At 40.2% G+C, this 144,179-nt stretch overlaps 3 protein-coding genes across 7 annotated transcripts; 1 reads left to right on the top strand and 2 right to left on the bottom strand.

Moving 5' to 3' along the window:
* Positions 1-22,219: 22,219 nt before the first annotated feature.
* Positions 22,220-49,088, bottom strand: FAS (Fas cell surface death receptor). Of its 2 annotated transcripts, XM_082674217.1 has the most exons (9): positions 49,033-49,088; positions 36,554-36,716; positions 30,248-30,385; positions 29,082-29,190; positions 27,298-27,356; positions 27,067-27,153; positions 25,804-25,865; positions 24,722-24,746; positions 22,220-23,988 (listed from the first exon to the last, which is right to left on the bottom strand). In XM_082674217.1, the coding sequence occupies exons 1-9, from the start codon at positions 49,060-49,062 to the stop codon at positions 23,657-23,659; spliced, it is 1,005 nt and encodes a 334-aa protein (XP_082530343.1). In that variant the 5' UTR covers positions 49,063-49,088; the 3' UTR covers positions 22,220-23,656. The 2 variants fall into 2 exon arrangements, with proteins under 2 accessions (XP_082530343.1, XP_082530344.1); XM_082674218.1 differs by lacking the exon at positions 27,067-27,153.
* A 26,422-nt stretch (positions 49,089-75,510) lies between these two features.
* Positions 75,511-92,774, top strand: ACTA2 (actin alpha 2, smooth muscle). Its single transcript, XM_082674136.1, has 9 exons — positions 75,511-75,547; positions 79,703-79,857; positions 81,238-81,366; positions 84,196-84,306; positions 86,323-86,407; positions 86,781-86,942; positions 88,599-88,790; positions 89,957-90,138; positions 92,486-92,774. The coding sequence occupies exons 2-9, from the start codon at positions 79,729-79,731 to the stop codon at positions 92,627-92,629; spliced, it is 1,134 nt and encodes a 377-aa protein (XP_082530262.1). The 5' UTR covers positions 75,511-75,547; positions 79,703-79,728; the 3' UTR covers positions 92,630-92,774.
* A 6,977-nt stretch (positions 92,775-99,751) lies between these two features.
* On the bottom strand, positions 99,752-143,421 carry STAMBPL1 (STAM binding protein like 1). 4 transcript variants are annotated; one of them, XM_082673700.1, is made up of 13 exons: positions 142,602-142,737; positions 141,663-141,723; positions 121,307-121,389; positions 118,285-118,502; positions 115,691-115,766; positions 113,864-113,959; positions 111,376-111,733; positions 110,190-110,314; positions 108,097-108,234; positions 102,861-102,973; positions 101,275-101,374; positions 101,125-101,171; positions 99,752-100,075 (listed from the first exon to the last, which is right to left on the bottom strand). In XM_082673700.1, exons 3-12 carry the CDS (start codon positions 121,334-121,336, stop codon positions 101,133-101,135), a joined length of 1,293 nt encoding a protein of 430 aa, XP_082529826.1. In that variant the 5' UTR covers positions 121,337-121,389; positions 141,663-141,723; positions 142,602-142,737; the 3' UTR covers positions 99,752-100,075; positions 101,125-101,132. The 4 variants fall into 4 exon arrangements, with proteins under 4 accessions (XP_082529826.1, XP_082529824.1, XP_082529823.1 ...); XM_082673698.1 differs by lacking the exons at positions 101,125-101,171; positions 142,602-142,737 and adding an exon at positions 142,868-143,421; XM_082673697.1 differs by lacking the exon at positions 101,125-101,171.
* Between the last annotated feature and the right edge of the window lie 758 nt (positions 143,422-144,179).

Here is a 144,179-nt window from a genome sequence, read left to right as displayed (position 1 = left end):
ACTAATGCTATGATAAAAAGAGTTAACAGGGAGGCCACTTATCAAGAGCTGTGATGGATCAGAGCTTTCACCCTCCTTGCAAGCTAACAAATTAGTCTAACACAGTTTCATGGAAACTGTGAATTTCATGTTTGTGTCACTTCCTCTTGCCCAGCAATTTCCACAGAGGTGACTGGGAGAGACGCATCTGGATGCTTGCTTCATAGCTGAGGTCCCCTTGAGTTTAGGGAACCTGAATCTAGTATGAAAGTACTACTCCCTCCTCCTCAGAGGGAGACATTGTATCTATCTTCCAAGGCTGCTTGCTGTATAAATATCCTTAAAAAGGCAGCCAGAAACAAAAGGACGCTTTGTGTCCCACTCACAAGACATGCAGAATCACAAGAGACCCATGGAGAATTAGCTCTGCCTGGAAATCAAGGAGGGCTTCCTAGAAGAGTTGTCTAATTTTAACAATAAATAGGAGGTCACCAGGCAGAGAAGTAAGAGAAAAGACACTTCAGAGAGTGGAAACTGAGTGAGCAAAGACCTGGAGCAAAGACCTGGAGATGGGATGAGGAAAGTACCAGGACAATTTCCAATGACTAGGGACTAAAGTATTTTTCTCAGCTTCAAAGATTTAATCAAATTTTGATAATTATTTAAATTTATTTTTGCTCTAAGTTGATGTAATCATGATCCCAGGTATGTTTGTGAGACAGATCATTGAGTTGAAGGCACTGAGGGGTGGGGTACAGGTCAGGATACAATCTGCTGGGATAAATATATTTTACCTTCTGGAGCCCACAGAATAAACGCCCCTCCACTCACCCCAGATTATGACAGCAGTGTTACAGCTATCTGAAGACAGCTCCTTCCCCAAAACCTTCAGCATCCTCAGGTCTTTCAGCCACCCCACAGATGTCATGGTTTTTAAACTCTTCCCCAACTTAATCTTTTTCTGGACATATCTCAGAACGCTCTAAGAGTGTATCATCTGGAACTGGACAGAATTTTGAGGTCCTGAGTTCATCTTTTAAACTGCTGAGTATCTAAATGACTAACTCCATTGATTGTTTCTGGTTCTACTAGAATTCATGTTGCCAAAGCAACCAACTGAGCGGTAAAGGTATCATCCTATCAGCCCAATTGGTATCATATGGGGCTTTTGGACACACCTGGCCCTGCCAAGGAAGGTGCTGACCAATCTGGAGAAAAGAAATTTTGGGAGCCTAACAATCTTTCCTGAATTGGGGCCAGAAGACCATCTGCATCAATATAATGGGGAGGGGGGAGAGTCGTGACTGATAAATGCAGATTTCTGGGCACTACCCCTAACAAATTAGTCTCCCAGCAAATGAGACCTGGGAAATCTGCATTTTTAATAAACTCTTTTGGTGCTATTTATGCACTCAAATATTTTTATACACTTGACTATTTTTATGCACTAGAATATTAGAAAATTCCTGCTTAAGAAAGTCCTTAGGAAATGAGTCATTTTGTCCTGAAGGAGTTAATAGACCTCCTTCAGGAGCCAATGCACTTCCCAGCCCAAGGGAGAAATTTCCCACCTATTCCTGCCAGTGTGCCTCCAACATCCCTCAGAGGAAAGGCTAATTTATTCTCCTAGCTCATTATTAGGGGCAGAGTGGGAGCAGAGATTGTTTCCTTTTGTCCTGAGGGTGACTCACACCAGTGAGTGTACCCTGTGTTATGCAGCTCAGACTTGATAATCCTCAGAAGAAGTTCCAAATGGGTAGTCAGGCTCAGTGTAAGGCACACATAGGTCATAGAGTTGAACAATACATGGTGCGCTTGGATGTCTAGAGAAAGATACTAAAAATAAGGTGGCGGGCGCACCAAAAAACATGCATCATAATTAGTGCCGTGAATGAAATAAGTGGAGTACAGTGAGAGAAGGAATAAAAGATGAACTGGGCTTGTTTTCCTTCAAAGGCAAAGAAAAAATATAAAGAAAACACACTACGTCTATGGGAAACCAAAAGTCAGGCAAATGCCAATGGTATGTCCTGAAATATACATTTTCTGTTATATATGGTTACATTTAACACATTATGTCTTTTAGTCCTTACAATAATTCTTCTAGGTTAGATCCAATTACACCCGTTTGATAGATGAAAAAACTGAGAGCAGGAGGGTTATTTAATTTATTCCACAAACGTTTATGGAGCACCCTCCAGGCATGGCATCATATAACCTGTAGGATTAGGGTCCTATAACCAGTTTGTGTCTGGCCTCTGACTTCAAGATGCAGACTTTCTGTGATCTCTAGTCAAATTGCTCATAGCATGTGCCAAAGTATAAACGTGAAAATGTAAGTTACAATATAACTTAAATGTAAGTATAATGTACTATATAAACTAAAATATGAGTTATTCCCCTATAAGAACTGTAATAAAACATTCATGTACTCGCCACTTTCTATCAAAAGTCAATGACAAAGAAAGAATTTTGAAGGCAGACAGGGAAAAAAGGCAGTAACCTGCAAAGGAAACCCCATTAGGCAATCAGCAGACTTCTCAGCAGAAACTTTACAGGCCAGGAGACAGTGGAATGACATATTTAAAATACTGAAAGATAAGAACTGTCTGCCAAGAATACTCTAACCAGCAAGGTTATCATTCAGATATAAAGGAGAAATAGTTTTTTGGATCTGTCTCCTCAGGCAAGGGAGACAAAAGCAAAAATAAACAAATGGAACGACATCAAACTAAAAAGCTTCTGCACAGCAAAGGAAACTATCAACAAAATGAAAAGACAACCTACTGAATGGGAGAAGATATTTGCACATCATATATCCAATAAGGGGTTAATATTCAACTATGTAAAGAATTCAAACAACTTAACAACAAAAAAACAAACAACCCAATTAAAAATGGGCAGAAGATTTGAATAGACATTTTTCTAAAGAAGACATACAGATGGCCAACAGGCACATGAAAAGATGTTCAATGTTACCGTATTAGGGAAATGCAAATCAAATCTATAATTAGAATTATAAAGGCTATTGTCAAAAAGAATAGAAATAACAAATGTTGGAGAGAATGTGGAGAAAAAAGCACACTTATACACTGTTGCTGGGATTGTAAATTGGTACAGCCACTGTGGAAAACAGTATGGAGATTCCTCAAAAAATTAAGAATAGAACTACCATATGATCCAGCCAATTAATATCCACCTCTGGGTATTTATCTGAAGAATACAAAAACACTAGTTCAAAACAACATACACACCCCTATTTTCATTGCAGCATTGTTTACAATAGCCAAGAGATGGAAACAACTTAAGTGCCCATGGATAAATGAATACAGAAGATGTAGTTAGTACACACACACACACACACACACACACACACACACAGAGTAGAATACTACTCAGTGATAAAAAAGATAAAATCTTTCCATTTGCAAAAACATGGATAGACCTTGAAAATATTATGCAAAGTGAAATAAATAAGATGGAGAAAGACAAATACCGTATGATTTCATTCATATGTGAAATATAAAACAAATAAATAAATTAACAAACAAAACCAAACACATAGATACAGAGAAAAGAGTAGTGGTTACCAGGGTGGGCGAGGTGGAAAGGGGAAGGCAAAATGGGTAAAGAAATTCAACTGTTAATATGATGGGTGGAAAATGTATACAGAAGTTGAAATATAATGTTGTACACATGAAACATATAATGTTGTAAACCAATGTTGCCTCAATTAAAAAATAGGGGAAATGGGGTGCTAGGTATATGGAAACGCCCTGTATCATCATCTCAATTTTTCTGTAAACCTCTAACTCTGTTCTAGAAAACAAAGTCCATTAAAAAAATTTCACTGTCTTCCAAACACAAAACTTTCAAAAATGGAAACACTTCCACCAACTATTCTGATGGAAGTCCAGGTCCAACTGGAAAACTTATGTGCTATGATTTGAGAGTGACTCCCAGGAAGCCTGTGCCCCCAAACTATTATGCAACGAGCCAGTCACTTCATTTCTTGAGTTCCTAAGGCCTTTTCTTAATTTGAGATATAAATACCTTGTGTGTTTGGAAGCCTTAGAGGGAGGTAGAGAAGAGGGATAGTGAAAAATGTGGAATTATACCATTTCTTTTTTTGTTCTCTGGGTGGTGCGTTTTACCTCTATCACAATTTGATTTCGTAAAACTGAAGTTAGAGCTTCGCCTTCCCCTTTGTATTAAAACAGTTTTGTATCTGTCAGCCCAAGCTAATCTTTTCCACCTTCCTCCTTCTTGCTGTGTTGGACTTAAGTTATGCTGGGGTTTGCCTCATTTGTTGATGCTGGATGTTGGATTGTAGCAGTGAGCTGTATTCCTAGTGCCAAGAATTTGGGAGTACTGTAACTGGGCAAAACATTTGTTTCTATTTTGAAAAATTTAAATGTAGTATAATGCAATATATATGGTACAGATAAATATAATACAATATTACACAGTGTGATACAATAATAAAACATTCATGTACTCACTACCTAAGTGTAACAAATAACAGTTCTTATAACTGTTTCAAATATTTTAATAAAAGAAAAAAATTAAAAATATATGCCCAGGAAAAAACTATAAAAACTACAAAAATTCCATTCTAAGAATTCTGTATTGTACCTTGAATATAGTAGGAAGTTAAGATGTACAGCCTCAGCAAAAGAAAAAAAGTACAGTACAAAGTTCTGAGAAATAGGAAATTAATAGAAATCTGTACCCTTAAGAGGAGGGGGAAAATATCACAAGTTTCCTCTTATAGTGTCAGGAAGTAACTTACTTCAAAAAGGATACAGAAGGGAAAAAGGAAAAAAAAAGATACAGAAAGACTAAAATACAACCTTGAGTTTATCTTTCCTGGAAAAATACAATCATGTACACACACATACACACACACACACTAATTTGTCTCAGGGTTTTTTCTTTCTGGAACTTCCAAAATCACTGAGAGGTCAGATTTACTTTATTTCTAATTTCTTTGCCTCTTACTGTCTAAACAACCATCACCTTATCATCTGCTATCATATTCCTTGATTTAGACAGTTGAGTGATCTATTACATAACTCCATAATGCTGTTAGTTCTTATCACTAATCATTTTGTTTATAATTTTATAACTTATCTCCCCAAGTGGATTGTAAATTCTTTTTTTTTTAAATTTATTTATTTTATTTATGTTTGGCTGTGTTGGGTCTTCCTTGCTGTGCGCAGGTTTTACCTAGTTGCAGTGAGTGGGGGCTACTCTTCATTGCGGTGAGCGGGCTTCTCATTTCAGTGGCTTCTCTTGTTGCGGAGCACAGGCTCCAGGCGCCTGGGCTTCAGTAGTTGTGGCTCGCGGGCTCAGCAGTTGTGGCTCACAGGCTCTAGAGAACAGGTTTAGTAGTTGTGGCACACGGGCTTAGTTGCTCCAAGGCATGTGGAGCCTCGGATCATGTGGGATCATGTGGGATCTTCCTGGACCAGGGCTCGAACCCATGTCCCCTGCATTCGCAGGCAGATTCTTAACCACTGGGAAGCCACCCGGGAAGTCCTGGACTGTAAATTCTTTAACAAGAGCTTGATGTTATGATTTTGGAGTCCCTGAGCTCAGTGACTTCAGAAGTTGTACACCTTGTAAATCTTCAACAAGCACATGCTGCTTGCTTGAGTGAACTGGTATTTTTAATGTGTATAATTAGTGGTTTGTTTGCATTTTTCAACTTCATTGAAAAGCTCAATGAAGGTTGCATTGTGTAACCTTAGCAAATGCCCTCTATTCCTGAGACCATCACTAAATCCTATTAACATTTTTTTTTTTTTTTTTTTTTTTGCGATACGCGGGCCTCTCACTGTTGTGGCCTCTCCCGTTGCGGAGCACAGACTCTGGACGCGCAGGCTCAGCGGCCATGGATCACGGGCCCAGCCGCTCCACGGCATGCGGGATCTTCCCAGACCGGGGCACGAACCTGTGTCCCCTGCATCGGCAGGCGGACTCTCAACCACTGCACCACCAGGGAAGCCCCATATCCTACTGTTTGGAAGGAAGTCACCCTAAACAGCTCACACGTAGAGATTAGGGAGTATCTGCATCAATTATTTGGAAGTTTTCTGCATGGGAGACTTGTCTCTTCTCCCTTCTTTGTTAATTTAATCAATCATTTGTTTATATCAGTATGGACTTGCGGATATTTCTTTTATACTTTGGGTTATAATCCAATACTGTGTTATTTTGTTGCTCAAATTGTTCCAGCTTCGACCATTGAGAGCTCTTTCTGTTGGTTCCCTGTGGTCATATATTCTTATGTAAGTATGACTATCTTATTTGGTATTTAGAACATTGTATATGTCATTTAAATTTTAAAAAATTTGTTCTAATTAGATATATTTATGAGAGATAATTTTAACAATACAAAGTGCATAGGAAGCTAATCACACAGAATATAGTACTCAGAGTTAAAAGTTTTAGCATATAAATTTATATGTTTATATGAATATTTAGAGATCTTACTGATAACTTAAGCTTACTTAATACATTCTTTGGCCTTCAGAAGAATACAATATGGAAAACTTCTTGATGAAAGAGAATTTTTGTCTCTGAATAGTTTACTAGTTTCTTCCCAATTAAAAAAGGAAATAGAATGATAAAGGACTCAAATCAATGTAACTTTTTGTCATAAAAATAATTTTGCAAGTTCCTTGGCAATTAAAATTATGAGCTTCTTCTTTGTAATTCATACAGATCAGTACCTGAGGTTATATATAGAACTAAGCCATTGTTGGTATAGAGCTACTTAATAGACTCTTACCACTAGGATTATTATGTTATACTCAAAAAATGGTGAGGGATTCAAACTAAATAATGGAACGAAGAATGTGGTGCCAGAAACACATTTCAGTACTGAGAATAAAGTAGAAATAGAAAAGAAACTTCCAAACACTGCTAGTCCTACATTTCAGCTCTTTATCCACTAAATTTTATTAATATGTTTAATTTAGTCATGTGCGATATTACTTTGATTCCAATTGTACTGGTTAACTTATTAAAGTAAAAATTTAGAAACCTAGTTTTCTTTAAGACTTTATACATCTTTTGTCAATCTTGTATATTTACTAATTGAGTACAGATTATGTAAAACAAGAGCTATTATTTCTGGGGGAGGTTTTGATTAACGTTCGATAACCTCATTTCAAACATATTAAATTATCTACAAACTTAGTAAATTAAATTATGTGACATTTTAAATGCATTTATAATTTTTATATTCAATTTTCTTGTTAAATACTTCAAAATTTGCAATAGGTTTTGGTTTCTGGGTTGACAATTGATAACTTGAATACGATTATGTGTCAGTCAAAAGCTTGGGACCAGTATGAAGAACTGGAGGCTACATAATTCTAAGATGAGTCTTCTTGAGCCACAGACAGAAACACTAACACCCTCCCACTCCACCTGCCTACACACACATTCTTTTTGAGTTTTTATGAAGGCAATGGGAGATTCCAAGTTAATACTCATTTTATGAGATTAGTTTTAAAACCCTGACCTCTGGGTTCTTTCAAATTTGTCACATGATATGGTTAGATGATACTCTGTAAACCCTTCCTAGGTTGTTTTATTAATTAATTGGATGAAATAAATCCATAAATCTATTTAATGCTTGAGTATATTAACCACAACTCTAAAGTCATTTTAATGACAAATATTTGTCATCTTCTCCTTTTATTCACTCTTTCAAATCATTTCTTTTTCACCTCTACATTCAGAATTTTTCCTTTCCCATTAAATTGATTTGATTTTTTTCATTGTAATTAGAGTATCTTAAATTGCATGTGCATTATTAACCTCCTCTGCCCTATGAAATTTTTTGTAAAATAGCTACTTTTCACTAGTGTCCATGAATATATGTTGTTGTCTTGAATCACAAAGAGAACTGATAATCTCTCTCATGTGGTTAGAGCTGTGTTTCTCCTGGGGAATTTGTAACATCTGATTTAAATCTGACAGAATTCTGCCTCTAGACCACCTTCAGACTCAAAACTGTAATGTAGATTCCTGCCTACCTGCCCTGCAAATTGCAGGCATGTCAGCCCCATGATTGCATGAGCCAATCCCTTAAAACTCTCTCTCATTATATATATCTTGTTGGTTCTGTTTCTGTGGAGAACTATGTATGACAAATACAATTTTTTGTTTTTATTTTGTGTTTTGTTTTGTTTAGGATATGAAGTGCGATGTAGAAATGACTCTATATGATTGATAAGGCTATAGGTTATAAAGGCGATGGAACTTCTCCTTGCTTCTTTTGGAGTGCTTGCTGTTGAGAGCCAGTGACCATGCTGTGAGGAAGGTAAATCAAAAAACTGCATGTTGGTGTTCTGACCAGAGTCCAGCTGAGATCCCAGGTGGTAGCCAACCTCAACCACCAGACACAGGAGGGAGAGAGGGAGGGAGCGAGTGAGCCATCTTGTGGTTCCAGCCCTCAGCCACTGAACTGCACTAGTTTATACTGCAGGGGACAGAAAGACACTACTCAACTCTCCCTAGCCCCAAGCTCCACCTAAGTTGTAGATTTGTAAGCAAACACAATGATTAGTGCTGTTTTAAGCCATTAATTTTAGGGTGGATTGTAAACAACAATTGATAACTGAAACACCTTGTCTGTGAACATGTGGATCAGCTTAGACTAGGTTTTACTACAGGAACAACTCCCCAAATCCCAGAGACTTAGTAACAGCAAAAGTTTACTTCTCGCTCATTTCACTTGTCCATTGTGGGTCAGCTGCCGTTCTACTCCAAATAATCCTTGCTCTGGACCCAGATGAAAGAACAACCTCAATCTGCAGCATAATGATGTCACAGTAAAGGGCAAAACGGAAGTGAAGGAACCACACTAGGGCTCTGAAAGCTGCTACTCAGAAGAGGCACACGTTTCCACTCACATGTCACTGGGCAAAGAAATCAAGTGGCCCAGACTGACAACATTTCAAATGGGGCAGGAAAGGATGATCCTCCTGCAAGAAGGAGCAGAAGTTGTATGTCCAGCCACACTGGGGCCTGCATGCATCACCCTTTCACAGGGAGGAGTGGGGGACACTCTGGACAATGATGTGATCTGCCAGAGTGAACATCCTTACGTAGGAGAAAGAACAGTAAAGAGTCAATGGTTGGACACTTTTTAAATCTAGTTTCCAAAAAAACATTGCTCAAATATCAACACATTTCTTAAAACGTTGCCCACTATCCCAACCAGCGTGTAAGATTGTTTCCCTGTTCTCATAGCACTTAGTATTTCCCTCCTCAATATTTATAATACTCTTGTAATTACTCCATACTGGTGGGCAGGTGGTCACACAATGAGTTTAACCTGGAGGCTTTCTCTAAAAGACAGTGAGGAATTATTGAGGATTTGTGAGCAGAAGAGCAAAGCAATCTGCCTTATATTTTAGAAAGACTGATCTGGGGACTTCCCTGGTGGTCCAGTGGTAAAGAATCCGCCTTCCAGTGCAGGGGCATTGGGTTCGATCCCTGGATGGGAAACTAAGATCCCACATGCCATGGGACAACGAAGTCTGCGTGCCACCACTGTTGAGCTCGCGCGCCTCAACGAGAGAGCCTGTGTGCTGCAAACTACAGAGCCCATGCGCCCTGGAGCCCTCACACCACAACTAGAGAGAGAAAACCTCACTCCACAACCAGAGAGAAGCGCGAGCACTGCAACGAAGAGACCATGCGCCGTAACAGGAGATCCTGCATGCCTCAACGAAGATCCCATGTGCCGCAACTGAGACCCGACGCAGCCAAAAAAAAAATAAGGAAAATTTTTAAATGAAATAAATAAATATTAAAAACACAGTGTTTAAAAGAAAAGAAAGAAAGATGGATCTGGTGGCAATTTGGAAAATGGATTCAAGTAGGGTGAGACTGGAGGCTGGCTAACCAGCAACTCTGAGGATTTTGTCGAGAAGTGTGGTGAGTAGAGGCTGAATAAATTGATAATGGGACAAAGACCAAGGACATGGTTAAAAAATTATTAATAAGTTCCATTGACTAGCATGGGAGATAGATAGGCTGTGGGAAGTGAGGGAGGAAAAGAAGATGACGATGCTTGAGTTTTAAAGCTTAAATGATTTCTCCTTAAGACAGAACAGCTGGAATGTTTCCTTTCTATTGTTGTCATTTCCGACTTTTCCAGAGAGCCTGATCTGCAAAAGTCTTCCAGGAACTTATGTTCAGGGCACGAGTTTTCTACTAGTTTATCAATGATTGTGTCATAGCTCTTAGATATTTCTTACTCAAAATCTACACGAAAAAAATTCTTAAAAGAAAATTCTTACACCAAAAAAGGAAGAAATGGCAATAAAATTTAGAACTGAACTCTGCTGAAATGTGTATCTGAGAATTCCTGGCAAGGAAGGATGTGAAGCCATCAGAAATGATGCTGTCTACTGCTCCATGACAAGTCATGAAAAGACACAGAGTGTTGCTCAGCAGGCATCTCTGTCTACTTGGATGTTCTCCAATTGAGTGGCAAGGAGAAACTATCCTTTGAGGAAAGAGGAGGGAGAGAGGATTTATCTGCCTAGATTCCTCCCAATGGATGTTTTCCAATGGTCAAAATTTTCCCCACAAGGAGAAAATGCCCCTGTACTTCTGGGTTGTGTCATCTAGTCTTTTCAGTAACCTCTTGGGATGCTAGACTCCAAACCCTGATATGGGGCATTCTGTCTAAACCCAGAAATGATGATCAGAACCAGAAATGCCAAGAGCGCGGGTGGTCAGTCAAGGCTGAGTCAACACACTCAGTGCGAGTTACTGGGTGGCCTTAGGTGGCAGATGACAGGGATAAGCAGAGTTTAGGGGACTGTACTTGATAGGTGGGGTAGTAGTTGGGGCCCTGGGAGATAGGCGGAGTTGAAGGAATCTGAAAGGACTCAGAAGATTTGTGCTCCATACATAACCTATTCTTCTTATCTATGTCATTGCTGCACACTAAGTGCTCTGTTCACATCATCTAATCTTTTTAACCTTATAGACATTTTACAGGTGAGGAAATTAAGATGCAGAGAGGTTACATGTGTTGGCCAAGGCCACACTGCTAGAAATGCAGAACGATTTGGAAGGAATTTACGGGTCACAGTACTAAACTGGCAGGCTTGGAGGAAAGCTTCCTGCACTTGACTGTCAGCGTCGTGAAGTTGAGACCTTGTCTGTTCTGTTGCCACAGATGGTACGTGTTCAGTTAGCATTGCTTAAATGAATTTAATAAACAAGACACTCATTACTAGAAAAAGTATTATATTTGCAATTCTTTCTCCTTAACTTTCCTGTTATGTAATTTTTCAAAATCATAGGATTCTGGGCCCTTTTTGAATGCCGAAAAATATAGTTTAGAAGAAAAAAAAAGACTTTTAATTATATACAACGTGAATTTTCATTGGTAGGAATACTTCTCTCACCTACAGTATATTATTTATGGAAAAGTGCTCACCTAGAGCAGAATGGAATCCCCATCTCATCATTTAGAAACAAATTGTTAAATTTTAACAATATACCAGCAGATTTTCTTTATCTCAAATGTTATACTTTAAGCATGTAACCTTAACTCCTATATAGTAATCAGTCATCAACAGTATAAAAGCCTTTGAAGCACAACACTTAGTAATTTATTAAGATCCCATAGCTTTGAAAGCCCATAATATTACAGATATTTTGGGTTTTCCTTCTTTGACAGCTATAATTAAGTTTGTGTTTGATGATAGTTTGGTGAAAATTGAATATGGAAACATTATTTAATAACACAGCATCTTGAATAGTATATATGTCTGCCAATGACATATATATTCTGGGTCTAATATCAAGAAAGAAGAGGGAGGGGCTTCCCTGGTGGCGCAGTGGTTGCCGATGCAGGGGTTCGTGCCCCGGTCCGGGAAGATCCCACATGCCGCGGAGCGGCTGAGCCCGTGAGCCATGGCCGCTGAGCTGAGCCTGGGTGTCCAGAGCCTGTGCTCCGCAACGGGAGAGGCCACAACAGTGAGAGGCCCGCGTACCACAAAAAAAAAGAAAGAAGAGGGAGATAATGTATAAAATGTGGTTTGCAGTTACATGGCTTTTTTATTTCTCACAAATGTAAAAACTGATCCTAAAATTTATATGGAAATGCAAGAGACCTCAAATAGCCAAAGCAATCTTGAAAAGAAAGAATAAAGCTAGAACTCGTATTTTCTTGTTTCAAAATGTCCTGGCATAAGGATAGATATATGGATTGATGGAGTAGAATTAAGGGTTCATATATAAACGCTTATATTTATCGTCAATTGATTTTTGACAAGGGTGCCAAGGCAGTTCAATGGGGAAAGAACAGTCTCCTCAACAAATGGTTCTGGGACAACTGGGTATCCACATGCCAATAAATCAAGTTGGGCGCCTATCTCACACCATATAACAAAATTATCTTGAAATAGACATAAACCTAAAGGTATAAAACTATGAAATTGTTAGAGGAAAACATAAGTATAAATCTTTGTGACATTGGGTTAAACAATGGGTTCATAGATATAATACCAAAAGCACAAGTGACAAGATAAGATAGATAAAGTGGACTGTATTAAAATTTAAAAGTTTTGGACCGCAAATGATATCATTAAGAAAGTGAAAAGTCAACCCAAAGAACAGGAGAAATATTGCAAATCGTATATCTGATAAGGGACTTGTATCCAGAATGTATAAAGAACACTAACAATTCAGTAATAAAAAAGACAAATAAGCCAAAAAAAAGGGGCAGTGGATATGAATAGCCATATCTCCACAGAAGATGTACAAATGGCCTATAGGCTCATAAATTATAAGTCGACATCATTAGTCATTACTGAGTTGCAAATCAAAACCACAGTGCGATATCATTTCACATCCCCGTGGGATGGCTATAATCAAAAAGGCAGACAGTAACAAGTACTAGGGACAATGTGGAGAAATTGGAGCCCACACTCATTGCAGCTGAAAATGTAAAGTGGCATAGCCACTTTGCAGAAAAGTTTGACAGTTCATCCAAATGTAAACCATAGAGTTACCATACGATCCAGCAATTCTAGGTATATACCCAAGAGAAATAACAACATATGTCCACACAAAAACTAGTACACGAATGTGCATAGCAGCATTATTTATAATAGCCAAGAAGTTTAAGCCACCCAAATATCCATCCACTGATAAATAAACTGTGATACATCTATACAATGTATATTGTATACAGTATTCACCTGTAAAACAGAGTGAAGTACTGGTACATAGTATAACATGGATGAACTTTGAAAATATTATGCTAAGTGGAAAGAAGCCAGTCACAAAAGGTAACATATTGCATGATTCCATTGACATCCAAGGTCCAGAATATAGAGACAGAAAGTAGATTAGTGGTTACCTAGGGCTGGAGGTGGGGAAATGTGGACTCATTGGTAATGGGTATGGGTTTTTTTTGGTGAGGTGATGAAAATGTTCTAAATTTAGATTATAGTGATGGCTGCACAATTCCATGAATATTTTAAAAACTACTGAACTACACACTTTATTTTTTTTAACATCTTTATTGGAGTATAATTGCTTTACAGTGGTGTGTTAGTTTCTGCTTTATAACAAAGTGAATCAGTTTTACATATACATATATCCCCATATCCCCTCCTTCTTGTGTCTCCCTCCCACCCTCCCTGAACTATACACTTTAAATGGGTGAATTGTACAGGGGTGTTGAGGAGGTGGAGGGAACAGTTAACTTCTCTGAGCTTCAGTTTCGTCATTTGTAAAATACTTAGTCCATACGTTTTTTTGTTTTTTTTGTTTTGCGGTATTTGGGCCTCTCACTGCCGTGGCCTCTCCCGTTGCGGAGCACAGCCTCCGGACGTGCAGGCTCAGCGGCCATGGCTCACGGGCCCAGCCGCTCCGCGGCATGTGGGATCTTCCCGGGCTGGGGCACGAACCCGTGTCCCCTGCATCGGCAGGCGGACTCTCAACCACTGCGCCACCAGGGAAGCCCCCAGTCCATACGTTTTTGTTGGAGTGAAGTGAAATGCCTGATGAGCATCTTGCCCTTGAGAAGTGCACGGCAATCGATACTCTTCAAGGAGGTGATCTGTAACCCATTTTCAGCGTGGATTTTAGAGACGATGATGAACAGGATGGGCTGTTTCCTAGACAAATTTACACGCAACCTCAGTTTAATACATAATTTTAGAGGATTCAAGGCTCCTTGAAGCCCATCTGCAGGTCCTCTAGGTCAGTATTTCTCAGGGGGTCTTCACTGGAATTCACTAATGGGGAACCGCGTTAGGAATTCAGATGTCAGCTCTGCTCCTCTGCATTAGAATCTACACGAGAACAGTCCTCTACGTTTTAAACTTACCCCACAAGGTGATTCATGTGCCCTCATTACCATACAGATTAAATGACCACAGTCAATATGTCCTGCCTGACATTTTGGGTTATTTGCAGGAATAAGAGAATGCAGCCCACGTGCACTCAGAATGTGCTTTTATGTGATCGGCTTGTCTTTCCCACAAGACAGCAAGCTCCCGAGTACTGGAAACTCTGCCCAGTAGCCTCCTTCACAGACCCACCCAGCAAAGGTGCTGTGACCTGAGTGAGTTCGTCACAAAGAAGGCTCACTGCCTGGTGTTACAGGAAAATTAGCCCCGTGTGATGGCTTCAATTAGGGTCCAGCAGACACTGTCATTATTTGAGTTTGTAATACCTATTTTGCAATCCAATTCTCGGAAACATAAAACATCTGAGATTTCCTAAGTTTCTCTATGAACATCAAATAGCTCCTTATTTAGTAAAAGTTACAAAGTCAAAGATACAAAATCAGCAGAGATTAAACCAGCCTTTGATTTGATTGTGCTTAAACCTAACTTTCAACAAATGTGTATGTACTTTATCTGCCTTTATCTGAAATGCCTTAAAAAATAACTTTTTTTTCATATATGTGTGTATGTGTGTGTGTGCAAAAGAATAATCCCACATCATTCCAATGCTCACTGCCCGGAGATAATCATGTTTTAATTTTTCATGAATATCTGTTCGTATCTATATAGACATACATTTAGATATGGAAAAATACACAGTCTGACATCATTTCCTTGAGAAGCCCTTCCCTAATCTTCTAGCCCCATCCCAGTCTAGATTAGGTTTCCCTGTTACACCAATTCATAGCACCTGTACTTTTTTCTTGATATCCCTCATTAGAGAAGAAATTATTTAGTTAATTAGTATAGATGTTTTCTGCTATATATTTCCACCATGAGATAAACTCAAGAATATATATATATTCCTGAAATATATATATTTCTTGAGTTAACAAGGGGTAATATTAAAGGTCTGTGTGTATGTGTGTGCTTCTAAAGCCAGTTAGCTGCCATCTCAAACATTTTGTCAGGAGCAATCATGAAAGCATCACATGGAAACAAAGAATGCTACTATTAGCTCTCATTAGGAACCACTGCCTCTGGTAGACTTGAAACAGAATAGGGAATTCACACATACACACACACTCTCACACACACACACACACACACACACAGAGTTTGTGAAAAGCGGTATGAGGCATAGAGGATACCTGGCTGAATTGAGCCTGGTCTGGTCATCTTTACTGAGTGTCACTGAGAGCCTTCTCTAGGTGGGGGCAGGCACCCTCTCATCTAACTCTAAATCTTATGTCAGACCCATGTTGGTTTTCAATGAAAGTTCATTAGGCTTCTGGTGAGGGTACTAAGAGTTCCAGGAAATGACACTGCTCATTATTTTAGAACTTTCTCTAGAGTATAAAAACTCAGTCTCAGTTGTCAGCAGAAAGATGTATAAAGTTGTACAAAGCTTTATCTTCTTAAAGCCTCAGTTTCTTCATCCTTAAAATGGGTGTAATAATACCTACCTCAAAGTCTGGGAATAATATGCATTGATGGAGTTAAAACTGAAAAGGATTCTTGAGGGGCCCATTGATATTTCTCCATAAATAGAAGAGTAAGACTACCTCGAAGCTCTCCACATCTGAGACCCTCCATCCTCACTCCCTGCAGGAAAACATTTCACTGAACTTCCCTACTGAAACATTTGCTCTTATTGACAGTAAGGGCAGAAATTGAGGTAAGGCTATGAAATGATCTATCAAAGCTATTACCATTGTCACCTTATTCCGGATTTTTAAAAAAAAATTTTTTACTGGAGTATAGTTGATTTACAATGTTGTGTTAGTTTCAGGTGTTATTCTAGATCTTTACCCAAAGAAAACTCGCCCTAGAAAATAGAAGTCTGACAATCATTGTATATGTCACCTTCTGAAGCTGAAGAAATCAGAAAAGCCTTTGATTGTTACTATCAGATAAGAACTAGCTGGCATTACACTTCCTTTTCTGACTGTGCAGAATTAAAATATGCAGCTTCACTTGAATGTTTTTGGAAATACTGCTTCACGAAAAAGCTGGACATAAAAGACCACACATTATATGTTTCCATTTATATGGAAATGTCCAGAAAAGTTAAATACTTAGAGACAGAAATCAGATTGGTGGTTTCCAGGGGCTGGAGGGAGAAGACGGGGAGAAGTGACCCCTTAATGGATACAGGGTTTTCTTTGGGAGTGATGAAACTGTTTTGGAACTAGATAGAGGGGGTGCTTGCACAACACTGCAAATATACTAGATGCCATTGAACTGTACACTTTCAAGTGGGTAATCTTATGTGAATTTCATCTCAATTAAAAACAAAAAGGGAGGGGTGAAGAAAGGGACTTTCCAAATGCTGTGTTCTTAAGAAGTCCTGTCTCAGTGAAAAGATGACTAAGGTGTGAGGCATAGGTCAATCCCTAGAACAGCTGGCAGAGTGAAGAAAATGCCCAAGGGCAGAGTGTACTCTGCACAAGGACTTGGCGGGATGGGGTGTGGAAAGTGCTGCGTTGAGATCCCCCCTCATTTACTGATTCAGCGTTCCACCAATTCAACAAATGGTCCTTACAAAGACCAAGTGCAACCAAGTCCACTTATTGTTAATTGTGTGTCTCCTGTTGTTAGAATCTCAGCTCCAGAGTCTCTGGATATTTTATTAACATTTTAGTGAAAGGCTTAAAATGGTGCTGGCTCAAAAACAGTTGCTCAACAAGGATTTTCTAGAAGACTAAAAATTCTGTAGTTCTGTTTAAGCACGTTCCTTTCTGTAGCAGTGTGAAGTCTGAACAAGGTCCAAGTGAAGCAAAATTCTATAGCCCTTTCGGAAAACTTCGCTATCTCCTGTTGCCTAAGGTGAAACTAGAAACACCCACGTCCAGGTGCTGGGGTTGTCATGTCTGAGCTATCCCACCCTAGCCCCGCACCCAAGGGGCCAGACTGCATAGCTCTCCTGCTCTGTTCATCCTTTGAGTGGGACCTTCTCTGCTGGGGCAACAGCCCACTGGAGGAGTATCCTTGGAAGAGTAGGGGGGCCGAGGCTTTGCGTAGAAATTGTGAAAATGCTGCCAGTACTGGTCAAAAAATCCTGGTGGTCTGTGATAGTCATAGTGATAGAGCACTCCACGAGATTCCTGAAACTTCATTGCTAAACTTCCTGCACATCTGCTTCTCTCGGCAGGGTGAAGCCCATGATCCAGCCATTACCAGAAGGCACTGGGTCAGTTATTTGGAAGCAAAGATAAGCCCATGGGAGTCCAAAAGCAAAGCTAAGACAATTCTGTTGAGTCTGTCAAGTCCTGTTACCCAAATATACCCATAAATGGGGTAAAACTTTTAGGGATGCTCTACAGACTGTCCTAGATCTGATTATCACACAATAAATATTTCCAAATACTTGCTGTGAACATGAAAGGATGAACAAAATGCATATTTCTGCTTTGATTAATCTATGAGGAGAGGGGATTTCATAAAATTTTATTCAAAATAGAAAATAATACATGCCATTACAAAGGGAGTTAAGAATAACTTCTGTGCCTTAATCTCTCTTTCTACTCGTATGTATTTGTATAATGCGGTTTCTTAAATTACGGTCCAAGGGCCTTCAGCATGATGATTATCAAGGGTGCTTGGTAATATGCACATTCCCAGGCACGGCCCTGGATCTACGGAACATCTCTGGGAGCAAGACCTGGGAAATATGCAGTTTCAAAATTTCCTCAGGTGATTCTTATGCACATTAATAGGTAACAACTCGTTCCATAGTACATTATAATTTATTACATTTGCCCATGTATTTCCTTCTTGTTCCTCTCCAAGTCACAAGAAGGGTAAGCCAGATGTGTCTTTCATCTTCTAGATGAGGAAACAGAAACTTGGAGATGTTCAATTCAAGGCTGTAAGTTAGTTTGTGGCAGAGCCAGAAATTGAACTTGGATTTGCCTGATTCCAGACTGCGTCTTGACCTACTACTCCAGGCTGTGCTTGGCCTCTACTAGAAAAAAAAAAAAAAAGAATCAAAATATGAGATGACTGGGATATGTTTTTGTAGGGATAAGTCTTTTATACAAGGAGGGCAGTTAGTACTAGGAGAAACACTGCCATCTTGTGGCCAACTGAGAGCAAAGTGTAGCCTTGTTATTTATTTATTTTATTTTATTTGAATTAATTAATTAATTAATCCTCTATGTAACTGAAAACAACTTGAGTGCTAGTTGTAACTTAAAAATGTAAAACAAAACAAAACATTGTTTCTGATCATCTAATGACAAAATTGGGGCCTTGGGGTTAATATAGAATTGTAAGTGCACTTCTTGAGGGCCACCCCCTCTCCATCTGACCAAACGGCAGTGACACACAACACATTTTAAAAGAAAAACTAAAAGGCACAGCCAGGCTAAAGAATAAGAAATCCTTCCTTGCTAGAAGAATGGAAAACAACAGCAAGATAATTAATGACCTGGACAGAAGCCAAAGCCTCGTGAGATCAATGCCTGGAAGGAAAGCAGAGTTTGCTCCTGGGTTTAGCCAAGAATAAATGGGCCCACCTGAGGCAGAGGACAAGAGCCAGGCTCCCTTCTTAAAATCGGGGACTGAGGCAGAGCTTTCTGACTGGTGAAAGACAGCTAAACAGAACTTCTGCCAAACACTGCCTGGGACTATGGCTTATATGATGCTGTGGGGCTTGGGATCTGGGAAGACCTAGGCACAACCTCATGACATGGAACTGAGCCAAGCTGCCCCCAGATACATGACTGAATATGTGACAGCCCCAGTGTCACCAAGGGCTGTGAGTTGCAAAACGCATCTGTAAATCCAGGCTCAGAACTGGGGACTCTGAAAGCCCTGGTAAAAGAAGCCACAAAACTACTAGATAGAGGTGAGTGAAGAGAAATAAGAAAAAACCCAAATCTGTTATTCAAGATGAACCTACAGAGCTCAAAAATACAAGAAGAAAATCACACCAGAAAAGCCACACTATAAAATCAGCATGAAATCACTGCAGTTAAGGTTAAGATAACAAAGCAATTCTAAAAGAGACTTTAAAATAACTGTAAGATCCTGAAAGAGATAGATGGTAGAATAAAATCTATTGAACTCTAATAAATTGCCAGTGAAAAACAAGCAGAAATGGAACAGGTACAAGTGAACGTGTGAAAGAAGCCCTTAGAAATGTTAAGAATGAAAAATGTAGACAACAAACTATATACCTCAGTGGATGTAATACTCCAGCCTGATTAGTAAGAAAGAAAAGAGTTAATTTAAAGAGAATGAAGAGGAATTCCCCCAAATGCAATATATAGAGACAATTATACTAAAAAATTTAAAAAGTAGAAGTAAGAGACCTGAAGAATAAGCCAAGAAGCTTCACCAGATAATACTAAGAGTTTCAAAAGAAACTCTTCTGAAAGAGAAAATAGCTGAGAATTTTCCAGACAGGACAGAAGCTACGGCCCTATCTTTCTGATTAAAAATTTACTCTTATTAAATAAGTTCAGTAAAAACAAATCAAAGCTCGTTGTAGTGAAACAGCAGAACACCAAGGAAAAGGTAGGGGAAACTTTAAAACATATCAGAATTTAAAAATAAACATTACCTTTGAAGGAATGATATTTAGACCAACAGCGGACATTCCATCAGCAGCGATAAATGTAAGAAGACAGTAGATTAACATTTTCAAAGTGATGAGGGAAAACTGCAAGTATTCTGGCATAAAATTCTATACTCAGATACATTACCTTTCAGGAGCGAGGACGGACAAAATTCTAAGTTGCATTGGTTATATACCTTATCCAGACAGCTCTACAGAAACTGATGATTCAATAGCTAAAAACTTTCTGATCAAATCGACGTTGGGAGAACTCCGTATGCAAACCAATGAGGAAGACCAAGATGTCTGAGTAAGCAAGTCTCACCATATGATCTACGACCTCTTTCTACAAATAACCTTTTTTCTACAGCTCACGGGTGACACTCTTACCCAGGATGTCCGCCACAAAGAGGACCAGACCAGGTTCACCACAGTAAGGGTGATCTTGAACCAAGGGCCACCTCAAGCTCTGGATCATGGCTGTGATTATTGGGAACAGTCACACTCAAGTGAAACTATGAGGGAAAAAGCCATACCACCAAGTCCCAAGACCTTCTCAACTTCCCTCGTCCTCCCAAAGGAACCTGAAATTCTCGGATTGGAACTTACCAGAATAGGTACAGGATGTTCTCTAACTCAACTTCACCTTGCAAAGTACAAGGTGAAGATACTGTGGATTCTGTTCTAGACCACCGCAATAAAGCAAATATCGCGATAAAGCGAGTCACACAAATTTTTTGGTCGCCCGCTGCATATAAAAGTTATGTTTATACTATACTGCAGTCTATTTAGTGTGTAATAGCGTTATGTCAAAAAAACGTACATACCTTAATTTAAAAATGCTTTAGTGCTAAAAAATTCTAACCATCATCTGAACCTTCAGCAAGTTGTAATTTTTTTTGCAACAGTACCATCAAAGATCACTGATCACAGATCACCATAACAAATATAATCATAATGAGAAAGTCTGAAAGATTGCGAGAATTACCAAAATGTGCATGAAGTAAGCAGATGGGAAAAAAAATGGCGCTGATAGACTTGCTCGATGCAAGGTTGCCACAAAACCTGTTTGTAAAAAACACAGTACCTGTGAAATGCAATAAAGCGAGGCACAATAAAATGAGGTGTGCCTGTCGGACTTCCGCTTCTGGCCGTGAAGATTAACTAGTATCAGACTGCCCCCCTGCTGTCTAGAACCAGAAAACCAGGTAACAGACAGTGCGGACTATCCCTCAGAGAAGAGAAACTAAGGCGGTGATCTCTATGACCACTCAGCCTTCCTGCCCACAAGCCCTTTCCCGATCCTAGTACAGGAGGAACTCTAAGCAGAGAACAGTCATCTTGTCAAGTTGAGGGGCAGAAGGTTAAGTTTAGGAGGCGGAGGCTGCCAGGCTTTTCGGAACAGAATACTGAAAAGAAGGAAGCTACACAGAAAAAGAGTTCCAGAAATCGGTACAGAGATTCTCTGGAGTCTTTGGATGATACTACGCGCACATGCAGGGATAAGACTCCAAGACCAGCAAAGAACAGCTACGGGTGCTGTAAGCAGAACAATTCCCAAAGCTGACATAGGAGTAGGAGACTGTTGATGCTCCAACCAACCAGAGTGAAGAGATCCCGTTGAAAAGCCACAGAGAGTACTGGACTTTAGTAGTAGGGCTAAACCAGCCATAGAGTCAAGGTTGCCAGATCTGCCCTAACAAAGATATAGACCTGAACTAACAATGCCGTAACCAGTCCAAACTGAGATGTGCTTGTAAGTATAAATAAAATACAAACCAGATTTTGTGGGCTTTACTATGAAAAAAAAATGTAAATTATATCATTAATAGTTTTTATACTGCTTACATTTGAAATGATAATATTTGGGAAATGATGGGTTAAACAAAATATATTATTAAAATTAAGTTTTAAAAAAGAGAGCTAGTCCAGTGGTCACTATGTAGCCAGAAATGGAAAGTATGCAGGAAGGATTATTTCTAAATCCCCATTTAGCTTTCTTACCAGTAAAACCAACCCTTTGAAATATTTACTTTCATAACCACACGTTCAGTGCCTGATATATAATCCTGTTATAGTAAATCCTCACATAATAACTAATTATGTGTTTAGGAGAGGGGTATTTTTGAGAGTAACAGCCTATGGAGGAAATTATTTAACTACTAAAGGGCTTTAAAAAGGAAATACCTCCTAAGAGACCAAAGGAAGGATGAAAGATTTATAAACAGGTTACATTTAGCAATAGATGGAAAAAAGAAAACAAAAACAAAAAGCAAGGCCCCACCAAAAAAAGAGATAACCACAGATACCAAAAACATGATTTTAATTAAATAGTTTTACCTATATTTTCTATTTCCAAACATAAGAGGAAAACACCTTCCATCAATGGAAGCTCTTTAGGTAGTTCTGAGTATCTGTTTCAGCTTATAACTGTCTTCAGCTTACAACTATATAAATATTAATAGTATTTATTAACATTCACATTTAGTATAAACTTTCGAAAGTGTTTAATGTAAAAGTAAGGAAGTGGTAGTGGGGAAAGGGGCTTGTTTGTCTAAGAAGCTACAGGAAATAACAAGAGCAATTCCTGAAACCTGACATGATTTCACTTTTGCTCTGTATAAGCTGCCTTTGCATCAAGAGAGAACACATGGGGAGTTACTGAACATTTTGTGGCGGGTGGAGCAAAATAAGAATCTACCTTATCAGCTTTGGTGGTAGACATGGGTTCGTGCTATGCCACAAAGCTACCTTCCGTAAGACCAGTTAGTCTCTCCAAACTAAGCTAGGTGTTTCCAAGGGCAGTCCCAGCTTTGCATGAATCAGTTAAGTGTTTCTTAGGCAGTCCTTCCAAGTCTGGGGGTGCACAGGCCACCAAGACGCACATCAAGGAGAAAATGGAGAGGTGCCAATGATCTAGTAATTCTTTCCTGATCAAAATGTTTTGACACCTGAGAAAGAAGTGGATTATTTTGATCCAAAGTGACAAACAAATATAAAATAGCCAAGCATTATAACTGAGTCTGCATTTTCTATGTGAATTCAAAATTGAAATATTTCACCATGAAATGCCAATAATCTGTGCAAAGACCTTTGAGGTAGAACTTTATTATATTCTACATTCAGATGTATGTGTAAGTTTTCCCTGAGTACGCTCCTCTCAAAACTAAACAAAATTTACAAATATGGTAAAATCTCTAGAATTATCAGTGGAGCTGGGGAGGTCATTTAGAGCCAGTTGATTGTGACAGGACAACAAAAGATCACATCTACTGATTTATGGAATGAGGTCAGCCTGTGGATAGGCATTTGTATTTACATATGTTAATTACATTCATACTTACAGAATCATATGTTAGATACTTGAACATGATCTGAAATCTTTTGTCCTTTGCATACGTTCTTTTTTGCGCACTTGACATGCCCCTGTATTTACTCTTAACTGTGTCTGTCTTCCCAGCTAGATTTTAAACATCCTTGAAGGCAGAACCATGAGATGCTCAACGCCTGTAAACATATTAGCTCTACAAATCTAATAAATGAAAAAAGAAAACACACCCAGTAAAAAAAAAAAGCCAAGCAATATTTATAGCTTGCAGCTACCCAGAACTTATTCGAACATTAATCTTTCTTTAGTATATTCTTAGAACTGAGTTAGTTGTTTTTCACTTTAAGCCAAGCTTTCATTTTCATTTTGCAAGTCTGCATTTTCATGTTCACTAGTAATGTCCTTCTGGACTATATCTTGAATTTTCTCTGCAAGGGCATGAAGTTTGGCTTTTCTGAGACTTTTAATCAAAGTGCAATAAGCATCTTTCTTCCCATGACTTTGATACCAATTACGGAGCAGTTGGACTTTCTGTTCAGCTGTATCTTGGAGATTGTCGTGCTTGATCTCATCTATTTTAGTTTCCTCCATACCATTCTTCCGAACGAATTCTTTAACTTCAGTTATTTTCATTTGTTCAGCAATACTAATGATATGTTTTCCCAAGTCAATGTCTGAAAAATACAGAATAGTCTCTGAAAATTTGTTTTTCTAAACAAAATTCCCACTTCTGAAAACCATGTTTATTTCTCCTCTTACAGTACTTAAGAATATGGGTAAGTCCTAGAGATCTAAAGAGCCAGTCAGGGAAAAACAAAAACAGAAACAACCTTGAGTTCTAATCCCAATTCCTCCTGTGTCCCCATTAATTTGCTCTATTACCTGGGCAAGATACGTAACATCTCTGTGCCTTCTTTTCTCATCTATAAAGTAAGAGGGCTGGAAAAGATCACCTCTAACGTCCGTATGGATTTGATGATCAATGACCCACACATCTAAAAGGCTGGCCAAGAGTTTATATGACCATCTTATCACTGACTCACAGGTCGAAGAACAGAACAGAATAGAATCATGAATGTTGTTACGGAACTAGGATACACCAATAATAACTGAGTCTACAATTCAGATTAGCCTCCGAGTCAATGTAGGCAGGAGCTCTATACTACACCTAACTGCTTGTGAAGGGAAATTAAGCCTTCAGAATACAGCATCTTATGTTACCTGAGTATTGGTTATACATTTAAACTGCTTAATAAACCCTTTTTGGTGAGCAGGAAGAACTGGAACCTCAAGAAACGGCAAGACCCCACTATATGTTACTGAAATTCACAAAATTATTTAACTCTAAGATTAGCTTGTGACTCCTAAGGAAGCCAACTCGATGAAATAAAATGATAAAAGTTTTACCTGTGAAATTCAGTGGCATCATTTCCTGGGGAGAAAAAAAAATGGAGGGAAGGAGAAAGATAAAATATACTTAGAATACTCTAAATGTAACAGAATACTCTAAACGTAATAAAATACTCTAAATGTATAAATTTAGACTAAGTGACTAAGGAGGATTCTTTCACCATTCAAATTTTTATTCTGAAAGTTTCCAGCCTAACCAGAAACTAAGGAATATTGGCTTTTTTTTTTTTTTTTTTTTTAAGGAGGCAAGGAACCTAAGTAATTTGTGGAATGTGCTGAGATTATTCTTTATATAGACTCATGAAAATAGACATAATAACCATAATCATTCTAAAATTTTCTTTACTGTAACTATTCTAATTTTTGACACGACAACATAGTTTAAGTTGAAATGATTTTGTACCACATTGATTTAAAGAACCCTAAGCCTCACTGGCCCCAAATGAGAAAATCATTATTCATCAAGTGAACTGGTTACTCTCCCCAGTGTATCTTTTGCTATATGTGTGTGGGGTTTTTTTTTTTTTTTTTGGCCGCTCTGTGTGTGGCTTGTGGGATCTCAGTTCCCCGACCAGGGATTGAATCCTGGCCACAGCAGTGAAAGCCACTAGGCTACCAGGGAACTCCCTCTTTTGCTATTTGAAATGCTTTGATTCCATGTTGTAAAAAGATATGGTGACAGATAAGGTAACAAGTGTCTGGAGAGAGCTGAGTTGTACCTTTACAATGGCTTTAAGTGTTATCTCTGTGCCTGGACTTGGATACGGAATCCCTGCTCTGGTAAAGGATGTCTCTCTGCATTTCTCTTCAGGATAATACCAACATGGAACATGGAAGCTTGGCCACATCCTTTTCTCAACTCCCTTTGTGTGAGAATTTATTACTAAGAATTAATTCTTGTTATTTGTATAGAAGCTTCTTATCAACTGGGAACCATATCTTAATTCATTTTTGATGCCCCTCTAACCCATGCACACACAGGCATCATAAATGTTTGTTTTTAAAAAAGTAAAAGTAAAAAGCTGAAGGACTACCTTCTCTATTTTTTTAAGAAGGCTGATGCATGTTTCAACACTTACAGTATTTGAGGCGATAGATTTCTGGTGACCATTCTTTCTATTCCTGCGCCGTCTTTTCACCACTGAAAGATCCAAGAAATTTCTATCAGACTCAGGTCTCAGCCTTGTAGGAAGCATGTGAGAATATACTCTCAGACTAAGAGAAGTGTGAGAAGAAAGGAGAAACTCATTCATTGAAATTTAAAGCAACCGAGCACCATAGAGGCAGATTCATCCTGATTTTGAAAATTCCATCCCACCGAGTCAAGTGGTCTAGAGATATGCCACACCTTAATGGAGCCATCCAGTTACCACACACTGGCCTAGCCTGAAGGTGGCTTTTGACTTATTGTATGGCCATCACCACTCCCTCTCTCTGGCTTGAAGCTGGGCACAGAAGCCATAGGCTATGGAAAGTCGACATCAGTTTGCCATGAAGTGGCATTCAATGCCCCAAAACTCGAGCACACACACTCACAAATAATTCAAATATATATACTCAATAAGTGTATGCCTTGAAGTCAGTATGAGGTGGAAGAAAGAAATCTAGAAGTCTCCAAGCACAATTTAAGTGTTTATATTTTTAGTTAAACAATCTCTAATGGCAAGGCAATCTCTTTATCTTCAGCTGACCTGGAGAAACAGTGATTTGTTTCAACAGAAAAAGAAAAATTGGATGTTTCAGAGTTATTGAAAGTTGGCACCACCATGTGTTGTATGAATGATCTAAAGGGATTTTTCTAGAGTAATTATAAGTACAGCCAATTTTGGTTTACGTGCTGACTTTACTAAGTAACCCTCGCATAAAAGGTATTGCCACAGTATTTTAAGTTAAGGTGGAGAAATAATCAAAAAGCATGGAGTCTGGACAAGAGAAAGGAGGCACAGACAGGGGTGAATTTATCAAGTGTCCCCTGCAATGCCTTCGCTCCTTGAATTCTCTTTGTGCATGGGATGATCTCAATGTAGACTGAAGGACTACTTCCGATTCTTGGCCAACTCAGCTACTGCCTAAATACAAATACCCTTGTTCATGGGGAGGGTGGGAACACCCAATCAGTGCCCCAGAATGGTTGCTCAAAAACAGTAGCTGAGAGATAACATCATCTGTTCTTACCAGCTCTCAGGGGTGCATTTAGAAACAGGAATTTTAACACCATACCAGAGATGCCTACCAGGTAGGAGCTTTCTTTCTCCTGGTAGGTAGGAGACAGGAGGGAATTCTTGTGAACAACTACTTCCCAAGTTACTTCAATCTACAGTTTGAACAAAGTAAGAACTTACCCCAGTATATTCCTGCAGATATTGGAATGAGGATCAGGAGGAGCAATAAACTGAGTAAGTTAGATCTGGATCCTGTAGATTGGAACACTGGACATGGTAAATGAAAGTAAGCAATTTTTAAGATTACAACGAAGTACTCTCAAAGAATCAAAAGTTTTGGATTGGCTTTTCTTCATATTTTACAGTGGGGGTGGAAGAAAGGAGAATATGATCATAAAAAGAAATAATTACCCTCTCTGCATTTGGTGTTGCTGGTCGGTGTGCATTTCTCAATGATTCCATGTTCACACCTAGAAAAAAATACAGAGGGAATTCAGAAAGCCTGGTGGACTGATTCCTTGATCGTTTTCAATGACACACTATAAATCCAGGGCCATTTTATTCATTTCTGCATTTTGGGCAAACATATTCCCTCAAATATTTCTAAATTAGCATCTACACTGGTGCAAATTCATAACATAATCTGGTTGTTTAGATGAAAAATATCCCAAAGAATGACTATGGTTTAAAATGCCTTGAGGTAAAAGAAGGTATTAAAACATCAACATAGAAGAAAAAGGATGAAATAGACACAAAAATAAAGTTTAATTTGGTCATAAACTGTGCTCTTAAAATCATAAATTTCCAAAAGCAATTTCCAAACTGTCCCATAGAACAATAAAATGGACAGACAATAGCTACTGCCCAGGCTGCTGCTTAGGGAGTCTACCTAGGTGGTCCTTAAAGGTTACCCATTTTAGCATCAAGTGGTGATTACAGCACTCAAGAGGTTCCTGTGGGATTTTCTTCAGACAGCCAAACACTGACAAATTGTCTGAACTATAACCTGGCTCTGCCTATTACTTAACTAGGTGAGCTTGGGCAAGTCAGTTAACCACCATGAGCCTGTTTTCTCATCAATAACAAGGAGATAATATTACTTGCCTCAAAGGGTTACTGTGAACAGAAAATTAAATCAAGATTATGAGGTATTTAGAATTATTATTATCATTATCATTATTTTACTACATTAGTTCCCCTCCCAATCCCCACTTACACTGTCACCATGACCGTACTCTCAGGCACTTAGGCTAGAAAGGAGAGTCTAGGTTAACTGCACATAATTTAACATTTTCTAGTAAATAAGAGACATAAGGCATTGTGTCCCTACTTTTCAAGTCTACTAAGTGAACTCCTAAAAATTTCCCAAGGTGAATTACAAGTTTAAGGAGAGGCACATGAATATAATCCTAAATATTTATATTTATACAAAACAATATCTTACAAAGCGAAAGCTGTTTTTACAACACATATTACCCAGTCTGATCTTCACAGAAATTAGGCTGATAAGACAAATGAATATTATCTGCATCTATGAATGAGGAAACTGAAGCTCAGGGAGGTTAAGTGATTTGCTCAAAATCACCCAATTAATCATAAGAAAAGTGAAATCTATAATCAGGTGTTCTATCTTTGGGTCAAAACCAAGCTCTTTTAGCATGAAAGACAGGTCTTTCACGATCTGATCCTGGCTCCTTCTCAGTCTTTCCTACACTCCAGCCAGGTCGTCTGTTCTCCAGAGCTTCCTTTTATCTCTTTGCAGTGGCTGTTCCCCTGCCTGGAATGTCCCTTCCATCCGTGTACACCTGGTAAGGCTCTTTCTTTCCTTCAAGACTCAAGCCATGTGTCATATCTTTACCCATCTCCCCAGGCAGAGTTGAAAGCTTTTCCTATATAATTCAACACCCTGAGTACAAGTCTCTTCTTGCCACGTGGTGTGAACACAATAACCACTGCTTTTCTTGACACTCTCTGCCTCTAGCCTTAGCCCTTCAAAGCCTGGCCCGTGTCTGCTCATATCGTTGGCTTGAGCAGCCAGCACAGTACCAAGCACATAGGAGGTGTTCAATAAATGTTTAGATACAGGATGTTTGGGTGAAGAAATGGTTATCTAGTTGCTTGGAGGCTTCCCTTTAGGAAATCATTCTCTCTCAAGATATACCTAGTGTTTTAACCAGAGAAAGACTAAAACTTACGTGGTACAAGGGTTACAGTGTTCGCACAGAGATACGTTACAAAAAAAGTTTGGTTTACATCTGCACTTGGTATTCTGGGTCCGGGTACAGTTTTTTTCCACTTCTAGGCCTAGAAAAACAATTCGCAGACTATTAATTAGAGCAGCTAGTTATAAATGGACAATGAAAAGGATGGGCAGGAGCTGCATAGATTTTTGAGTTCCAGCACTTGTTAGCAGTCACACCATCACACCTTTAGTAACACAACTAGCATTTAAATGCCAAATACGCAACCCCAGGTTGAAAGAGTTGAAATCGTTTAGCAGAGTTTTAAGTAGACAGACAATCCAGCAACCTAGATAACCCCACCTGTACTTAAATGGCTCCCTTTTTCTCATCTAGAGCCTGGCTACTCCAAGTATGGCTTAGAGACCAGCAACATCAGCATCACCTGGGAGCTTGTTAGAAATGCAGAGTGTCAGGCCCTGACCCAGGCCTACTCAATCAGACCAATGCCAAAACCCTCACTTAGAGATTCTGATTTTATTGCTCTGAGACGGGACCTAGGTGTTGGCATTTTTCGGAGCTTCCTGTTTGATTCTAATGTACAGCTAGGGTTGAGAAACACTGCTTTAGAGCCTAAATAGGGAGAAGAAAAGCTTTACATCCAGAGAGTTCTTGATGTCTAACAAAACTGGGAATACTTCCGTTTTATTTTAATCTGAACCCTCAAGATAGATTGGGATATCCATGAAAATTCAGGTCCCCAATTGGAATTATCAGGACAAACCAGATCCCCAAAGAAGGGGGAGCAAACCACCCACCTCTTGGGTTCCTCTGTCCTTGTATCTGAAGGAGTCTGAGCTCTTTCTGGCTAAGAACAAAAGCCATTATACAAGCATAAATCAAAGCAGGAAAAAAAAAGTCCCCGCAGTTTTGATTGGGGCTCATGGACCCTGTTCACCATGTTTACGTTTAGTCATTCTCCTACATCTGGGAGAATTGCCTAGACTTGACTCATAAATGTCACTCAGTGCCTGGTCCTGCTTCACCCCAGCCAGGCCCATCCTGTCCCTCCTGTATGCTGACATAGTGCCAGAATAGGTCCCAATTTCAGACTGTATTATACATGGTGATACATGCAGTACCATGATTGGTCCCTTTTGATTGTTTATTAAGACACTTACCATGTTCTCCATCACAAACTCTACATCTTCTGCAGTTAAAAGAATGATGGTTCTTGTCTGTGTACTCCACCCCCTCTGCACAGAGTACACATTCTGGTTCACCTCCATCAATTTTGCAATCATCACTTTTCCGTTTGCCTGCCCAAGAAAAAAAATGGAGCAAGTGTTTAAATGCAAGGTAGTCAGGCAACAGCAAGGGAAGTCTGAAGGGATGATAATAAAACAGGAGTGGAGGGGCTAAGCTAATGAAATATAAATATAGTAGGGGAGAAAGTTGTAAAAATCGTGGCAAGAGACAGAATTTCTCCCAAGACAAAAGCTAAAAGAGTCACTAAGGAATATGCCTACAGAAGTAGGATGATTAAAAATAGGAGCATATAAAACAGAGGTTAGAATCATCAAAAAAGCACTAGAAGAGACGCCTTTACCAACTTTGGGGGGAGGAGAAAAGAAGGTTGCTAGGTATATATTCATGGTAGAGATGACTGCCACTGGCCACTGAGGTTACCTAGTTAATTCTTGTTTCTCTGACTTATTTTACTTTCCAAAGTCCACAAATCCTGACAAGGACAGTATTGTTTAAGGAAGAGAACATTTGAAGTTCTAAAGACTTTGGTCAAATATTTAATAGCAACAATATCTTTAACAAAGTGCTTAATCTGGGACTTCCCTGGTGATCCAGTGGTTGAGAATCCACCTTCCAATGCAGGGGATGCAGGTTCGATCCCTGGTCAGGGAACTAAGATCCCACATGCAGTAGGGCAACTAAGCCTGCGTGCCACAACTACTGAGCCTGAGCACTACAACTAGAGAGCCTGCATGCCGCAACTACAGAGCCCTTGTGCTGCAACTACTGAGCCCATGTGCCACAACTAGAGAGAAGTCAGTGCACTGCAACAAAAGATCCCACGTGCCTCAACTAAGACCCAACACAGCCAAATAAAACAAAAGAAAACAAACAAAAATAAGTGCTTAATCTCTCTAAGCCTAACTTCCTCATGCCTATGATGGAGATAATCATACTTCTCTTGCATGGCTAACATTACTGCACAGGACCTGCCTAGTAATTGCTCACAGTTCCCTTTTCACTCCCCTTTCTTTCTATTCCTTTGCCGTTAAGGGACAGAATATGTTATGATGTGCAGGCATGAACGTATTTACAACAAAATTTATTACCAGGTTTGCTATCTTAATACGCAAAAGTTTAAATCATATTCGCATTTACTTTTATTTACTTTAAAAATAAAATGAGTCATTGGATTTCTATTAGTAAGCATTATACAACAATGCCTTCTGGAAAATTCATTTATTTAAGAAGCGTTTATTAAATACCTATTGTGTGCCAGGCACTTTCTGGGAGCTGGAGATACTGCAGGAAATAAGACAAAGCCTGGTCTCCAAAGGCTTCACATTGTCAAGGCAGAAGCAGGCAATGAACAAATAAATACAAGACGGCAAGTGGTGATAAGTGCTGTGGGGAAAGCTAGTTTAGGGCAAGTGAATAGAGAATGAAGATGAAAGAGATAGAAAATATAAAGGGAAATCTAAGAGAAAAGCCTGACTAGTGACTGTAATTATTATGTTATAACTAATTTAAAAGAATAGGCAAAATCTAATCTGCCCCCCTCGCATGTACAGCAAAAATAATTTATGCTCTTTCCCCAGGTACATGACTTTCTTAACAACCTCATAGCATTCTTTTTTTTTGTCTTTTAAAAGAAAATTTATTGTAACATTTCAGACAATTACTTTACATGACTGTTCAGAAAATATTCTCATTTTAGATCCCATGACAACAACAAAAAAAGATTAGTAGAACAACAACAAAAAAGATTAGTATACAGAGAAGGTGAAAGAAGGAACACTGGAGATCTAGATTGAATTTGAAAAGAAAATTCCTCAGTAACAGTAGCTCCTTGCCATTCATGAGCAATATGTTATAAAACTAACACAAATACTCAATTTCACTTATTCCAGTACAGCATGTAGTTTCCATCCAGAAGAATGCAAGTAAAATGTATGTGCACCCGTCAGATCCATAACAATTCTTATAATGGTAATAATAAATGATAATATTAACACTTATTAAGCCAAGGACTCTGCTAAACACTATTAACACATTTCCATTTAATGTTCACAATAATCATAAAAGGTCAGAACTATTATTATGTCCATTTTACAGTTAAAGAACCAGACTCAAAGATGTCAAGTAACTTGCCAAAGGACATGAAGCTTGTTAATAGCTAGGAGGACCAACCATCCCTGTTTGCCCAGGATGTGGGACTTTTAGTGCTAAAATTGGGGACGTCTCAGGCAAACCAAAATATGTTGGTCATCCTCTAAGCGTCAGATGGAGGATTTGAAAGCAGGGACTGATGCCAGAACTTGAGCTATTAAACATTATTCAATATCTGCTTGGTAAAGATTTCAGCTACCATGTTACAAACTAAGACAAAACTTTTGAAGTGTTACCACATCTGGTAAAGTGTAGGAGTTTACATTCCAAGACTGGAAGCTCCCTGAAGTCAGGGGCTCTGTCCTGTTTCTCTGCCTTCATCTCACAGTCCCCATGGCTTGTCTGCTGCACTGGAGAATGTGTGCCCTGGGACATGCTTCTTCACTTGCTTTGCCTTTTCCTTTTTAACACTGTCCCATAACTCTCTCTCTGAAGTCAAAGCTTCCCCATTTGCCTTCCTGGGATCACTCTATGGAGGAATTATTTACTTGGTATGCCCACTCTGGATGCCAAAAACCTAACTGCAAATGGTGATTAGTACACAGTTCAGCACATTACAATGTCTTTACGTTTTCCCTAATTTAGGACTTTGAAAAGGATTAGTCAATGTGGCAGAGATCCCTGATTGTCACCCAATATCCATTTTCCCTTCTCCCATAGGAATAGGATATTTACCAGGGGACATGGCTGCCCTGAGTCAAGACTACATCTCCCAGCCTCCTTTGCATGGCCATGTGACTAAGTCCCAGCCAATGGGATGTTAGCAGAAGTGTCCAGTAATACCTTCCAGGATGTCAGGATGTTTCCCAGAGCTGGTGTGCAGTTTAAGTCTAAAGTTTCATCTGCTGTATGTGCATGAACAGCAAAAATAATGTAAGCTGCCTCTCCTAGGAACATGACTTTCTTAATGATTTCATAGCATTCTTTTTGATAAAACAAAATACTACATAAACAAATTATGAAATTTAAACATATACAATATTTTAGTAAACAAAGGCAATGATAGGTCAATAGAAAAAAAAATACATTGTGGAAACTCAGAACCAAATTTAAATACAGTGCATAAGGGTACTGTATACCCATAAGGGTACTGTATACTGCAGCAGTATGTTTAAGAAAACCAAGCCAAAGTACAACTTTAATTGCTTGTCAGTGGAATTATACTGCTTTCTAAATGAATTGGCCTCTTTAATGAATTACCTTGCAGAATGTGCCTGGCACAAGGCCTAGAGCATGACAGGGATACAATATCACAAGTTCTTTCTTTTTTCCAATGTATACAACCTAAATTTATCAAAATATTTAAAAAGTAGTTGTTTTCTTGAAAATAATATTTTAAAATATATTTGTTTCTGAGTATAATAGTACATATGCTCATTGTAGAAAATTTGGAAAATTTAGGAAAGTGTAAAAAGCACCTATACATCAACCACTCTGAGATACTGTTTTCATTTTGGTGCATTCCTATGCATATAAACACACACATATATACATGTGAGTATATGTGTGTGTGTGCATATATATGTGTGTATGTGTATGTGTATGTGTATATATATATATATATATATATATATATATATAAAATGTATGCAGTGTACCATAGAATCCTTCTTATTGGATATGGTGATGTGATGAGGACTTTTTTGATTAAAAATGTCAGTTCACATAAGGGATCATTGAAAAAAATACTGTCAATATTTCAATTTATAAAATATAACTATATAATTATTTGCCACTCTTGTGATGTAGAAACAAGTTATTAGAATTCTACAGTCTTTCTCACTTAAGTCACATCCAAAATGCATCGCCTATGATTTCCTTTTTCTTTTTTGGGGGCAAAATCTGACTTCATCTTTATTTTATTTATCTATTTATCTTTGGCTGCGTTGGGTCTTAGTTGCAGCACATGGGATCTTTGTTGCAGTGCACAGGCTCTGTAGTTTGCAGCACACGGGCTCTCTAGTTGAGATGCGTGGGCTCCGTAGTTGCGGCATGGGGGCTTAGTTGCCCCGTGGCATGTGGGATTTTATTTTCCCGACCAGGGATCAAACCCGAGTCCTCTGCATTGGAAGGCAGATTCTTAACCACTCGACTACCAGGGAAGTCCCTGATTTCCTTTCTCCCTTTCTTTCTTTCTTTTCTCCTCCTTCTTTCTTTTCTTTCTTCCTTTCTCTTTGATGGAAAGAAAACTTAAAGACACCAATAATCTGTATGAAAGGCGTTAACATTTTTGTGATTTTTCCATGTATTTTGCCTCCACCTAATACATTAACATTTTTTTTAGTAACCCGACTTTACTGAAATTCTCCAAAGCATTCAAAATAATTTTCATAGAAATAAAATCTGTTTTTTCTGTGTATTCATATATTGGTTTATGTAATATTTAATTAAATTACATATTAATATCACACCACCAATGAGCATAAACAAATTTGGAAGCAATCTGAATATTGATAAGCTTAAAATTAAAAAAAAAAAGGAATAGAAGTAGAAAGAGTGTTTAGTATATATTGGACACCATCCAGGATCTTTTAGAGACGGAGCAGAGAGAATCAGTTAATCCAGCCAGCGGATCAGTTAGAAATCTCTTAAGGGAATTTATATACATTGAGGCTTATATCAGAAATATATCAGAAAACATGACTTTGATTGATACATAATATTCCAGTCTTTGAATACTCCAAAATTTACTTAATCTTACATCATTGGGTATCATAGTGAAATGTCATGCATACAATATTTTCTTTTATTTTTGACTATTTTCTTAAGACATTTTTCTATAAACCTATTACTGTATCAGTGTATTTTCAAAGTTTTGATCCACATATCCAAATTTCCTTCTTAAAAGGTTTTTTTAACAATTTACATTCCAAGAATGACATATGAGAGTTATCTCACAAGCAAACTCACCAGGACTGAGATCACTTCTAAAACGAAAATAAAACAAAGCAAAACAAACAAACAAAAAGCAAACAAAGTCCTTAACAGTTTGATATTCAAAGCTTATTATCTTCATTTTAATTTGCATTTTAGGTTTTAAAAATAGGAGTAAAGGTCTCAATTCACAGGAAAAATAGATGGTGTTTAGCAAGTTACAAAAAAGCCAGAAAGCCATTCTTCATTCTCATTTGGAAAAGAGTAAATGTGAATATGCTTAAATGTAAATGGGTTAGATTATCAGAGATTTTCCATAAGGGTTATTAAAACCTGGAGAGAAGGCCAAGATGGACTGTTAGAATCTTTTTATAAACAGGGCCCATGCCTGTTTAGCAGCTAGAGTGCTGGAGGCCTGGAGAGCCAAACATGAAACTTACCACCGTCCTTTATGGTTCTATTAATCTATCGCATATGCCCATGTGTTGTTTTCCTTTATCTTCCTGTTTTCCTTCACAATGCAACTGGGAGATCCATATCTGTATAAAATAGTAGTCAACTCTACTCCATGTTGAAAAAAAAGTCTGCCCAATTGCATTTTGCTTAGCTTCCAATTTGCTACTGTTTGAAGGATTTCCAATCTGAAATTGGTTTTCATTTCAAAAATACTGATTTTAAAAAATGGTTGGTTTTTCTCCATTGCTTTCCTAGCTTATCTAGTTATTTGGTTGTAAAATGCAAATGTATTTTGCAGGCTTCAGTGCTAGGACAAACAGCTTTCTCAGAGACTTTCTGATCGAAGGGAAGTGTTGAGACATCTCTTAAGGATAGAAGTCCCTTGCTTTCAGAGCTCCACAATTATTATGATATATTCTCACCAGTCTGATGTGCTAAGTTTTAATATCCACAAATTAGTCTGCTTTTGCTATTGAAAAATGGAGCTAAATAAATAAATCCTCTCATTTCTGAGGTACATGTCATTTATAAATTATATTTACTTATTCTCACATCAAACCAGTGTGATAAAGATGACATAAGCTGGTCTTCGGAAAATAATGTCATATTTTTTTTCCTTCCCAGTCAGGCCATAATGCAGGAGAACTAAACACTATAAAAACACTCTCTTCATTATTATTATATGCTACTCCTCACCCTGATTTTCATTCTGATCGCTAGATTTTTTTTGTATAACATACCAGGAGGACACGGCTGACAACAAAATTCGTGCTCACGATACAGGCCTTCACCGCAGCTCTCCCTTTTAGTAATATTCTTACTCAATTTCAGCATCTCAGAGTTGCTATCAGCCACATGGGAATTATCACCTTTAGACAATGGTCCAGCAATGGAGGTAAATATCTGTAAATGAAAAACATGAAGAGAATTTTACTGACTTCTGAACTAAGCAACTTGGTAAACAGGTGTAAGTCGCCCCAAATGGCTGTATTTTATTTGCCATGCACAGGCAAAATCAACGTGGGTTCCATCCTTCCACTGACTCATCTCCAAAAAAGGAGCAGATCAATTGCATGACAGTCCAGATCTTGGGTTCTCCAAACTACCCGAGAAACGGCATCACGGATGGTAGGAGCCACAGCTCTGGGCTCAAAAGTCACGGCTCCCACTTAGCAGCCCTATGATTGAGGGGAAAGTCACTTAAATTCTCCACGTCTCTGTTTTGTTATCTATAATAACATAATCTCTTCTTCATAGGTTTGCTGTGATGATTAAATAAAATAATGCACTTCAAGTTCTTAGCACAATTCCTCACACATAATAAATAGGTGGCTGGTAAGCAGTATTATTATTAAGTTCCAGTGAGGGACAACATAGCAGAGTAGGAAAAAACATGAAATTTCAAAACGACTGTGGTTTGAATCCCAGCTCTGCTGCCAACACTGACTTTGGGCAAGTTAAAGGGCCTCACTGATCCTCAGTTTCCTGATCTGTAAGTGACAACAGTATTTTCTGTCTTGAAGGGTTATTGTGAGGATAAAAAGTGATAATTTCTCCCAATCCTGGTACTTAGCTTACAGCATGTTCTGTTTCTTCCTTTTTTATATATAGCAATAGAATCTACAGTTTTGATGAACTCCTTCCTGGTTATCTAACCATACAATAAATCCAACAGGATTTTCTTCACTTTTATTCAGGAAAAATGAACTTCTCTTAATAGAGAACCAATCTTTATTATTTGTTCCTTTTTTCTGGAGACAAAACCCATAGGTCCAAGTGACACTGTGTCAAATTCATCTTAGTTAGGCTTGAGCTCCTTAGAAAAATGAGCCTCTAAAATGTATGGAAACATTTGGAGGTAATGTCTGTTTGATTCCTTTCTCAGGTTTTCTAAACATTTATTGTTTGTCTCTCTAAACACAAATACACATAATTTTTCATCTTATGTGGAATATGTAAATTCATTGCTAAGCATCAAAAAATTTTAAACTACTGGTTCTGAGGATTTTTCCCTCAAGGTCATTTTTCATAGTTTTCATGGTATACTTTTTTCCTTCTACTTTATGGCATCTTCTGGGTCAAGGGAACTAAATATTCTTCACGTATAAATCACTGCCACAGGAGTCCCCACATCTTCCCTTTTAGCCCTTCCCCCTTTGTCACCAAAGCCTGCATCCCTTCTAAGTCACAAGATACCATGGGACCTCCAAGGAAGGAGGGATGAAGGAGATGCGGTTGCCATCTTTTCCTCCTGGGATGGATGTATTGATGTATTGAAAAATACATTTCTAACATCCAGACTCCAGGAGGGAATATCACACCAAAATATCAAGAAAATACCTGACTTATCCAGGGTCACTCATGAGCAAAAGGTAGAGAGCTAGGACTTGTCTGAGTCTCCTCACTCTTATTACAGTGTTTTTTCCCCTACACCCAACTCACCATAAAATACAGCTTACTTTCTCTATATGAACAATTCTATGTAAAGAATAATTGGAAATGGTAAACAGATCAGAGGAATTATGCCTAAATGTACTGGCTTCACTATCAAACCACTGCCTTTTTAACCCAACAGACATTTCACTAGCACCTTCTATGTGCCAGGTTCTGTGAACACAGAGACAAGTAACATTGATTATAATCGAAAATGAATGTTAAGTTTCCAAAAGCAGATTTGCACATGGGCATATTATTTGTAATGTATTAATCATTGGGGGATTTTTAATGTTATATTTGCATGACTCTTACTTTTTAAAACACATTTGAGTCTATGATCTGCTTCTAAAGCAGCTTTGAACAAAAAGTATTTATTAGTATCAATTTCTCTTTTCAAGATGACAGTTCCCCGCTTCTTACCTTTTCTACAGAAGGTCATCCTGTCATCCTGTTAATATTAGTCCCTCTTCCAGATCAGAGCATCAATAGCTAATGAACAGTAACTGAATTGGGCACTTTAGGAAATAATAACGTGATTGAAATCACACCAAAGGGTTAACTGCTAAGATGGGAAGGGCGTTCAAATGAAAGTCATTCACCTTTTAGGACCCTTATTCTATAACAAACTTTGTTCTATTTGACAGTCAGAAATTAAATATACTAACCATGTAACATTCCAGACATTGCCAGCACATGAAAATTTTCAAACAAATGTAAAAATCTCTGTAGCTAGAAGAAATCAGTAAGTCCTTTTTGCAAGAGATAATGGAAAACAGAATCTAGGCAACCAAACTGAGTAGACACAACTCCTTTCTGTTATCAGCCACCTCTGTTGCTGGGAAGAGGGACTTAACAGTGAGATGTTACTTGCTCTCCTTCTCTTTCAATTCTGGTTTCTCACCAGAAACTGAAGAAAATGACACAGATTTAAACTCAAAGAGATCTGAGTCAAAATTGGGTAGCCAAAATTGACAAGTCAAAGGTGCTCAAAGTTGATAGCCAATAGTGTGTGGATGTGTGTGTGTGTGTCCCCTACAGCTATAGGTCCCATCCTTTCCTTGGTAAGCTAATTTCATCCAGCAGTCATGTGACAATATTACAAGCAGGTCCACAATTCCTGGTTTAAATGATCAAGCACTCAGAGAGTGCTTAACATTTATGTAATGTAACATTTATGAATTGTTACCTTAGTGTTATTTCTAAAAAAAACTGTGCATATACTAAACGTTCTGGAGATGTCTAAGAGAAATGTACTTTCTAATTTTGCTTTAGTTTTGAAGTTTTTGACTGGAAATCAAAACCCACTGTTCAAAAATACATTCAGAATTTGAGAAATGTGAATCTTGGAGTAGAACAGTGAAAGACATAAACATCACTGGCCATGGAGCAGATACCAGTGCCAAACTCATCTCATATTTGATCACACCTGCTTCACAGAGCTGAATTTCTGGAAACATTTCCTACTTAGTTCAGCATCAAAGAATTATGTCGAGGATAAAAAAAGAAAAATGGGTCTAAAGAGCATGTTCTAACTCTTACAAGATATTATGTAAGCAGTGTTCCACACAGCTTGTGTTTTTTTAAGTTTTTGCATTAGCTCAAGTTTGTAGTATGCAAAGATTTAACCCAAACTTTCCAGGCAGAAACTGGGGTGTTTTTGACTGTGACAAGGCAGGAAACCCACAAAGAACTAAGTGATCAGAATGCTCAAAAAAATTTTTTTTCAAAAAAGCTGAAAAGGCCAGAAAATCAGTTAAATCAAAGATGTGAAAAGTGGATAAACTAAGGCAAATGATAACCAAATGGGAAAAAAAGGAATACAATTAATTTAAAATTTCCATCATGACAAAGATTCAAAAGTCAGAGAGACCTCAATTTTATATTCCGCTGGGAATAATATTAGCTAACACATTAATCAATTACTTAAATGAGTAAATACTTTGTTGAGTACCTACTATGTGCTAGACAGACATCCAAGAACAGAGCAGTAAACAGATAAAGACTTAGCTCTCATAGAGTTTATATGTAAATGAAGTGTACTGTATTAGTCAGGGTTCTTGAGAGAAACAAGACCAATAGTGCTTGTGTGTGTGCGCACACACACGTGTGTGTGTGTGTGTGTGTGTGTGTGTGTGAAGAGAGAGAGATTGATTTATTTTAAGGAATTGGCTCACACAACTGTAAAGGCTTGCCAAGTCCAAATTCTGCTGATGGGGTAGGCCAGCATGCTGAGGAGTCAGGGAAGAGCTGCAGCTCAAGTCCAAAGGCAGTCTGGCAGAACTCCTTCTTCCTTAGGGAATCTCAGTCTTCATTCTATTAAGGCATTCAACCGACTGAATGAGGCCCACTCACTTACAGAGGGTATCTAACTTACTCAAAGCTTACCAATTTAAATGTACAAATCAACCAAAACAAAAAAACAAGCAAAACTGTCGCAGAAACATCCAGAATAATGTTTGAGCAAATATCTGGGTGCCATGGTCCAGTCATGTCGACACATAATATTAAGCATCGTGTGGAGGGAAATGATAAAGAAACAAAGAAATATGTCAAGGAGGAATAAGTGCTATTTAAAGGAATAAAGCAAGCTTGGGGGCATGGAGAGTTTGAAGGGTGAGGTAGTGATGTTTTAGGAAGAGTGGTCTGGGAAGGCCACAGAATAAGAAGACATTTGGGCAGTGACTTGTTGCAAGTGGATGACTAGCTGGGAAGGGCTTTCCAGGCAGGTCACACCTAGAGGAACTTGGCTTAGCCCAAATGGGGACATACCTGAGGACCTCAGCAAAAGCATTATTAGCAGCTAGCTATTAAGAGAGTTAAAGGTAAATGTCTCCTGAATCACACTGGTAATTAACATGTTGACCACTGAAGCCACAGTGGGATCATACAGCCAATCATAACCATAGACGCTGCAGTCTCGTAGCATCCTGGAACGTCAAAGCAGAAAGGGACCATATGAGCATCTGCTCAGCTTCAATATAGATTTTAAAAATGGATCTCCTTGCATCTTTCATTATCTACAGGATTTTAATATTTTCTGCAAATCAGAAAACTTGCTTCTCTCTCTCCTTCTGAATTGTTTGTGAAAATGTTAAGTCAGGAAACCAAACCCTAGACATTTGCCTAGCTTTTTACAAAGTTCATTCACACACATCACCTCGTGGTCATCGCAATAAATCTACACATGAGGAATTATTACGGCCTTATTTTATAGCCGAGGAAGCTGAGCACAGAGTATATGAAATGACTCGTCCAATAACCCACAGTTAGGACTGGCCAAGGGAGGACTCGACAACTCTGGCCCAAACACCTCTGGGCTGTTTCAGGTTTACAAATTACTTTCCTAGTTGCTTTCTCCACATAGGCACACAAACAACTCAATTTGTTTTCAGACAATTGTTCGCAAGACGCCTGTGTGTTAATTATACAATGAACCTTCAAAGCAAATGCATGTTGAAGGTGGAGGCAGTCTGGCAGGAACTTCCTGGAACCCAGAAGTCAGTCCCCTGCCCTCTAGTCTGGGAAAACTGTAGCAGGACTGTCCAGGTTGCGGTTCTGGCTGGCAGGGAAGGTGAAACTTCCCAGCCCTGGTCTGCAGCTTGAAAGGAAGGGGAGTTTAGGTTTCCCTTCCTCCAGCCTGAGTGCCATCACACCCACTGTGAGTCCCTTGCAGGGGTGGGGATCTGCAATGCACAAATAGGAATCAGAAGTCTTCCTATCCTCCAATCTTTGCATTTGCTCCATTTGAAACTCTCAGAAACAGGGTGACGTGAGACTTTGTCCCTTGTATCAGATGATGAGAAACTGAAAGAACAGCTGGATTTTTATTAATTATCTGCAGCAGTGATGAATCACTTTTCATAGTCAACCTGGTTACTAGGTAGAAGAAACAAAGCAGGAATGGAGCAGGAATGGCCAGACCCAGAAACTGATGGCCACCCTTGAGGTATATCACTTCACTTTGACAAGCTCTCCACACTTTCCCAGGAATCATAAACACCCAAGATTTAACATGGCAATTACAAATAGAGTAACACTGCAGTGACTGAATTAAACAAACTACTGGAAGAAACTGAGAATCCCATTAGCATTACTTCAAAGAAGCAGTGCGGCAATTGGCCCTAAGAGATGAGCTAGGGTTTGAAAAGGAAGTTTAAAAAATCACCTTTTTTTCTGTTCTTAGTGAAGTTCAAAGCAAACAGGAAAAGAATTTTAAAAAGCAGAGGCAAAAAAAAAAAAAAAGGTGTCTGGTGGTGAAAAATGGCAGCAAGAATAAGTAGACATCTCTGGAACAGTCAGCGAGATTTTTCAATACTGAGCACACACTTCAGGCTGATTATAGATATTCAAGCTGACTAGAAGCTCTCCAGTAATCATGGTGAAGAGTTTTAGAGATGACCCAACCCAAGCCCTTCACCTTATAGGAGAAGCTATGCCCCAAACGGGTGGTGGGGTGACTGGTCCATGTCACACAGCTAGCTCAAGAGATTCAGACTCCTATGGGCTGAATTGTATCTCCCTCACATCCATATTCCTATGGTGAAGTCCTAACCCCAAGAAGCCCAGAATGTCACCATGTTTGGAGATAGGGTCTTTAAAGAGGAAATTAGTTAAAATGAGGTCCTTGGGTGCACCTTAATCCGATATGACTGGTGTCCCTATAAGAAGAAACTTGGACGCAGGCACAGACAAGGGGAAGATGACGTGAAGACACAGGGCCATTGACAAGCCAAGGAGAGAGGCGAGGAAGAGATCATTGCCTCAGAGTCTAGGCTTCTTCTAACCTCCAGAACTGAGAGAAAATAAATTTCTGTTGTTTAAGCCACCCAGTCTGTGGTGCTGTGTTACGGCAGCCATGGGAAATGAATACAGGCCCAAACCACCATCTCGATTCCCTCAGATTCTGGATTTGAGGGAGGTCAGTGGTGCATACACACTTGGGAACTCCTCATAGCTGAGCACTAGGATTTCCCATCTTGAACTATCACTGAACTAAACAGACAAGAGATGGCAAACAGTCTTCAGAACCGGAATCATCAGGGGCCCCTAGGAACCTGAACTTCTTCCCAGTCTTACAGGCCCCACTAGGGGGTTGAAATCTCACTGTCCCCTACTGTCCAGGACACAACTGGAACAAGAGGCTAGTTCTGGTCATTCGCTCTTTAGACTTTTAATTACTTATCAATACTTTAGGAAAAAGGAATTCTAAAAAGACCATTAATAGTTCACCATTTCCGATTGTATAATGCATCTCGAATATATTTGTGTAAAGGGTAAGGAAATAGTAATGACATTTTGTAGTAGGTGCATTATTGAAAAACTGAAATAAAAACAAATAAAAGAAAATTTTCTATATTAAAGAGATAAGTGAAGATCCCGTTCGTTCTTACTTTTTTCAAAATGAGTAAATAAAATTACACAAGGTAATCTTATTCCAGTAATGTTTTCATTCTTTCTTAAGGCTAGTTTCTTGGGAAGACCAGGAGAGAGATAGCTGAGGCAGTGGGAGTACAGGACTGGTTAGACCCCTGACTGAATCAAGCCATAAATAAAACAAAATGAGGAAACCCAGAGAATTTCATCTGGGATTAGATTTTGAGTTTAGTGCTAGAGTTAGAAAAATCATTTTCAAAACCCTGAAAGACATTAGAATCATGTAGTGATGGATTAAAAATTTAAAAAATGCTTAGGTCCCAACACAGACCTAAAGAATCTGGATCTCTGAGAATGGGGTCTCCTTATGATTATGTTCTGTTACCTAATATTTAATAACCCTGGTGGTTATTTTGATGCTCCTCCCAGCTGAAGACCAACTGGAGGAAGCACAATTTGAGGTTAGCAGGCGACTACATTTACATGTGAGAAGATAAGAGTGTTACAGAGTAACAGCATCTGTGCTCTGCACTTGCAAATCAGAATTTGACTTTTCATGGAGAAATAATGACCCTTCTAAAAATAAGCCCGAAAAGAAAAGAAGTCATCTTTGGTGGAGGAAATGGGTGATGGGAGGGCTACCAAGTCCTAAACTAGAACCCTAGAGTCCTTAAATGCCCAGAGGGGTCCCAGGGCTATCACAGGAGTAAAGCATCCAGGTGGAACAGACAACAAAGTGTAGGAGGGCCTGGTTAAATGGAGAGGTGCACGTGGACCAAAGGGGCAGCCATTTGATCCAGGGGAGTGGGGGTCAGGTGGCATGTGGGTCCAGATCTTCCAGTTTTCAAGAGAAACCAAAATCTTCCAACATTTAAGTGGTGGCAGCTAATATTAAAAATATATACCTGCACACATACATACTGTTTGTGTCAGTACTGTGCAGGGTAGACAAAACATAGCCTGGGGCAGTGTAAGCCCAATTTTTGAAATCAGGCCTAAATCCACACAGACATCCATGTGAAAAAACAGTCCATCAGGAACAAGGATCCTTTTGTGAGGATGGCTAAAAACCATAGCTCAGTCCTCAGCAAGGGGCAAGAGCCTTACACCACAGGTTCTGAGTTCATTTTCTCTCTCTGTCTCCCCTCTTTTTTCTAAGATCTCTGACCTCAGAAATCAAAAGTGTTGATGTTTCTCACATCTTATATTTTTATGGCCTCCCAGAACACAGAGGAGACTAAATCCAGAATGCTGCATCACTTGACTGTAGGACAGACTGACGTTAATGACTCCGAAGCAAAGTTTATTCTAATTTTCCAAGTTTATCCCAGTTCACAGCTTAACAAAACCTACCTACGGTAGGCTTGCTTGCCTCGCTGGGCTGAGTACATCTGACGATTGAATCTGTAGTCAGATTTGCTAACTTACAAGATTGGCCTTACTCAAAATGTACAATTTCATACGAAAGTCACTATCATCCCGCACTTAGTGGATCTCAGGCCAGGTGTCCAAGAGAGCAATGGCTGCTGTTTCTAACTGCCCAAAGATGGGGATGGCTTGGTTGCACAAAAGCTCATTCCAAATCAGAAAGGGAGCTGTGATCAAAGAGGAGAACTAGCCCATTTCCTTCTGAGGAAGGTGAAGTTAACAATCTTACAATGATCAACTTTCTAATTTGGGCCTTACAACTCATAGTCTCACTTCAAAGAAAATAGTATGAAAGTAGGCAAGTACTTTTGAATTATTTGTTCCTGTTTAAGACTGAACGGAAGATAGTTAATTGGTGTTAGGAGTCCAACTACATAAGAGGCTAAAGATACATTGTTTTATTTCATTTTGTTTATTTATTCATTTTATTTCTTTCATTTTAAAGCAAGGGTCTTCCAGAAAATGAAAGGACTTATTAGCTAGTTAAATGCTGTTTTCCCACTTTTGTGAATAGATACACACACACAGCAAAAAGAATACAATACTATCCATTAAGGTACTTACAATGGTCCTATAAATAATTTTTTGGTAATAAGCTATATACAGTATTATCTTTACATGATTACTTATTATTTTTCATCATAAGTCAATAAGTCTTTAGTACCTATTACAAAACATGTGCTCACTTAAGGGACTTTTGGAACCTAAGATAATTCACCAAAAGGCACTTAACTCACTAGGGGTTTTCAAGTGGGGGATTTCCTTATTCAGGTTTTTGATCATCTCTTAGAAAATGATTACTCTGTCCTTGGCAGTTGTGGTAGCCTTCAGAGAGATTCCTTTGAACTACTGACATTTCCACCACTAAGAACTATTTAGAAGTAAATTACTTGTTTAGTGTCCCAAAGAAACTTACTTAGAGACAACATCCAAATCCTGAGTCCTCTTTGTCTTTCACCTTTTGCCTTCTCTAAACTCAACGCAAGAATAAAAATTGCTTTTTCTGAATTAAACTCTAATTTTGCCACCAAGGGTGGTAATTGTATTATGGAAACAGACAATAGAAGATTTTTCATTCACCCAATTGTAGCTAGTCATGAAGGACCCAAAGATTTCCATATATCAATTTCATTTTTCCTTTCCAATCTTGCCATCTTTTATAAATTTCTGTTTTTCCATCCTGGTTGTTAATGTTTTAAATTACATTTCATAATTTATTTTATTCGTAAGAATTTTCAAGTTTTTTATGATTTAAGGAAAACCTGTTAAAAACAACAATAAACAGAAACACATTGCAACCTATTTCATGTCTCTTAGCCTGGTTTAAGAAAAATTATTAAATTATAAACTAAACAACTGTCCTTTATTTTGTCCCTGAAACTCTTCTGTATGATTACTTATAAATACACCGACTTCTTTTTCAGCGGCCCTCTCCTTGTCCTCGACCATAATTTTGAGAAGTGCTCTAAGAAATAAAGGAGAGGAAAATGGCTAATCTAGTAACTGCCTAACCATAGACCTAAACAGTACAAGACAAAGCCTATCAGGACTATGTGCTATTAAAAGAAGCAGCAGCAGTCCTCACAGCTATTTCTCACACAAATTTCTAAAGTAAGTTTGCCTCTTTTTCTGTCTCCTTTAGACACTTGTGAATTGTTTGGGGCTTTCAAACTTACTTATCGTAGGTCCCATGGAAATGACACCCAGAAACTAGGGGAGAGAAAACTAACTCCAAGAGGGAAGAAAGAAGGGAGGAGAAGCAAAGAGGTAAAGGATGGGATATTTGCTGACCATAGATTGCGCTAGACACAAGAGGACTAGAGGAAGAAAGAGGAAAAGAGAAAATATGGCCGCTCCCTCCCATCCACTTCCAGCCCACTGACATGATTAAACCAAACTTGCTTCTGCGTTCCATGTAATTAGCACTCGAGCCCCCATTTAATTTATTTGCACACTAGTAAATAAAGCCCTACTAAGTGCGAAGTCATAAAAGCAAGCATTTTCTAGAGACACACAAGGTGACGTAATGGTGTGGAAACTTCTTTAAGAATAGAGGCGTGATAGTGTGCCAGTGATGGGGGCAGGGCAGCATTCTGTGTAGCTAAATTTAAGAGTCATATTAGAAAAGAGAAATAGAGGATATACTACAAAATGCAAACAATGATTATCTAGGTGATAGGGTTATGTCAGATTTTTTCTTTTTACACCTCTGTATTGATATATTTTATTTGATAAATGTTAATTTCTTAGGCCACATATCATATATAACAGTAATAAGCAAATTATGTTTAATAGATATTATAGATATTATAACATGTATATATAAGTAAATGTGTATGTATATATACATGCATATATGTGTGTGTATGAATGTGTGTGCATTCTTTCAGAAAAGCAGTTTCCTTGGTGCTTTAAACATGCACCTCTGGTAAAGATGCTATAGTATAAAAGTTAAGCATAGCTCTGGGCCTTGATAATTTTGCTACACTTATTAGTATTGTTGTTCCAAGAGCTAAGAGACTGTCAAAGCAACTAACACTGCAATAAGGCAGTGGTTAATGATAAGGAAGAGAAGAGTGTGATCTGAGGTTGTATAAATGGTTTCTCAATTTTGAATCCTAAATTTTCTCGAAGAAAATTCCTAAAGGAGCCCAAATATTGTACATTATTTCTGAAAGGATCAGGGAAATTTTTTTTTTTCCAATCATAAGATTGTTCCAGACATCAGTGCTTTCTTCCTTTCAACTCTTGTCATCTGGACATCAGGTGCAATCAACGAACCGCCCGGGCTTTGGAACTGGATCTAAATTAAATCCCAGCCCTGCCGCTTACTGTTTGGACTCGGTCTAATTACTTAAGCTTTCTGAACCCCATTTCGCCATCTGTAAAATGGAGATGAGGACATCTTCCTTCCTGCGCAGCTGCGAATGAACTGAGATCACATTCGTAGACATTCTGATCACAGTGCCTGGCACTTTGATGGGGACCAACAAAGTAAGAATCCGTTGGCTTTCAGAGAATTCGGAACTCACATGAACCTCTGGAGGCCCAGTGTCTTCGATCATACATCACCACGCTGGCATTGCTGAGGCAGGGACTCTCCAAAAGAGGTGGCCGCTGCTTAGGCTTCTAGGCCAAGCACAGGCTCCCCAGCGCGTGCGCGGTGGCAGCAGGTACCACCGCCTGAGCAGTGAGGCCCAGGTTCCCTACCGCCCCGGAGTTCAGCAAGCAATGAAAGATAACAAGAAAGAAAATGGAGAGAAGAAAATTAAAAAAAAAAAAAAAAAAAAAAAAAAAAGACCAAACCTGAGATGTGACTCACGGTCTTAAGGAGAGGGATTACCGGAAGGGAAACAAAACAGTTTCTTTTTCTGTGTAGCAATAAGAAGGTAAACAAGTCTCTTAAGGCGCATTCAGCCCCAAGATAACTTTTTCAAGAAAGAAACGGTGCAGTCCAAAGCCTCAGGTTTAACCACCGCCTCGGGGCTGATTTATTCCCTAAAGTTGGGAACTGCCGGAAAACCTGTATTACCAGTGCAGGGAGTGCAGGTTCTCACCGCCCCGCGGCGCGCACATCCACCAGCACAGCAGCGGTGCTTCGGCGTGACTTGTAAGGACCTGTCCAGAAGATCCCCTCCAGTCTCCGGTCCCTCCAGCGACACTCAAATCTCGCACGCCCCGGCCTGCCCCCCGCGCCCACCCCTCTCTGGGCCGCGAACAGCGTCCCCGGGGAGCACCCGGAGCTGTTCCGCCTGCCCCGCGGGCTTACCGCTCTATATCCAGCCCCAAGAAAAACGAGTTCCCCGGTTTCCTGAGATCCCGCCCTCAGGGAAAGTCCTGGCAGCCCTGGTGAGCCAGCCTGTCAGAGGCCGGACAAGCCCGCCGCCCACGCGCGCGTCCCCCTGACGCCCCCGGAGCTAGTCCAGCGCCCACCCAGTGGCCGAGCTGGGAGAGGCTCCCGCCCGGGCAGGAAAAGACTCACCAGTGGCCAGAGAACCCAGATCTCGGACATGGCTGTGGAGCAATCGCCAAAGTGAAGGAGCCTCTCCAACTGGCACCCGAGCGGGTCACACACCCCGTGAGAAGTGCCAGCCCCGCCGGGCCCCTCCCCGCGCTCCAGCCAGCCTGAGAGAGTGTTCCCGCCGGGACCCGCCCCGGGGCGCTCACGCACAGTTACTCCGGTAGCGCTTTTCTCTTTCTCCAGCAGCGTCTCCGAGCACCTGCGTGTCTCTTCTGAGAGACCCGAAAAGACTTAAAGAAAGGTCCCCGGGCCCGGGGGCGGGGGGGAGCCGAGCTTGGAGGAGGAAGCTTTGCTGCGGAACGCCTGGGTGGGGGAGGGCGCCGTCGATTCAGCCTGCGCGCGCACGGGGCGGGGTGGGGGGGTGATGGGGTTGTAGAGCCGGGAGTGGGGATTTGTTACACAAACGGGCATTCCCCGTTGCGGGCGTTTCCGCAGTCGGCTGGCATGCCTAGCTCAGGTGAGGATCTTGAGAGCGGGCTTGATGTCCTTTCTAAACTCTTCCGCGGTTTAAACTGGGAAGGCTGGGGAGGACTGGGGTGCAGAGCGCAGACATCCTGCCTCCGTGCAGAAGCCTCGGCTAACTGCTGGGATTCTCAGAAAAGACCCAGTCTTCCCTCAGCTCCACGTGTTGTGGTGGTGACCTGAGAGGCTCACAGGAGTCCCCGGACTAGTGTATGTAGTGAGAGTTACCGAACGAAAAGTTTCAGATATTGTGCTATGGGGATTCCGAAGAGGACGGACCCCTTACCTTTTATTTCTCAAGAGGCGTACAAAGCTAACTCCCAAGACAAATCACACAGCTCCAGCTGTGTTAGAAGTTCACAATTACTTCCCCTCCTTTGTTACTCATTATTTCCTGGCGAATTTTCTTAAAAAAAAAAAAAAAAAAGTAGTACTTTAGTGCTTTGGTTAACAGCTCGAAGTCACTATTGTTTTGGAAAAGTTGATCTGTCTGTTTAGCCAGTTCTGCAAGAATTTTACAGAAGAAAGGTTGTATAATGACATCATCAAGGAGCATGACTCTGAAAGTAGTTCCTAGGCTGGGCACCAGTGAAGCGGTATTTCCTCGGCATCCTTCACTAAGCTTTACACCCTCACTCAGGTGCTCTTCTTCCTTCCCAGATGGCTGTATCCCATTAGGAACACTCTCCTTTCCCTCCCTTTGCCTGGCTCATTCCTCATCCATCAGACTCCCTCTCTGTGGACATTTTCTTCTGGTAGCCTTTCCAGGCTCCCAAGTCTGGGTGAGGTCACCCTCCTAAATGCTTTCACTCACCTGGTGTTTTGCACTGCCCTCATGGCCCAGTCTTGTAGGTATGGATTTACCTGTCTCTGCTCATCTCCCTGCAGATTGATAGTGCTGTGAAGAAGACCCTGGCTGGCCAGTCCGGTTCCTACAGTTCCCAGCCCAAAACAGACACAAAAAGAAGTGAATGGTGGGGGGCTGGAGCCAGGAAGTTGGGGGTGTGTGTGGGATGTGGAGAGACTGTGTATTATCTTTGCAACTTTTCTGTAAACCTAAAACTGTTCTGAAATTTAAAAGTTTATTGAAATTAAAAAAGAATCATAAAAGGAAGGAAGGGAAGAAAGGAGGGAGGAAGGGAGGGAGGATAGAGAGAAAGAGAGAGAGAGACAGAGAGAACAGTTGACAAAATCAGCATCTCATGAGTGAATCATGAGCCAGCAACTTTTACAAGTGGTTCTTCCTTACTTAATATTTACCATTTTAACCCAGTGAGGTAGGTGATTATTAAACTTACTTTATAAATAAAGAATTGTAGCCAAAAAAGTTTAAGCAACATTGACCATTTGGTTAGTTAATAAATAGCAGATCCAGGAATTAAACTTCGATATTCTTGTTCCTGAGGCCCTGCTCTTTCTAACCCGCTCTGCCCCCCTCCACCCAATTACCCTCAAGTTCAATGAAATAATTATAGATGCTTTGTGGGGAGGAATGTGTTTCGTGATCAAATGATTTTAGAAAATTCTGGGTTAATTTAAACAGGTCTCTTAATCCAAGACTTCTCAGAGCCTTCAATATGCTAATATGCACTGTGACTGTCTAAGAGGGGGCTATGATATATACTGTTCCCCAGCCTCTGTCTTCTTTATAGAGTCCTTTGAAGAACACTTTCTGAATGACCACCTTAGGAACGCTGGTGTTCTGCGAGAAACAGTTCAGACATCTCTAACGGTTATTTTTATTTAACAATGTATTCCTACGGGCCTCCAAGCCTTCAAGGGCAAAGAAATACAATTTTGATAACAGAATTTCTGGCACTCTACCAGATGCGGGAGATACTCTGGACAACCGTCCTGATTTTACTGAAACCACACCATATGAGTTAAAACCTGTTCTACTCTAAAGATATCCTTGCCATTGAACATTTCCTTCTGAATAACATTTAAACACACATCTGCCTATTTGAAAAAGCTGGGAGGAAGAAAACCCCCAATACCTTTTTACCATCAAGACTACTTTTATTTCTTCTCCACGAATGTTTTAAAAATTGTTATCAAAAAAACTGCTCTTACTAAATGGCAACAAATTGATTTTAATAATCCCCACTTGCAGTGCACGTTCATGACTGTTTATCCTACATCTTTTCCCCTTCTCCCTGGTAACAGCATCTCTAAGTTGCCTTTGTTCCTCTTCCCTCTTCTTCGCTATTTGATGTGGGTGGTTGTACTTGTCAGGATTCTCTAGAAAAACAAACACAATAGGATATATATAGACAGATATCAAGATCTATATAGCTAGATCTATCTATTTATCTATCTACCTATAGATAGATAGATAGACCTATGTATATATAGAGAGAGAAAGATGTAAGGCATTGTTTTATTTGATTATGTAGGCTGGCAAGTCCAAAATGTGCAGGGCAGGTTAAGCAGGCTGGAAACCCAGGGAAGAATTGCAGTTCTCGTCCAAAGACCATCTGCTGGCAGAATTCCCTTTCTCTCAAGAGAGGTCACTCCTTTTCTTAAGGCCTTCCATTGACTGGATGAGGCCTACCCACACTATGGAGGGCACCTGCTTTACTCAAAGTCTATTGATTTAAATATTAATCCCATTCAAGAAATACACCTAGAAACACCTCAGATAGTACCAACTGTTTGGGTACTGTGGCCTAGTCAGAGTGACACATCATCCTATGTGTCAACATAGGATTAACCATCACAGTGGCATTGACACCAATCCCAGGGCCTGTGTGTGTATGTAGTGAGGAGAGAGGAAGACAGGGAATCCCAGTTGGTTAAGGCAACCAGCATATCACATTCTGTCGTGAGCTTTCCTGGAAACAGTGGGACACAAACTCTTTTTTTTTTTTCCTCCACTGCATTTGAAGTGGGAATATTTGAAGTGTGGAACTGGTGAGGTGGTTCCTGCCAGAGCTGGAGACAGAGTCAACCCACGGTGAGAGAAAACAACCCTGAGAGGCTGAGCCTAGGAGTGTCGCCTGAGTCCTGGATTGATTGAGTCCTGAAATTGAAACCTAGACTACCCACAGTTACCTGGCTCAGTACATTCTCAGTGTTTGCTTCTTACAGCTAAAAGAATCTTAACTACTATGTCATCAGAGCTTATAATCAGTGTAAGAAACTCTCTGTTATCAAAATTAGTTGTTACAAATGGACTGTTGCAGTTTCAGGCTCAAGTAAGGATAAAGGCCTAAATAAGCCTGTAGAGGTGGCCGAAGGTCTAGCGCATCACTTCTACCAAAGAATTTTTCTATAGCTAGAGGGCACCAGATACCACATCAGCCAAGTGATGAAGAAAATTGAATACTGTTTCCATCCATGGATAGAAATATATTTGAGTTCTTGGGAAATGGAAGAAAGAAGAGGGCATGTTTTGATTTGGGTATGTAATCTGTGAACCTGATCACTGAGACATTTTCATCTCCCAAAGAAGATCTTATTTCTCTCAGGGTTAAAGAAATGACATATCCAAAGCACCTAGCACACTCAATAAATACTACTTACTGCTTTGGCACTGCTCTTCCTAAATGAGGTGCCGTCACAGGACAGGTTGCTAACTGGGGTCACAGTTCAGGTAGAAAGAAAGACAAGTTTAGTAGCTTACAACCACTTTCCTGTATTATTTCCTATATGAGTGTGTTCATGGGCCCAGAGGTACAGGAAGGTACTTTTCCTTTTTCTCCAAGGAAAAGTGCTTGGAGCCTGGCTGACAGAAGCTGGAAAGCTTGGCCCTGGGACGTGGAGCAAGTTACTCAATCCCCCAAAGTCTTCCACCGTGAAAACTGGTATATTAACCTACCTCTTCAGCAAGAACTTGAAAAAGACAATGGATTAGAGAGCATTTAGACTGCAGTGGCTAGGACGCCGAGAGCACCCTGAGAAGCACGTAGTTGGAGAAAACAGCTCTTCTGTAGGGCCTGAGTTTGTAATCCATTGGGCACTCCTCCCCTGAGTGCCCCGAAAGCACAGATTTTCTATGAATCCACACGCGAAAAGTGGGCCCGGGCCCACCCAAGGTGTTCAGAACCGACACACGAAAAGGTAGGGACCACTTTTCAAGAAGTGCTAATCTGGGGCAGATGAGATTTAAGGCTTATTTTAAGGCTGTATTTCTTAAGCCTCAGTCTACATTTTGCCATATCTGTGGTCCACTTGTACTTTCATTTAACTAATATATATGTTTAAGTCAACTTGCTTTGTTTCTTAAGTAATTTATTTTTAAAAGCAAAGCATTACTTTGTAACTATAAATGGAAAATCAGCATTCCTTACCAAAGATAGAAGGTATCCATAAAAATAAATACACAACTATTGAAACAAAATATTTGCCTGCGTACCACTAAAAATGTTTCCCAAACCACCTGTGGTAAGGGTACCACTACACTTCTGGAAAGGTTGGCCTAAGACATGAAAGTCTCTGCTTTAGCCTTCCTCTCTGCCTCCAGAATGACAGCCAGAGAAAAGACCAGCAAACCTGGACCTCAGGCCCATCTCTAGGTAATGTCAACAGCAAGAGATGTCAGAGCAGCATGGGGTTAGGGACAGTCATTGCCTGTTAAGCCCCATCTAGTGCTGGAGGAGTGTGATTGGGGGCAACCCTCCACCAGGGCACAAACCTTTCCCTATTAGAACAGGCTGAGTGACAGATCAAGGGAGATGATGGATGCGGAAGAGGGGAGGGTTACAGCAAGTCCTGTAAAGCTAGAGAGAAAATGCAGAGTGAGGTATTAGTGGAGAGATGATAGGGGAACAGGAGGCTAATTTAGAGCACAGAGCACCTGGAGAGAAGGAAGAAGTAGATGGTTTTCTGCAGAGGATGGCCTTAGTCAACTAATACAGAAGAGTCAGGAGGACAGACCCGTGGATTTAAATCCTAGTTCAGTTACTTCACTAGCTCTGAGAAGCTTTACATAATATTTAACCTCGTTCGGCCTCAGTTTTCTCACCTGGCAAACCTAAGTGCTTGCAGTGATAATGATTTGTCTGGGAGTTGGTCTTGTATTTTGTAATATTATTTTAATCTTTGCAATGTGCAAATGTCCTCTCAAGACTACGTGATCACCAACACCTTTCGTAGGTAACAACCTATGTGGCCTTGGCCCAAAGTTACCAACATTGGTGCCCTTTTATTTATCTGTACTGCTTTTCCTTCTTCACCAGGTCAGAGAGCATAAACATTGCCTGCAGCCCCTCATCTTGGCTTCTCCACAAAGGAAACAGTATATTTTAAACTCTTTGGAAAAGAAATAAAAAGAAATCATTGGCTCAGGCTCCTCGTTCTCATGATCATCTATTGTTGGCTCTGATCAGGTCTCTCTCTTCATATGTGACTTGACCATTTAGACAGGCCCAAAGGTTTCATGAAGAACTAAATGCAAATTGCATGCCCAGTTTGTGCTATGTCTGTGGTTCATTTGCTGGTTCAAGTCCACCAAATGGGTATTGACAAAGAACAAAGATCTTAATAACTTGCTTTGTGACGTGCCTCAGTGATTATTACAAAGTTGTTCAAACCCATAATGAGAAATGCCCAAAAAGGGAGGGTGTCATGGATATATGATTTAAAATTGTTTTAAATTTCTAAGCATCCTCTCCTCCCATATACACACCACCTCCTAGGAAGGATGGTTCTCTAGAAGACTCTCCCAAGTGTTGTAGTGGGTATGAGTCTGCTGGGTTTGGAGAGGCTGAGACTGAGCAAAGATACAAAGCAGGCATCGCCCACTCACCTGGCTTTGAAATCTTGGAATTTCCAAGTCATCCAAGGGGCTTTAAAATTTTTCTTCAAACTTATTTTTATTTAAACCATGAAAATATGTTGGGGAGAATTGTTTAAGGAGAAAGGAATGTGAAATCCAACAAAACTAAGGTATTATTCATAATAATATCCAATAATATTAATTAGATTTTTTTAACATCTTTATTGGAGTATAATTGCTTTACAATGGTGTGTTAGTTTCTGCTGTATAACAAAGTGAATCAGCTATACATAAACAGATGTTAATAGTAATGTCTACCGCTTAATAATAACTAATCTTAACACAGACATCTGTGCGTTCTTCGCCTTCCTATTAACTCATCTAAGCCTCATAACTACCCCATGAAGTAGGTCCTGTTACCATCCCATTTCATAGACAAGAAACTTGTTATAGCAACTTACCCAAAGTCACACGGTTATGTGGTAGCCGAGGTGAAGTTCTGAAGTCCATGCTGAATCTACTTCCTCTTCAAACAAGTTACATCAATGGCCTTATGATCAAGACATAAATTCTCTAAGCAAGTGCAGAACCTGATTGTTTTGTGGTTCCGTTGAACACATGGTTTCCCATTGATTAATGTCATACTTTTATCATTTTATTTTCTTCAATTTCAGGCTTTATTTCCTAAGACTTCATGAGTTAAGGGTACTCTTTATTGTACTGAGCGATTCTACCAAGTAAGAAATTTTGCTGTCTTTATATCCATTCGCCCCTTCTAAGAATCATAGCTCTTGTCCATGTCAATTGGATTGAAATGAAGACTGTGATGATTAAGATTGTGTGGCCATAACTCCACACTCGAACTCAATGCTTTCCAAACCTTCATATGGAGATAAATCTCCTGGTGATTTTATTAAAATTCAGATTCTGATGCAGTAGGTCTGAAGAGGAGCATGAGATTCTGCATTTCTCACAAGCTCCCACAAGATGTAGATGGTACAGCTGGAGAGGACCCTTGCATTGGCAAGGTAATCAGCTCAAGGAAACCAGCCATCAGTCCAGTTGTCTGATCTCATACAGATACAAATAAGCTGACTCCACTTTTAACATTTTGACCAGGTGTATTATTATTTGAGGATTTCTTTTATGGTGTTAGGTAGGGAATGTAGGGAAGTCAACAAACCAAATAATGTCATAATAAACGTATTTTTATCCGGTTTCCATTTAGCTTATTCTTATACTCCCTAGGCCAAATTTTCACTTAGCAGAAACAAGTCTGCCCTGACTACATAAATAAATAGTTTCTATCAAGAGAAAGAAGGGAAAAAAAAAACTTAGTTCATTTTCAAACACACTGAGCTTTTATTTCCGTGAACAGAAAGAAAACTGGCAAGAAGCCTGCTGATCCCCTCAGCCAATCAGAATAATATGACCATAAATGTCCATAAATTCCCCCCTCAGTGAATCTCTGCCTTCTTTATTTCTGTCATGGGGACATGTATCTCACAGTTCGGTGCCACATACTCTGCCTTTTATGTCTTACTTTCCCCTTCTCAAAAAAAAACAAAAAACAAAAAACCCACATTGGATCTCCCATGTAAAAATTTTTTTATGTTAAACTTAGTACACGTGCAGCTTTTGATTACCTTTTAATGATAATATCTAACACATTTAGAGCATTTAATATGAGCCAGGTACTATTCTAAGGGTTTTATAAATATCATGTCATTTAATGCTAATAAAAATCCCGAGAGAGGTCTTTCTTATACCCATCATATAGGTGCAATAAAGTGAGGCCCCAAGTGGTTAAGGATCTTGCACTTGTCACATAGTGAGTAAATTGTAGAGCTGGAATATGAACCAAACAATTGCTTCTTACATTTAACAGTGTGCTGCCCTCTTCCTGAGCCAGCACATACTAGCTAACTGAGCATTTGCTATGCATCAGACCCTTTTCCATATATTATCTCATTTAATTCTACCCACATCTACAAGGAAAGACTAACTTTTTAAAAATTTTTGATTTATTTACTTTTATTGTATTGGAGTATAGTTGATTTACAATGTTGTGTTAGTTTCAGTTGTACAGCAAAGTGATTCAGTTATACATATACATATATTCATTCTTTTCTTATTCACATAAGCAGGTACCTTGATCAAATTCTCAAGTCAAGTAAGGGACCCAGGTCTGTCTGACTCTAAAGCCTGTGCTCTTTGCACAATATCTTGATATCTACCACCTTTTTAGTGAATGAGAGTTTGCCTCTTGCTTTTTTTTGTTGTTGTTAATGTAGGGCCAATTGGAAACCTTTGCATACACCAGAGCACAGACTAGAACATATATTATCTGGTTCTGGGACTCTTTCTGAAAGGGTCTAAAATACCTTGCCTAAGTTTTTCCTACCCTTTTCCCCACCTCACCTTTCCTACCTCTCTCACAGTTCCCTCTTCCTATGACCTCATGTCTCTCATCTCTGCCCATCTACCTCTTTGTGGCCTTATTAACAAAGTAGACATTGGATGGAATTGGAAAATATCCCTCCCTTGCTTTCGCTTGGGGCTTCCCCACAGTGTGGGATTGCATCTCTTCATTTTGCTTTCTTTTCCTTAGATACTAGTCTAGCCCTCATGCAAAATAGAATTTCCTATCTTCTTTTCATGTTTGTCAGTAGAGCGAAAGTTCATAAACCACAATGATGAAGGATAAAGCATTGGCCAATTTCTTCAAAAGAAGCATTTCCTCTCTCAGCCCAATGATTGACACATTACTAACATTTATGAAGAGTTTAACTGCACTAGAAAGCATTTTATGCACAATCTCATTTGATCCTAATATCTTACTATTTAAGATTATCCTCATTTTACAGGTTAAGAACCTTAGGTGTGGTGAATTTAAGTAACTTGCCTGAGTATCGCACGCCAGTGTATGTTAGAGCTGGGTTGGACCACCTGTCTTACCCCTCTGTCAACTGACCCCACTTCCTCTTTGATGGTGTATTGTCTTTTGCCCTTTGCTTTTGCTGACTTCCTGGCAGTTGGCCTCCCCACACCCTCTCCCCACCCTGTCATCAAACTGCCCCTCTGGAAGGACCCTCTTCCTCCACTTTGACAATCCAAATCCCACTTCTCACATAAGAAAAAATTGAAAACTCGTAGCCTTCCCTGACTTGCTTCACCCCATTGGGACCTTTCCAAATGTAGAACTTTCTCAGCACTTTCTTTTCTTTTTCATCGTTTTATTTATTTATTTTTAACATCTTTATTGGAGTATAATTGCTTTACAGTGTTGCGTTAGTTTCTGCTGTATAACAAAATGAATCAGCTATATGCATATGTATAGCCCCATATCCCCTCCCTCTTGCGTCTCCCTCCATCACACCCTCCCTATCCCACCCCTCCAGGTGGTTGCAAAGCACCGAGCTGATCTCCCTGTGCCATGCAGCTGCTTCCCACTAGCTATCTACTTTACGTTTGGTAGGGTATATATGTCCATGCCACTCTCTCACTTTGTCCCAGCTTACCCTTCCCCCTCCCCGTGTCCTCAAGTCCATTCTCTACGTCTGCGTCTTTATTCCTGTCCTGCCCCTAGGTTCATCAGAACCAGTTTTTTTAGATGCCATATTTATGTGTTAGCATACAATATTTGTTTTTCTCTTTCTGACTTACTTCACTCTGTACGACAGACTCTAGGTCCATCCACCTCACTACAGGTAATTCAATTTCATTTCTTTTTATGGCTGAGTAATATTCCATTGTGTATATGTGCCACATCTTTATCCATTCATCTGTCGATGGACACTTGGGTTGCTTCCATGTCCTGACTATTGTAAACAGTGCTGCAATGAACATTGTAGTACATGACTCTTTTTGAATTACGGTTTTCTCAGGGTATATGCCCAGTAGTGGGATTTCTGGGTCATATGGTAGTTCTATTTTTAGTTTTTTAAGGAACCTTCCTACTGTTCTCCATAGTGGCTGTACCAATTTACATTCCCACCAACAGTGCAAGAGGGTTCCCTTTTCTCCACACCCTCTCCTGCATTTATTGTTTGTAGATTTTTTGATGATGGTCATTCTGACTGGTGTGAGGTGATACCTCATTCTAATTTTGATTTGCATTTCTCTAATGATTAGTGATGATGAGCATCTGTTCATGTGTTTGTTGGCAGTTTGTGTATCTTCTTTGGAGAAATGTCTACTTAGGTCTTCTGCCCATTTTTGGATTGGGTTGTTTTTTTGATATTGAGCTGCATGAGCTGTTTGTATATTTTGGAGATTAATCCTTTGTCAATTGCTTCGTTTGCAAATATTTTCTCCCATTCTGAGGCTTGTCTTTTTGTCTTCTTTATGGTTTCCTTTGCTGTGCAAAAGTTTTTAAGATTCATTAGGTCCCATTTGTTTATTTTTGTTTTTATTTCCATTTTTCAAGGAGGTGGGTCAAAAGGATCATGCTGTGATTTATGTCATAGAGTATTCTGCCTATGTTTTCTTCTAAGAGTTTTATAGTGTCTGGCCTTACATTTAGGTCTTTAATCCATTTTGAGTTTATTTTTGTATACGGTGTTATGGAGTGTTCTCATTTCATTCTTTTGCATGTAGCTTTCCCAGCACTAATTATTGAAGAGGCTTTCTTTTCTCCATGGTATATTCTTGCCTCCTTTATCAAAGATAAAGTGACCATATGTGCATGGGTTTATCTCTGGGCTTTCTATCCTGTCCCATTGATCTATATTTCTGTTTTTGTGCCAGTACCATACTGTCTTGATTACTGTAGCTCTGTAGTATAGTCTGAAGTCAGGGAGCCTGATTCCTTCAGCTCCGTTTTTCTTTCTCAAGATTGCTTTGGCTATTCGGGGTCTTTTGTGTTTCCATACAAATTGTGAAATTTTTTGTTCTATTTTTGTGAAAAATGCCATTGGTAGTTTGATAGGGATTGCATTGAATCTGTAGATAGCTTTGGGTAGTATAGTCATTTTCACAATGTTGATTCTTCCAATCCAAGAACATGGTATATCACTCCATCTGTTTGTATCTTCTTTAATTTCCTTCATCAGTGTCATAGTTTTCTGCATACAGGTCTTTTGTCTCCTTAGGTAGGTTTATTCCTAGGTATTTTATTCCTTTTGCTGCAGTGGTAAGGGAGAGTGTTTCTTAAAAATTTCTCTTTCAGATTTTTCATCATTAGTGTAAAGGAATGCAAAAGATTTCTGTGCATTAATTATGTATCCTGCTACTTTACCAAATTCATTGATTAGCTATTTTAGTTTTCTGGTAATGTCTTTAGGATTCTCTGTGTATAATATCATGCCATCTGCAAACAGTGACAGCCTTACTGTCTTCTTTTCCAATTTCAATTCCTTTTATTTCTTTTTCTTCTCTGATTGCTGTGGCTAAAACTTCCAAAACTATGTTGAATAGTAGTGGTGAGAGTGGGCAACCTTGTCTTGTTCCTGATCTTAGTGGAAATGGTTTCAGTTTTTCACCATTGAGGACAGTGTTGGCTGTGGGTTTGTCATATATGGCCTTTAGTATGTTGAGGGATGTTCCCTCTATGCCCACCTTCTGGAGAGTTTTTATCATAAATGGGTGTTGAATTTTGTCAAAAGCTTTTTCTGCATCTATTGAGATTATAATATGGTTTTTATCCTTCAATTTGTTAATATGGTGTATCACATTGATTGATTTGCATATATTGAAGAATCCTTGCATTCCTGGGATAGACTCCACTTGATCATGGTGTATGATCCTTTTAATGTGCTGTTGGATTCTGTTTGCTAGTATTTTGTTGAGGATTTTTGCATCTATGTTCATCAGTGATATTGGCCTGTAGTTTTCTTTCTTTGTGACATCTTTGTCTGGTTTTGGTATCAGGGTGATGGTGGCCTTGTAGAATGAGTTTGGGAGTGTTCCTCCCTCTGCTACATTTTGGAAGAGTTTGAGAAGCATAGGTGTTAGCGCTCCTCTAAATGTTTGATAGAATTCGCCTGTGAGCCATCTGGTCCTGGGCTTTTGTTTGTTGGAAGATTTTTTGTCACAGTTTCAATTTCAGTGCTTGTGATTCGTCTGTTTATATTTTCTATTTCTTCCTGGTTCAGTCTCGGAAGGTTGTGCTTTTCTAAGAATTTGTCCATTTCTTCCAGGTTGTCCATTTTATTGGCATATAGTTGTTTGTAGAAATCTCTCATGATCCTTTGTATTTCTGCAACATCAGTTGTTACTTCTCCTTTTTCATTTCTAATTCTGTTGATTTGAGTCTTCTCCCTTTTTTTCTTGATGAGTCTGGCTATTGGTTTATCAATTTTGTTTATCTTCTCAAAGAACCAGCTTTTAGTTTTATTGATCTTTGCTATTGTTTCCTTCATTTCTTTTTCACTTATTTCTGATCTGATCTTTATGATTTCTTTCCTTCTGCTAACTTTGGGGTTTTTTTGGTTGTTGTTCTTCTTCTTTCTCTATTTGCTTTAGGTGTAAGGTTAGATTGTTTATTTGAGATTTTTCTTGTTTCTTGAGGTAGGATTGTATTGCTATAAACTTCCTTCTTAGAACTGCTTTTGCTGCATCCCATAGGTTTTGGGTCATCATGTTTTCATTGTCATTTATTTCTAGGTATTTTTTGATTTCCTTTTTGATTTCTTCAGTGATCTCTTGGTTATTTAGTAGCGTATTGTTTAGTCTCCGTGCGTTTATATTTTTTACAGATTTTTCCCTGTAATTGATATGTAGTCTCATAGTGTTGTGGTCAGAAAAGACACTTGATACAATTTCAATTTTCTTAAATTTACCAAGGCTTGATTTTTGACCCAAGATATGATCTATCCTGGAGAATGTTCCATGAGCACTTGAGAAGAAAGTGTATTCTGTTGTTTTTGATAGAATGTCCTATAAATATCAATTAAGTCTATCTTTTCTAATGTGTCACTTAAAGGTTGTGTTTCCTTATTTGTTTTCATTTTGGGTGATCTATCCATTCGTGAAAGTGAGGTGTTAAAGTCCCCTACTATTATTGTGTTACTGTCGATTTCCCCTTTTATGGCTGTTAGCGTTTGCCTTATGTATTGAGGTGCTCCTATATTGGGTGAATAAATATTTACAATTGTTATATCTTCCTCTTGGATTGATCCCTTGATCATTGTGTAGTGTCCTCTTTGTCTCTTGTAATAGTCTTTATGTTAAAGTCTATTTTGTCTGATATAAGAATTGCTACTCTCACTTTCTTTTGATTTCCATTTGCATGGAATATCTTTTTCCATCCCCTCACTTTCAGTCTGTATGTGTCCCTAGGTCTGAAGTGGGAGTCTTATAGACAGCATATATATGGGTCTTGTTTCTGTATCCATTCAGCAAGTCTATGTCTTTTGGTTGGAGCCTGCCTTCTCCAGCTTAGGGGCTCTGGAAAACCCTTTCCTGCCCCAATCCACAGTTGTCTGAGAAGAGCTTAAAAATCAGACTCCATCACTCTGGAATATGTCTACTATTTGTCCCTTTTATGGATAAGAGTAAGCGAAGACAAAGTTTGTCATTACATTTTGCTGTGTTTTGGTGGTAAAATCCCAGTGTCAGACACAAATTCAGACATATCTCTTTGTCAGATTTTTGGATTCATAAATACCAAGTGGAAAATTCTAAAGCTGCACAAAGTGTCTAATTTCAGGACTATCTAAATGCAATATTAATATTCTGGTATGATGTCCTTTTTCCCACCCCCTAGTACTCACTGCTAGGGCTGAGTTGTTTTTAGCTGGAAATAGCTCTATTCAGATGGTCCCCGCATTCCTAACTGAATGCCCTCTCTTAGGAGCAGGGGCCTGAGCTCCAAGGAAACCTTGGGATAAAAGTGGGGATGGAAGTCAGAGAACGCTCAGCAATTTGCTGCATTCAAAAGGGAACTCAGAGGAGAGGACAGTCAGGTCAGCAAGACTTTTCTGGGATTTCAGAGTGTTTCTGGAGAGTGGAATAGGATGTGGAGATTGGAGTGATGCTTCTTGGAGAAATAGATCTACTTGAATGGAGTGGTGACTTTGCCTGCGAGTGGAGAAAGAGCTGGTAAGCTGCAAGCTTTACTTTTTTACATAAAAGTAAAAATTTTTCTTAAGCATCATATCCTGCAGTTTAACATTAAGCGTGAGGAATTTATGGATTCCCTGAATATTGAAAACACTGTTCTATCACTAGAAATGCATTTAAATTCATCTTTCTTTAGTTATTAGTGTGGTCTGCTATCAGCATATTTTGCAAAAAGTGCCTATTTCCAGAAGGATTAGAGGCATTCATTCATCATCAAAGTCCAGGCAGAGTTGATCATTTACCAACATTCACGTGAGAGACGTTTACTGAGCACCTGCTATGCCCTTGGCACTTAATAGACACTGGAGATACTGTGGTGAACAGTCAGGGTCCCTGCCCTAGCCTAGTGAGAAAGGTGCGTATAATGAAAGAATCATACACTATCACAAATACTGATAAGTACTACGAGGTGAAGTTTGAGTGCTCTTAAATTACATACTGAGATCTAGTTGGGAGGGAGTGTGGTGTTCAGGAAAGGCTTCCAAGAAGTTGATCATCTCAGAGATCTGAAAATTCTGAGTGGGAGTAAACCAGCCAGAAAAGGATGATGAGAGATGAAACCAAAAGGTCTGAAAGTTTCCTTTGCACAATAAGACAATACGCCATTCTGGGCGGGTTGTTTCCCTTCAAATAGAGACATCAAAGTCATATCAAGGCAGAGTGACGCTCAGGTTACAACATGTGTTTAGGCACAGTTGATGCCCCAAACATACCAGAATGTGGAAATATTTGTTTCTTACAAAGCAGTTTTTTTTTTTTTTTTTTTTTTAAAAAAAGATGGAATATTGACACTAAAGTCAAGAAAGTTTTTCGGGAGATGAGAGAAGTGGCAGGGCAAACAAGGCATTGGAAAAAGCTATTTTAATTTTATGGAAATAATGTGTCCCAATTTCCCCCACTCCCATCACTTAGGATTACACTTGTTGGTTCAACCATCAAGATCCTACTTTTAGGGGTCTTCCCTGGTGGCGCAGTGGTTGAGAGTCCGCCTGCCGAGGCAGGGGCACACGGGTTCGTGCCCCGGTCCGGGAAGATCCCACATGCCGCGGAGCGGCTGGGCCCGTGAGCCATGGCCGCTGAGCCTGCGCGTCCGGAGCCTGTGCTCCGCAACGGGAGAGGCCACAACAGTGAGAGGCCCGCGTACCACAAAAAAAAAAAAAAAAGAAAAAAAGATCCTACTTTTAAATTGTCTTGAGTACCATTCAATGTGAGGGAAAAGATCTTAATGCAACGTAGATAGTAATTTTCCAAGCCCCTACACCTTTACGTTTTCTGGGATGTTTCTTTTTATTCAGAAGGATCTTCTACCCAGACACATTTTCCATCTGTATGTAGTCTGGGAAAAAAATAAAACAATGTGGTGTTTTACCACCAAATGCCAAACCCATATAAAGTTCTGATGGACAGAAACTTTTCCTTCTGTATGTCTGGGAAATCTTCCATCCACATCCACTTTCCAAGAAAAAGACTTTAAAAGGGGTGAATGAGGTATAGGGGTCTGTAGAATTTCCACAACACATACACATTTTGTTACTAGAAAAGAGGACAGAAATTCCTAAATCAGCAGTTGCCTGAAACATTTTTAGCAGAGCCTCATTCCAGGCCAGCCAGTGAGAATTAAGCAGGAAAAGACTTTGTGACTCAGAAGCTGCCTTCCCTTATAAAGTCAAGGTTCTCCCGAGTGGTATTTTGACTACTTTTGGAGGAGGGGTTGCCTGCATCCAGTTCTCTGAAGAAGCCAGAATTTTTTGTTCCTCTCTACCAAAAAAGTACTCCATCGACAAATATGTGCGCAAGATACAGACCCTGCCTGCATTCTTTCAGGTCAGCGGAGTGCCTGTAATACCAGCATCCGCAGCTGGTTTTTGGGTAAAGTCTTCGTTGTCATGGGTTCAGGAAAACAAACATGTTTTATTGCTCTATTATGAATTTTAAACCCAAGGTGACCAAAGACCCTGCCTGAAGTCTTCCTGGGTTCCTGTGCCTGTGAGGAATCACCTACATTACATATAAGAAAATTACTGCAAAATAAAGAATTTCATTAATGCATAGGTGGGACCATTATGGAAACACAATTAAATATTGTGATTAGTCAGATAGTCTGGATAAATGAGAGTTGCTAAATCTAACATATCTGAGTTATAAGTTTTCAAAGACTTACATATAGATTTATTATACAACATGCAAGCTGTCCACAAATAATTATCTATACAACCCTACTGAATTGAATACTTTATTTCTGAAGAACTGTTAGGACCATGCCACACCTTCAGGTCACAAGTGAAAAATCTCAATTATTGTTATATGTTACACCAAAAAAAAAAAAAATTGTTATTTGGACACTATAGTTTGAATTCTGGATAAAATATAAGATTGCAGTATGATGATAATACCAACAAAATCTTGAGATTCATTTAAAAACCTCAAATTTATATTTATTTCTAGTAAGGTCCCAAGTTAGGGGATGGGGGAAGACTTGTCAACCATCTTCCTATTTTTTAATTTAGTGATGATTAAAATGGGTTCAGAGTATAACCTTTAAAAATTGCGAATCACTATGTTGCACACCTATAACTTACAGAACATTGTACATCAATTATACTTCAATAAAAGAAAAAGAATAAATGCATAAGGTAATCAGATATATCACCAGAAAAATAAAATAAACTGGATTCAGGGATGTGAATTTCATGGCTTCTGGACTGGCTGAAGTATTCACAGAGATTCAGCCTGTTTTTTTTTTTATTGGCCTTTACAAGACATGGCCTATGATAAGAAAACTATGAAACAATTTGTTCTACTTTATACATTTATCTTTAATCTTTGAAAGTTTAAGATACAAGGGTTCTTAGGCTTATTTTTGTTTGTGTTTGAAGGTTGCCAAGATGTGCTGCATTTGCAATTTGGGTTCAGGTAATGTGGAGTGTGATCAAATGCATGTAAGAATGGAACAGTGCTGAGGAACATTCTATTACAAGTCACCAGAATTCAGTATTCCACTGCGTTCTCCTGTCAGTACTCACAACAATTTGATGGAGTAGATGTTATAATATTACTGTTTTACAGATGAGAAAACTGAGGAGCTGAGATGCTGGATAATTTGCCCAATGACTCAGATTAGGTTGAGTTTGAGTCACAACTGACTGGTGTTTGAATCCAACTTAATTCTGAAGCCCATATGCTTTCCCCTACTTTATGAAGCTTTTCATCACATACAGTGAGAGTTTTGGCCTGTTCCAACTATCTCAAATTCCAATCAGGTTTTAAAGAATTGGGAGTTCCTCAGCCTGAAATTACCCTATAGGGTCTCAATTTTGTTGGAAAAGGAAGTGAATGCCTTGAATTCCAAATTGTAGCATTTAGACTTCTTGAAGCATCCAAAGATATCTCATGGGACCCTTCCTGTTCACTTTCTTTTCTAGGGACTAAAAGTGTGTCTGATGCTAGAGAGAGAGTGTTGTGTAAGCTCCCGGCCGATCTCGGCACACAGCCTGCCCTCCCTCAACGCCAATCAGGCCACATTTGCTCTCTATGGAATCATCTCACTCAAACCTTAGCATCATCTAACAGAACCCTAAGTTTCCAAAGCTTCCCATGGCACTCTGGACAACAAACATTTCAGCATCTCCCGACACCTGATATTCAGCTGAATTAATCCTCCTTTAGGTGACAGCTTATAATATGCCCCCTGGATTGGCATTTTATAGTTTTCAAGACACTCGAGCAGTTTATGTCTTTCTGTAAAGTCTACCAGCTCAGGAACCCGGTGCAGTGGTTGAGCCAGTATCGTTGTCATTTTGCAAATGAGGAGACTGAGGTGCAAGTCATACACAGCCAGTGGATAATAAGGTACCAGGTCTTGGGGCAGAATTTCAGCAACTGTATCTGGGTCATACTTTCCTTCTGTGAAAACTATCAACCTCTTTAGCCTATTACCTCATAGATGCCATCAGGCCAGTTTATACTATATATTTTCAGATTTAATATTTCAATCAGAGATAAGTGGAAGTAAAAAGGACATTAAAATATATAGGCCCACACACTTATAGTTATGGATGACAAAACCAAGGCCACAGGGGTTAGTGAACTGTTCAAAGCCACACAGACACTTAGTGACAGAGCCTAAAATAGAGCAAAGCCTTCGGGTCTTGCCTAGTTGCCTTCCCCTGTCTCTGTGTCTGCTCTCTGGAGACATGTGCCTGGGACCTGTAATCTAACTAGAGATGATAATGATAATAATGAACCAACCTACACAATTTTCCTATACTTTTGATAGTTCTATGTCACATTATCTGCCTACACTCTGCTCCAGTGCTTCTGGGTTGCTCTTGTTTAAATGCACATCTTCAATCCCCACCCCAAAGAATCTGTTTCAGGTGAACCCCAGGAATGTTCATTTTGAGAAACTAATGAGTAATTCCAATGGCTAAGGTTTTATAAACTTAGGCCACGCTTTAAGAAACTCTGCTCTAACTCACTATTTTCAAGGACTGGGTTGGGAAATGCATTGGTTAACTGCATTTAAGCCTTACTTTCTGTAAGGCTGTCCCAGAGACCAGTTATAATGGTGATCAGTAATCGGTTAGCAGAAAGTCAACCCAAACCAGTGGTGTATCATAAAATAGAGACTCCTCCAATGAGTCTGTTGTTCCTTTAGTAAAAAGTTCCTCTGCTCAGAAATCCTGGGAAAATCTGCCCCTTGCAGCAGAAGTGCAAAGAGAAGCCTAATGGCCACCCTAGGCTGCTTTGCTGAGTAACCTGACCTCCCAAACTGTGTGGTCCAGCCTGCTTGGCCGAGGGCTCTGTTCTGGGCATTGGTTTTCAGCAGCGGGTGTATACTGATGCAGCTAGTGTGCCTGACCTCCTAAGGCTTCGATACTAGACAGCCACACTGTTTAAGAGAAGGAGGGCAATGCTAGAATGTTGCAATAACCCTGAAATGTGCTAAAGAAAGCCTAGAGCCACAGCACTTCCTTATCGTATGCATCTTATCTGTTCTTTTCTTAAAATACATTAGCAAAACTTTCTGAAAATAACAATGTTATTTTCAACGTCTGAGATGGTCATTGCAGCTCTTTTAAGGTTTGGGAGAAATAGGAAGTTGCTTAACTGCATTCCTGTGTTCCCACTCTGTGTGGAAGGGCTCTGTGCCCTCAGGGAATAACGAACACACAGGCTGCCTGTAAAAGCTGGCAACCTAATGGTGGGCGCAGGGCACACGTGAGAAAATGTAGAGGCTTATAACAAGGAAATGTAATGAGGGAATCACTGGAGTGATAGAACATTCTCCACGTGGAAAAATTAATCTAAGAAGCTTTATTTGAGCAGGCTTTTGAAATAAGGCAGGAACCTGATTTAGCAGAATAAGAAGTAGGAAGGTATCTCAGGCTCTGGAGATTGGATGCATGAGGGCTCTGAGGCAGAACGGTCTAAATTTGAAGGAAAGGGGAAACTCAGGACATTAAAAATGTTTGTAAAGCTTGAAGTGGAAATTGCAAGGGGGCAGCAAATAGGAGGTGTGGAAGGAAGGGGATTCCTTGTCCTTGTCCTTGTCCTTGTCCTTATGGACAAGGGGATTGTCCATAAAAATTGCAATTTGCCTTCTCTTAAAAAGTGGAAAACCAAGCAACTCTGAACTAGCATATCAACAACAGATGAGAGTTGAATGGGGGAGGACCCCTTTACAGGATACCTGGGTTCCCTGTTCATCAAAGTTATCACCTGACTTTTTCAGTCATTTTTGCCTCTCTAGGCATTTAGATTTGCAAAACTTGCTGTAGATTTTGGGACATAGATGACCGACACATGGCAAAAATGTCATATATAAGATTGTGCACACCTAAAAAAATTAGGAAGTAGAGAGGTCAATCAATGCAGAAGTTGTTCTGTTGTTAATTCTGTTGTTCATACCTTCTGCAGCATCATCAGTAAAACCTAGTCTCAAAGCTTGTGATTTTTATGGACTGGTAATGCCTAGTACTTTCTCACTGAGATTTAGCAAACACTGTCTAAAGATAAAGGCAAAGAGGATATGGAAGAGAATGTCAGAACTAGAAGAAAACCGAGAGGCAAAAGAGCTCAAACTTTCATTTCAGAAATAAGTTCTTGAGATTCGGCGATGCAGAGATCTTGTCCCCAGTCACAGTAGCTTCTTCGTGGCAGAGTCAGAACTGTGGAATTCCCATATCAGAGGTCTTTCTTTTGCACTGTGGCTACTCCCGGCTTGCCTGCACTAAGTTTTCTTCTGAAGTGTGTAAATCAGCCACTATAAGAGCTGCATGTTGCGTATTTGTAACAGGAGATATTATTATTGATCTTTCTCATTTTTTAAGGAACAGAGGTGGACAGTATCATTCATCCAAGAAACTTAGTATGGTGTCACTCATACTGCAGCGAAAGACTGGAGAGCCAAACAGTAAATGGGTACTTAAAAATCTCTTCAAATTTCCCACATAGTACAGGAATCCATTCTACAATAGCCCTGAAACCATCTGGCTTCCAATTAATTCATTCAATGGACAAGGTGTTCTCTACCCCATAAGGCAATTTGTCCTCCGTGTTATTGGGTTGTTAGAAATTTTAACCTAAGTTTCTAGGTAAGGGGGAATGAAATCTGTTTTCTCGTAGATGTGACCCATAGTTGCTAGTTATATTTTCTCAAGAAACATGTAGACACCCACTCTCCTCCCTGATATCACTTCAGGCCTTTAGGCAAACCTCACGTCTCCCCAAGAGCCTTTCTTTTGACTAAGCGTTCTTGGGTACTCAGAGCCATTCCTGTCTGTGGCCAGACTTCTGGGTCACTCACAATCCTCACCATCATGAGGATTCTCACCGGCCATTTCCTTGATAATTTACATGTAACACTCTGCCGATCAATGCCTTGAGAAACCAACAGGTTGAGTTTCTAACTGCAGTTTGCTAAAGCCAAACTGGGATCCAGGTTGCAGAGACTTTCTCTGGTTTATAAACAGCAATAATAAAAGACTTTCCTCTTGGTGTAGCAGTTTGTTACTAGCTCAAGGCTTCTGTTAAGGACAAATGAGTCTCTGAATTACCTTTTACACCATAAACTCTCTCAACAGTTCATGTGCCCAAACTCTTGCTATTGGTTTCATCTTCAGCTTGCCTTCCCTGTATAGTTTTTCTGAAGTCAGCGACTTTCATAGATGTACTTCCCAAGTAGGAGCATGGTTGCTTCTCACCTGTTGTATGTGTACTACGGCCTTCAGATAACTTTGGGAATGACTCCTTCCTCTAAGAATACAGCTTACCTAATCCTTTGCTTTAACCTCAGGTCCAAAGTCATACACACTTGTATTTGAATCCTAAATCCGTCACTCAGTAATGGTGTGACCTTGGGTTAAGCTCAGCTGCAGTTTCCTAATTTAAAGAATGGATATATTAGTAGTACAACTGAAGCCTGATACATGCCAGTAGCTTAATAAATGTTCGTCATTGTTGTTGTTAATGCTATTGTAGCTCTGAGGTGCCCTGTATTGCTCGTGTGCCACGTGACCCTCTTCCCACAGCCTTATATATCCCAGGATCCTGGGCCCCCATGACACCATTCCTCTGGTTGACATAGCTGATACTTTCTCTTCTTTAGCTGACTCCTCAGCAGTGTCCAGCACTCCCATCCAAAGCGCTGTATATATTCTCCTTGGTATGGCTTTTTTCTCCTCCAGCATGCTGGGTTCCAATTCCAAAACACTCCACGCTGGTAATATCAACAATTCTATGTTTATCCACTGTTTTGTGTCTAGAGGATCCAAGACTCGGTTTCTAGACTAAATAAGTGACTATCAGTCAGTCTCTACAGAAGTCCAGCAAATCCAACCGTCCACCATGTCATCCACACTCAGACAATCAGAGAGTCATCAAGCTGGAAGGAACCCCAGGACATCAGGTGATTCTGCCCTTCAGCCCAGTGATTCCCAAATTTTGGTTTGGATAAGCATCATTGGAGGTCCTATCAAAAATAGATTTCATGGGCTTCCCTGGTGGCACAGTGGTTGAGAGTCCGCCTGCCGATGCAGGGAACACGGGTTCGTGGCCCGGTCCGGGAAGATCCCACGTGCCGCGAAGCGGCTGGGCCCGTGAGCCATGGCCGCTGAGCCTGTGCTCCGCAACGGGAGAGGCCACAACAGTGAGAGGCCTGCGTACCGCAAAACAAAACAAAACAAAACAAAAAAACAAAAACAAGAAACATTTACTGCATGTTTTAGACTCTAGGAATACAAAGATGAAATCATGCATTTAGTCTTTGCCCTCTAGCCTGGAATTTAGGTGCACTATAGAAGAGCAATGCTGTGGGTCCCAGAGGAAAGGTGAACATGGTATGGTATGGGCAAACAGAGGAGGGGCACTTAAACAAAATGGGGCTTAGTGACACCTAGCTGAGTTGATATTTTGGACTTCTGACCTCAAGAACTGTAATATAATAAATTTTGTTGTTTGTAGCAGGTTTGTTGCAATTTGGTAAAGCAGCAAAAGGAAACTAACACAGAGCGTCACATTCTTTTGGTTAAACGTTTAAGTCTGTGCTTTTTTTTTTGTCTGAGAAACTGTCTCGCCTCTAGATCTAACTTTCGCTCATAGAACACTGGATGATAATAATAGCTAATAATCCCATAGTGTTCTCCACGGGCGAGGCAGTATTCCAGGCACTTCTCATTTATTAACTCTTCACATCCCACTACCACCTTGTGATAAGATATGATTATTAACCCTATTTTCATATAAGAAATCTAAGAGTCAGAACGAGGACACGTTATGGTTACCGGGGGGAAAGCTTGTGTGGGGGGAGGGATAGTTAGGGAGTTTGAGATTGACATGTACACACTGCTGTATTTAAAATGGATAGCCAACAAGTATCTACTGTATAGCACAGGGAACTCTGCCTAGTATTCTGTAACAACCTAACTGGGAAAAGAATTTGAAAAAGAATAGATACATGTATATGTATAACTGAATCACTTTGTTGTACATCTGAAACTGACATAACATTGTTAATCAACTGTACTCCAGTATATAATAAAAAGGTTTTTAAAAAGGAAGAGAGAGAGAGAGAGAACACAGAGCTAGTGGTAGCTCTTGAACTTGAACTCTGAATCAAAATCCCTTGTGTATTGCTCTAAAATTTTTTGCCTTTGTACAAAGACAAGGACTGAAGGCTGATTTTCACTGCATTTCCTCCTTATGCTTCAGGTTGTTTCTCTCACATTTAGTGTGCCAAGTGTCTTCTCTTATGGGACATTCCTTCAAACTTCTCAGATTTTGAAATAAATAAGAGCACTGTGAAAATAAACACCATCTACTGAGTATTAGCATATCCCCCAAATACCTGCATTTACCTTCCCATAGGAGGTGTCAGATCAAATTAGCAATAAAAAACTTCTGATTTGCTCAAGCAAAGAACAGAACGGAGTCCAGCAAATCCCTGCAGATGTGGCTGGAATGGCCATTGTGCCAGCATGGGCTGGGTGAGTTTGTCTGCTGGGGCTGTCTTAGGAGAACTCAGCCTTTGATTCTGACAATTCCAGAACCTGGAGAATTCTGAGAATTAGAAACAGAAAGGATGCCTTGCTCTCACTGAGTCTCCTCAGGCAAAATGATTTCTATGAGCTGAACAAAATAGTTAATGAGTGTGATCAGTCTAGAGAAAACAATTTCTACAGCCCAAATTTTCAACTGCAGCAGAAAATCATTTTCCTTGCCAGACATCCATATTATATGGCTGTTTGCCAATACTGACACGGCCAAGTGAAATCCACATGGTACTGGGGGTAAAGATTAATCAAGAAATCATTAGGCAATTAGTGAGCACTCACTGCTTACTCAGCTCTGGACTGAGGATTAAAATTGTCCCAGATCTCTAGGAATTTACAATAAATCATCATTGGATAATGCTACCAAGATGGTGTGTGCTGTTTGTAGAAGCACACGTTTGGGCATGATTCTTGAATGTGCTTATAGCCTGGAATTTATTTTATAGTTTTCCTGAATGGCAACCAAGTCATCAGACACTACTGTTTTTCTAATTGCTCCATAACTTCTTGGATACATGGCTGAGAGCTCCAGAAGATATCTGGCCACTTGACTGGAGATGTCTCTGTACACACACACATACTCATCCAGTGCTGTTTTCTCTCACTGAGGAGACTTGGATGGGATATGAAAGTATAAATCTCAAACCCAGACAATGAGACCATTTAATCACTGGTTCAGAAATTTATTTTCAGTTAGAGGTCCTCCCTGGTTAGTGTCATAAATTTTAAAAAAGAAGGAAAGGGGCTTCCTTGGTGGCGCAGTGGTTGAGAGTCCGCCTGCCGATGCAGGGGACACAGGTTCGTGCCCCGGTCCGGGAAGATCCCACATGCCGCGGAGCGGCTGGGCCCGTGAGTCATGGCCGCTGAGCCTGCGCGTCCGGAGCCTGTGCTCCGCAACGGGAGAGGCCACAACAGTGAGAGGCCCGCGTACCGGAAAAAAAAAAAAAAAAAAAGAAGGAAGGAAGGAAGGAAAAAGGAAAAAAAACTTGTAAGAAAAACTGAACCTGAATCATCGTTTTGTATGTCTGTTCGTGTCGTCACAGTCTGATTGCTATCAGGGCTGTGAATGCACACTGGTAGAATCAAGGGAGAAAATGACATAAGAATCAGGAAGGTGAACATCAAAACTCTTATTTTCGGTATTTAAAGAAACATTCACTACATAAACTGTCAGGGACTACACAGACACTGCTTGAGACAGAAGTGGGAGGAGGCAGGATCCTACCTCTGCTCAAATTGCCCTCCCAATGAAGAAAATATGGAATTTTTGCTTCACGTGTTCCCTGTGATAAAAACCACTAGATTAATTCCAAATGCCCAACTTTATGTTATATTGCATTGTCTTCAAGTTTGAACATTCACACAATTGTGTTTTCTGGTTGACAAAAACTAGAAACTGTTGACAAATCCTTGAAAAATACAGAGCAATCTGTTATCATTTAGTCTTAAGCCATATAAAATTACATAATCATCAATGGTGCAATTTCTCAAAGATAAATGTGTGTGTGTGTGCGCGTGTGTGTGTACCATAAATCAAATGGGTCAGACACAGTAACATGAGTGAAGGGCTGGCCACAGCTGTAAAACAGAGACATTCATCCTGGGATTTTTCTCATGTCAGCAGAAATGCTCATGGTAGCTGTCAAAAATATTTCTACCATGAATTTAGTTAGAACCTTGGCTTGGCAAAGAGGAACAGGCAAATGTAAAACCATTGAAGTTATTTGTTGTCACCTGGGAATGAGAGCTTAAGGTCAGACTGGTGTTTACTCACTACCTTCCTCTGAGGAATGCCTGGGTCACCTGTTATCTGCCACCTGTCAGGTGCATCAGCGGGGCAAGAGGAGGCTCAGAGAGGCTTCCCTTAAACACGCCCTTTGCTTTCAGACTGCTTCTGTGACAGGTGCCTGCATGGACTCTGCTTGAAGGACAGCCCCTATCATGCTGCTACATCGCTCAGGACAAATTAGCAGACACAGCTAATGAACCAGGGCACCAAAATGGTCAAGGTCGTGCTGACTTCCAAGCGCCTCTGTGAAAACACGGGCCTTCAAACCTGTCTCCACTTCAATTCCTACTTCCATCACCCCCCGCCCTGCCCCAGACTTGATTCATAAACCCAGCACTGACGACCACAAAGTTCTCACTCCCTCTCTAAACTTATGGACCATTGCAGCATCTCTTTCTTCATTGCAGACCCCGTTTTTAGGGGAATTTTTAAAAGTCCCTGCTCCTCAGAGGCAGCTTCTTTCTGTGCTTGGTTCATGAGGAAATGACCCGAAATGCTAGCAAGACAGCCGTTTGGCATCTCCTGAGGAATGTGCGAACCATGCCTGCATCTGCCCCATGAGGCTCACTCAGTATCTCTGGGCATTTCAGCAATTGTTCTGAAGGCTTGGGGTGTTTATCTCCCACAGGCAGCTGAGCTGCCTGCCTTTTCATGAGCAGAGCAGTGGAATGCGGTGGAAGAGACCCAGACCTCCGGCCACCCAGATTAGAGAGTTTTGTGCTGAGGTCCCTATATGGTTGTGTTAGACTGAACGGAGGGCTGAAGTCTGTCTTTGTTCCTTGTTTGGGAAGCAAGTGGGAGGGGAGCAGACCAAGGAGCTATATAACCCTTCAGCGTTCAGCTTCCCCGAACACCAGCCAGAGGAGAGGAGCCCAGCCGAGCACTTTCAGGGTAAGTGGCACCGGCCCAGGGATGTGACTTAGATTCCAGCGGCTCTGACATTCCCCAGCATAATCAGATGTCATCTCTGGGGATTTTGGCCAGGCTCACACACTCTGAAAGTTTTGAATGAAGGTTGTACTACTAACACGATCGTAGCTTTTAGCTCTAATTATCTAACCTTAAAATCCAAGCTAAGACGCAGCCTGGTGTGGGAAAGGGTGGGGAGAGCAAGATGGAATGAAATCTATGTGTGTCACCTGCAACATCTGTTTATACTAAACCAACTGCCTGGGTCTTGCAGTGCATTTCAGAGACGCAGTCAAGCTGTCTGCAGTAAGTTACATGATGATTTATATTTAGGCACTGGAAACTCCAGTATCTGCTTGTGGTTCAGATTTGGTGTGGGGATTTCTCACTGGACTGTACTTTTGGTGCAGCTACGGTGTCTGGAAGTGGATTTTAGAATTGAACCGAGGTTGCCTAGCCTTTGATATTGGCTCTTTGTGTATTTGCATCTGGGCTCCTCTGGCTCTCATTGGTAGTGTCTTCTGTGGGAAAGTCTCTTGAGTGTAACTGTGAGCTTACACTTCAAGATATACGCGTCTCAGTGAAGTAAGTCAGAAAGAGAAAAACAAATACCGTATGCTAACACATAGATATATGGAATCTAAGAAAGAAAAAAAAGGTCATGAAGAACCTAGGGGTAAGACGGGAATAAAGACACAGACCTACTAGAGAATGGACTTGAGGACACGGGGAGTGGGAAGGGTAAGCTGGGACAAAGTGAGAGAGTGGCATGGACATATATACACTACCAAACGTAAAATAGATACCTAGTGGGAAGCAGCCACATAGCACAGGGAGATCAGCTCGGTGCTTTGTGACCACCTAGAGGGGTGGGATAGGGAGGGTGGGAGGGAGGGACACGCAGGAGGGAAGAGATATGGGAACATATGTAGATGTATAACTGCTTCACTTTGTTCTAAAGCAGAAACTAACACACCATTGTAAAGCAATTATACTCCAATAAAGATGTTAAAAAAAAAAAAAAGATATATGCGTCTCGGTTGGTTGGTCATCTGCAGCAGAGCGCAGCAGGCGCCCCGCTGAATCTTTGTGAATAAAGAGAGAGGGAGCCGGGTGTGCTTCTGACAGCTGTTTGCGTCTCAGCCTGTGCGATGTCTGGTTTGCATTTCTCAGCCGGGCGGGACCTGGGAGCCAGCCCTGCCACCACAGGCTGCTCTTTGCTGTAAATCAACAGTTGGCAGCTTCAGCCCGGACTGGAGTTTTCACACTGAGATTTTCCTTCCATTTTGTGATTCATGACTAAATATGGTTTGTGTTTCAAGACTGTCGAGCTGGGACCTGGAGCGTTCCCCTCCCACTAACTCCTCATTTTTGGCACAAGATGCACTCGAGTCGGTTAGAGCAAACCCCCTGACCCGGGTGCTGTTCCAAAAGCAGACATTCGAGTGTGTTTTACCTAATTAGGAAATGCTTTGCTCCAAACCCAGCTGCTCATCAGGTTAGGTAAGAGTTGCAAACCACTGAGCTGGGTCCTTTCTGGGGACACAGATTTCTCTAACGACAGTGCTCCTTTAAGAGATTTTAAAATTCTTCCTGGACGTTTTCTTTCTTTCTTTTTTTGCCAAATAAAAACACATTTACCAAATGTTGAGATCTTTTTATTTTCTGCAGGCTTGCTGATCTGAGCGTTAAGTCTACTTTGTCTGCAGTGCATTCTAACACTCCCCCAAACCCTTCCTGCCCCAGGAAAGGGTTACTAAGGACATGTGTATTCATAGTGACCACACCATCACATTTTTAGAGCCTCCTAATTCCAAATATTTTATCCTGTTTTCAGCCCTTACTTTTGTTTTGGCAAGTCTGCTTAGCACATCCAGAGAGGCTGCTGGTCCAGTGCTGACAGCCTCTGACACATGCCTCCGACGCCGACTGCTTTTCCGCCTTCTCTCTCTTACATTTCTCATCTCTCTTTTTGCTTCTTAATCTGCTAGGAAGGAAGCCAAATCACATGACTGCCAAACATAATTCAGTGTCTGGAAAGGGAAGGGAAGGGTGGGAAAAGAAAGAGTAGGCCATTGATAAACCTCATTTTCCATTCTCACAAGTAGAGTCCACAAGTTGAAGGTTTCTGTGGTAGGCCTAGAGGGAGTGTGGAGAGAAAGCAAAGACTGGAAGTAAAAAGATCTGGATAATGACAATCATCACATAATGATGCTAAAAATTTTAAAATAATATTTATTCATAATGTATATGCCACCATAAATTATTTTTAATGCCTTTTAGAAAATCTAATCCCCATAAGAACTCTATGGGCTACATACAGATTTTACTGCTGTTTCATAGATAAAGAAACTGATTTAGAGATGTTACATAACTGACTAAGTCACATAGCTTCTAAGCGGTGAAGGCCACACTCAAATCCAGAGTGAGACTCCAGGATCCAAGCCCATAATCCTCACGTGCTGTGATTTTTAGTGTCCTAACTCTACCAGTTTTGGGATCTTGGACAAATCATTCCAACTTGAGTCTTGATTCCCTGGTTTGTCAGTTGGCGATAATAGTACATGTCCTGGATTTTAAGATATGTTCTCTCAGTTGAGGTTCATGCTCTTTGCAAAGGGTTATGTTGTATGAGACGCTGCCATGGAAGTTCTAGGCATTTGGAAAGACAGAGCATTGGCTTCATGGGAATGGTCTGGTGCAACTCAAACTGTAATAGCTTTTTTTTCTTTTCTTAGGTCCCAGAAATTTCCTTAAAAGAGTTGCCTTTTATATCTAGGCCTGGGGGTGCAATGAGTTCACCAACTTAGAAGACTCTTCCTGAACCTTAAATCCTATCATCTCAAAGTCAGGCAGAGAACTCTGGGTGTCCTTCTCTTTAAAAACTGTTTTTCACCTAATTCTGCTTAGAAAATGGAAAGGGTCTAGATTGAAAGCTGAAGGGTAGCCAAGGGGACCTGATCTCTGGTTCAACTTTGCCCGTAAGGCCCTGTGCGCCCTTGAGCAAATCACTTCCCCTGAGTTTTCTCATTTGAGAAACGAGGGCATTAAATGAAAACGTTCTCTAATAAGCCTTCAATTTCCCAGATCTCTAAGTTGTTACTTGTGCTCCAGCCTTCCAAATTTTGCTGTAGGATACAAGCTTAACAATGGGATATTTGAAATATTGCTTTCTTACTAAAAGAATACACGCTCAATTTATTTAGAAAAAATTACAGAACCCAGGGATAATCATTTAAAACACCTAGAAAACCCACCACTTCACAAATAACCCCCATCAACATCATGGTAAATACGATTAATCTTCTTCTAGTGCATAAAAATACATTTTTAATGGGCTCGTACAATGTTAATTTCTCTAACCTAGTATCACCTAAGAATATACCTGTAACTTATCCTTTTAGTTATCTTTTTTAATGGCAGCAAAGCATTCTACTGCATGATGTGTAAGGTTTTGGATTCACCCTGACTTGTTGGACTTACAGGGTAGCAGTGGTTTTTATTAATGGAATAACTGTGGTCCCTAAAATTTAAAGCACCTTCTTAGAAAGTTTTGATTGGTTCTAATGTTTTTCCAAGGGTAAAATTTAAAGTCTTCAGGATCCAAAAGAGAATTTTCTTTTAAACATTTTACATTAAATGTCTCAATATATCCAAATTTTCACATGCTGCCCATTCCTCAAAATCTACGTTTTTGAAAAAAATTTGAAGTTATAACATACCTAGAAAAATGTGAAGATGGTTGGATACAGACAGCAAATTCCAGATACTTCTTTAACAAATGACTTGTCCCTGTGAATATCTGATCTCATGGTCTGATATTCCATATGTGCTCTGCAGTAGTTCATTCATTCACTTACTTAGTCAGTCTTTAAAGTGCTTGTGAGCACATGTGACGTGCCAGCCACGGTGCTAGAGACCTGTTGTGTGAACGTGGAAATCAGAGTTTTAGTTATAAAACGTTTTCAGTCTAATGAAAGTACTTTGAGATAAATGCTGTGTTAGATAAGAATCAGCAGAAGGCGCTCTAGGAGTGCACAGGAGGGGTCTCAACCCAGCCTGGAAGGTGGGAGTGGTCAGGTTAAGTGCCAAGACTGTTGGATAACAGTGGGGTGGCTTCCTCCCTGTTCCCTGCAGGACCCTGTGTAGCAGCTCCAGCCAAGATGTGTGAAGAAGAGGACAGCACCGCCCTGGTGTGTGACAATGGCTCTGGGCTCTGTAAGGCTGGCTTTGCTGGGGACGATGCTCCCAGGGCTGTTTTCCCGTCCATTGTGGGACGTCCCAGACATCAGGTGAGGAAAATTTTCTCTGGAACAGAGAGAAACAAGGCTATAGATTTGGTCCCTCTATGTCTCTGGTACCCGCTATGGGTATTCATAGATTGTCTGTTGCTCTCTGCCCGGGAATTATGTAACCATGTTAAAAATGTACCTCTGATGATTGACGTCTAGAAATAAGTGCCAATTTAATACACGATGTTGATAGATTCTCTATTGGGTGTCTATCAGATACAAAGACTGACCCTTTTTCATAAATCCTTTTTGTCTAAATGTAATCATTGTCATCAGCATCAGAAATATTTATGAGTTATCTGATGTATTCCATAGCTACTCTTTGGAAAGAAACTAAAATAAAAGCCCAGGTCACTCACTCTCACAGAACCTAATGTTAGATGAAAATCAACATTGTTACCAAATGTAATTTTCCATCTGTTAGCTGTCAACAAAATACATGTGGACAGCCACACGGTAATTTTACATAGCATTATGTAGAAACAAAATGTTGATGGCAGCCACAGGGTAAAAACTTAGAGTTTCATCTCAGAAATTCTCCTTCACAGCAGAAATGTATTTTGCACATGGAGCCTATCTGATTGATATTTAAGCTTTCAATTTGGCATAGATTCACAAGAGCAAAAAATAGAAGCCTCTCCCCATGAATGAACTCTGTCCCTTTGTTGAACTTCTGGAATGGAGATATTTTGCATAAATCACTACTTATGGAACTATAGTAGCCACGACTGTTTTGCAATTTTAAGTCACTCCAGTGCAATTTTAAATTTTAGTAATGAGAATTCTCTCTTTTTTAAAGCTTCACCATAATGATTAAAAAATACATCCCACTACTTTAGGCAGATGTCAGTGTTGATTGGTATGAATTTATCTATGAGAAATCAAGCACAGAGTGATCATTTGTAGAAAAAATGTTTTTGCTCATAACGGTTAGATATACTCTTGGGTAGGTGGCAAGTTCAAAAGTACAGTTTAAAGGATTTATAAGGGGCAAAATGCCATTTAACTAATATGTAAAATTTTACATATCCATTCAACAGATAATGATTGAGTGCCGAATGTGTGCCAGGCAATTTGTCATAGTGGAGAACAAGACAGATACAATCTTTGCCCTAAGAGAGCTCATCAAGGGATGTAGAAGATAAATGACACAAAGTTGCCTTACCCCCAGGGTTCTCTGCTATTTGAGAGAACTAGTCAGGCCTGTTTCCAATCAACTAAGGCTGTTTCGTAAGAACTTAGTGACAGTAGGATTCAGCAAATCATTGTTGGTACCCGAAGGAACTTTCTATCGCAATGATTTAACCCTTTGTGTTTGGACTGTAATCAGTTCACAAGTTCTGAGAGAGGCTGGCTCGTGATGTGTTGAACCTTTTTTAGGGGGTGATGGTGGGAATGGGACAAAAAGACAGCTACGTGGGTGATGAAGCACAAAGCAAAAGAGGAATCCTGACCCTGAAGTACCCGATAGAACACGGCATCATCACCAACTGGGACGACATGGAGAAGGTACCGGGAGATTCATGCATAATTCCTGGGGCTCCTGTTTCCAAACATCTTGCTACTGCTGAGGAAAAGAACTGGCTCACTTTGCCCAATTGTACTTTTACTTGTTGATGTTCCTTCTAGATTATTACTAACTGGAAAAAAGAAAATCCTGAACTGTTTCTTTAAGTTAAAAAAAAAAGCAAATCCTTTGCCTAACAGGGTTTATAAACCAATTAGAGTGAGCTAGCTCTGCAGATGAGAACAGTAGCCCTTAGACAATGGTGGGTATTAATAGACTTGCTCAGTCCACTGGCTTGCCCTCCGAGGACAAGCATTATATGAGTAGCAGCCAGGAGAACAAAGGGTTGCCTTCACCCACCCATTCTTGAAAGTTTTTCGTTAACTCACCCCGAACATTTAAAATATATATATATATTTTTTTAGTTTTCACTATAGAAAGCTATACATTCATACATTCCTGAATGTTCCTCAACATATTGAAGCCCAAGCACATGACAAAAATTTTTAAATAAATATTTTTAAAAGTATCTCCCTGTGTTGCCTTAAGTGAAGTCTTTATCTCCCAGACCCATATAGAAGAGCTAATGAGGAGAAGAGTTAAATCCTAGGATTTTGATGTTTGTTATTAGGCATTATGGAAACACAAGTGATCAGAGAAAAAGCAGAAGAAATAATGAGAAAGTGACTTAAATTTTTTAAATGCAGCAAATATATTAGAACCAGAACATCTGGACTTTTATATATCTGTCACCTCCATACACACACACACACTCTCTCTCTCTCTCTCTCCCACTAGTGTAAAAGAAAATAGTGTTGCTAGGATTTATCAGTAATAATGCTGAAACTTCTGCTTCTCTACAAAAATTGTGTTTCCTTAGGTTTACTGAGTCTAAGATTCTGGATTTGGTTAAGACTGCAGTTTTCACTGTGAAGAAGATATTAATAGTAGGAAAATACTCTTTTAAGAGATTCTCCATGGAGCTGGCAGCGTCTCAGAGGGACGCACCTGGAGAAAGATCCTTGGAACAAATAACGCATTCCATAATTTTTAAAATTTAAATTCAAAGGGTCTTTGAGAGAGAGAGAGAGAGAGAGAGAGAGAAAGAGAGAAGAATAAGACAGAGAGAGAGAGAAGAATAAGAGAGAGAGAGAGAGAAGAATAAGAGAGAGAGAGAGAGAAGAATAAGAGAGAGAGAGAGAGAGAGAGGGATTGGTTGGTTTTTAAACGATGCTTCAGAGTATCCGTAGTATATAATACGATCAGTAGAATTTCTTTTCTTCATTTTTTTTTTTTTTTTGATTTCTCGAACACTGTGCTGCTTTTACTCCATCAAAGGAATAGAACTTTCAGGAGTTTCATTTCCTTTCTAGAAACAACAAATTCAAAACCAAAGTAACTGCGATAAGATAAACACTCTTTAAAGTCGATCTAGCTTTTATTAGTGTATGAGCTTTCGCTAGCAGTTCTTGTTTTATTTTGTTTTAATTCTGAATGAATTTAATATTTCTGGTGCTAGTGGAGAATTTTCAGGCTTTTAAAAATAACTAGTTAACTGAACCTTTTTCACAATGGTTTGCTCTTTATGGCATCCAGGGATTAAAGGGGATGCTCACAGGGAACTCTACTTAATACTCTGTAATAACCTATATGGGAAAAGAAGCTGAAAAAGTATGGATATACGTATATGTATAACTGAATCACTTTGCTGTACACCTGAAACGAACACAACGTTGTGAATCAACTATACTCCAATATAAAATAAAAATTAAATTAAAAAAAAGAAACAGCTCAAAAATAAAAATAAAAAAAATAAAGAGGATGCTCAACCATGAAGCAAACACAAGTATGTCCAAAGTACATCGCACGGACATGCTAGAAATAGACACTGGCTTTTTTTGGAAACACCTGAAGGCCAAATGTCTGCCCATGAACGAAAAGTCCAGAGTGTGCTGACCAAGGCAGGCTTCTCTCAGCCCTGGGGAACAAAGAGGGGAATGGAGCGGAGGAAAATTTCCCTCAAATATTAAAAGTGGCAATTAGGCAATTAGGTCAGCTTCATTCATCCTTTCATATATTCATTAATTTGTCCTTTTACTTGCTACTCTAAGTCATTTGCCCATGAATATTAACTAAAGTGGAAATAGCGGGTAAAGAAGATATTGTTGAATAATAGTAACATTTACTCTGGGCTAAATAGCGACTCTAGGGTTCCCTGACTTAAGTCTCACAAAGACATACAAATTTTTTTTTTTTTCGGTATGCGGGCCTCTCACTGTTGTGGCCTCTCCCGTTGCGGAGCACAGGCTCCGGACGCGCAGGCTCAGTGGCCATGGCTCACGGGCCCAGCCGCTCCGCGGCATGTGGGATCTTCCCGGACCGGGACACGAACCGGTGTCCCCTGCATCAGCAGGCGGACTCTCAACCACTGCGCCACCAGGGAAGCCCACAAATTATTTTTATATTACCCATGGAGAGATTGTGGCTGAGAAGGGTTAAAATTTGCCTAAGCTCACATAACCAAGAAGTGGTTAAGCCAGGATTTGAACCCAGGTTTGATGCCAGAGCCTGTACCCTTAACCACTACTCCATCCTGCCTCATAGGCCTGGGTTTGCGTTTTTGCTCATTCACCTACTAGCTGTGAATCCTCAGCAAGTTATTTACAGTCCTTGAGTTTCAGTCTCTGCATCTGTAAAACGGTGGACACATAATGAGTGCTTCTAGCATTTTATTTGAACCTGGTTCCCTTAGCCCATTCTGATGGCGTTTTGAGGACTGCAGTGCCCCTACAGCGTCACGTCATTGTGCTTTTCCTCGGTCCCCCTGCTAGATCTGGCACCACTCTTTCTACAATGAGCTTCGTGTTGCCCCTGAAGAACATCCAACCCTGCTCACCGAGGCACCCCTGAACCCCAAAGCCAACCGGGAGAAAATGACCCAGGTAAATATGCACTCCAGGGCCCAGCACTTTGGTGTCTGGGGAAAGTCCTGTGTTAAAGGGGTTGTGCAGGACAGCAGCGAGAAGGCCACCAAACAGTGCACTCACAGGCTGATAACTTCCCAGAATTCCAAAGGCCAGGAGCATCCTGGTGGCGCTGACATCCTTACTGCAGGAACAGCCCCTTGGTTCCAAGAGCAACAGGAAATTTCCAAGATTTAACTGAAAAGGTGACATGTTTAGGTTAAAACCTTCTAAGGAGAAGTCATTTCAAAGGGCAGGATAACATAAAATGGGGAATTTTGGTTCTGGAGTCCAACAGATCCCGGTTTGAAAACTCGATCTGTCACTTAATCAGTTATGTGACTTTAAAGAATCCACTTAGTTTCTCAGAGCCTCAGTTTCCTTGTCCATATGTTGGGAGTAATATTAGTACTATTATTTTTCAAAGGATTGATGTGAAGATGAATGAGGTAAATGCTAAATGTGTTTCGTGGTACCTGGTATGATAACCTTCAACAAACAGTTATTATTGTCGTTATTGTCACTTGCCTGAAGCTCAGAAGTTTTGGATCAGGAGACCATCCATTCCACCGGCCAGACAAGATGTCCAGTTTGGATGAGCTGCTAAATAAACACACCTAGTGTCAATTTCATGCTTGCTATGGTTAGGCACTGGGCTAAGCATTTTATACGCATTGTCTCTTTAAATCTTAACAACGTAAAGCAGGAGCTATTCGTATGCTGATCATATAAACGAAGAAATCGAGGCTCAAGGACATTAGGTGATTGTCCCAAGGTCACACAGCTAGAAGTGGCAGAGCTTGGATTTGGCCCATGATCTTTTGACCTCGGAGAATAATAAATGTAAACACTGCAGGGTCTTTTTCTCGGAAGAGTTCTAGGCGCTACACCAACACACTAGCAGCTGTTCTCTACAGGGGAACGTCTGTGTGCCTGGGAAGTGCTCATGTAGCAAGAGATGTTGTTTCTTATGGGGGTTATTTTTCCTGTGAATGGTGAAAAATATAGTTGGGAATTATGGCTGTCTAGCAAATGATGCTAGATATTCACTCTGGTGAATAGACCAGGGAGGGTTTTGCAGATGGAGAAATGGTGGTCTGTGGGCATCTCCGTGGGCACAGATTTCTAATGCTTGACCCGGAGGGACTCTCGTTCTAATCGTGTCCCTAGACTGCATGAGCTGCCACATTGACATTCATACTTGGTCCTTTGTTACCAGCAGGCGGTTCTTTTCTTCCAGGAATCAGGGCTCCTTCACTGCAGCCAGAGTGACCTCAGATTCTAGGGCTGCAACTACATAAAAAAGTGGAACAGATTAAACGAACCTCAGACCACAGAACCGGGCTCATTCAACCAGTCTGAGCTTCAGGTTTAAAAGGCCTTTTTCGGGAATTCCCTGGCGGTCCAGTGGTTAGGACTCTTGAGTTTTCACTGCAGAGGGCCTGGGTTCAATCCCTGGTCAGAGAACTAAGATCTGCAAGCCGCGTGGCCAAAAAAAAAAAAAAAAAAGGGGGGCTCTTTCATACACCAGAGAAGTATAGATGCTGTCTTTTGTTTCTTTTGGCTTTGATAACAGTATTAAGTCCTGGGCTGTTCACACTGGAGGACACTTAGAACCCTTCTCATCCAAACTCCTCCTCCATTTGTAATCAAGAGACCTGGAATGAAGCCCACGTTATTCAGCTGTTAGTTTGGTGAATTCTCAGGTCATGTTCAACTCAGGGCCAGGGCCAGGACCAGAAGCTAGACCCTCCTTATACCTGTCTGGTCATGTATCCCCCTCTCCATGCCATCAGGCCTCTGGTATAATGGTTTCTTCATTTACACCTTCATTTCTCCTTGACTAGTAACCAAGGCTGCCCTGGCCCTCCTTTACCTTAGTTTCCTCTACCCAGAACCACGTGGGCCCTCTGCCTTCCTCAACAAGATGCTGTCTTGTGCATTCTTGGTAAGACTGGCAGCATCACTAACTCAGCTCTTTGAATTGCTTTGCAGATCATGTTTGAGACTTTCAATGTCCCAGCCATGTACGTGGCTATTCAGGCGGTGCTGTCCCTCTACGCCTCTGGACGTACAACTGGTAAGTGGTTGGGAGGGGTGAGAGCCTCAGTTAAATACACCATCAGTTACAGGATTTAATGGTTCATAAACATGCGGGTTGTGATGGATTGGGGTTTAGTTCAAATTGACAGGGTTAATTCCAACCCTCAGAGGTCTTCTTCTCACCTTTAAAATTAAGTCCTTTAACTTGTATTTCCAGGAAGACTTCTCCTATTGTTTCCCTCTTCCTGTTCTTTCCTTTTTTTGTCTTTATCCAGCCTTGCCCCACTTCTCCTATCAAATGCCTTCCTTCCTTTCAAATAAGAGGCTTAGAGATTCCCCTTCTACTAGACCAGTAAGTGATCACATACCAGCTGCCCTGGTGACTTTTATTGTGTACAACTGTCCCCCAGGCATTGTGCTGGACTCTGGAGATGGTGTTACCCACAATGTGCCCATCTATGAGGGCTATGCCCTGCCCCATGCCATCATGCGTCTGGACCTGGCTGGCCGAGATCTCACCGACTACCTCATGAAGATCCTGACCGAGCGAGGCTATTCCTTCGTGACCACAGGTGAGGCCTTGGGGAGATAAAGGGAGGGGGTGTAAGGGTGCGGTGTTCTTCCGGAACTTGGTGATTATCCAAGGAAACAATGGGAGGCAGCCTTGCAGGTATTAAGGCCTGATTCTAATGCCCAGGGCAAAGCAGTGCGTATTTTGCTACGTGAAATCGCTAAACGATTACACTATTTCTTCAAGAAGAGCAGTTATAACCATCTGGTATGATGAGCTAGTCAGAGCTGCACTATTTGAACATTTTTTAATCCCTTCCATTCACACATAGAGACTGAAGTTGGTATGGCGTGGTGATGGGCAGTCTTTGGAGACATCTCAGTAGGACTTGGGTCCCAATTCTGCCACTCACTAGCTGTGTGACCTTGGACTAGATGCCCAAGTTCACTAAGCCATAGCCTCTTCATCTGTAAAATGGGAGTAATCATAGACCCTTTCTCACAAGGATGTTGTGAGTAGTAAATGAGATCATGCACGTGGAATTCCTGGCCCTGAGGAGGCATGCAGCCCTTGTTAGTGACTATTAATAGCAACCCGCAGGCAGCGACACATTTGTCTTCAGACTATAAACTGGTGTTCTGCTGCCCAGAGGCAGACTATACTAGAGACGTCAGGACGTCCTCAGTGCCCTTGACCCTGGCCGCCCGCCCTCCCTTGGCCAGTTTGGTCTTGTCCAAATGTTTAGGTTTCTGGACATCCCTGAGGCTTATTCTAGACTCCAAGTTTGAGCCCTGAAGATGTTAAAATCTCCTTTTGCAGTAGGCAGTCGAGTGACTTCTGTTCCTCCTCTACTCCCTATGAAGAATTCCAAGATGCTTCCAGAAGGTTCCCAGGGGCCCGGATGGAACCAATAGCTTAGAACTTCAGAGGGCAGGGGTCTGAAAGTGGTCTGCCTGCCCACTTCTTCCAGGCACCACTGGGCCTTCTCAACTGGGACTTGTCCCAAGCCAGGGCCTGCCTTTTTCTGGAAGGTGATGAATTTTCCAAGGGTTTGAGCTAGAATCGACCTGGCCCAGATGACACGGGTCTCTGGAGCTTTTGAAACTGTAGGGGCCTCTAAGGGGGGGGCTTCGGCACGCGTCTTCCTGGTCAACTGAAAATCCAATATAACAAACTGTTATAAAGCACTTATAATGGAGATTCATTAGTTAATCGTGCAAAAAAGTTAACGTATTAAGGATTTCCTGCTCTTTGCCTGTTTCTAGCCAGCTCATTTTCATCCTGTCCTGAACTTTCCAGACAATATTTGCTAAGAACCTTCTGTGTGAGGCACTCCGCTGGGAACAGAAGCGGTTCAATAGTGGATTTGTAATTTAATTGCCCTGATGGATTTGGGGGTGCGGAATGTAATGTCGAACTTATACACTTTGTGGATGGAGCCTGTATCGTAGGAGAGCCTGCAGTAGGGCAGGTGGATTTTGTGTGTGTGTGTGGTATGCGGGCCTCTCACTATTGTGGCCTCTCCCGTTGTGGAGCACAGGCTCCGGACGCACAGGCTCAGCGGCCATGGCTCACGGGCCCACCCGCTCCGCGGCATGTGGGATCTTCCCGTGTCCCCTGCAACGGCAGGTGGACTCTCAACCACTGAGCCACCAGAGAAGCCCGGGCAGGTGGATTTTTACCGCCTGTGCAAACCATGTTTGTATCTCGCTGACAGCTGAGCGTGAGATTGTCCGGGACATCAAGGAGAAACTGTGCTATGTAGCCCTGGACTTTGAAAACGAGATGGCCACTGCTGCGTCCTCCTCTTCCCTCGAGAAGAGCTACGAGCTGCCTGACGGGCAGGTGATCACCATCGGTAACGAGCGGTTCCGCTGCCCAGAGACCCTGTTCCAGCCCTCGTTCATCGGTAGGCAGCACACCCTGCTCCTGCTTCTGGGGAGACCACCCTCTCCTCCTGCACCCAGCCAACCCTCAGCCCCCAGCACCCTTCTGCGTGTGGGGACATGTGACAGGGACCACAAAACCAAGTGCATTTCTAAACCAGGGCAAAGGAAAGAATGTCATATTTTTAAGAGTTAAGGAGACCAGAAAAGGAGTTTTCTTTTTAAGAAAACATTGTCTATGTTGTAGTCAAGCCCAAAGCATTCTTGGTGTGTAGTTTACAGTGAAAGAATCAGATACTCTCTGTGCTTAGGACACAGTGGAGCCGCCGGATGGATGGATGGGAAGGATAGGTTGAATGCTGAGTTTGGGAATAATAGGGGGAGAGAAAAATGAAAATGCCCAATCCTACGTTAGCACTGACCTTGGGAGACGGGTTAGCACAGTTGTTTACAGAGGGCAGGCTCTGGGAGGGGTGAGCCTGGGTTTGAGTCTTAATTCTCTATTCATGACCTTGGACCCTGAAGTCTCAGGGTCCTCCTCTGTAAAATGAGGACTGTCATAGTACCTGTTTCATAGGGTGGCTGTGAGGATTACACGAGCTGGGGGGGGGGGGCACTTAGCCCAGGACTTGGCCGAAATGAGCATTCAATGCTTATTAGATATTGGCTGTAATTAATCACTAAGCATTATTAGTATTACATCACAAAACTGCAAAGATTGAAGAAAAGCGAGTCTTTGTCCGAATAAAATGAAGCTTTTTTTTTTTTGGATGATTCGGCATCATAAAGCTTTGAGGAGTAAAAACAAGGCAGCAGCCAAAGAGAGACTTGGGGGAAGTTCTGAGCAACGGCTGCAACAGTGGCTCAGCATGGAAGCTTCTGCTGACAATCTGAAGACTTGGCCTCTTATCTGAATCATTTATAGTAGTGAGTCTATTAAAAATTAGGGATAAGATGTTGTAGCCCCCCACCCTCCCAGAGACGCTGAGGCAGGGCTTCCTCCCTAGACAAGAGGTAGGAGGACATGGGGCATTCAAGGATCTTTCGGTCCTGAGACGGCTGGTTCCCAGAGCATCATGCCTGCCTAGCTTCGGTCCAGTGTAAGATCATCCAGGTGCTCGCATCGTCTTCCACGTCAACCTGGGCTTTATTCACCACCCAAGGACCATGGCCTGTGTCTCTTTTCCAGGGATGGAGTCTGCTGGCATCCATGAAACCACCTACAACAGCATCATGAAATGCGATATTGACATCAGGAAGGACCTCTATGCTAACAATGTCCTGTCCGGGGGCACCACCATGTACCCCGGCATTGCCGACCGCATGCAGAAGGAGATCACGGCCCTGGCGCCCAGCACCATGAAGATCAAGGTACAGTTCCGTGACGGACCCATGTGTGCTGCTGGCAATGCCAGCCCTACAGCCAAGAGGTGAAGGACTCTTCAGAGGCTGCATCTTGGTCACACGCACTCACGGGTTTTAGAGCTAGGCAGTGGTTAGAAGTCCACAAGTCCCATACTTTGAACGATATAGGTCAGTTCAGTTCATAAAGAAGTTGAATTATCTTGTACAAAATTTAATCTGTACTTATCCTTGTCAATCAGCTACTTTCAGCAGCTGCAGTGAAGGTCAATAGAGCCCCCCATGTGTCCATATCTCACTAAAATACACATTTTGTTGTTTTTCCTCATCACAAAAATAGTGCATGTCATGTATAGAGCATTACAAATATTACAGATGAGCCAGACTTATTTCTGAAGAGGTGTAAACCCTGTAGATTCAATAGTGTATACTCCTCCTCCAGTACTGAATGTGACTCCATCTCAGTGGCCAGGAATTAGAATTTTATCTTCATCTCCCTGTCTGACATACCCTTTGATACAAGTGCTCAAAAGCGCAGCATGACCCCAGGATGACCAAGCTCAGTCCTTGAGCCATCAGAACCCCTACAATGTGTGAGTTTTGAGTCACAGTCAAAGAAACTCAGATTAAAAGGCCATCATTCTTTGGAGGCAAACTTACACGTGGCTGGTGACTTCTCAAAGGCTGTTATCACTCTGAAATCAGGAGGCCAGGCTGGGACCTTCTGATCCACGTCCCAGGGAGCAGGAGAAGGGGCCCCCTGGGGGCAGTTCACACACACGAGAGGTGTTCAGACAAGTTCTCTGTGATTTGCACTCCTTTTTTGAAAGGGTCTGCAGCTAACATAACAGGGAGGGATAGACGGAAGCCTGCTGTCTCTCCACCTTAGAGGCTCGGAATTCTGCGGGTTAAGAGGAGAGAGACTGTTTTCTGAGGATTTGTGATTCTCGGATGCCTCTCCGATGGGCACTTACCACCTCATCTTCCCACTCCGGAGGGAGGGACATGAAACCAGCTGCAAGGGTTGCTGACAAAGACAACCTAGGTTGGGGGTATATGACAGACACTCAGCTAGAGTTGGGTAGTTTCTAGTTCTTCAAACTTGGAGTGTTGAATAGAAATGAATGTAGAACTTTGAGCTCCAGTGTGATGAGAGCAAACCATTAAAAACCTGGCACAGTAAGATGGTGACATTAGGGGAAACTGACACTGAATGGGGGTGGGGGTGGTCTATAGGAACTCTCTGTACTGTCTTTACCACTTTTCTGTAAAACCAAAATTATACGAAAACGAAAAGTTATTTCTAAAACAAAACAAAAACATACCTGGGAGAGGTCCAGGTTTGCATACTGGGTCTGATACGTACCAACCGGTGTGATCAAGGTCAATTACTTAAACCTCTCTCAGCCTCTGTGTCCTCCTTTGGAATATGGGAGTAATTCAGTACTTACTCTTCAAAGTGGTTATGAGGATTAAATGAGATAGTACATGTGTTCGGCACATGGTAAGTGCTCAGTAAATATCACGTACTTGTATTAAAAATAAATGTTCAACCAGAGCTCAGATAAACAGAAATTAAACCCTTTCACCACCGTTTCAGAAATACCTTATCTGTTGGCCCAAGTGTCCATATTCATTTCTACCCAAGTCTGATGTGGAATTTGGAATTACTCAACTATAGCTATTTTTAGAGTTGCTGTAGGGAGACATACCCTGCTCTCTGAGCCTAAACCATTCATTGATTTAAGAAATGTCAACATGTCCTTACATGTCAGGCCTATGCAGTGGGTAGGGCCAGCCAATGCAGCCTAACCCGGACCTATCCCAGGGGAATATTCATCCCAGTGGGGGACGCTTGGGTCCCTCTGTGTTAAACAGTGCATCTCAGTGTGCTTAATCAGGTCTATAGTAAGTTCCTGTGTGGTAAGCTCTGGCACAATCAAAACTTCTCCTCGAAGTTGCTGGTGTTTGTGTCCACAGAGCGTATGTGTCGTGCTGAGTGCTGAAGAACAGCTTATGAAAGTCGGGGACATTGTCAGGGCTTAAGTACAGGCCGTGCAGGATTTGGGGCCAACTTTCAGTTTGCCCAGTAGTAGACTGAATGCAGCAGGGGTGTCATAGATGCTTTGGAATAGATTGTGTAAAAGGAAGCTGGGAAACCAAATGTGCTCATTGAAGAATATTTAAATCCACAACTTATTCACACCCCATGGGTTAGGGTTCAGGTTTGGGTTCAGCATCTAACAGCCAAGACTGTCCCTGTTGTCCATGAAGCTTCAGCAGGGGTCACCAAATTCGTACCATGCTGGAATGTTCTAGTGCATTAATGGCCCTTCTTCCTCATCCTGACCAACAGATCATTGCCCCTCCCGAGCGCAAATACTCTGTCTGGATTGGCGGCTCCATCCTGGCCTCTCTGTCCACCTTCCAGCAGATGTGGATCAGCAAACAGGAGTACGACGAGGCCGGGCCCTCCATCGTCCACCGCAAATGCTTCTAGAACACTTCCCTGCTCTCTGTCTGTAGCACACACTGTGAATGTTTTGTGGAATAATGCCTTCAATTCTTTTCCAAATCATTCCTAGCCAAAGCTCTGACTTGTTACCTATGTGTTTTTTAATAAATCTGAAATATGTTACCTGTAACCTGTCGCCTTGGCCTCTGATCAGCACCGGGCCGATCACGTTATTTCTGTTAGGCTGACCTCACCCATTACAGAGTGGCTCCCTCTAGTGGTACGGCCGAGGACATGACAACCAGGATGTGTAAGCTTCCCAGGAAGAGATCGGACAAAAAAAAAAGAGAGAAGGAGATGGGACAGCTGGGGATGTGGTTCTTCTGCATCAGAGTAGGAAAACCAGATGTTTAAGTAATGTTTATTCCTGGGACAACCAAGTCAATTCAGGTAATGTTTGAAGGGCACATACTAGAGATACAAAGAACAAGGTTCTGTCTGTATGGGACTTACAATCTGTGGGGAAAATGGACATTAAACAAGTAGCTAGGGTGCATCGTGAGGATTACAAAAGTGGAAATATACGGGGTAGGAGCTCTTATGACCTCAGGGGAGGCCTCCCTGAGGAAGTAGTGCTTAAGCAGAGGTTTACAGAGTAAGAGATAACTAGGAAAAAAAGCGGGGGGGAGTGAGAGGATTGAGGCTGGACAAGAGGAAGTAGGGCATATAGGGAATGTGTTCCAGGCAGAGGCCCAGAGATGGGACAGGGTGCTGCAGAAAAGAGAACACAAAGAATTGAACCCACACATAGACTTTAGAAGTACGACTATACTTGACTATAATTTTCCAAAGTAGAGTTCATAACATTTTCTCTGTGAAATGTCTGTCTTGAAATCAGACACCGATTACAAGCTATTAAGGCAACGCTGAGTGAGAACTTTGTTATCTCTGATTCGCTTGCCATTCCCGAGCATTTTCTTACAGGTTAAATCAATTCCTCATCTCAATTTCAGAAATGTATCTGGGAAACGAACACCCTAAAACCACCACCTCTCACTCTAATTTGTTCCTGATGGCTCCAGCTATTCCAGACTGTTCTTTACGTGGCAACTTCATGACCCTTAAAGATGGAAGGGAATATAAATGATTACCATTTGCCTGATTGGTTTTGTAACATGTTATCTTCAAGGAAAACAGATGATGACACAGGCTCCTCTGTAGCATAGTTCATGACAGTTTTCAGTGGCCTAAAGCTCAGGGGTCCTTAAGCAGGTTTCCTCTTGTTGGAGAAAAAGCACTGTAGTCACACCAAATTAAAAGATGTCCTTTTCACATTCTCATATTCCTCTTAGATCCTGTCTTCTATTTCTTTCCCTCCTCATTCAGTTTTTGAACCTTATTCCTCAGTCCTCTCCTTGGATCACTTCTTTCCTCCCCCACTTTAGATCTCTCTGCATCTGCTACAATCTAAAACGCCTTAAGAAATGGGCTAAAATCATTTAACTTCAACCTTCCTTTACAAAACGGCATCACCTAATATATTAAGCAGGTGAATCGTATCCTCCAAATTTAGAACTAGCCCTCATTCTTAGAAACAGAAAAAGTTGTGATTTCAGATGGATGTTCTGATGTAATATTCTTGTGAATTCATACACCACTGCATTTAATGAAAAGCAAAAGTAGTATTTTAGAGCACTATTACTGTGGCGCTAGTTGGTTGCAGCCCAAATAGTTGACCATCTTTGATAAAATAAAATTCTTCTTCTGAATTTGGTTCTAGTGAACTTGATAAAGGCCTGGGACTGGTCACCCACAACAATAAGACTGTGATGAGAGTGCGTTCTAGAAACCTCAGGCGCCTTCATCATCACCTCTGATTTTATTATTAAAAGTTGGCTTTAAAAGAATTAACTTAATAATGTATTGCTCTGTCAAAACTACAATGAGATATCACATCACACCTACTAGGATGGCTATAATAATTAAAAAATAAGTGTTGGCAAGGATGTGAAGAAATTGGAACTTTGTACATTGTTGGTGGGAATATAAAATGGTTTAGCTGTTGTGGAAAAGGTAAGCGTAGAACTACCGTGTGACCCTGCAATTCTACCGCTAAATATATACCCAGCAGAATTGAAAACATACACCGAAACAAGTACACGTTTGCACTTGTACAAACAAATAAGTACCTGCATGCTTATAGCAGTGCTACTCACAATAGCCAAAAGGTGGAAACCACCCAAATGTCCATTGATGAATGAATGGATAAACAAATTGTTGTATACACATACAATGGATGAAAAGGAATGCACTGATATATATGTTAAAATGTGGATAGACCTGTAAAAGGTTACGTTAAGTGAAAGAAGCCAGACTCAAAAGTTCACATATTTTATGATTTCAATTATATGAAATCTCTAGATAGAAAAACCCATAGAAACAGAATGCAGATTGATGATAGCCAGGCGGTGGGGGAGGGGAATGGGGATAAATGGCTTAATGGGTAAGAGGTTTTACTTTGGAGAGATGGAAATGTTTTGGAACAAGAAAGAGGTGATGGGGCTTCCCTGGTGGCGCAGTGGTTGAGAGTCCGCCTACCGATGCAGGGGACACGGGTTCGTGCCCCGGTCCGGGAAGATCCCACATGCCGCGGAGCGGCTGCGCCCGTGAGCCATGGCCGCTGAGCCTGCGCGTCCGGAGCCTGTGCTCCGCAACGGGAGAGGCCACAGCAGTGAGGCCTGCGTACCGCAAAAAAAAAAAAAAAAAAAAAAAGATAGAGGTGATGGTTGTACAACACTGTGAATGTACTAAATGTCACTGAATTGTTCACTTTAAAATGGTTAATTTTATGTTATGTGAATTTCACCCCAATAAATTACTTTTTAATAAAAAAATTAAGATTATGTATTGCCCTGGAAAAAATGTCAGTAAGTACAAAGCTTTATTGCTGAAAAAAACCTGCTACATCGGTTAATTCACACACCTCCTTTCTGTAGGTAATGAAACCTTGCCCAAAGTCAAGAATAGAGTAAATTCCTTCTGGTTGTTTGTTTTTCTTGTTCATCAGCCTTTATATTAGGAGGACACAAAATGCAGCTTATTTTTGAACAACCTATAAATGCTTTTTCTTGAAAAATTGAAGAGAGGAATTTTAAACATCCTCTTGGGACTCAAGAATACAGATTCACCACTCATTACATTGACACATCTGGGACACACCCAGATAGTGACTAATTTGAGTACACAATTTTAGTTTTTCACAGTCAATGCTGGTTAACTCGATGCAGATGAATAGTTAATCCTCCTTGACAGAGGTGAAACAAGACAAAACTAAACTAAACTATTTGTCTCCATTTGGTTTTAGAATGTCTTTTGGTCTAGATAATGCCCAAGACATTGACTTCAAACAAATTAAGTAAAGCCGGTCTGCGGTCTACAGTATTCTAATTCTACCCTCTCTCCCCCAGGGTCCTTCTCCATTTTCCTGTTTTCTCTCCCTCATCCTCTGCATCTCCCCAGACTAACTAAACTAATATTTTTGTCAGCTGCCCCCAAGAAAAATATATTCTTGCCTCGTGAAAAGCCAAGATGCTAGAAAAGGAAACAAGTTTCTTAAAAAAACAGAAGAGTTCTTTGCATATTGGTGTCTTCACAATAAATAACAAGCTAATGTCTTCTAAGAATAAGGAGCTGAAAGTTTACCTTTCTTCCTTTATCTCTGCCAAATACATGACATTTCTCAAGCATCCTTTTCACAGAAGACATTCGCCTGCTAGAAAATTCTGCAATACATGCTGGAAGAGAAACGTCTGCTTTCCACATCTGGGACAACTGTAGCTGGTTTTGCAACAGAAATTTCGATTAAGTCCAAACCATTATAATAAGGCAGTTTCCAGCACGACCGAAGTGGGTGCAGCAGGGGATGAATTGGGGGGAAAAATACTGAACCAATTCTAGGATGTGGCCTTAACTGATACTGTATCTCAAATATAATGCCACTTTTTCCACAAGTAAAATTCTACTAAAAAGAAACCAAGAATAACTTCAGTAGCTGAGAATAATCCGCAGACATCCTGCTTTGCTCCAAGGTCTATGGAGAAGAGAATGATTTCTGCATGACAACAAAGAAAGTCATTTCCATTCCATCTCTGAGAAAAAAAGAAAACAAATTCAGTAAATATTTTCTGAGTATTATATTAGTTTGCTAGGGTGGCCATAACAAAATACCACAGACTGGTTGGCTTAAACAACAGAAATTTATTTTCTCACAGTTCTGGAGGCTGGAAGTAAGAGATCAAGGTGTTGGCAGATTTGGTTTCCTCTAAGGCCTCTCTCCCCGTAGACGGCCATCTTCTCCCTGTGTCATCACAGGGTCTTCCCTCTGTGTCTGTGTCCTGATCTCTTCTTCTTGTAAGGACACCAGTCACATTGGATTAGGGCCCCCTCTAGTGGCCAAATTTTAATTCAATTACTTCTCTAAAGGTTCTTTCTCCAAATACATTCACATTCTGAGGTACTGGGGGTTGGGACTTCAACACGTGAATTCTGCGCGGGGGACACAACTCAGCCCATAACAAGTACATACCAGGTGTCAGGCACTGAGTACAAACAGACCAGCATTCAAAACCAAAGGAAATTCTCAATACTCTGTAATGACCTATATGGGAAAAGAATCTAAAAAAGAGTGGGGCCATATATATATATATATATATATATATATATATATATATATATATAACTGACACACTTTGCTGTACAGCAGAAACTAACACAACATCGTAATCAGCTATAGTCCAATAAAAATTTTAAAAAAAATACAAAGGAAGCTCAGGCGTAATTGGTTCATTTTCTACAGAAGCACAAATCTGAAAAGAAATTAACTAGCTTTGCCTTCGAAGGTAAGGAAGTGGCAAATGGGGCTCTAGAATGGATTCATATTCAAAAGAGGGAGCTGCACTGCCTGCTGGGAATGAGATCTTCCAGAGGAAGCTCTTCCAGGGAACGTCTATGGTCACACACCCACCCACTCACGCACACACACACACACACACACACACACACACTCACACTCACACACACACACACTCATACGGGCCTCCACGGTGACTCACGTGGGCTCTGCTCCCGGCCAGCCCAGCCCTCCGCGGCGTGGCCACATCTCTGATGGTTCCTCTTTCAGACACAGAACATCAAGAACTCATTCTTCCACGCAGGGCGAGTCATACGTTTGCAGCCTCCAGGAGTCCTTCAGCTCTGTGACAAGGTCCTCCTGGGAAGTCTGGTTAGTTGGGTTTGCACCTGGCAATAAGAAAACCATACGCCCTTCAAGAGCAGCTTTTCAAACTTTGTCTCAGGCCTGAGATTCTGTGTCCCCTTGCAAAGGAATAAAAATGCCAAGAATGCCCCACTCCCTTAGGGAATATGATATATCTTTTTAATGAAAAATGAATTCCCTTCTAATTCGCTGTTCAGAAGCGATATAATTGGCTCTGAATGCTCAGAGTAGCTCTTTCTATTCTCTCCAGAAATCTAAGAAGCCAAATGTTCTTGGCTTTCAATTGAGTCCTTTCTATCTCTAGGTACCATTCAATGCATCGTTTTTTCATCAGATACCTCTCATTGGACACCCTCTTGGTCTACTACTGTATCTTTGGTTTCCACTCTCAGGATATCATTCATTTCTCAACTCTCCCTAGTCCCAACAGTCATTGTTACTTGAATAAATTACATAATCTTTTCCTGTGATCAAGTATGTCAGAATATCATGCTGTCCTTAAATGCTAAGACGTCGAGGACAGCATCACTCAGGGGAAAGTGGGCTGTCCATGGAGCCAGGCTCGCAGAGCTAATATGCCCTTAGCTGTGGGAGACTATAGACTCAAGTCCCCGTGCATTGGGCAAGCAAAGCTCTTGCTTCTGGAGTCTGGGACCTGAACTCTCCAAGCCTACAAGTTGTCATAGGCAGAAACGAGTCACTGAGCTGCCCACAGTAGGCTCTTTATGAATGAGAACTAGAGTAGAAGCTAGGTGACATGATACCTGTATTAGGGAAGAGACAAGTGGGGGCGGAATGTTATCTCGTCCAAGCACAGAGTGCAGGGAATATTCCTCCTAGGAATACAGAAATCCTTGAACTAAAAAGTGGATGCCAGTACATGCAAACAAGATCATTTAGGCAACTCAGATATAATGCCAGGAGGACAGCAAAGTCTGGGAAAGCTGAGGTTGGCACAAAAAACATTGGGAAGAGAGAAGGTTAGATCGGATGAGATTGACTTCCATTCTCTCCTTTTATTGGGGCTACATTTTCTTCATAATGTTTTCCTACCAATTCAACTTGCCAACATACTCCGTCAGTCCCCCATTCCTTCTATTAATCTATTATCTTTTGATCCAGGTAAATGCCTTTCTTATCTGGGTACCAGTCACAAATTCCATTCCAAGCCTTGGTCATATTATAACTTGGTATTCATGATACCCTATTCAGTTTAAATATATTTTTCTTCCTATTCCCTGTGCCTCGGTTTATATAGATACTTTAATTATGAACGTTCTTTCCAAATGATTTTATTTATTCTTTTTGGTTGAGAATTATCAGTATTTCCTATACCTCATTTTTTCTCCCTGTCATCCCTATTGACTTTCACAGAAATAGCCTTTACATTTCCATCTGAGTCTTTTTTTATTCCTCTCTCAAGTGTCTCTGCTTTTAGTCCTCTAAATCAAGTTAATGAATCATCGGCTATCTCAGGTCCTCTGACACCTGATCCCTGAGTAGAAGCTCAGGGCTCTGGTCTCTACACTAAGATTGACTACAGACTCTGAGCCAGGATTCGCTGACACTGAAAACACACGATGGGCTCAGCTGTCTGCAGCCGTGTTTCTTCTCACATCCTCTTTGACCACCGCAGGGAAAAGTCTCAGAAACATATGGCCTGTCTTGGAAACCCCCTGGTACTCAGAATTTCTGAGTTCTGTGGAACTACATTTTACAGGAATAAAAATAATACAGCAAAACATCTAAAGCTCTGAAAACACATGCAGAGACCTCTAAAAATACAACAGTATAACTTTTAAAAATTGTGAATCACGTTGTACACTTAGAACTTATATAATATTGTACACCCACTATACGTCAAAAAAAAAAGTTAAAAAATTCCAGACATATTGTTGTTTGCGGCACAATTTATTATCTGGTCATAGTATTTGGGCACATTAATAGGTATTGATTTAACTCCATTGTAACCTCTCTTGAGACAAAGCAACCCAAAAAGAAAGCTTCAAAATGTGCAAAAGTAATAAATATCAAACTTTCTGATCTAAAGTGTATAAATATAAAATGTCAGTCATTTCTGGAAACATCTTAAGAAAATCCAGCAACCACAGGTCCATGGGTAAGTGTCTGGCGTGGACGGTGCTAATCTTCGGAACATATCACCTCAGATCCAGTACGATTATTTTTATGTCTTTTACCAACACATGTTTGCATATCTAGGAAAGAAAAAATTGGCTTTATCTCATGATGTTTAACATGATTCTCTTTAGGGAGGGAGTATGGATTTCCTAATTTAAAATGTTTCTAATTTTAAAAATATTTCCACTCAGAACAAATACAATCGTATGTATTCATTTTCAACAAGAAGAAAATGTTTACAAAAGGTGCAAGTAATTTTCATTTGAAATAAATTCTAAGTTCAAAATACTTTCTCTGACGTCACAGCCAGGGAACAGCCAAGCAAACAGAAAAGGACTCAAATAATGTTACTTTGGGGCTATACAAAGCTAATCAAAAAAATAGGATTACAGTTTTCATTGAACTGTTATGAAAAACTAATTTGGCCATATCAAGCAGAAATAATTCAGGACACATTTAATATCATTTTCTTTAATAATCGTTTGCTTGCTGGGACCCTGGAGAAAACTGTTAATTGTTTAAGTATCACACAGATATGTAAATGGAAAGGAAACTTTATGTATAATCAACTCTGCTACAGAAATACTGTCATTCTTTTGTAAGTAAAATAGTAATGACAAGAAATCAGAAGAAAATACAAAGATTGCTTAATTTTATGAGATAAGAAAATTCCAAAGTAAGCAATAAAGTGTTTTATCCTATATTATATTGCTACTATTTCTCTCCTTAAAAAAAAAAAAAAGAGGCTTATGTGTTTTATAGCTGGAAGTCTCTACCTCTTAATCTCCTTCACCTATTTCACCTGCAAACCCCCTTCCCTCTGGCAACCACGCATTTGCTCTATTTATGACTCTGTTTTGTTTTGTTTTTTAGATTCTACATATAAGTGAAATCATATGGTATTTGTCTTTCTCTGTCTGACTTATTTCACTTAACATAATACCCTCTAGATTCATCCACGTTGTTGCAAATGGCAAGATTTCATTTTTTTATGGTTAATATTTCATTGTGTGTACGTATATATCTCACATCTTTTTAAGCCACAGGGGTGTAATATATAGCGTAAGGAATATGGTCAATAATATTTTAATAACTTAGTATGGGGACAGATGGTTACTAGACTTACCATGGTGATCATTTCATAAGGTATGAAAATGTCACTATATTGTATACCTGAAAGTAACATATTACATCAACTATATTTCAATCAAAAAAAAAAAGGAGGGGGTGAAAAATAAACACGATGTGCAAAAAATAACCAACGTTGTCTACTCACACTGAACAGCCTGGGGTCCTTGGTGTGTGGATGAAAGCCCTTCTTTTTACAAGCGGAAACCTCAAGCATGCCAGCACTGGTGAGCCTGAAGATGCCGGTGCTAAGTTTCAGAGTGAAAAAAAGGTACAAAAATTAAGGATCATTTGGGCTTTCCAGATGCTTTCATTTGAAGGGCACAAGCATACATATTCTTCAAATGGAATGGAGAAAGAAACGACACACTAAAAATTCTACAGTGATTTTTTTTAAACTAGTGTTGTGCTGCCGGCCTAGAGGAAGACTGAAGAGACCAATGCTACTGCCAAGTGCCTGAACTGCTGTGTGAGGCCTTGGGAGAAAAGCTGAGACCCCATAGGAGGAAATTACAGGTGATGGATATTTCTAATTTCTCTAATACATGCATATCTCATTTTATTGTACTTCACTTTATTGCACTTCGAAGATACTGCATTTTTACAAATTGAAGGTTTGTGGCAAGTCTGCATTGAGCAAGTCTACTGGAGCCATTTTCCAGTATTTGCTCACTTCACATCTCTTTGTCACATTTTGGTAATTCTCACAATATTTCAAACTTTTCCATTATTATATTTGTTATGGTAAAGTGTGATCAGTGATCTATGACTCGCTGAAGACTCAGATGATAATTCGCATTTCTGAGCAATAAAGTATTTTTAAATTAAGGTATGTACATTGTTTTTTTAGACATAATGCTACTGCACACTTAATAGTCTGCAATGTAAACATAACTTTTATATGCACTGGGGAACCAAAACATTCATGTGACTGACTTTATTGTGTCAGTTGCTTTATTGTGGTGATCTGGAACTGAACCTGCAATGTTTCTGAGAAATAAATAGTATTTATAGCTGCAGCAAATATTTACTGAGTGCTGGCTGTAGTGCCAGGCACTATGCTAAGCCCTTTATGTAGACTATCATCTTGTTTCACCTTCACATCAATCTGTGATGGATAAGTATCAGGGATGAAGAGACTGAGGGTCACAGTGGTCAGGTATCAAACCGGGATCCCAGTATCAGTATGTCTGATTCCTCTGCTCATAATCGTGCTATGATAGTCACTGTCCTCCACATTTAGGAAAGTTTTGGAGATAATTAAGCTAAGGCTGGGAATTTTCTTCTCTCTCTTTTTTTTTTTTTTTTTGGGCCGAACGATTCAGCATGTGGGATCTCAGTTTCTGGACCAGGGATGGAACCTGTGCCCCCTGCAGTGGAAGCGCAGAGTCCTAACCACTGGACCGCTAGGGAAGTCTCCAAGGCTGGAAATTTTCTCACAGCAGAAATCATACAATAGAACTAAGATCTCAGACGGCAAACTGGAATAACATCTGCTTTATCCACTTCAAGGTCATGTAAAGAAGGAAAACCAGTAATTCTACCACGAAAAGGACCTTTAAAAGCAAAAGATGGCAGACCTACAAGTTACGGAAGCCAGCAGGCACCAGTCTCTTTTTCCCAAGGGCATGGTTTGCCTACTTATCCAAGTGCTACAACCTGGTGTGTGGACACACTTGAACCTAGCAGACCCAGACAAAGCCTTACTTGAACCCTCTCAATAGTCACACTTACTCTTTATGCTTCGGTGAACAGACAATGGCAATGGCCTCTGGCAACATGAGCTGATAAGAACAGTGAGTGTGGAGGTCAACACTGGATAAGAATGCAGTTTGGGTTGGATGTGTCTATAAAAAGAAAAGAGGACACTCTTATTGGACAATCCTATTGGACAGTCAATAGCTGAGTGCTGGCCAAAGTCAGAGCCCATGCCAAGAAAAAACTCTAGTTATTTGCTTTTTCTTTTTTACCATCATTAATCAAATGAGGATTCTGAAAATGTCTTGCTGACATAATCCTTCCCTTTATGCATCTATAGAATAACTACAACTTTGAGAAGAGGCTCTCGGGAGCGTTTATGTACTTTCTGCTTATTAGGATAACATAAAACTGAAAATTTGCCAAAGCCTTTACATAGATCTTCATTTAATCATCACAACTCATCTGGGAGATATTTAGTGTCTCAGTTTTATGTGCAAGGATTCTGAGACTCCTTTAAGGAACTTGCTTGCAAGGAGCACAACTGTGACTGGAAACCCAGAGACACTTATATACAACACCGTGGACATAAAAGGCAAAGTTTCGCTGAATATTCCACACTATGCTGGTATCCCTTCATGGATCCCCATTCCCTACAGATGAGGGAACAGAGCTCTCCAAGGTGTTGAAGATGTTTGGGACTCATCTCGCATGACGGGAGGGAAGGGGAGACTATAAATTAAAAGAGCTGTCTTCCAGGTTTGGGGCTATATACAGACCTGTGTTTAGGAGAGACAAACACATGCACCCACATGATTTGTAATTCACAGTAAACCCCAACCACCCTTGAAAAAGGGATGCAACCACTTAAATCATGTATCCAACATCCCTGTCATGCTGGGTCCTGGCTCCATCACTCCCTAGTTGTATGACACTGCAAAGATTCCATAACCTCCTCATGCCTATTTCAGCAATTGTAAAATAAGGATAATAATCATTTTCTTCATGGGATTGTTATGAAACTTAAATGAGACAATCCATGTAAAATTCTTAAAACAGTGCCTAGCACAGAGATAGGAATCAAAATCATTAGCTTTTATGATTGCTATTGTTATTGCTGTTTTTATTGTAATGTTGTCATTTTTTAAATTTAATTTTTATTTTATATCGAAATATAGTTGATTTACAATGTTGTGTTAGTTTCAGATATACAACAAAGTGATTTGGTTATACATATATCCATTCTTTTTCAAATTCTTTTCCTATATAGGTCATTACAGAATATTGAGGAGAGTTCCCTGTGCTATACAGTAGGTCCTTGTTGATTATTTTATATATAGTAGTATGTATATGTTAATCCCAAACTCCAAGTTTATCCCTCTCCCCCTTTCCCCTTTGGTAACCATAAGTTTGTTTTCTATGTCTGTGGGTCTATTTCTATTTTGTATATAAGTTCATTTGTATCATTTTCTTTTAGATTCCATGTATGTGAGATCATATGATATTTGTCTTTCTCTGTCTGGCTTACTTCACTTAGTATGATAATGTCTAGGTCCATCCATGTTGCTGTAAATGGCATTATTTCATTCTTTTTCGTGGCTGAGTAATATTCCATTGTATATATGAACCACATCTTCTTTATCTATTCCTCTGTCGATGGACATTTAGGTTGCTTCCATGTCCTGGCTATTGTAAATAGTGCTGCAATGAACATTGGGGTGCATGTATCTTTTTGAATTATGGTTTTCTCCAGATATATGCCCAGTAGTGGGAGTGCTGGGTCATATGGTAATTCTATTTTTAGTTTTTTAAGGAACCTCCATACTGTTCTCCATAGCAGTTGTACCAATTTACATTCCCACCAACAGTGCAGGAGGGCTCCCTGTCTCCACACCCTCTCTAGCATTTACTGTTTGTAGACTTTCTGATGATGCCCGTTCTGACTGGTGTGAGGTGATACTGCATTGTAGTTTTGACTTGCATTTCTCTAATTTAGCGATGTTAAACATCTTTTCATGTGCTTTTGGCCATCTGTATGTCTTCATTGGAGAAATGTCTATTTAGATCTTCTGCCCATTTTTTGATTAGGTTGCTTGTTTTCTTGATATTGAGCTACATGAGCTGTTTGTATATTTTAGAGATTAATCCCTTGTCAGTTGCTTCATTTGCAAATATTTTCTCCCATTCTGTGGGTTGTCTTTCCTTTTGTTTATGGTTTCCTTTGTTGTGCAAAAGCTTTTAAGTTTAATAAGGTCCCATTTGTTTATTATTTATTTATTTATTATCTTTTTTTTTTCCATTACTCTAAGTGGTGGATCGAAAAAGATCTTGCTGTAATTTATGTCAGAGAGGGTTCTGCCTATGTTTTCCTCTAAGAGTTTTATAGTATCCCATCTTACATTTAGGTCTTTAATCCGTATTGAGTTTATTTTTGTGTATGGTGTTACAGAGTGTTCTAATTTCATTCTTCTACATGTAGCTGTTCTACACTTTTGCCAGCACGTCTTATTGAAGAGACTGTCTAATGCTGTCATTATTAACTAGAGGGCATGGGCGCATAGAAACCGCTTCATGCCTTTACACATAACTATGATCTGTTGAAGAAATGCAAGATTTCAAAACCCCTTTCTACTTTATTTAGTAAAATGAAGGTAAAATCCATTGATACCTATTTATAGAAAGATAAATGTCCGGCAGGGAAAAAATAACTATTGGTCTGCATAGACCTAGATCAACTGAAGAATAGAAATTAACTTTTAAAGCCCAAACTTTTAGTGAGGGCATGAGTGGGAGGGTCTGACTGCCTGTTACCTGATTCACTGAAAACCTTCTATTCAAAAAAAAAAAAAAAAAAAAAAACCTTCTATTCATACATAGAGCTTTCTATGCCTTGATGAAAAAGTAAGAAGTGTTCAAAGAAGCTCTATTGCTATGGAGGCAGCAAGCAGATTGTCAGACAAATCACTTTCCCTTCAACTTATTTCCAGACTGAATGCACACTGTTAAGACATTCTGTTGTTTGTTTGTTTTTTCATCGTTTCTGTTTTGTGTCTTTGTGTTGCACCTTAAGATATTCTGAGTCCTTCATTTCTGCCAAGAGGCATCACTCCAGCTCCAATAAGGACAGCTCTCTCATGGGAGAATGGTGCTCCAATCCCATGCCCTCATTCTATGGAGATAAAAATGATGATGATGATGGTAATGACGGTGATGACAACATCAGCAGCTGATGCCATTTATCACAATTGAATAACATGCCAGGCACTGAACTAATCACTTTTCCATGAATTAATTTTACAAGATGAGATGAGTGCTGTTATTATCCCCATTTTACCAGATGAGGAAACTGAGCTAAGCAGAAGAGTAAATAACATGCTTAAGGGCATAGAACTAGTTAAGCTGAGACGTCTAAATTGAAATCCAGATCCGTCTGATTCTGATTCAACCTTTCTTTCCGATGACCAATTTATATCCAAAAAATGTTAGCTCTGGAATTTGTTGCTATCGTTATGCCAATAAAGACCATCACAAAAAGTCATTACAACCACTGAAGTTTAGAAATACAACATGTTACTGATTTCATTGAACCACAACAATCTGACATGGTAAAATTTAAAAGAAGCAAAGTCTTAGGATTCTAAAATTATGCTAAATTCATTATTTAAATGATTTCATTGTTGCATATATTATATGTACATGTCATAAAGGAAAATCTTTTGTTTCTGATCTGGGAAATGTTTTATGAGATAAACTAACACTGACTTTTCAACATAAGCGTAGTTTAACTGTCATTCTTTCTCAGTTTATGTTACAATTGCTTTGCTACAATTTGTTTTCCTTTAACATGCATTCTTGTTACATCAAACTAAATAATGCCTTTAAAATGACCCAATTTCTAAGCAAACGGTAAGGCGCATACTGGTAAGGAAAACAAACAGACATACAGAAAATTTTTGCAAAGTCTTCATTATAAATAATTTCTTGTATTGAGAGGTGATTTATAGTTTTCAAAGGGCTTTCACATCTAGTATGTTGCTTACAGCTCACACAAATCGGTGAGGGAGAGAAGGCATTCATTAGCTCTACTGGATCAATGAGGGAACCTGGAAACAGGACGCTAAGAGTCCTGATCGAAGGACTGTACAGGCACACAGTAATTTGCAGGTGGAGCTAGGACTAGTCTCCTCTGCCCTCCTGAACTACAAAACACCAAAAGCTTGGTGATTGTGTGTGTGTGTGTGTGTGTGTGTGTGTGTGTGTGTGTTGAGGTGTGGGTGAGGATGTGTGTCCCGCCCCTCCTCAATACTTCTCTATAAAGCAAGTAAAATAAAAAATGGCTCCTTCTCACTCTTCAGAGGCCCTTGGAGGTCCCTAGGATGTGCCCTGGAAACCTGACTAGCATCTCATGCCGTGAGATGACTTGTTCCTACCCCAGGCCCAGATGCGTGAGACTGAATGGAAAAATGTCCCCAGATAGATGAAACCATGGATAGGAAAAGTACACTATCATCACCAAATATCATCAGCTACAATATTCTGAGTTCCTAGAAAAAATGTGCTAAGAAGTTCACTGACATTATCTCACCATCACATGAAGTCCATTATTATGGTCCCCATTTTATGATGATGAAGCTGATGCTTAAATAACTTGCCAACATTCCTATAGTGAATTCCTAGCAGAGCTGATATTTAAACTCATGTCTTTTGATTTGTAAGCCCTTTCCTGCTCCTATGGTGGCCTGGTGGATGTTGGAACCCAATGTTTTTGGCCCTACTCCGTGGCTGTTTATACAGCGACGCATACATCCTTGGCCAGCAGGGGAGGTGAAGTGGAGGGTAAGGTCCCTATTTGATACGTACAAACACCTTTTTAAAAGAGACCTTTTCAGAAATTTTCTTAAAATAATTTACTTTAGACCCACAGCCATGGGAAAGAGAATGTTAATAATTGTCTAATCATATGAGTTAAAAATCTGCCTAGGTCTCCATTAGACTACATAAAATCATCAAAACAAGTCAGCTGATTTCCAACTGTTTATCTCTCTTCCAACTTGGGATGGTAGGAAAGAGCATACTATAGCCCTCTCCAAATCTGGATTTGACAGATGTAGACACGGCCTAACATTGAAGAAAATGCTTTAAAACGATGACATTTATTCCACTTGAAAATTTTAAAAATAAGAAACTATTTCTTAAGCTAAACTTCCTCCAGAAGGAGAACAGCCCGCCAAAAAATAAATAAATAAACTGAAACCCCAAATGTGAAACATACATGGATCCATCCCAGAGTGAGGAGGTTGTGCTGATCCTGAACACCAAATAATTCTTCTACATTCTCCACGTCACAACAGTCTGGTCCTGCAGACTGTTTTGGCACGATTAAGTGGGTAATAGTAAATTCATTATGCGTCTGAAAAGCAAATAGCAAAGAGAATAACAAGCACCTGACAGAAAAAAAAGGCCTGAGTAGGAAGTATAATGTTTTAACAAGACTAGAAAGTGCCCACCACTTACATCATCATCCTCTCACCCCGACCCATCACAATTCAAAAGCAAAGCCCCACACCTGAACACGGATCATCGCCCAAAATTTGAGAGTCAGTTGTTTGGAGCCTGAAACCCATTTTCACAATACAAAATGTACCATAAATAGGAATTAGCATCCTGGGCTGGTCCCTGGAAGTTTAGCTAGTAAATAATGGTATGTTATATTACATCTGCAGTGGAAAAAATCAGAACAAAACAGTAGCAGGTTTATTGGGCGGGGAGATGCTAAGTAAATAATCTTGTGGTTTTATTGAAGGACATTTCTAAGGTTTGTGAAGGTTGATGGTCTTGTTTTTAGTTTATTAATTGTTATTTAATTTTGCGTGAAGATTTACGACTTTCTTCTACTACGGGGGGGGGGGTTGGGGGGCGTGGAATTCACTGGGATTTTCCATAATTAAGGTAATGTTTTGGATTGGCAATTAGATAAAGAGAAAGGAAAGACAAATTGCCCCTCTTAGGTAAAAGATAAGAGTTGAAAGGAAGAGGGTTGTAAGGTAGTGATAGGATCCTCAGAAAAAAGAAGTTTGTGTGCTGAGGAGCTGTCCATCCTTGCCCAGCGCCATCTTGTCTCTAGTCTTAGGGCACTTCTGCAAACTGGGCCCTATTCCTTTGGCCTTGATTACAACACTTCTCTCCATCCCAGCTCCTCCTTTCATGGCTAACTTTATGTATTCTAAACGTATGTAGTATAAACATTGGCTTTCAAGGAACCCCTTCTTGACCGTCCCAGGCAGCGTTTCCCAGTTACACCTTCCCATGATACCCTGCACTTCCACTGAGAGCACCCAGCTCCATTTATAATTAATCATCTCTCTGGTTCTTTATAAGCATCACACGGCAAAGACTGAGGCTGTCGTAGGTGACTGAATGCCTGTCTGATGAAGGAATGAATGAAGAATGAATCAATGAATGAGTGAATCAAACTAAGTACAAAATGTGGTGTTGGGGAAGAAGCGTCCATAGCATACTGCCCCCTGCAGGGCAAAGAAGGTGGCTGTGGGGAGGAGACGGCAGGTCATTCTCCTTTGCTTGTCTCCTGTGTTTCTTCTGCCCTGGGGGAAACGTGATGATGCAACACTGGAATACAGTAGGAGAATGTGTGTTGAATGAAACATCCTATTCAGTTAAATAACAGTTTCCAAGTAAATGTTTAGGGATGAAAATGTGTCTGGACTTAGAAACATAAACTGATACCCCACAGAGGGTACAAAGGCACTTCCAAAGAAACATTGTTCCTCTTTCTTGAAGTAGGAAATTAAATGTATCTTCTCTCTTTTATCTCCTTCTAGTTTGATATTGTCTTTCATCACTTATTTCTGATAAAATCTTCCATACTTAAATATGACCTGTGCTATAAGATTGCAGTTTGTTGAAACTACTGCCTTAAAGAAAACAACAAAACCCTAGCTTTATTCGCATGTATCTGAAAAAGGGTGGCGAGATTATACCTACCACAGACAAAAGGGTGGCGAGATTATACCTACCACAGACAAAAGCAACGGAAATTTGATTCAGGAAACTAGATGGTTCTGGAAATCTGAAAGCCACCCTTTTTCTAAACAAAGATTTAACTTATGGTTTGATTAGTTAGTTCTTTACAATAAACTTTCATAGTATCTCTAAAATTTTACAATCCATTTTCTAGAAGGATAATTCCATTAATAATGACAGTAGTTTTATGAAATTAATCTATATTAAGTTAATTTCATAATGTTTACGAAACTTAGGATGCTCTTGTTCTGCTCAGTTTATCACAAGAAAGCCAGCTCTACTGAAAGTATCCTGTGCAGGGAAGATATGAAACAAACACCATACCAGTTTCCCACAGAGTATTCCACAGGTTTCTATTCCTCTCACTGTATTAGATTCTGCCAGGAGCAGAAATCTGTGGCAAAGATCTCTTGATAAAACGACGTATCTCAGTCCTTCAACCACTAAATCTAAGAAACAGAAAAGGGAGAGAAGACAAAAAGAAGAAACCTTACATCCCATCCTTCAAAACTGTTTTTAGCAAGTCACTGCAGGTAAATATAAATTTCAAAAATGAAATAATCAGGTGCTCCACTTTCTGTATTTCATTTTAAAACTTGTAAAAGTGAACATCGACTAGAAGGAAGGTAAAATTACCCCTTGCGTATAAATTATTCATATACAAGTGGGAAGGTGCAAGCACGTTTACATCTTTGTGCCTTGTATCAACTATTTACATGTATGTGTGTGTTTTCTTTTGGCACAAGGTGCACAGGCTGCATAGACTACATCTCATATTCTATAAGTGGTAGGATTAATCTTTTTGTGGGTTTGCCATGTGTTACTTACATCTTATGAAAGTTGGTGATCATTAGGTAAGAGCACCATGTTTTTTGAGACAATTGGCAGTAGAGTAATTTATAAAATGGTTGCTTATCATAACTCTTTCAAAATAAATGGAAATATAAATTCCACTTAACAGTGTCTGCTGGGAAATTTTCCCGTTTGGTGTTGGAAAGCTGCCAGCACTGATGTAGCGGTCCAGGCAGCACTAACTTTTGGCAGAAACACATAACCCCTTTGGAGGTTAACACCCATGTGTACAGATCCTCCTGGGCCAGGGAAACGCTAAATATTTAAATTTAATGACTGAACAAGGTTCTGAACAAACAAGTTTTCCAGCATCTCCTTTCCTCTCCAGTGTGTTTACCTTTAGGATTCAGTGCTTCTTGGTCAAAATACGTGAAAGGAAAAAAAAATGCTTGGAATTTTTCTCTCTTAAGATCTCTGTACCACGATCAAATACAGTGCTGTTTATCATGGAGCCTCTGTTCTACCAGGGGGTAAATCACGTTTCCGGAATTCTGAGGTTACATATAGCAAAAGTCAGGTGATATTGTCATTCACACCACATCATGTAGGGGAACTACCACAACTAACAATAAAATGAGGGGACCCCTCCCAGATGTCACAGAAATACGGTTCCATTAGAGGAGATTCCACGTCTTGTGGGGTGCATTTCCTCACTTACTCTGAACAGCACTTAGAGTTGCAGCTGGCTTTAAGGCCCTGTTTACGGGAGGCGAGTGGCCAGCGTAATTGGTTGCATCACTTTTATTAGGCTGATCTGCAAATACATTCAGCAAGGAATTGTTCTGGTGTGTGGAAAAGCAGGACAAAGCACTCCCATCAATCTGCTCTGACTGCGCTGGAGTTTCCTGGCTTCGCATCTGACTCCGGGCTAATTCTTGCTTCTTGAGCTGATCTTCGAAAAACAAGAACTGCTCCGATTCTAGCTGCTGCTGGCGCATCTGAGCGATCCGCTTCCTTTCTGCCTCTATCAATCTCTGATGCTCCAGTTTTTTGAGAATTTCAGCTTTATATTTGTTCTAAAAAAATGTGGTTGCCAGAAGAAAAGGTTAGTTTCCAAGGCAAAAGCATCAAACTGGGATTAGACAGTTTCAATCTTCTAGGAGACGGAGAGACACAGCTAGATACTGCGATATGCCCACAGGCACACTCCTGAGACTGCCAGGAAAATATGTAACATCGTGGCAAAAGCCCCGTAATCTGATTACAGGAGCAGTTCTAAATCCACTCATATTTTACCAGAGACGGGCCAGGACAATCAAGTTCCCTCCACCCTCCGGTGCTTTTAAATATTAGTAATCAAAGTCAGGATTGTCTGCACAGCCTGACTGATCAGACCATACCTCAGAAATAGTTATATCACCCTGGACTGCACTGTCCAATATAGTAGCCACTAGCTACATGTGACTACCTAAGTTTAATTCAAATGAAATGAAATTAGAAATTCAACTCCTCAGTTCTCACTAGCCACACGTAAAGTACCACGGGCTAGTGCCTCCCGTATCAGAGAGTGCCAAATAGAGCATTTCCGTCATCATACAAAGTTCTGTGGGACAGTGCCACCCTAGAAGCTTTTGCATTTGACTCTATAACTCATACTGCTGGAACTTTATGGAGAAGGGGGAATCACTAACAAATGGTTCTCAGAATGTGGTCCAATCAACTCTATCAAAACAAACTACTAGGAGTTTTGTTAAAAATGAAGATTCCCAAGCTCCCCAGTCTTAACAAAAATATCCAGTCATTATTAGGTCAAAGAATAAATCTTTAACAAGCTTCCCAAATAATTCTGATGAAAACTAGACTTTGGGAGCTACTATAAGGCAGGGGTGAGGTGGGGGACAGAGCTTACAGCAGTGTAAGCTTACATCAAAACAGCTTACAGTTTGATATGCACTCTGGGTCTTGTTATAGAGCAGACTGGCCTTCAGCGGGTCTGGGGTGGGGCCTGAGAATCTGCATTCCAACAGGCTCCCCGGTGATGTGCGTGTTGCCTGTAGCAAAGGCTTATCAGTGTGTCTGTTCATCTGTCCAAGGCATAAAGCCTGCCATTCCATCCCCCAAAGATTTCTACATGTCATATACTTGGGATCCTACTGTGGACTAGGAAGTAACTGGTGTCACCAAAGGCAGACCAGGTAACAACTGCTGAGGCCGCTCCTCCCAGAGCGCTCCTGAGAGGACCAGCATGCACATTGCTGAGTAGGGAAGGGAGCTTAACTGGGCTGTTAAATTAAATCCCTTCCTGCTGTTCTGTCCAAGCCGCCAAAATCACTTTTATCTTTCATAGTTCAAATCAAATCATCAGTAACCACACTGGAGGAAATCTTCTCATTTCAACATTCCTTCTGTCACTCAGTGCAAACAGCTCACTCAAACCTGCCTTCTAGCTATACCAAAGGAAGCAGAGAAGGCCTGTGACCACACTCCGAGGTAACAAGATTGGACTGAACTGAGAGTCAGTAAAAGTGACAACTTCCAAAGCACATAAACACATAGCCAAACAAAAAAGCAAAACAACCTTTATCATTATGCTGTAAACATTAAGAGTTCAAGTGTTGAACTGGAGTATCTTATAGACTGACTGGTCAGCTGCTTCTTTCAATGCCCTTCAGTCTCAGACGTCATTTTCATTTTCACTCTCTATTTAATAAGAATCCAGGAGCCATCACCCCTTGGTGATATGATTACATTTCACTCATATGGTTAGCCATTATTCCATCTGATGTGATACTGATTACAATATTTAAGAATCAAATTCACACTTCCAAGGCATACGTAATTAGACACATCAGAAACTATATACTGTTCTCCCTACCGCTCTTACTGTCTCCTTTCATTGCTAAAACGCAGCCATCTGGCTCAAGATTACATTGGCAAGAGTTGGTCAAAAAGCTCTGCTTAAATCACTGTAAGAATCTATTTCCTAATGCTTCACTTTATTAGATGTTGACAGGAAATAAAAATACCACATCCTTGGTGCAAGTGCTTAACCAGGATATCAACATGAATTTTTTATGGGTTTTACGTCACTGTATTTTTAATTTTTAATTTGAATGCATACGACATTTGAAAAACTCATTAAAATGAAATTCAAAAAATATTTGCACAGAAAACAGTCATGCAATAAATGTATCAACTGAACTTACTTCGCTTTGCAAATATTCTTGGTATTCTACGTTATATTTCTTTAAAAGGTCCTTTTTCAATTCATCTGTCCTTGGGAATGCAATCTCCTTCAGTTTCTTTTAAAAAATATATATATACATATTGATTAGTGGGATTTTCAGTATAGTCAGCTTTCAGATCATCAGCTGAGAAAGAAAAACAGCTGGTATGTGCATTAGAAATCAAGACACAAGTAACCAAAGATGATCGCGGAAAAATCAATCTTTTCTAGGGCTCCAAAATATAACTTTTCAGTAGAGAAGAGAAAAAATTATCCCCTTTGTAAGACCTTTATCGACTTCACTGGTTAGATAAGCATTTTGTTTAGTAGGTACCTCATTTTTAGGTAGTGGGTTTGTAACCGCACATTCCATGGTAGGTAAATTTTATGGCATCATAGTTAGAAGGGACCTCAGAGAACACCGTAAGTAGGGATCCCTAGTCTTAACAGACTGTAAAAAGGAACTCAGGCACTTTTTATAAAAATATAGATTCCCAGGCCTAACGCAAGACCTACTGAGACAACATATTTAGAGAAGGGTTTGGGATCTGGATCTCAAACAATTTCCCAGTGATCATAATTTAGGAAAATCTGATACAGTCCAAGCACCCACCAGCCCCGCCTTTGTAGAGATGAGGAAACAAAGGCCTAGAGGGATTGAAAGGCTTGTCCAATGTCATACAACTAGCTAATGGCCTCATTAGGACTAAAACTCCTAACTCTAGCCAATCTTTTGTCATCCATCCATCCATCCATCCATCTATCCATCCATTCATTTATTCAAGCACAAACAGAAAATGTATATGCTTTTGGAGAATTCTTTCCCTACAAGTAAAAATAAGAATAACCCTAAATTAGAGTCAAAGATCCACCTTGGCAGCCTAAGACCTTGGTTTCCATACAGAATTTTCTGAGTTTACGTGAACAAGAGAGTTGAGGGGAAATGCTACTCAAAGGCCTGATAATGAATGACCCTTCAGATAGTGTACAGAAATTTTAAAATGTAGATGACCATTTGACAAAAATTTGTGTTCTGCTTACAGGCACCCCCAGGCCTGACATAGCTGGTAAGAAAGCTTTTATTCTGTTATGTGGTAAAATATTTTTTGAGAGTAATTTAAAAATTCATACTGTGATTGACTTTGTATACATTGTTTTACCTTCCATCATATAAAATCAATCCAAACTACTTAAGACAAATGGAAAACATTTTAAAATGTTATCTAAAAGGATATATTCTTAGATAATGATATTTGGAACTATATATGCAGCAAATGTTGATGGTAAATAAATACATTTCAACAACCTTCTTTTTCCTTTGGAATATTTCAGGCCACTCACTAAACACTTTGTTGTCTCATAGGCTAGTACTATAAGAAGAAAATGACTAGAACTTTGTGGCTGCCTTAATAATCAACACTGATATTCAAATAGGTTTTGGGTTCAGAATTGTATGGAATAATCAAAACCAGCCAAAATGACTGTCTCAAGTAAGTATGGGGAAATAGACAACCATTCTCTCAATCTCTGGGAGGAATCATAAAATAATTCCTTCTTCACGTCTTAATATGATTAAGTACATTCTTGATCTTTTTCTTTTTTTTTTTTTTTCTCGTTTCAAGTAGACATCCCACAGTAATGATGATTAAAGGTCTAGGAAGAGATCGAAACATCATAGCTAATGGAATGAATCTTTTGTGCTTAAACTCTTGAGAGGATGAGACAGAGGAGGAGAGGAAGGGGATGAATCAATAATGGATACTTGTGGAACATTTGAACCCCCGGGGGAGAGTCTATCCCACAATACCTTCATAATATCCTGCTTTTCGGGTACTGCACATTGCTGGTAATCTCGATGGTTAGGAAGCTTTTCTACAAACAAACTGCAGAAAAAGAAAACACGTCCTTAGCATTAAATGACAGAAAAAGCTCAATGATGGCTTCTAATTTGAGAATGAGCCTCCTTTTCAAAAAGGACACGATTAATAACATTATTTAACCTATATTCTTTCCATTTGCCTTTCCATCAAAGGTTGGCCCAAGTATGATTTTGGCATTACAGGGTAGTTAACTGTAAGCACTGAGGTTAAGAGAGTTAACGTTGGGATGCTCCCTGAAGAGACCACATCACTTTGGTTTTTCTCGGGTCTTTGGCACTATATCCCACTTGAGCATCATTTTACTTATGTGTAGTGCTGGCAACACTGAGGATCACGTGAAAATGTAAGAGTTTGGAAAGATGGATGTAACCTCTTCTCACCATTGAAAGACTCAAAGGGCCACTGATGAATCAGTAGTGCCATGGTGTCTATGTTAAAAACTCTTAAATGAAAATTCATAACTCAGAGAAATGTCAGCCAGAATCCTTAATGGATTAGGAGGTGCTAATTAAGAGTTAATTATTTTTCATCACCTTTTGAGGAACAAGGGACAATAAAAATGAAGGGAAATCAGTACAGCAAACCAGATACATTGCTTCCAGGTAAAGTGAAGATACTACTTCCACGAGGGCAGGAAATTCTGTTTTTGTTTTTTCCTTATTGATGTATTCTTAGCCTGTAGAATGGTGCCCCTCTCATAATGAATGTTCAATAAATATTTGTTAAATGAATGAAAAGCTCTTAGAGCAAATACTGTTTTTGATCAACTAATATGTTATAACTACTGATGTTCTGTTGTTTACAAATCACACATACACTCATCATCTCATCTATAGAATACAGAGGAATGGTATTATAACTCTTATCTCTCAAATAAGAAAATTAAAGCCTAAAGAAATTACATAAGGTGTGTCAGTTGCCTAGGGCTTTTGTAAGTAGCATAAAGTCATAGACATTTAGAGTTGAAGAGATCTCAGAGATTTTCACCCATAAGTCTTTCATTTATGTAGATGAGGAACTGAACTCACAGAGGAAAACTGAATTACCTATGGTTATATCGTTAATGACAGGAGAGAATTCAAATATTCTGATTACTCAGTAACTCAGAGAGTGTAGTGGCCCTTTACCACACTTACGTGTGTGTGTGCAAAACCCAGAAGGTGAAAAAAATATTATCAATTAGTAACTTATAGTTCAGAAACTAAAATGGAAAATGTGTGCTATCAATGACAGTTTATAACGTCCAATTTCATGGTTATTGTTTAACTTTATAGAAACTTGATTTTTCCCAGGTAGGATGAATGTTGCCAACCATTCTCTAAATTTCCAAGAAGTTAATTAACTTGAATAAAGTGCAGAGCCCACTTTGCACACCATATTAACTGCCTTTAATTTCGCCCATGGTAGAATCATGGATGCAGTATTTAAAACAGTTGATCTTTTCAGCTTCTCGAATGTTCTCAGGTTAAGTCCCCAACTAAACTAATACAATTAATCAATGTGTGATTTCCAGTTAAAACAAAAATAAGGGGTTCAGCTCAGATGAAATAATTTTTGGTAACAGGAGATCCTCCCAATCAGTAAGCTGGCAAATTGGTATAGAAAACCCAAATCCCATTTCTTTTAGTTCAAACTAGGATATCTTACTAACAAATATCTATCTAATGTGAAGTGTGATTTTTTTTTTTTTTTTTTTTTTTTTGCGGTACGCGGGCCTCTCACTGTTGTGGCCTCTCCCGTTGTGGAGCACAGGCTCCGGACGCGCAGGCTCAGCGGCCATGGCTCACGGGCCAGCCGCTCCGCGGCATGTGGGATCTTCCCAGACCGGGGCCCGAACCCGCGTCCCCTGCATCGGCAGGCGGACTCTCAACCACTGCGCCACCAGGGAAGCCCGGTGAAGTGTGATATTTTTACATGGCTGTTTTGATGGCGCCACTTTCACTCAATATTTTGGAAGCTCTTTTATACATACAATTCTTACACAGCTAAAGAATTGCCTTAAAAAAAATACTAACTACAATGTGAAACCAACTACTACACTCTGTCCCGGAATCAGTTCCTTCCTAGGATCGTCAATTTATCCCCTAGTCGCAACCCATCAAATTAAATATTTAAAATGTTAATGACACATTCCAGGTATTGTAGATGGAGCTACAATATGATGTCTGCTTTCATAAAGCTTGCATTCCTGTGAAGGAAGAATGACACAAAACAAGAAATTTTATTTGTGAAGAGAGGGAAGGGGCATGCTAGTTACTGCGCTGGCCTGTTGAAAGGTGTCTGACATCCCTGAGCTTCGCCCCATCCCTGATCATTCATCCCTAAGCCTCAGAGATGGTGTAGGGCCGCCTTTGAGTACATTACTTGGGAACTTAAAAACCTGGACATCTCATGCTTTGGGAGATTGTAAATTCAGTCTGAATGTGAAAACATGCCGGCATCTAAGCGGTCTCACCAAAATACCATGTAAATATTTTCCCCAATTTTCACATTTTGAAGACCTCCAAAATAAAACACTTACGTTATAAATTTATTATAAAGAACAAAGGCATTTTCCAAATTTCCTTCTTCCAAATACACGGACGCCATTCTCTCCATTTCTACTCCGGATCTAAAGTAGCGGCGCGGAGTGATATCTTCATTGATGGTGATATTACAACCCAGCTTGCTTAGGGCGCGGACTCGCTCTTCCGGGCTGAGGGAAACATCCCTGTGGTCCGGCACGGCAGCTAACTTTTTCTGCAAAGTCGAATTTGAATCTCTGGTTATAAGAAGAAATGAACATGACTGAAATTATACATGTATTTTCTGTACTAAATACCTGACATCGATACCTAAGGAAAGTTTTTCATAAAAGTTAATGGTACGATAAAAATAATTCTTTTTGCTTAAACGTGTGGTCTACACACCAAAAAGATACACATCTCCAGGGTAAACATACACTCTTTTGGACTAAGACCTCTTATAGGTTTCAGCTACAATTATGTGGCAGTTTCTGGGTATGCAAATGTTTTAGGTCATTTTAGGTAAAATATCATTGACCCTTATATCCTCATGGAAGCAAACCAAGAGATGGATTCCTACCAGGGTAGGGATCATGTCATTATACTTGAAGGGCCTCCAAGAGATGGCTTGGATTCGAAGTTACTATCAGGATTCAATTCTATTCCAAAACACATCTGGTTTTAAAAGTAGCTTTCAGGGCCTCCCTGTATCTTTACCAAGTGAATAAAACCCCACCAATAACTCCAGGAAAAACCTTTTCAAGCATATGGCCATTCCCCCCACCCCTTTTTTAACATAAAGACTCTCTCAGAGCTTGACATAATAGTAACTACACCATTAATTATTCCCTGACTGAGAAAATAATAATGATTACTAAAAAAAAGTCTGTGATATTAATATATTTGTATTTTATTAATAAAAACAACATCTATACACATCTGAAAAAACATGGAACATATACATTCAGGATAATTATTCAATTCTTCAATAAAAAGTCAGTGCTTCTGAAAGGTGAAAAAGCCAAATTTTTTCTGTTAAAGGCCATATAGCAAGTTTCTTAGCCTCAGTGGGACATATAGTCTCCATGGCAGCTATTCAGCTCTCAGCTCCGCTGGTGTGAAAGCAGCCATAACCCCACGTAAACAAATAATCCTGACTGTGTTCCAAAAATATTGTTATTTGACCACAGGTAAATGTTTCAAATGTTTCAATGACATCATAAAGTTACTGGAAAAAAAAAATCTATGGAAATTAGGACATTTTCTAAAGCAGACTTCTAGCCTCCTGGGTGCACAAAAGTAACTCGTCCGTTTTTTATTACTATACAGTCTACCTTGAATTATAATTATTTGTATACAAGTTTGTTTGTTTGTTTTACGGTACGCGGGCCTCTCACTGTTGTGGCCTCTCCTGTTGTGGAGCACAGGCTCCGGACGCGCAGGCTCAGCGGCCATGGCTCACGGGCCCAGCCGCTCCGCAGCATGTGGGATCTTCCCAGACCGGGGCACGAACCCGTGTCCCCTGCATCGGCAGGCGGACTCTCAACCACTGCACCACCAGGGAAGCCCTGTATACAAGTATTTTTGACTCCTTATGAACTCCATGAGGGAAAGGAATCATTTTACACTCATCTCTGTCCTCTGGAATGTAGTATATTCCCTGCAACACAGATGATAACCAATAAATGTATCAAATAAAGGAGGAAGAGAGACAGGGAGCAACATGATTATAATTAGATTATCTTTTTATCTGAAGGAAAAAAATAAGATTTATTTTCCCTTTATGGGAATGGTGCTGCCTTTCCTAAGTTTAAAATTGATTTCAGAGATAAAATGGGAAATAGCCTAAACTCTTCATCAATCTGTAGTGTTTCATTTGCATATGAACTTCTTAGATGTAAATAACTTTTCCAGAGGAAAAAGCCTTAGTGTTCATTTTTACATTGACATGTCCACTAAAATTTTAGTTATTCCTACATAATGTTCTAGAAAAACACACAAGGCACTCCATAAGGATGACTCCTTCCTCTGCAGAGGTGGAAATGGGTCAGCCTTTATTATCGCACAGTGCCTTGACAATATGGGGTCAGAAAATGAAAAGTTCCTACAATTTTCTGCTCCTCAAACATACTCTCAAAAGCAACTGAGCATCTGTGAAGGACTTTTTCCTCAGAGAGAGAACACTAACCTATTTCAGAGCAAGAACCAGGCTCTACTTCTTTATGTTCTGGTGCTAAGCTTTGTGTGTGTAGGGTATTCCGCTGGTAGCAGTATACCGCTGCTCCCAGGGCTACAGGGGTAGTAAGTGGGTTTGGGAGGGTCATCAGGAGGAAGGGGAGGGTAATGACAGCTTTCGTTTAGCAAGTCCCAAGGACAGGCTGGCAACATCAAAACTACGGTTTCCAAAAGTTGTAAGGCACAAAGTACAAAAACAGGGCCATGGAGATTATATAACGTTCCTATATTCACATTCAGAGACTGATCTGGGACACACAATAAGCTCATGGGATCCCAAGGCCCCTGTTATTTCCTCTCCAGCACGTTATTTCTTCTAAGATGTAGCTCAGGAAGGTGTGTATTATGTTGGCTGTAAGGGGAAAAGATGAAAAGGATGAGAGTTTCAAGTATTCACACATCTACACAAAGATCCCAAAGCAGCATCTAGGTGTTAAATAGAAAGTTATTTCCTTGGTCATTACCACACAAGGTAAGCCTCTACTTTTTATCTGGGGAGAAGCTGAGGCACAAAGAAGTTGAAGTACCTGCTACAATGTCATTGGTGTTGTGCTAAAGGACTACACTCCTGGAATCGAACCAGATAAATTAACATTTCACACTTCCATGGAAAAAAAAGCATTATTTTTAATTCTAGCAAAGATGGGTTTATTAATCACTTCCTCAAAGGAGAGGACCACGCAGATGGATGAAAACGGCAAATGCTCAACTTCCTGAATTGTGAGTCATTTCACATTCAGTGTGTTTCTGTTCTTCTTTTTGGGTTTTCAGACCACATGTAAAATATTGGTTGGTGCCACCTACCAGGGAATTCACCGTTAACGGCTGATCCATGTTGTCCTGTCTACAAAATGATGGTGTTTATTGTTTCTTCTCAATCACTTCATCTGTTTCAAAGACAAAAAGCAGAGCTAAGGTTATTTCTTGAGAACTCAAGTCTCAAATCCCAAATGCCAGGCTTATTTCTGCCTCAGAAAAAATATGAACAAATTGAAATAACTTATATTATCTGAGACGACTGGAAATCTCTTCCTGAAAATACAAAACTGCAGGTGGTTATAAGGTTTCTTGAAGCAGACTTTTAAAACAGGAAGTGTGAAGAGAATTAGTTATTGCCTAGTACCCAGTATGAATCTGCTGGGTGTTATCTTACTTAGAATACTATGCAAGGTTATAAAGTGGATTTACTTGCTTCGAAAGGAGAAAGAAGGTCATTGTGATTGAGAGCATGGACTCAGACCTGGAGCCCATCTGGGCTTAAACTAAGTCTTACTGGCTGTGGTAGGTAGAATTCTAAGAGAGTGCTGTGATTCCTGCCCCTTGGGATCCACAGGTTTGTGTAATCCCCTCCCCTTGAGTGTGGCCAAGACCTATAACTGGCTTCTCATCTCAGCAGAACATAGCAAAGGTGATGGGAGATTACTCCCATGTTTATTATATTCTGTCACATGGCAAAGACGAAGAGATTCTGCAGATATATTAAGGCCCCTAATCATTTGAGGTTCAATTAATCAGAAGGGAGATTATCCTGAGTGGGAGACCTCTCTTGCTGACCTGGAAGACTCAGCCATCCTGAGTTCCACAGCAGTAGGGAGATGAATTCTGCCAAGAATAACGGCTCTTGGAAGAGGACTCCAAGCCTCAGATCAGATCCTTACCCTGGTCGACGCCTCCATTGCTGCCTTGTGAGACCCCGAGCAGCGGACCTAGTTGTGCCGTGCCTAGACTCCTGACCCACAAAACTGTGAGATAACAAATGTATGTTGTCTTAACACATGAAGCTTGGGGTGATTTGCAGTGCAGCAATAGAAAATGAATACTCTAGCTGGGTGACTGCAGGTAAATATCTAACCTTTCTGTGCACCTGAATAAAGGGGGAAAATAAGAGTACCTATGTCATGTCATTGTGGTAAGGATTAAATGACTTAGCACATAAAGTGCTTAGAACAGTTCCCAGCACATAGTCAATATCATATCAATGTCCACTATTACTAGAATCTTGATTTTGCAGTTGAGGAAACTGAGGCTCAGGGATGTTAAGTGAATGTACCCAAGTTCAAATAATCACTCGAAAAATGTTAGTCTCCTTCCTTTGTATGCTAGTTTAGGTCGAGCTCTGCATGATCACTTCCCACTTCTAAATTTATGTCGGCTTATATATTCCACTAATCACTTATGCGACTCTGAACACATATTTTCTCCTCAGTTCCTCATTCATGAAATGAGGGGGTTAAGCTACACTCTTTCAAGTTACAACATTCTGTGATTCTCAGAAACTTCAGAAGTAGATTATTCAATCCTTCCGTGCTATTTTCTGACCTGAATCCATGGCTGGACAATCCTTCCAAGGAAAGTCACTTAGTGTGTTCTGATCTTTCCCCTTCATCCTCTCCAGTGATCCCTGGAGTACACATCAAGCTGTCGGCCTGCAGGTTGCAGAAATGCCCAAGAAAGAAAGGACCTACAGAGAGCCCCAGTCACAGTGTAGTTTTAAAATCCAAATTAATCCTGGGACCACTGAATGTAGGCAATCCCTTTGGGGGAATTACCACTTCTCGGTGAGAATAAAACGGAAAAAAAAAAAGACGTTAAAAGAGTTAAGGAGACAGAACAAAGAGGCTTATGGAGAATTTGAGGCTGGGTGGGGAGAGAACAGGACAAGGAAATACTAGGTACTCATTGATTAGGGTCTCCTAAAAGCCAAAGATGAATTCTTTTAGGGGTTACTCAGATCCTTAAACAGAGCACAAATAATTTAAAAAGTTGGAAACATTAGCACAGCACTTCTAAAATCATATAACCCTGAGACTTGTTTAAAATGCAGATTCCTGGAACTCAAAAGGATTTTGGATCCCCTAGTTTTAAGCCCACCAATAGCATTGTTAGGATGTGGTGCAGGTGATTTTCATACATGAGACTGCCAAACAACGCTTTGAAAGACACTGCATCTGAGAATGTATCAAGCAGGATTCTTAGTTGCAAGCAAAGGCACTGACTCTTGAATCCACAGAATGATAATGGAAAGGTCACAAATTTCCAAGAAGGCCAGAGAAATTGGGCCTGGAGGCTACATACCCAGCAACATGACCCCAAATCACACAGCAGCACTGGTCTGCTGCCTGTCACTGATGGGCGGGGGAGCCAGTGGCTTCCATCACCGACACCAGCTGCTGTCTGGGAAACCACCTGTGGAGATGCCACGTATTTTTTCATGTCACTAGTTTCTATTTCAAAATATGAGATGGAGGTGCCTGACTGGCAGAACCTAGGTCACACGCCTGCAGCCAGGCTGCAAAGGTGGTTAAAAACGCAAAACGCAAATATCTAGCACTTCACACTTCCATAGGAGGCAAAGTGGGATGTGCCAGGTGAGGAAAGGTAGATTCAGGGCTGGGCGGCCAAAAACAACGGTAAGTGCACAGAAAAATCAAACTTTTCCGCAATTAGCTTCTAGACATATAAAATGCTTAATTCAATATATCTTGAACACCAGAATTTATTAAATTCCTATAGATGAAAACCAATAGTTAAATCTCTCTTTAACTCTATTAACTCCCACACACAAATTTATTTATAATTCAGAAACAGAAACCAACTCCCCTCAAATCTAATAAGAAAGAAGTTTATACATTGGTCAGTTAACTGCTTCTTTTTGGACCATTAACTACTCAGTGGCAGTGGTCCTGCCTTAATTCCTTTATTTTTCAATCTGCAGTCCTAGCACTTATCCCCTGCAATATAACAATTACCCATGTCAGCATAAACAGGTTATGTTCTCAAGACCAGTAGATGTCAAAGTGTGATACAGCATCCATCCCCACGGGGTCTGCAAGGTCAATATTATTTTTGTAATATTACTAAAACATTATTTGCTTTTTTTTACCATCCATCTGTATAGTGGAGAGTTCCATAGGGTACAAGTTAATGGCTATGCTCACTTGTATCTTCTTGTAAATGTCTGCTACAATTTTTAATATGATAAATATAAATAGATATAATCCACAGAAACAAAGCTTTTTAGTGCCCTTAGTAATTTTTAAGAGTGTAAAGTGGTCTCATGACCAAAAAATTTGAAAACCCGCTGCTCTAGATCAACTACGCAAACAAACAAAACAAAACCTCGCCATGCTACTTCAATCTAACCAGAAATATAGTGGGCCATGAGAATCTAAAAGATGAAAAAATAATTGTCAAGTATCACCTTCCATTTGTACTACTAAGGTCTCACTAAAATAATTAGAACACTGAGGGCACAATAAGAGATACCTTACCTCACAGAACCCAAGACCCACAAGAGCAAATGTGGCAGACTGCTATTTAATCTGCAATACCCATTCTCTTTTTCTAATATAAAAATATAAATTTTTAGTTGATACATAGCCTGGATGTCTCTATGCCTCAACTGCCCCCAAGGAAATGTGGAAGCAGCTCTATGATTCTGCCCTTTGAAACCAGCATCAAGTAATGCCAAGAACAATATCGAATCTGTTAACACAGTGTTTCTTTTGTGACCTTTTTAGCCTAAATTATTAATTCCCTTAATTTTCCTTCTCTTTCTTTTTTTTTCTTAAGTACTTTTTTTTGGGGGGGGGGCAGGGGTGCTAAGCTCAGAATCCTGACTTACTTGCATACACAGAGCCAGATTTTCCAGAATACAAAAGACTAACCAGGCAGGAAAGAGTCTCCTGAGAGACCGGGCACACAGGACAGCCAGTGAGACCATCGCCCAAACGTGTCGTTTTCTCACTGGTACTCCTTTCAGGTTGAGTGCTGTAGGGAACTGGATAAGCAGGGGCGGCAGATGAGAGAGGCCAGAACACCTCATGCCACACGCTGTAGTCTCATTTCTAATTGGCCAAAAGCAGCCTTTCTTCTCCCCACTGGGTTAGAGTTCAGGTTTTCCTGGAAGAACATGGTGCAATTTACTTAGTTGGAGATAAAGCAAATGATCATAACCTAGACTGTGGGCTGCAGTGACCTAATCTGATTTAGATAAAAGGAGGTTAAAGGGTCACTCCCACGCTTTAAATGACAGAGGCAAGGGGCTTCCCTGGTGGCACAGTGGTTGAGAGTCTGCCTGCCAATGCAGGGGACACGGGTTCGAGCCCTGGTCTGGGAAGATCCCACATGCCGCGGAGCGACTAGGCCCGTGAGCCACAACTACTGAGCCTGCGCATCTTGAGCCTGTGCTCTGCAACAAGAGAGGCCGCACACCGCAATGAAGAGTGGCCTCCGCTCGCCGCAACTACAGAAAGCCCTCACACAGAAACAAAGACCCAACACAGCCATAAATAATAAATAAATAAATAAATAAATAAATAAATAAAATTAAATGACAGAGGCAGAAAGGAGTATCTCCTGAGTCACAGGAGGCTTACAGATTGGGACCTGCTTCAGGAAAAAAAAAATGACCTAAGCCCATCCTTGCTTGTCATTTGGAAGGATTCAGATGTTAAAACCAAAGATTATTTTTTATACTCAAGAGATTATTTTTATACAATATTTGTAAATCAGAAATTATCATCTGCTGTGACCCAGATGATAACATTATTTGTACTAAAATATTGATAAATATGAAACTTGATCCGAATATTAGAAATAGCTTTTATTGTCTTTTTTATATACTTGTAAGTACTACACGTGAGTACCTGCTAGGTATCAGGCATTTGTCTCTTATTCCTAGAAGGATATCCCAAGTTAAACATACCTCAGCAGTGTGGTTAAGATTAGATCAATCAGCAAGAATGCAGTTGCTACAGGAAAGATTATTAAGTAAAACACCATGCCCAATATAGGTTTTGTATTTGTTGTTTTTTTTTTTTTGCGATACGTGGGCCTCTCACTGTTGTGGCCTCTCCCGTTGTGGAGCACAGGCTCCGGACGCGCAGGCTCAGCGGCCATGGCTCACGGGCCCAGCCACTCGGCGGCATGTGGGATCTTCCCGGACCGGGGCACGAACCCTGTCCCCTGCATCGGCAGGCGGACTCTCAACCACTGCGCCACCAGGGAAGCCCCCAATATATGTTTTAAATTACTTTTAGGTAAGTCTAGGCTACCCTGAGGGCAATCAAGTTGCTCTTTGGGCCAGAAAAGAATTATTTCTCATAGTGCAGTACAATTTTTATTCTGACACCAGAATGAGATGGTTGGGCGCCCTTAACCCAGCAGCTCAGGGTTTGGGGCTGTATATGTGTAGGAGAAACCAGCTTCTACCACTTGTGAGGTGGGAGTGCTATGGTGTCTTATTTAACCCTTTTGTGTACTTTATCTTCATCTATTAAATGGGGGGAAATAACACCCTTCCAGAAGAACTCAGTGGAAGCTTACATGAGGTTAAAAAAAAAAACACAAAAAAGAGAATTTCCTGGCGGTCCAGTGGTTAGGACTCTACGCTTCCACTGCAGGGGGCGTCCACTTCCATCCCCAGTTGGGGAACTAAGATCTCGCATGCCACGCAGCATGACCAAATTAAATAAAGATCATTAAAACACACACACACAAATTCTATTACAGTTCCTGGCATGCAGTAGAAAACTCAAAGAAAATCAGTCCCTTTTCACATCAAATGGTTAGAAAAGTAAGATGATGTACGTAGGCTTCTATTATACATAGCAGAGATGACTAATGTTTAACTACTTGCTTCATTGCAATTAGTCTTTGACAGTCGCTGTCAGTTGTCTATCCAACAGCCGCCCACTCTCCCCACCCCCGCTTCTTCCTGCCAGCAGGGCCCAGTCTCACTAGAGATATTCACGTTTCCAGACTCCCTGGCACTCAGGACTTGACTAGTTGGCAAGTGACCAAATCTTGGACAATGGGACCAGAAGGGAGAAATCTATTGGGAGGACTCGGAGATACTTTCATCTCTAACACAAAGAGATAGTCTGGAGAATATGTGCCTTTTCATCAGCTGGACATGTGTCTTCATGTAAGACTTGAAATGCAGCAGCCGTCTTGCAACCCAGACGGGTCAAGCCTAAGACCCAGCTGGATGGCAGAGGTGGAGGGTAGAGGGAGCCTGGCTCCTTGCAGACACTGTTGAGCTGCTGAGCTTACCTTGAAACCATTCTCCTCTGAACTGTTATTGTGTAAGACATAAGTACCATTGTTAAAGGCACTCTTAGGATTCTGTAATCTGCTGCCTAATTGATACAGGATTCCTCTGGCAACATAAGGAAATGTTTACCTATGTGAATCCAACGGTGAAAGTGGTAATTCTGAATACTAATACTAATACTAATATTAAGAAGAAGAAGGGGAAGAATTTGTGAGATTTAACAATTTTTGAAGGAAATATTTCTATAATATTACATTCTTCTTTGATTAAAATATAAATATTATTTAACTCTTTCTTCATGATTCACAGTTTTATTTCAATGTACCTGCCAACAGCAATGCTTCCCTCCAGTTCTAATTTGCTTTCATCTAGAAAATCACTTAAAAAACAACTTCTTTACTAAACTTCTCTGACTTCAGTCTTTCTCTCCTTTTAGTCTATCTTGATTACTGATAAAATAATTTAAATTTATTTGTAAAGTTAAAGTTTAACTGGACATGGGTCTGAAAGGATCTCCTGTGAATAAACTATATGCTGATTACAGTGACTGCTACCTGATTTCTAATTTGGCTGCTCAAAAATCATTTTTCTTACCTTTTCTTTCCTCTACTGTCTTCTACATAAGAGCAAGTTGAGTTCTGGGCAGGTGAGGTAGGACTATGTATATCACCTTTAATTCAGCAAAAGAGCTATTGTAATAATAATTATATTATTATGATAATATAATATCATATTATAGTAATGGGTTACTAATTATATACTAACTAAAAGCTTTCCTTTCCTGGTTATCTGAAGTAATGCATTGACCTCCATTCTCAGCCCCCACAACCGCCTTATCAAATAGGAAGCAGTTGAGTCTAGAGATTAGACATGCAGCCTCCAGGGTCAGACCACATGGGTTCAAAGCCTGACTCCAAGCAATAACTGCAGAATCACAACTACCCAGACTGCAAAGTGGGGTTGATAACAGTAACTAAGGAAAGACCTGTTGAGAAGGTGAAGTGAGAAAATGCTTGTGAAACCAACAGCGAGATGCTTGGTGTCAGGAAGCACTCAGCAAATGATAATGACCATAATCTCCATTTTACAGGGGAGGAAACTTGAGCCTAGACTAGACAAGCAACTTAAGTAAGTGGTGGAGCAAGGAGTCAAAATTAGGTGTGTAATATCCCAGAGTTCATACTCGTAGTCACACAGCGATACTCGCAATTAATATTTAATAGCTGATGGTGAAATCAGGGGAGGGTCAAATTCTTGGACTTTGGACAAGAGTGATAGGATTTATTGCAGAAATGAGACTTCAGTTCAGCATTACATCTGTTTCATAGTCTTCCGGCCAAAGAAATAAAAGGGCATCCATTCCCTCCACTTGCTTCTTAGTCAGAGTGACGCGATGTCTGTGGACTGACCACCTGGAATATGTAGCGAAGAAATTCAAATGCATGATTATTCGACCAAGACACAGTTTAATTCAAAATATGTGCTGGTTTTTAATGTAACTTCTAAATTGTGGTACTCAAATTACTTGGCCATAAAAAAGAATGAAATAAATGTCTCTGTAGCTACATGGATGGACCTAGAGATTATCACACTGAGTGAAGTAAGCCAAAGACAAATAACATATATCACTTATGTGGAATCTAAAACATAATACAAATGAACTTATTTATAAAACAAAAACAGGGCTTCCCTGGTGGCGCAGTGGTTGAGAGTCCGCCTGCCGATGCAGGGGACACGGGTTCGTGCCCCGGTCCGGGAAGATCCCACATGCCGCGGAGTGGTTGGGCCCGTGAGCCATGGCCGCTGAGCCTGTGCTCCGCAACGGGAGAGGCCATAGCAGTGAGAGGCCCACGTACCACACACACAAAAAAAAAACAGAAACAGACTCACAGACATAGAAAACAAAGTTATGGTTACTGAAGGGGGAACGGGGGAGAGGGATAAATTAGGAGTATGGGATTAACAGATATATGCTACTATATATAAAATAGCTAAACAACATGTATTTACTGTGTAGCACAGGGAACTATAGCCAATGTCTTGTAATAACCTATAATGGAAAAGAATTGGAAAAAATATATATATATGTATAACTGAATCAGTTTGCTGTACACCTGAAACTGACACAATATTGTAAATCAACTATACTTCAATAAAAAAATAAAATAAATTCTGGTGTTCAAAAGGCATTTCATATGCTCACATGTATACTAATTTATGATTCTGTTGTACTTTTTAAATGAGGTGATTCAATTAATATCTTCATAAAACAATTAAAAATTCATAAAACATTTGGAAAATGAATTTGAAGTGTTGGGGAGAAATTCAGTTAATTTGCCAAGATAGATTCATATGAGCTTAATTGTGTTATCTTGCTGTTGAAATACTAAAATTTCATGGAAATTATGCATTCTAAAGATGAGCCACCCATAAGCCACTAAACTCTAACATCCACTTGAACATACTTCCCTTTTTATTGCAATTTGCTTTTAAGAAAATACTATCCAAGGTAACACTCTTGCACTGTTGGTGGGAATGTAAATTGATACAGCCACTATGGAGAACAGTATGGAGGTTCCTTAAAAAACAAAACAGAACTACCATACGACCCAGCAATCCCACTACTGGGCATATACCCTGAGAAAACCATAATTCAAAAAGAGTCATGTATCACAATGTTCATTGCAGCTCTATTTACAATAGCCGGGACATGGAAGCAACACAAGGTGTCCATCAACAGATGAATAGATAAAGATGTGGTACATATATACAATGGAATATTACTCAGCCATAAAGAGAAATGAAATTGAGTTATTTGTAGTGAGGTGGATGGACCTACAGTCTGTCATACAGAGTGAAGTAAGTCAGAAAGAGAAAAACAAATACCGTATGCTAACACATATATATGGAATCAAAAAAAAAAAAAAAGGTTCTGAAGAACCTAGGGGTAGGACAGCAATAAAGATGCAGAGGTAGAGAATGGACTTTAGAACATGGGGAGGGGTAAGGGTAAGATGGGACGAAGTGAGAGAGTGGCATGGACATATATACACTACCAAATGTAAAATAGCTAGTGGGAAGCAGCCACATAGCACAGGGAGATCAGCTCGGTGCTTTGTGACCACCTAGAGGGGTGGGATAGGGAGGGTGGGAGGGAGACTCAAGAGGGAGGGGATGTGGGGATATATGTATATGTATAGCTGATTTACTTTGTTATAAAGCAGAAACTAACACACCACTGTAAAGCAATTATACTCCAATAAAGATGTTAAAAAAGAAAAGAAAATACTATCCACAAGTTATCTAATTCAATGAAGCACAATGAGTCAGAAATACATTTTTTAAATAACATCATCTTCTTGCCTGCCAGATGCCTGAAGCCCAGAGATGAGGTCAGTCCTTGGGCATTATTAATCAATTTTATTTAATTTTCATAAATTTCCTAAGGGCAGTGCTTGAAAGGCATGAATTTAGTCCAGCACTACTTTCTTTCTTTTTTTTTTTTTTCTTTTTTTTTTTTTTTTTTGCGTTACGCGGGCCTCTCACTGTTGTGGCCTCTCCCGTTGCGGGGCACAGGCTCTGGACGCGCAGGCTCAGCGGCCATGGCTCACGGGCCCAGCCGCTCCGCCGCATGTGGGATCTTGCCGGACCGGGGCACAAACCCGTGTCCCCTGCATCGGCAGGCGGACTCTCAACCACTGCGCCACCAGGGAAGCCCCAGCACTACTTTCAAAAGCAAAAGCTGTCCCAGAATACCTCTCATACGCTGCTTCTCCAGTGTTCCTCAACCAAAGGAAATATTCTAACTGTTCAACGTATTTCAATAGACAGCTGCAGTCACATTTTTGGTTTTGAACTAGACAATCTCTTCAACGAGGTGGACAAAACCAAAACAGGCTGTGTCCCTTCATAACTTTCCCTGGCAGGTTACTTTTAAATGTTTAAAGAGCCCCCTCCCTATACTTCCCAAGTCGTTAGCAAGTGGCCATCCACTGTTTCTCTTTGTTCGCCCCACTCACTTCCTTCTTATTTTCCTTCACTGCAGCTTATACCCCTCTACTCTGATGTGAAGTTTCCTCTGAGTGTGGTTCCTGGGCCACCTGCACCATAATTACTCAGTGGAGGAGGAGGGTGGTTGTTAATAAGAAACAGATTTCTATGCCCCATCAAGTCAGAATTTCTGCCAAGGGTGCCCCACAGAGCTCTATTTTTATCAAGCAGCCTAGGAGATCTTTATGCACATTGAAACTTGAGACTCACTGCATCAGATAAAACTGCTCTAAGACAGTTACAAATAACCCCCTAAATACCTGCCTTGATCAGCTGAACAGTACCTACTTTCGAACAAACTCCTGCTTTGCTCTAAATGAAGTAGAGGCATTTCCTTTTTCCTCCCACTTCCCTCACCTTGCATCTTACCTATTAATTTTCTGTCTTTTAACATACTTTTATTCCATGGGACACATTTCTTTCAAGGCTTCATTTAAGGCTTAATCTGAGCACTGTGTCTACACTCCATCCACTTTCACCAGGGTATCCGACTGTGATTTCTCACTCAATAGTTCCAAGGCTAATAACTACTGTATATCTTTCCCACAAGTATCAGCTCCAGGTAAATTCATTCATTCATTCATTTATTCAACATTATTTATGAAGCTCCTACTTCCTGCTAGGAACAAGTGAGCAAAGACACAGAGGATATTGATCTTTTGAAATTTACCTTCTGCTAGAGGCAGGAGGTTGAGCACAGAGGTACTAAGATACTAAACAACTAACTGCACAAATATATCATTAAAACTGCGGTAAGTGCTACAAATACGAAATACAACAGAGGCGGTTATGCATTTTTTGGCAAAAATATCTCAGAAGTGGTGGTGTGTCCTTCTCAGTACATCAGGAGACACTGATTTGCCCTGTTATCAGCAATGTTTACTCTGATCACCTAAGTTATGTCTGCCATGTTTCTCCCCTGTAAAGATACTATTTTTCCTTTTGTAATTACAAAGTGTCTTATAGGGAATTACTTTGCCAATATGCAAGTATACTTTTGCCCATTCATTTTAGCATCCAAAGATTATTCTCTTCTGAAGTGATTATTACTGTGGTGTTTGAAAATGGTGAATTTTCTATTTCTATCCTTCTTTCTATATTTATTAGTTTAGTTGGAGTTTTTGTTGAAGGTTGTTTAATTTTTTGTACAAAATTTTAAAATTTTAGGCTGTCAAATGGATCTATTTTTTTCTTTTATGATATCTGGATTTTTCATCATTCTTTAAAAGGTCTTCAAACTGACTGATGATAAAAATTTTTTTTAAATATGTCTACCAATCTTTTCTCCTAGTAATTTTATGGTTAGTTATTTTTGAATAAATACCGTTGATCTGTGTGGAATTTATTTTTATGTAAGTAGTATGACAAGGATACAGATTCTTTTTATCATTAGGCAAAAAGACCCTGAATCTCTTCAATTTTGCTTAGCTTCTTATTTAATTCTCAACTCTGCTCAATAAGGTGATCTGCCCAAACTAGGAACTAAGTACATATTTATTAAATTGAAGTAGTCTGTTAATTGTACCTCAATGAAGCTGAAAAATAAAAGTCTGGGAGTGATGGATAAACTTACATAGAGAAGAGATATCGGCAATTCAGAGAGGAGGCAAGTATGCAACTGTGTTTGAGATACCCCAGGACTGGACTGAGAGTGGTAAAAAGAATGTAGAAGGATTAATAGCTATTGGGAGCGATTCCGAGGGGAAAAAAAACATAGAACCTGGAAGTTAAGTGGACAGACAGGGATATAGGAGCGTAAGTAGGCAAAGATACTGCAAATGTTGGCATCTAAGGGAAGTGGAGATGGTGATGCTTCTGACTTCAACAGAGAAAACTTCTGTATCTCAGTAAATGGCATCAACACCCAATTACACACAACCTGGCAAAACTTGGAAACAGTCACCATGCATCTTCTCCCTCCCTCAACTCCACATCCATTCTACCACTTATAGTTGCTGAGTCACCCTCCAAGATATCTCTCAAATCTGCATTTTCTCACCATCTTTCCTTACAGTACCCAATCTGTGTCACCCTTTACTCTGTCTGCATCGCTCGAATAGCCTTCTAATTGGTCTATTTGTTTCCATCATGCTCCCCTTTGTTTAATTCTATATACAACAGGTATGCTATTCAGATATTGTCATTTCTTCACTTAAAAACCCTTTAATAGCTTTCCATCACTGTCAATATCATGCATCTTTAATAGGTCCCACAAAGCTGGGTCTGATCCAGCTGCCAACCCACCAGCCTTCTATTCACCCTCATTTCACACTTCTACTTCCTCTGTATCTTCCCAGTGTTAGTTTAAGCTTCTCTTCCTCAGGCAGATATTTTTGACCACTTCCAAACTAAGTCACACTCTTGGTCATATACTCATGAAGAAATACCATACAAACCCAAACTGAGGGATTTTCTACAAAAAAGTCTGGCCAGTGTTCTTAAAAAGTGTCAAGATGATGAAAGACAGAAAGACTGAAGGAATGTTTCAGATCAAAAGGGACTCAGGAGACATGACAAAAAATGCCATGTGTGATCCTGTATGGGATCCTGGACCAGAAGAAGGACACTGGTGAATGTGAATAAGATCTGTAGATGAGACAATATAGTATTGTAACAATGTTAGTATCCTGATTTTGATAACTACCGTGATTATATTAACTGTTAATATTTGGGGAAATGGGTAAAAAGGATATACAGAAATTCTGTGTACTATTTTTGCAATTTTCTGGAATTCTGAAATTATTTTAAAATTAAATATTTTAAAAATGTTCAATTAGTACCTTAACGATCCCTTCAACAAGTAAAATGACAACAAAAAGAAAAAAGTTTGCATCATATGCAACATATATAATATTGATTATGTCTAAACTATAGGGCATATTTGCAGAACAGTAAGAAAGAGATACAAAGTTGAATAAAAATCGGCAAATGGAATGAACACGTCATGAGAGAAATATAAATGGCGAAGCAGCACGTGAAAAATATTAAGTTCACTAGTAATTAAGAAACTATGGATTTGAAATGGTATTTCCACTTATTTGATTGATAAAATTTACATGATTGGTCATACTTAATATTGATGAAGACTGGAAGAGAAATTGGCAATTAAAAAAAAAATACATTCCTGTTGACCAAGCAATTCTAAGTTTCCCCCATAGACTGTCCTGCCCAAATAATACACACACACACACACACACTCTCACACACACACTTGCTCCCACTGTAGCATGGCTTAAAAATATTACAATTTTGGAAATTAAAATACACAGCCATCAAAAGGAGGTTATTTGAAATAAAGAATCTGTACAGGAAATGAAGCCATTAGAAAAGACTTACATCTATACGTGCTGAACCAGGAAGTTGTCCGCGTTACAGCATTAAGTGAAAAAAAAAGCAAGTTGTAAAATAGCATATAACGTATGACTCCCACCTATTTTACAAAGCAAGTTGTAAAAAGCATATAACGTATGACTCCCACATATGTATTTAATGTATGTTGGCATTTGCAAGAAAGGTATCTGAACAACATGCACTGGATTTTTCTCAGCTGTTCTCTCAAGGATGAAATCATGAAGGATTTCATATTTAACTTATTCATTTCGGTACAATTTGTTACAAGTATGTATCACTTCATTATGACAAATTATACTGTTTTTAAAGCCTATACATTCTCAGTAGGTAGCTCCAGATTTGAAGCCTAGCCCTGCCAGTTTCTAGATGTGTGGATTTTGATCAATTACTCCCTGAGTCTGTTTCCCTTGTCTAACGTGAGACCCTTGCCTCACAACGTTATGAAGGTAGTGGTAGTTGAAACAGTTATTCAAGGGCTTTCTAAACCCAGAGAGGCTATCTGGCCTGATGACTGGGCAGCCTTGGTGTCACACCATAACATGCAGCTGCTGGAGAGCAGTTTATTGGCTATAGACCTTCAGGAAAACAGCACAGGAGAACACTGCTGCATGAACCCTTCAGTCAGTCCTGCCAAATTCAAAGCCCCAAGTGCTCACCCTGCTCCCTTCTGCCTTTCCTTAATCCTCTCTTCTGGACCACGTACCATGTGTCCCTAGCACAAGAGTAAGGCTTGTTTGCATCAGGTTAGTCCCCTGCTCAAAAAAGCAACTGATAACCTAGTGTCTACCCGAAGAGGTCTAAACACCCTTGCTGGCCCTCAGTGCTGTGCACTATTAGACTTTGCTTTCCACTGCTTCCCAATATAGAAGTCTTGCCCTACTTTTCTTTTTGATCAAACCCTCTCTGCCCTATCCCAACATCTGTCATTCAGAAGGAGGTGCAACATTCTTTCCTGCCAACTCTGTGGTTTTCTGATTTCTTCCACCTGAAAACAGGTATTAATAAGAAAATTAAACACAGTGTTGGGTGCCATTATAAAAACTCCAAGGCAGCCTTGATGGCTATGTTATTCCATAAAAATGTATATGAAAATCAGAGGAATAAATGCATCAAGCTTAAAAACAGAAGCACAAATTTGCATATAAAATTAGATTTAGCTCCTAAATAGGTTTTTCTCTAAGTATGGTTTATTGACCACCTGCATCAGAATCCTCTGAAAAGGCTGTTAGAAGAAGGCTCCCAGGCCCCGCCCAATCTTACTGAATAATAACCTAGGGGGTGGCACGGAAGTGATTCTGGTTTTTTGAGACTAGTTTGCGATGCACTGCCCTAGTTACCTTTCTAAGTCTTTCAATAATATTACACTTGACAAAAGACAAAGAACCTTGATGCCATAAGCATGTGATGGTCATTTACATTTCTTTCAAAAGCCACATTTGAATTTCTTGAACTTTTCAATACTTGGACAAAAAAAAGTTCCACACCCACCAATGATTGTAAGTGATTTTCATCTTTTTTTTTTTCCTTAAAGTACTATATTGATTCAGTAAGGAGTTTCTCTGCCCCATTTTTACAAAAACAGGAACGTATGAAGGATTTATTCCAGGCTTCTCTTTCCTAATCTCATTCCATCTACCACTTCCAATTGTTCCTCTTGTTAAAGAAAATTTATCCTGTGGAACAGTTTATAAACCAACCTCTCAAGGACAAAACAGATTGGAAAAGGAACTGAAGTCAATCTGTCAGAAGACTGAAGCATGAACCCACAGGCATAAAGCCCTCTCCATATTTCTTCTCAGTGGTTGAAATGCATACTTCCGGTGTTAAAAGACAGGGCTCCAGCAACAGGTTAAATAAAATTATACGGTCCTTAGATGAGCTGAATTTAAACTTGATCACCATTACTGACTGCAGTTTTCTTTATGCCTTTAATGAAAAGGTGCACAGTTGATTACTGTCCTAGCCACTCAAGTTTGAAGTAACACTCCCAAAAAAGACCCACAGTGGAGTTTCCCCCAGTACCTGCAAAGGCAAAACAGGCAGGCAGCGTCAACTGGGGACTGGAAGGGTTAAAAATGAGTCATCACTGGCCTCCTGTTTCCATTAAACCACGGTCAAATCAAGTCAAGCAATCAAAATGAATAATTTGTGATGAGTCCCTGAACAGCTATCTCTTGTATGAGGCTGGGCTGAATCTTTGGTTCATTTACGGTGAAAGCACTGAAACCTAAGCATAGCAAAAGTTTAAAAACAAAAGACCGAATTCACCAAAACTCAAACTTAATCAAGTTTAAACTCACAAAATTTTAAAATAGTTCCTTTAAAAGAAACTGGACTTTAGTTAACTAATTATGTAATTTGCACAAAAGGGTAAAATCAAACAATGCAGACTGTATTTTTAAAAATGAGATTTAAAAAATTTTCCTCAACTAAATAGTATCTGTGAACTTTACACAAGACCAAGAAAAGTTTTTGCCTCCTTAGAAAAAAACAATACTAGTTACAGATTTCTGAAATTTATTTATGAGAATAAAGAATTATAAGGACTAATGTAATGTTAAAATATTGAAATCAGTGATGACATACTCCTTGCTAAAGAAGTTCTGGAGGAATGCAGAATTTTTGATTCTTTGTTGCTACAGCAGTCTTCCCACCTATAATTAAAATCTGGCCTCTCTTTTTTTTTTTTTTTTTTAATTGAGGTATAGTCGAAGTATAATATAATGTTAATGGCAGGTCCAATAATAAAAACGCCTGGCCTTTTATAATTACACGTAATTATGTCAAGTCAAAGAACAGCTAAAATTTACTCTGCTTTTACTCTATAAAATATTCTGAATAAAAATGGTTATGAAATGTCATCATAACTTCACCATGGCTTCTGAATGGGAGATATATAAGACTCTGAGAGTGTGGACAAAGGTGGATGGCATAGAAGTTTTTCAGAATACTGATACCTTTCCAATAATATAATGTACACATACTCATTCGTAACATCTCTCTTCTCCAGTGATTCTTTACATCTAATGTAAATGTCTCCCTAATATGTGTTATACAGTATATATTATATTACATATAATATGTAGTATAATGTATATATTTTATAATACATACCTTATATATAATGTATACATTATATTATGTATACACGACATACACTGTATAAAATGCACCTAATATATATTATATAGCTAAATAATATTACATCACACAATATATATAAAACATATAATGTATATATTATACATTATATTAGGGAGACATATCCTGCTGCCTCCAGCGAAGGATCACTAGGTACAAGGAAAGATATTACAAATGAATATAATATGTATTGCATATGTCAACTGTTAGGCAAAAACAAAAAATAACCTACTTTTAAAGCATATGTGAAAACACAAATTGGACCCCTTCTTAAAGTATTTAATGAAACACATTTACAAAAAACCCAAACATCAAGGAAAAACAGCAAACGTTTTGTACAATAATCTGGGTACTAATTCTATCTATATAGGAGATGACAAACTCTGCAGTGGAAATGACTGGAGCCCTGGATCTCATTAGGACAAGCCCCCACTTTTCTCTCCCCAGTCAGTGTCCCCAGCACCTGGCATGTGATCAGGGATACACACAAGTTAGGCAAGCAAACACCGGAGTTGGATTGTCTGGGTTTGACGCCCAGCTCTATCACTCTATCCCAGCCTATGGCCCCGAGTGAATTACCTGGCCTTTTTTGCCTCAATTTTTTAATCTGCAAAATGGCACCTATTCCATAAGGTTGTTTTATGAATTAATAACAATAGTAACAACTAATACATGTAGCAGTTAACCTTGTGCCAGACACTTCTCAGTACTTTTCATTTATACCTATTTATTCATTTAATCCTTCCCCAAACCTTATGAGACAGAAACTAATATCCCAATTGAAAGATGAAGAAACTGAAGCGCAGAGAAGTTAGTAACTTAATCAAGGACCCACAACTCGTAAATGGCAAAAAGAATTCACGTTCCCAACCACTCCATCATCCTTGAGATAACAAATGTAAAGGCTGAGTACAGTGCCTGGCATATAGCACATGTTTAATAACTAGTATTTATTAATAAGTATTTGTCAAACGTTTGCAAGATTCTGAGGTTACACCAGGGCTCGGCAGGAAAGAATGCTGTGATCAACTGGTGGAGGTGTTCCGTGGATGTGGAATAGGTGTGTGATCACACTATGCCCCAGGTTTACGATTCCTCTTCCACATAAAACAAAGAATCCTGATGTCTGGCTGTCTGAAGTTTTCCCTTCTTCATCTCAGTGCCTCTGGGATCTTATGTCAGGCTGTCATTATCTGACATCACATTTCACCTCCACTCTCTCCTTCTGTTAACCCACTCACTCCCCATCCAACTGCCAAAGTGCTCTTCCGAAAAGATGCTTTCATTACATACTCCTTTCAAGGAACCTACCTTGAATTGGCTACTTGATCTAAATCAAAATTCCACCCCCTTGCTTTCAAGGGACTTAATGAGACATGGAAGGAACATGCCTTTAACTCTAGTTCAAGGGCTCGGGTGCCTACTTATCAAATGAATACTTGATAAGAATGGCCATGTTTCATTATGCAGAGAATAGCAGTAGTGTTTGTGTTACTTCACAACAGTAATAAGCAATTTTTAAATTTTATTTATTTTGGACACAGCCCAACAGGAAAACCTTTTGAAATGTTTAAGGATCTCATTTGATTTTTATTCAGGATGAAACAAGCTTGATTGGAGGACAAAAAGGGAAGAATATCAGAGAAAAATCTGCATTATTATATGCACCATAATGTTAATATCCAGACAAATTTCAGTCAGCTTTCTAATCGTTCATCCTGAAATTAGATCATGAATCATAATCACAGGGTAAACCTCCAATGACTGGGGACGTTAAGTCGGAGCTATTTAAAAAAAAAAAAAAAACGGAAGGCATAACACTCTTCATATTCAAGATCATACAATGCACTCATTTATTTTGAAAGGCTAGCTAGAGCTAATCAAAACATACGAATTACTGGTGTTTATATCAAGGGGCTGCTTTTAATAAATACAAGTTACTCAGTAGCCAGTGGTCTGAATTAATGTCTGTAAGCCAACCACATCAATGGACAAACATAACGTGGATTTAATTTAAAATTTAGAAAGAAAATCAAATATGAACTTTGAAGACTTAGCAATTTGCCAAAAGTTTAACTGGCTTTTCTACTCAACATGAGGAGATGAAGGATTGTACTAGAAGTTCATCTAATTTGCTTAGAAATGCAACTAATTTCTGACAAAAGGCATATCCAGATGTAGCCACATCTAGATCATTCCTGAGTTGAACATTACGATGTCAACTCAGGATTTCTGAATGTACACTCAACACATCCAACTGGACAATTCACATGTTCAGATAGCTGAAATAAGCAAGTCAGTAAGTACCAATACAGTGGTTTTTTCTTTGTTTGGTTTTGTTTTGTTTTAGCGGGATCGTTATTGTTCCTTCAGTTGAGGAAGTTGGTCTTAGTTGACTATATCAATTGGCTCCAATTTAATGAAATGTTTGATGATTCATATAAAGTTATGGCTAAAGATAATCAGTGCTAGAAGAGGTGATGTAGTAAGGTTGGGAAGATTCTAGAATTGGTATTCATTTAACAAATATTTAATGGGCAGCTGAGATCCATTAGCCCTCAGGGGTAGAGAACTGACTCTCACATTTTCAAGGATGACCATGAGTCATTTCCCGTAGTTTCAATTGAAGCTACTCCTAAATCTTTCACAGGGGAGAGAAAAAAATGCTAGGATTAGACAGAATCACAAACCCAGTGGTTTATAAGTGTGTCTAATTGGTAAATGTATCCTCCCTGAAGGCACATGGCATTTTCTGGGCAGCATCTACTATTTCTTCTACCCCTCCGATCCTGAGCAAGAATTACCAGGTTTTGCTTCTCTATAAAAGGCAACCTCGCTCTCTGGATTGTAGCTGTAAGTAGTATTGGGAAGAGTCCTTGAAGGAGGAATGTGATCGAACTGTGTTAAGACCTTTGTGCCGAAAGTAAACAGAGGTAACTATTACTAACAATTCTTTATTTTTTATCAGTCCTTCTCAGAAGCTAATCCCCAAAACAGTCTCCTCTCCAGGAAATAATCTCTCTGCTGAGGACACCCTTGGGACCACGATGCTCCCACTTCTCCCTCCAAGCCTTTCAATGGGAATGAGTCCTATAAAACAGAGCAAAAGTATGCAAGAAACTGGCCCTAAAGACCACAATATGGGTAAAGGACTTGGATTCTCTGCCTGCTGATTTAAATGGTGCTTATGTTACAAAAGACTGTAAGAAAACACGTTTCTTCTTAAAATTCCCAAGAACCAGCTAATACATAAATTACAGGTGAAGTAGTATGTTCAAGAGCAGATTCCCAAGAGGCAAGCAATTTGCTGTATACATGCTTGAACAGAAAACAAGCAGCCTGTTCATTTTCCAGGGAGATTCTAATAACATTTCATGCCTTTGAATGAAGATGTAATGGAGCAAACGGTAAACAAGAGGTACCTACTTCCCAGTGCCTTCCCAAAGGCATTGACTCAGTATTAAAAAGAAACATAGATATTTACAGTGTAGCTATAAAATGTCTACAATAATAGAGTCACAGAGTACATTTTTTATATGTATATATTTTAAAACAGAGTACCTTTTTGAAGTTCAATTTAGCATCCATCCCACAAACATAAGACTGCCAACTGAAACAAGATCTGGAAAAGCATAGAAGATAGTGGCTTAAACTCTGTGTAAAACAACCATAGAAAACTACTCCCCGAAACTTGAAACAGAAAATCAAACATTCACGTGTAATTGAATGGCTGGAACAAATCTGCCATATTGACCTTGACAGGGCCTTGAATCATGAGATCATAAATCAGCATCCTGGTGATATCCATTATAAACTTAGAAATGCCTTAAAACCTAAGACTTCATTTTATTCTCAGTGATTAGCAAGATGTTTGGAAAGCACTGTGCTCTCTGGAGCTTACTTTGAAAGATTCAAAGATTCGAACACCGATTTCCAGAAGGCCACCCCCAAGCCACCCAGACACTTAAGATTTTCTTCAATCCTCTCGATCAGCTTCTGTTTCCTGAATTACTTATTGTTTATTTATTTATTTTCAAATTTCAGTAATTACAGCACCTTAGGCTCTTGGCTATCAGCGGTGTGGCTTGTTTCAGAGAGTTCTGGAAAATTATGTTTTAGTGACATTCCACTTCTTTGTGTGTTTCATTAAAGGCTCTCCGTTAAGGCTTATAAATTATTCAGGTGAGGGAAAATGCCTTATGAGTGGCTCATAAACGGCGTAACAGTGGCTCATAAACGGCGTAACAGTAAGCATCATCTAGAAAGGCATGACACACGGTCCTGCAAGGACGCCTGTTTTTCCAACCGGCGCCCCTTCCCTCCCCACACCACGCACCCCCAAAGACAATGCTGGGGGTCTCTCTGAACGCCGACACCATCTCCGAGGCCGCGCCCCAAGCCTAAACCAGAAACACCCGCGTGGAGGTAGATCACTGCGGGCGTCCCACCCTGCCCCCAGGAGCCACGGCTTCCTGCTTTCCCCATCAAGGTGAAACTAACCCCTCGGAGCCCGCTGCGGGGCGGACAGAGGCAACGCAGGTTGAGGCAGCCGACCGCAGGACTCGCAGGAAGGAAGTGAGCGGCCGCAAAGCGCATTTTCCTCCCGCGGAGCAAGCCCGGGACAGGACGTCGCCAGCGGAAGAGGGGCCGGCGCGCGCCAGGCCACCGGGCACACGCGTCCGCCGTGCACACTCGCGTGTGCCGGTGCGCGCGCACACACACACACACACACACACACACACGCGCGCGCGAGCGCGCCTACTCACCAGCAGCCCCTGATGTCCGGAGCCCGCGTGGGATGGCGACTGCAGCGGCTGTCCCCGCGCCTGCCGTGTGGCCTTGGCATCCGTCTGGCCGCTGCAGCCCGGGCCGCGGTGGCTTTTGCTAGAAGGCACTGCAGTAGGGTGATAGGGCACCCAGCGAGCAGGCGCCCGCTCCCTTCACTCTGCCGACCCTCCTCCGCTTCTCTGCGGACTGATGGAGCTTTGCTACCTTCACTCGTTTGGCTTCTGTGCGTTCCTCTCTTCCTCCTCCCCTTCGCTGCCGTAGCTCCCCAGCGCCCGGCGCAGAGAGCTCCCTCGGAAACCCACGCGCAGGCCTGGCGATCCCGAGCCTGCAGCAGCCGTCCCTGATGCCGCCGCCGCCGCAGGAAAATAAACTGTCACTGCGATGGTCCCGGCCTCCTCTGCCCCGGCCCCTGGGTGCCGCCTCCGCCTCTGCCTCCGCCCCTTCCTCGGCGGCGGCCTCCCGTGTTCCGCAGAAAACGCTCGCGGGTGGAAGCAGGTCCCCGCGGTTCGGCCTAGAGCGAATGTGAAACAATCGGGTGCGACTTTCTCTTCTGAAACCCTGCCCGTCCCCTTCTCAGCCCAGAACCACGTGAACTCTCATTTCGCTCCACCATCAGTTTCACTGAGGGGGACCAGAGTGGGTGCCTTTTAAGTGCACACGTGAGGTGATACAGCTGGATTTGACCGTGAACTCGCATCGCAGTCAGAGGAAGGATAGGGTTTTCGTGAAAATCCCACTTACACCGTATTAGGAATTCCACCTTGAGATTTATCCATAACCCCCCCACACACCGTGAAACAGTTTAGTCCTCTTCCCCTCTCCCCGCTCTGTGTCCTGGGGTAATGCAGGCTATTATGATATCTTTGGGATATTATATTATTATCATGTGCAGTGTTTTTAGTATGGTCCTGGCACTGAGCCAGGCACTCTACGTGAAATCTTATTTCATCCCCTCCACAGCCCTTATAAAGGGTACTCTTACTTTTCCCATGACTGAGGCACAGAGGAGCAAGGTAATTTGTCCCAGGTGACCCACCTGGAAAGTTGTAGAAGTTAAGATTTAAATTCTGATCAGACACCAAAGGCTATTCCTATTGGCTTTTAATGTGTAAATCTCTGAATGTGTAAACATTATACAAACACTACTACTTCTGAGTGAAATGCAGACTTTTTTTTACTTTTTCTGAGTTTGGTTGGGAGGTTACTTCCAAGAGAGGGAAGTGACTGCAGAGAGAGGAAATGGAACATGAACTTTTTCTAACCTGCTTTTCTTCAGGAGACCAAACTTCT

Source organism: Grampus griseus (assembly GCF_964374135.1).
Source record: "Grampus griseus genome assembly, chromosome: 16".
In the NCBI taxonomy this organism is placed as follows: Eukaryota; Metazoa; Chordata; class Mammalia; order Artiodactyla; family Delphinidae; genus Grampus; species Grampus griseus.
Note: the sequence above shows the minus strand (reverse complement) of the source record. Positions and strands in the feature narration are given on the sequence as shown.

What these genes read in the sequence shown, in the direction of transcription:
- STAMBPL1 (XM_082673698.1), bottom strand. Translation starts at nt 121,336, where the DNA reads ATGGATCAGCCGTTAACGGTGAATTCCCTG. An exon ending in CGTTAACGGTGAATTCCCTG is followed by an intron (nt 118,503 to 121,306) that starts GTAGGTGGCACC and finishes TCGACTTTGCAG; the next exon opens with AAAAAGTTAGCTGCCGTGCC. An exon ending in AAAAGCAGGATATTATGAAG is followed by an intron (nt 113,960 to 115,690) that starts GTATTGTGGGAT and finishes ATTTTTTAAAAG; the next exon opens with AAACTGAAGGAGATTGCATT.
- FAS (XM_082674217.1), bottom strand. Translation starts at nt 49,062, where the DNA reads ATGTCCGAGATCTGGGTTCTCTGGCCACTG. An exon ending in TTGTCAGCCGTGTCCTCCTG is followed by an intron (nt 30,386 to 36,553) that starts GTATGTTATACA and finishes TTTCTTGGGCAG; the next exon opens with GCAAACGGAAAAGTGATGAT. An exon ending in ATCTGCAGGAATATACTGGG is followed by an intron (nt 25,866 to 27,066) that starts GTAAGTTCTTAC and finishes TGGATCTTTCAG; the next exon opens with TGGTGAAAAGACGGCGCAGG.
- ACTA2 (XM_082674136.1), top strand. Translation starts at nt 79,729, where the DNA reads ATGTGTGAAGAAGAGGACAGCACCGCCCTGGTGTGTGACAATGGCTCT. An exon ending in ACTGGGACGACATGGAGAAG is followed by an intron (nt 81,367 to 84,195) that starts GTACCGGGAGAT and finishes TCCCCCTGCTAG; the next exon opens with ATCTGGCACCACTCTTTCTA. An exon ending in CGCCTCTGGACGTACAACTG is followed by an intron (nt 86,408 to 86,780) that starts GTAAGTGGTTGG and finishes ACTGTCCCCCAG; the next exon opens with GCATTGTGCTGGACTCTGGA.